General features: G+C 47.2%; 1 protein-coding gene across 1 annotated transcript; it reads left to right on the forward strand.

The window, feature by feature from the left end:
• Nucleotides 1-1,984: 1,984 nt before the first annotated feature.
• Nucleotides 1,985-75,586, forward strand: CkIIbeta (casein kinase II subunit beta). The gene is made up of 7 exons (XM_075691404.1): nucleotides 1,985-2,086; nucleotides 2,435-2,523; nucleotides 16,375-16,477; nucleotides 23,964-24,079; nucleotides 43,340-43,415; nucleotides 61,646-61,835; nucleotides 72,475-75,586. Exons 2-7 carry the CDS (start codon nucleotides 2,452-2,454, stop codon nucleotides 72,581-72,583), a joined length of 666 nt encoding a protein of 221 aa, XP_075547519.1. The 5' UTR covers nucleotides 1,985-2,086; nucleotides 2,435-2,451; the 3' UTR covers nucleotides 72,584-75,586.
• The last annotated feature ends 68,593 nt before the right edge of the window (nucleotides 75,587-144,179 follow it).

Below are 144,179 nucleotides of genomic sequence, written 5' to 3' on the forward strand. Positions count from 1 at the left end.
TCACAGAGTGGAATGGTTGTCAATTTTTTCACTCCTTTTGGATGGCTGTAGGTGTGTGGAGGCCATGCAGGTGTGACGTAGGCCATATAGGTGTAGGTGTGATATGGCCTGGGGTGTGGAGGCCATGTTTTCTCATCGATTCGGTGCCTGCGCGATTAACTCAAGATGAATTCAATCGAATCCCGGCCACGGCGGCCGCATTATGGGGGCGAAATGCGAAAACACCCGCGTACTGAGATTTAGGTGCGCCTTAAAGCACCCCAGGTGGTCAAAATTTACGGAGTCCTCCACTACGGCGTGCCTCATAATCAGAAAGTGGTTTTGGCACAACCCCATAATTTTTTTTTAAAATATGAATTCAGTTGTCACCATCTATTGCAGCAGGCAGGGCGTAGTTCATTGTTTTAATTAAAATATTTTATTTTATTTATAATTCCCAACACAATTTTTATGACATGTATCTATTCAACGATCACGCGAATCGCTGTTGCTTCGTTAGTTCAACCTTCTTTTTTTCCAGGGGCCAGGAAAGTGATTCGGTTCGTAGTCAGCTGGTCTGTATGCTCCTGCAACGAGTTGCACCTACTCATAGGAGGTGTTGGTCGAGGCCGGAGAAGACGCCAGTTGCCTTTAACTTTTCCTTTTGCTTCATTATTTCCTCGAGTGACAGCTTGCCGCTACACTGGCAGATCCTCGGAACCATATTTCCGCGATATGGGGTAGATAAGGTGGAAAATAAAATATTGCGAAACATCGTCCATCATATATATCAGACCCTGCAATAACGGCTCAACCCATATGCAATATGACTGTCACCCGGCCGTTACCTCGTCCGGTTTTTCCCTAATTGTGCAGCACTTTTCGTGCAAAACTGGCAACTGGAAGCAATTAAGAGTCGCAAGGCGATGAGAAATTAAGCGATCTGCTAAGGGAGAAAGCCAGGGCAACAGCCAAACAGGAGGGAAAATCGAAAATTGTTTGTAGAAATATTTATAGATTATCATCTTTTTATTTAAAAAGGAAGTAGAGAAAATGCCGCCGGAAGTGGAGAATAATTCCGTGTGTTTTGAATGACGCTTCTACAGTTATCAATTGAGCCGCCTGACGTAGCCACATCCATGCTGTGCTAATGTGCCATGGGTGTTTTTCTAACCTTCCGCGATGGGCGCAGTGCGTCTAGAACCGCAGCGTCCTGCGCTCTAGGCGGTTGTACGGGACTGGTGACCACGCATCATTACGCAACTTGCTAAATAACAACACGAGTCGGTTTTGGCACTCGGTAGAGCAGTAAACGAGGAATCCAAAAGAACTGATTGTTCCGCAAATAATATACATTTCTCTATACTTTTTCCAGAGCTAATTCGAAAAACGCTACTAGAAATCTTTATTTTGCACTTTCGCTCGTTAACTTGTTCTTGGCAAGGTTCTTCCTGTGCATCTTTCATGCACGAGTCTATTTGATGTGGTTCTTTGTTTGCCAAGAAGATGTATATCTCACAGGCGTACCTGTGAGACACACGTTATTTGAATTCTCTTGAGCGGGTTTACGCGTCTTTATGGTGAATGGTGGGCATTATTCACATTTGTACTAGTAAATGTACCCTACCCCTCATTTGCATAGAAAAGTTGCCTTCGGTTGCCCAGTGCCTAGGCAGAGTCATATTAGGCATGTATTCAAGAAGCAAAACTCGCGCCCGCTCCATCCCGCTCTTACTTGCGCCTGCGCACAAATGTTGGGCGATCCCTCAAAAGACCGTCTCCTCGCAGCGCCGCATGAGCGCCACAAAACAGCACGTCGCTGCATTTGTAAAAAAAATCAAATTTGTTTAACAAAAATTTTGTATTTGTGTAGTACTAAAATAAAATTTATATATAAAAATAAGATATTGAACAATGAGAACGTATTTTTTCCCTATTAACAACATATTATCTGCGCCCTCTTCAAGGAAGTGTTGACATTAGGAAATTGGATTAATGTGCTGTCCTCGTCAGTCTGTAGTCCGCGGTGGTTAGCAGTCACGGCGGTCGCAGCAGTGTTGTTCCGCGTTTAGGCAATATATCTCTGCCAAGCTTTTCTCGGAAAAAGGTGAGCTACAGGCTGATATAAATTATAACACAATTAGTCGGTTCACTTTAGTGGTTGATTCTAATTACGATACCGTACAATAGTTTTCCATGGTGTCTTTTACTGAGACCTGAGCATACCATCTCGATTTTAAGAATATCTACAGATTGCATTTTAATATACTTGCTGCCACTGCTACTCGACGTTCATAATGATTCGTATTAGCACACGATAGTTATGTTTGGTTGATTGCATTGCTGCGGTTAACCAATGCGTGCTTACGATTTTTTGTGAAAGTTCGTAGGTCTGTCAGAATTGGAGGTGAATAAGCAGTTGGTTTTGACTTTGTTCCTTTGCGATTTGGTCTAGGTAAGCTGTCTGAGACAATGAGTTCTTCGGAGGAAGTATCATGGATATCGTGGTTCTGCGGACTACGAGGGAACGAGTTTTTTTGCGAGGTAAGCTTACGACCGGCTGTCTTGTTGCTTCTGTCGGCAGGCCGCATGTACGGTTCTTCAAAAGTTTTCGGACACTCTTACGACCGTTGTAACATTCCAACTTTTAAAATTGTTTAAAGATCGTGAACCTTCGATTTCCTGAGATGTTAGACTGGCGAATCAGCAGCAGATTTCTCGTAACAGGCTCGAACGAGTCTACAGTCGTTTTTTTAATCCAAATGGGCAGTATACTCTTGGATTACAGAAAGGCTGTCAAGGTTTTCATGTATAAAACGTATACAGGGGGATAATATTTAAGTTCTATGGAATTTTAGAAATTGCCTGTTGCAGATAACAGAATTCTAGTCCTTGAGCTGAATTAGAGGCGAACATTACTTGCAAGAGAAATAGAAACACATGTTCAAATAGTTAACAAAAATTTACTTTATTTTATACATTGCAATTTACGAATTGTAGCCGGTGAGCTTGCAAGGCGTATTCTCTTGGAATGAGTTTCCAGAATAGCACCAGTTCGTAGATATGCATCGTCAAACTCGCCTTAAAAATCAAATCAATTTTATTCTCCAGTTTACATGCTGGATGGTCATTTTGGGTTAAAAGCCACAAACATAGCGTGATGTGACCCAAAAGACCAGGTACAGCAAACAGTATGTGTGGATGTACAGTAATTTACGTGTATCGCTGGAATTCTTCATGAACGGAATGGCTGCGAACTGAAAGACTGCAGCATTATTTCCATCACGGAGAGTTACTCGCATTTCCACTTACTTTTTTAACAAAACATTATTTTCTGCATTGAAGCACAAAAGTAACTGGACCACCCATGTATTTTGTCCCAGGTCTTGGGAAATAATATCTTGAAACTGGTGTCCTCCTGAAAGTCCATTTTAAGTGAATACATCTTGCAAACTCACAGGCTACAGTTAATAAATTGCAACATGTGCCATAAAGCAAATAATAAAAAAGCTGAGTTGAATATGTTTCAATTTCTCGTGCTAGTAATGTCTGCCTCTTTGAATAATACAGCTCAAGGATAAGAATTACGCTGTATACTATTGGTGATTTTAAAAATTCCGGGAAACTTAAAAATGATCACCTCGTATAATATATCCATGGCAGTCTGTTGTATAGCAGAATATTGCGAGTTGAATTCCTGGTCATGGTGGCCGGATTTTGAGGGGACGAAACACAGAAACGCTAGTTGTATTTGCATTTGGGTGCATGTTTAAGATTGACAAAATTCACCTGGAACACTCCATTACATTGTGTCCAGTGTATTTGAGCGAAGAAACAGCGCTTTCGAATAGGACAAGAGGAGACGACAGACACTAGCACTGCCCTTGCTCCACTCAAAAGCACTGTTTCCTTACCCATGTATGTACCAACTGGTCCAAATGAGCACACTGTTGAGCCTAGTGTATCTTTTGGATGTGAAACCTTGTCATAACTTAAATAACTCATTCTTGTTAGGTTCATATCGTGGCTGAAGGGGGAAGCGAGTGACAGCGCTGAACAACGGGACGGGACTGAGACAGATAAAGCGTTGCGCCTCAGCACTTTATCTGTTTCGGTCACGTCCTGTTGTTCAGCGCTGTTACTCATTTTCTTCAGACATGTACCAACTAGCCCAAGTTAGCATGTTATTGTGTCTGAAGGGGATTTTTGCTGAATGATTATTAATTTTTTTACATCAACAGCAGTTCTAAAATAAGAAAAAAGGCTGATCGTGTTCATCTTTTTTTTTTTTGTCACGCTTTAGTTCAGGCAAGGCCATGATGTCCTGAAAGGGGAAAAAAATTGAGTAGTTACACCTGCGATTGAACCAACAATCATTTGTTGACAAACTGAGCTTTCCTATCACTACGCCATGGCCACTTTCCTCTAGGTTGACAGGTAATACTTGCATCACTAGTTTTCCCACATCATAAGGAACATTCACACCGGCAACTTGAGGAGCTTGCGCGATCATTTAAGACTGACAACCAAAAGGTGACTAAAGGCGACCCATGCTCACACTGGTAAAAGTGACTGGCTAATAGCCATCTGCACACAATTGCATCTCCACATAAAATAAGTATCAGTGTATACAGACATCCTGCTCCTACACATCTGATTGGTTCAGCAGTTTTGCAACTGCAGTTGTGCGACAGAAAAATGTAGCAGCGAGTGACTGGCACAAATTGGGCGCTTTTCTGACACCATGAACCCGAGCAGATAGGGGTCGGATCCTCCCACGTCTAGCCATGCACAGCTTAGCCGTGTTCGAGGACAGGGGATCCTGGAGGTTGAGGCAGTGCCAGGTGTGTGAACCTTTATGAACCCTTGGCGGAGGCAGCATACCTACCACCACCCGGGGGAAATTAGTAGTTTCCTTTTCCTCTCCTTCTCTCTGACCTTCATCTTTCACTTTCTAACTCCTGTCTTCTGTTCACTTTGTTTAACTTCCAATTTTCCAGCAGCAAAGGTTCACCTGGTGTAGTTTATCCAACATTGGGTCTCCTGTAAGTTATAGTGGCTACGTACAGCTGGTGTCTGCATTTCCTTTGGGTCTTCTAGCGTCCCTTTGTTGGGCTTGTTGGTGGGTGGCTGGCATAGCCGCCGAAATGAAGTAGATATTTATAGATTTATTAACCATCCCTTGTCTGCCTCATTGCCCTCTTACCAAAAGAGGGCACACTACATAAATGTTGCAGTTTTTTGGCCATTGCAAAGAAATGGCTCCATGATTTCACATTATTCATAGCGAGAACCCTGAAAAGACTGTAAAAATGATCTCACCTTTCACTGTTGTCAAATGTCTTAACCGATCTAGAAGGTGACGAAAAGGGCCAGTGGCGACCTCCTCCTTTCAGGTTCGCGACCACCACTATCATGGAAAACTCTCAGAGTCTCATAGCATTCGTTGATGTATGAATCACGGTGACCCCACACCGATCAATGAACACATCCAAAGGAGTAATTTCTGATGGATACCTTTCGAACTTGACCGAAGTAGAGCTTCTAGAGGACTGGAAGGAACAAAATATGACACAAGTACAAAAAATAAAGATTAAACAAGACAACATTAAAATTCCCATGAAGCATCTAATCCTCACATTTGGCTCCAGTACTCTTCCAGAGACTCTCGAAACTGGATGTACTAAAATCGGAGTGAGACTGCATATTCCGAACCCGCGTAGAGGTTTCAAATGCCAAAGGTTCGGCCATGGCTTGCAAAGCTGACGAGGCCGACTGACCTGAGCAAAATGTGCTGACCATGAACACACATCTGACAACTGTAGTGGCGTGCTCCACTGTCCAAATTGCCATGGTGACCATACAGTGTATTCTCGATCCTGCCCTACGGGGAAAAAGGAAAGACATCAGCACACTAAAAGTAAAAGAAAACATATCTTTCCAGGAAGCATGGAAGCGGGTTTCATTCCTTCATACCACAGGGTATGCTGGTGCGGCATGCATGGGGGCAATGCCGCAGCAGACTCCAGCATCGGCCCGACCCACAAAGAGTGTGACTGCGGCAGTGCCACCAGCCCCCCAGGCAACAGCAGTCAGTGCTGCTGGGCAGTCTCTGAAGGAGGGCCCATCGATCTCTGGGATGGTGCCCTCCATGGCCCTGCTTTTCAAGGCAAGGCCTCAAAAACACCCCGCTCGAGTGAGCGGCTCCCAGGAGTCGATGAACACAACTCCAAGCTAGATGGTGCAGCGAGCGCCTTGGGAGAGGTGCGATTCTCGCGACTGTTTCAAGGAAGACAAACCCTCGATTACAGGACCTGAAAAAGCTCCGTAAGCGAACACAGCATTAAAACACTAACAATACGGATGCAAAAGTATAACACTGGTACATGAGAGGTCTGTCCACAACCTCAATGACATTAGTCTACACAAATGCAAAGGTGCTGTGTGTTCGAGACACCTTAAATCTATGGACACAAACCTTCTCCGGCAATACGTCATTTTCCAGAGAGACTGACAAGACGCTTTCGTGTTGTCCGGTAGTGTAGCTATAATAGTCAACAGAGGCGCTGCCTGTCGGCAACTACAACTCCGAACCCCCCTTGAGGCAGTTGCTATCGAAGCAGTGCTATTCGATAAACTAGTCACCATCGCATCTATTTACATCCCCCTTGAGTTATCAACTCTATAGAGCAACATTTTAAAGCTTTATTGATGAGCTTCATCAACCTTATATAGTCGTCGGAGATCTAAATGTGCATAGTACACTGTGGGGCGACTCTCACTGTGATGCGAGAGGAGACACTAATAGAAAACTTCCTATTCACCTCGAGTGCCTGCTTGCTTAACAAGAAAGAACCAACATTCTAAAGCCCTACATATGAAACCTTTTCTTCCATAGACTTAAGCATAGCGTCCAGTTCAATTGGGCCATATCTGGAGTAGGACATGATTAATAATCCTCATGGAAGTGACCATTTCCCCATCGTTTTAAACCTGACAAATCAGGCTGAGTGTTCCACGCAGATTCCTCGATGGAAAGTTGATTCAGCTGACTGGAATAGGTTTTTTAGAACACACATTTGCCCTGGGATCATGTCCGTGCACTTACTACACTCTTAAACAAATGTACACCCTTTGGGGTGTATATTTGTCGCACAACAGTAATCGTCATCTGTCTTACTTGCATTTCCTTTCTTGAAAGCGCTGAGCTCGCTACTTGTCAAGAATGCTCTGTCATGCTGATAATGTGCATGCCATAGAAGTACCGGGCTCGCAGCGTTAAGGAAAGGAAATGCAGACAAGATAGGTGACGTTTGTTGTTATGTGGCAAGATACAACTTAAAGAGTGTAAACTTTTCTTAGAGTGTAATCATCATCTGTCTTGCTTGCGTTTCCTTTCTGAACAATATAATAGACCCCTTACAGTACGACGTCAGAGAAGGTAGATTCACAACAGATCAGCTTGTCTGCATCGAGGCTAATATCCGTGATGCCTTTGTGCATAAACAGTTTTCCTTATCAATATTTTTTATATATGGAGAAGGCATGACACAACTTGGCGTTTTGTAATTCTCAATGATCTGGCTGGAATGGGAGTTCGTGGCAATTTACTGAATGTGATTGAGTTACCTGTCATACCACACATTCTGTGTACAGTTGGCAACATCCTGTCTCGTACATTTACACCGGAGGCTGGTGTACCACAAGGTGGTGTACTGAGCTGTACTCTATTTGGGCTCAAAATGAACTGGCTCCATACTGTTGTATCACATACAATGTTTTATTCTGTATATGTGGATGACATCTAAATAGATATTTATATGCCATTGGCATGTGCTCAGCTGTCATGAGCACATCCCTCTTCACCCAGCATTCTTTCTGAGCCATGAGCCTCGTTTTGATTTTAGAACAGTCTTAAAGTGTCTAGCAGAAGTAAACACCATACAAATTATCTGGCCAAGTTATCTGTAGTGCAGCCTTGCCTTGCAGGCTGCAGCTGCAGTGCAAAAGTTTTCACAGCACATGCCTCTCAGCCCTTGACTTCAAGGACCCTCTTGAAGCACTTGTGCTATTGCATACGTTTTATTATATCGTCTCATCGTAACGGAACTTTTATGTTGATAGCTAACACCGTTAGTCATTGTCAGTATTTTAATACTTGTATATTTTATACAATTTACAGCAACTTGTTTTTAGGCCTTTATACAGCCATGTTACATCTACCATTTGCAACTCATTTAATCATTTCATACATAATACATAGACAATTTATTACCATATGTCATGGCGCTCTTTGGCCATAGCTATAGCTGACCCTTGCGCCATTAAACGCCACACATCACTATCAAAATGGTTGCTTTTGAACAAAGTAACCATTTGCGACAGGTCGCTTTGCGACTGTTGTGGTTGTGCGACCGCTGTCAGTCGCTGGTGTAAATGAGTCTTTACACTGTCTAGAACGAACAAAATTAATAGCATGAGGAGTCTGGAGCAGAGTCATTTATAGAAGAAGGGTTCGGCCATCAGTGGATTCCCAATGTGATTGTGACCCCTCCCAGACAACGCACAATTCTGATTTCATATTCAGGGAAATAGATACAATAAAACTACACCTAGCAACCGGCTTATCAGCAGCACAACATCACGTCAAGACCTTGGGCACAACTCAGCATGTGTCAATATATACATGTCAAGAAGTCTAATGGCCACTGCCAATTTGTATGGGACACTGCACGCTCTGCTTTCTTGTAGGGCTCTTGCTGCCACAGTGCATGACTTCGCCGGAATGACTCACATTCTAACCCTGCCAAGGCAGAGAGAACTCTTGGCCATGATCATGTCTCTACATGTTCTTTCACTGTCTTTTTCGCAACAGCTGTGAACTCATGCATACGAATTGCAGATCCGTCAATTTCAGTGATCTATCATGGCTACACATTGCAGCAGGCAAAATGCTCTGGTGCTATGTGATGACATTTTTTTTCAAGTGTCCTACCATGTGCTCTTGCTTCTTCCAATTGACTGAACTCTTTAAAGTAAGCTCTGGTGTGGAGCATGTACTTGTTTCACCTCACCGAAGGCTTGCACATTGTGCTGGTCAATAGATGGTGCCACAGATGGCGCACATGTGCTACTGCATACAAACCGTGTGGTTACTGCTGCAAGTTGTGGGGCAGGTGCCACCAGAACCAACATTGGCAGTGGTGCCCGCCTTAACAACACATGCAAAAACATTCGCGTTGGGCAGATGCAATCCAGTGTCTACAGTTCATGCATGCAGCATCACAGCTACTCAAAGGAAACTGCACTTTGCATAATAACATCATTGTTATTCAAGAGTTCTACAGATGGCATTGGAGTTCTCTCAAGTTTCCAGAAGCACTTTCAAGATTGGTGCGAATCTCTAAGTGTATCAAGAAGTTGAGGTCTTATAACTGCTGAGTTAAAGAGACTCTAAAGGCAAATATTAAGTCAAGCTAAAGTGATAGATTGGTGCTGAAGAATCTCGAAAGTGTCAAGATTATCGCGAGCGGAGCTTGAGTAATTGAGAAATTGAGGTAAGTGCAGGACACTATTAGAGACTCCCCCGGGACATCCAAGTACTGGCTCGATGACGTAGGCACTACTCATTTAAATTCTCTCACTTGTACTCAACCACTCGTTATAAAAACATAATTGCATTGCATTATAAGACAAAAGAAAATGCTGCTTGTCCCATTGTATCTTTTAGAAAAATGAACTCGTTGGCATTACCCTTGGCAACGACGCGGGCGGTCCAAGCGTTTCATTTTCGCTCAACTCTGTGCCACCCATGCTTTCGCGTTTCAGTAGTTTGCACTGTGCTGCACTGGTTTTGCTGGCTTGCGAAACTCGTACAAACTGCAAGTAGAAGAGAATTCCACTTTAATGTGATGTCGCGGGTTGCCCGAACAGTCCATGCCACTTGACGAAAAGCAGCTGCAGCGGTGAATCCACCGTTCTGTCTTGGTTCAGTTTCTCCATGGCTGCGTGTTTCCATGTTGTGCATGCAAAAGAACGGTACCGCCATCTGTCGGGCGCCGTTTTACTCACTGACGGCAGCAAAGGGTGGCGATGGCACATGCAACGTCGCCTCTCCCCGGTGGGGTGGTGGGAGATTTGAATTGCGATAATGGTATTCAGACCCTCCAGATGTATTTTTCTCGTAAACTAAGTCTTTTCTTGGCACGAAACAAGTGTTGCAAGGTTTCTGAAATAGTATTTAAACAATCCATGCCAGCTTATTTGCCTTTAGTGTTCCTTTAAGGGAATCAGTATTGCTGGAGTCTTTCTTTCAATCTTCGCTCGCCAAGATATTCTTGCTTCACTGCGAAGTAGTAGGCATGAGTACTTTACCATTTATCTTCATTCCAACATAGTTCTAATCATTTGTGCTGTAGATATACTTTTATGATTGGATAATATTTACGAGCATAGAATGCAGTGATGTATCGATACACGTATTGGGCAAATTCAATGTATCGTAAGTGCTTGCAATTCCCACTTTTTAAATGATTTTGATTTTTTTAAATGATTTTGTTTTACAAGTGGAAAAATCGCATCAATCCTGTTGTGAACCCTTTCGATAAGGGTAGGCTATTTTGCATATTCTATGTTGGCTGGTACAAACTGCATGATGGTAAATCTGGTCGTTCCAGATTGACACCTCTTAAAGGGCTCCTCACCAGGCCTTCTTGGAAATCTTGGTTTTACACGAAGTGTTAAAAAGAGCATCCCTTTATGTTATAGCAGTAGGGGGTTGATATGTCCACAGCCATGCAATGAGGCACATTGTTGGATGCCGCTGCTTCCCCATTCCATTCATTGCCACGACTGCAGCAGCACTTGTAAACATGCTCTACATCATAATATTGATATGGAACAGTATTTGCAATGACGAAGAGGCGAGCAGTGAGAAGATGACGATGACGATTGGAGGCTAGCGCGGGCTGTTGCCTCTTGGTGAAGTGCGGCGTATTTCATTGTAAATATACTTGTATATAGCTTTTCGTCTGCGTCTTCCTACATAACATATCTAGTGGAGGTGGACGTTCCCTGTACCTCGTCCCAGAGCTTCGCAGTGGACGGTAAGTCGAGCCTTCCTTCATGGCTCCCGGTGACAACTCGACTCTGCCGGCTCCGACACCTGGTGCCACTTCGACGACCTACATCACTCTCCCAGCTCCCCGTGATCCTGGCGTATTCTCGGGCAAAGATGGGGAAGACGTCGAGGACTGGATCAGCCTGTACGAACACGTCAGCCTCAGTAACCGGTGGGACCCTACTATCATGTTCGCCAATGTAGTCTTTTACCTCGGTGACACACCTCGAGTTTGGTTTCGGACGCACGAAGATGAGCTCATAAGTTGGGATTCGCTTAAGCAAAAGCTCCAAGACTTGTTTGGAAACCCATACGGTCATGAACTTGCCGCGCAGAAGGCGTTATCCAGCCGTGTGCAGACGTCAACGGAGCCCTACGTCACGTACATTCAGGACGTCTTTGCTCTGTACCGCAAAGTTCACGCACATATGACCGAGTCCGACACGGTTTCCCACATCCTCAAAGGCATTGCCGATGACGCCTTCAGCTTGCTCGTTTTCAACAATGTGGCGGCGGTGGATTCAGTTATAAAAGAGTACCACCTGGAACTCGCTAAAAGCCGACGTATCGACCAGCAGTTTGCCCGTCTGCCCAACACCTCAACGACATCTTCCTGTGCCGACGCTCCTCGTCCCAACAACACTGGCGATGTTACCAGGATCGTCCGGCGTGAGATCGAGGCCGCCTATCCAGCTGCCTTCGACTCCAGCTCCTCCAATGCACCTGCAGTCACGGTTTCCCTGATTCAGGCAGTTGTCCGCCAGGAATTTGCAAACATGTGTCTTCACACCATCTGCTCGGCCCATCGCCCTGATACCCACTCGGCTTCTTCAACTCCGCCCCGTCCCGCATCTTATTACCCACCACATTTTCGCGACCCATCTGAATGGCACACTGCTGACGACAAGCCCATTTGTTTTCACTGCCGTTGAACCGGGCACATTTCTCGGCACTGTCGCAGTCGCTGGAGTTCCCGGACCCGGTCCACTTATACTGACTACTCTCGCCCCTCAGGTGGCCTTTCTCGTCCCTATGTTGCACGCTCTGATAATGCCGCCACTGATTCTCCTGCGCCAAACCGCCCCTATTCTCGTTTGCCTTTGCCCCAATGACGACAATCTCGCTCTCCCCAGCCCCGTGGCTCCTTTTCGCCGACTCCCTTCGGACGCCGCTCCCAGCCGGAAAACTAGACGATGCAGCACCTCGAGGTGACACTGCATTGCTCCCTACGCCGCCAAATCCTCTACTGACGTTGCCCACTCATCTGAACCTTCTTGACGTGCAAGTCGATGGTGTTTCTGTATCTGCTCTTATAGACACTGGGGCACATTTGTCGGTAATGAGCGCTGACCTTTGTAATCGCCTGAAGAAAATAATCACGACGCCTGTTGTCCGTGTTGCTGATGGCGGAACAGCCCCCGTAATTGGTATGTGTGCCGCCCGCGTAACCTTCGCCGATTGCTCCACTATCGTGCTATTCACAGTCATTGCTCACTGTCCCCACGACATCATCCTTGGCTTAGACTTCCTCTCCGCACATTTTGCTCTCATCGGTTGTTCCGCCAGTACTGTCCACCTTGACCTGCCTGTTCTGGGTCCCGCTGAGCCGCACTCCAGTCACCTCAGTTCCGTCGACTTTGTTCGCTTGCCTCCTTCGGCACTGACTTACATTGACTTATTGTCATCCCCACCAGTGCCCGACGGTCACTACATCGCGGCTCCTATGCAAGACGTCATACTTGCACACGGGATCACAGTACCTCATACAGTTTTATCTATTACAGCGAATTACGTCTGCCTACCAGTGATAAATTTTGGCTTGACGACACAAGTGCTGCCACGCGGAATGTCTCTGGCCCAGCTTTGCGCATTCGAGGGTCAGTCAGTAGCATCTATTGCAGTAGACGACAATTCAGCCTATCCTCCTCTACCATCGCAGTCGGCAACTTGCACCATCGCCGACTTGCAGAAAATGATTGCGTCCGACATGCCGTCCTAGCATGCACGTGAGCTCTACCGCGTTCTATTTTCTTACGATATTTTTTACTTTAACGATCGTCCTTTGGCCCAAACTACAGCTGTTAAACATCGCATTAATACTGGCGATGCCCCTCCTATTCATCGCCGCCTGTATCGAGTGTCACCGGCTGAGCGTCAAGTTGTTCATGCCGAAGTTAGCAAAATGCTTGCCAAGAACATTATTGAACCGTCATGTAGTCCATGGGCGTCACCTGTTGTACTGGTAAAAAAGGATTGCTCATGGTGCTCTTGCATAGATTATCGCCACCTTAACAGGGTTACGAAAAAGGACGTGTATCCCCTACCTCGGATTGATGACGCCCTTGACTGCCTCCACAGTGCTCGCTACTTCTCCTGTATTGACCTTCGCTCTGGCTACTGGCGAATTTCTGTGGACGATCTCGACCACGAGAAGACTGTTTTTGTAACACCCAACAGTCTCTATCAATTCAGAGGGATGCTGTTCGGTCTATGTAACGCTCCTGCCACTTTTGAATGCATGATGGACTCCCTTCTTCACGGTTTCAAATGGTCCACATGCCTGTGCTACTTGGACGACGTTATAGTATTCTCCCCAACGATCGCTACGCACCTCGAGTGTCTCTCAGCAGTCCTGGATGCTTTTCGTCGAGCCGGCCTGCAACTCAGCGCATCGAAGTGCCAATTCGGCCGTCCCCAGATGACCGTCCTTGGGCATCTCGTTGACGCGAACGGAGTGCAACCGGACCCAGGCAAGATCCATGCTGTAACGCACTTTCGTGTTCCGAACTGTGTCAAGGATGTGCGCAGCTTCATCGGCCTTTGTTTGTACTTCCGCCGTTTCCTGAAAAATTTCGCGGCCATAGCACGACCACTAACCGAGCTTTTGAAAAAAGACGCCCCTTTCCATTGGGGCGATAACGAGGCCTCAGCATTCTTGCATCTAGTCGACTTTCTCAGAACGCCTCCCGTTCTGGCCCACTTCGATCCTTCTGCGCCTACCGAAGTCCGTACTGATGCCAGCGGTCACGGAATTGGCGCAGTACTGGCACAACGCCAGCGCGTCAACGACTGTGTTATCGCTTACGCAGCAGGCTCCTCTCGCCCTCAGAGCGCAACTATTCCATCACTGAGCGTGAGTGTCTGGCCCTAGTTTGGGCGGTTGCAAAGTTCCGCCCATGCTTATATGGCCTTCCCTTTTCCGTTGTCACAGACCATCACGCGCTTTGCTGGTTATGCTCACTGAAAGATCCTACAGGAAGACTTGGTCGTTGGGCCTTACGCCTCCAAGAATATTCGTATACTGTCACCTACAAATCTGGCCGACTACACAAGGACACTGACTGCCTGTCTCGCTAACCGGTAGACGAGCCTGATGACGCTGACAGTAGTACCGCCAATGGCATTTCCTCTGTGTCTGCCTACGCTAACATCGCCGATGAGCAGTACCGAGACCTATCGCTGCGAGCACTCATCGAGCGTCTGCGCTCTACACTTACCGACGCATCCGTTCGCCGATATGTCCTCCAGGGCGGCATTCTGTACTGAAGGAACTTCCTCCCTGACGGATCTGATCTTCTTCTTGTGCCAAAAAACCTACGACAGACTGTGCTCTTTGAGATGCATGACGCACCCACTGCAGGGCATCTTGGTGTAACCTGCACGTACGACCGCATCCGCCGCCGTTTCTATTGGCCTGGCCTCACTCGCTCCGTCTGACGCTATGTTGCTGCCTGTGATCCCTGCCAGCGTCGGAAAACACCTCAGGTGCTACCTGCCGGTCAACTCCAGCCGATCACCGTCCCTGTGGAACTGTTCTTTCGTGTTGGATTAGACCTCCCTGGTCCCTTTCCCACGTCATCTTCTGGGAACAAATGGGTAGCTGTCGCAACTGATTACGCCACCCGATACGCTATCACGCGGGCTCTCCCTACCAGTTGCGCCACTGACGTCGCGGACTTTCTCTTGTGTGACATTATCTTACCTCATGGCGCCCCGCGACAGCTGCTTACTGACCGTGGTCGTAACTTCCTCTCGAAAGTTACCGCAGACATTGTGCGTTCCTCCTCCACTCATCTCAAGCTGCCTACCTCATGCCATCCTCAAACCAATGGCCTGACAGAGCGGCCAAACCGTACTCTTACCGATATGCTGTCCAAGTACGTTTCCGAGGACCACCACGACTGGGACATTGCCCTTCCTTACGTCACATTTGCATATAATTCTTCCCAGGACGACACCGCCGGATTTTCTCCATTTTATCTACTGTACGGTCGCGAACAGACCTTGCCCCTTGACACGGAACTTCCTCCTGCTGCGATCTCAACAGTGAGTATGCGTGCGACGCCATAGTCCTCGCTGACCATGCACGCCAGCTTGCCCGTGCTCAGCTGACGGCCTCTCAAACCACTCAGCAGCGTCAGTACAACGCCCGCCACCGTGATGTACAGTTTTCGCCTGGTGCGCTCGTGCTCCTGTGGTCTCCCTCTCGTCACGTTGGACTTTCAGAAAAGCTCCTTTCGTGATACACAGGGTTCTACCGCATGCTGTGCCAGGCGATGGCTGTGACGTACGAAATTGCTCCTGTGAGTTCAACCTCGTCCTCTACTCTGGCATCTAGTGATGTCGTGCACGTCAGTAGGCTCAAGGCCTACTACACTGCTTCCGAGTCGGGCCTTTAGTCGCTCTGGGACGGCGCTTTTGCCGCCGGGGGTAGTGCTACGGAGCAGTATTTGCAGTGATGAAGCGAGCAGTGAGAAGACGACGGTGACGATTGGAGGCTAGCGCGGGCTGTTGCCTCTTGGCCAAGTGGGGCGTATTTCCTTGTAAATATACTTGTATATAGCTTTTCATCTGCGTCTTCCTAAGTAACAATATGAATTGAATAATGTGCAAATAGAAATGAAACATAAGTAAAGCATACTTAAACAAAAAGCAGGGTGTACTTACTGACAGCTAACTTGCGTACACCAATTTGGGATCGTGTAGGGAAGCCCCAACATTAGTACCAAAGTTCACAGCAGAGTGTCATGCATGCAGTTATGTAGCTTTCTTCTGTGCTGATTTGGAAATATAGTGCCTCATGTGACTGCCAACATCCTCTTTGACTCTATTCATAAAAAGTACATTCTCTTCATTTACTTCCTTCATAATCCCGTTACTCATTTTGGTCACTTGATTTTTGTCCTGAACTGCTGCTGTATAGACTAGCAATGTTTGACTAATGCAAAAATTCTCATTTTAGTTTGTTTTGTGTGTGCATATGTTGTCACTTGCAGGTTGATGAAGATTACATTCAGGACAAGTTTAACTTGACTGGGCTCAGTGAGCAGGTTCCTCACTACAGGCAAGCACTGGACATGATTCTGGACCTCGAGCCAGGTATGTCATTGGTCTTGGTGCTTGTGCTGTTCTCTTCCTGCAGGACATCCTATCCCAGGCTACACATAAACCGTATTCGAGTACTAATTTGTTTTAGTTGAAGGAGCACTAAAAGATAAGAAAATTTTCTCGATCTGTAGGCAGTGCTGCCCTGAACATGTGAGCCAGGCATTATTCCCCACTGCATGCAGCATTGGAATCTTGCATGATAGATTGCTTGCTATGTACTGTGGCTTTCAAAATCCTTACTTTTTTCAACCTTATAGTGTAACGGCTTGTAGATGCCAGTCATTGGACATGCACATTTCCTAATTCTAGGAAACCAGTAAGGGAAAACACTGAAGGGGAAACTTTTCAAAATTTTCTTAGAAATAGAAATGTGGAAATGGTTAACCCATCCTACCCTAACTGTCACTGCTTCTTTGTCACCCTCTGGCCCCTTTGTCAGGTGTCATCCCGGTGGAGAGGAGCCGATGAGCTGATGGGAAACAAGGAAGATAAACATTCTCATTATATCTCCATTCATATTAGGTCCCTTAGAATTTTTTTAGCGGAATATATTTCTTAAAAGGCATTACACTAATTCAAGAGAGTAGCTCAGTTTCAAGAAAAGGTGTTCCAGTGCTCCTTCGATTGCTTGCGATGGCCATTAAGTTTGAGCCACAGGCAAACCTATTCCTAAAAGCAGTGAAGAAGAAACTAGGAATGGGCAAGAATCAGATGTATGCATTAAGAGACAAAGCCGGCAATATCATAACTAATATGGATAAGATAGTCCAAGTGGCTGGGAAGTTCTACACAGATTTATACAGTACGAGTGGCACCCATGACGATAATGGAAGAGGGAATAGTCTAGAGGAATTTGACATCCCACAAGTAACACCGGAAGAAGTAAAGAAACCCTTGGGAGCTATGGGGGAAGACAGCTGGGGAGGATCAGGATACAGCAGATTTGTTGAAGGATGGTGGGCAGATTGTTCTAGAAAAACTGGCCACCCTGTATAAGCAATGCCTCATGACCTCGAGCGTACCAGAATCTTGGAAGAACGCCAACATAATCTAAATCTATAAAAAAGGGGGACGCCAAATACCTGAAAAATTAAAGACCGATCAGCTTACTGTCCGTTGCCTACAAAGTATTTACTAAGGTAATCGCAAATAGAATCAGGAACACCTTAGACTTCTGTCAACCAAAGGACCAGGCAGGATTTCGTAAAGGCTACTCAACAATAGACCATATTCACACTATCAATCAGGTGATAGAGAAATGTGCGGAATATAACCAACCCTTATATATAGCTTTCATTGATTACGAGAAAGCGTTTGATTCAGTCGAAACCTCAGCAGTCATGGAGGCATTACGGAATCAGGGTGGAGACGAGCCGTATGTAAAAATACTGAAAGATATCTATAGCGGCTCCACAGCCACCATAGTCCTTCATTAAGAAAGCAACAAAATCCCAATAAAGAAAGGCGTTAGACAGGGAGATACGATCTCTCCAATGCTATTCACAGCATGTTTACTGGAGGTATTCAGAGACCTGGAGTGGGAAGAATTGGGGATAAGAGTTAATGGAGAATACCTTAGTAACTTAGGATTCGCTAATGATATTGCTTTGCTTAATAACTCAGGGGACCAATTGCAAAGCATGCTCACTGACCTGGGCAGGCAAAGCAGAAGGGTGGGTCTGAAACTGCAGAAAACTAATGTTTAACAGTCTCGGAAGAGAACAGCAGTTTACGACAGGTAACGAGGCACTGGAAGTGGTAAGGGAATACATCTACTTAGGGCAGGTAGGGACCACAGATCTGGATCATGAGACTGAAATAATCAGAAGAATAAGAATGGGCTGGGGTGCATTCTGTAGGCGTTCTCAGATCATGAACAGCAGGTTGCCATTATCCCTCAAAAGAAAAGTGTATAACAGCTGTGCCTTACCAGTACTCACCTACGGGGCAGAAACCTGGAGGCTTACGAAAAGGGCTCTACTTAAATTGAGGACGACGCAATGAGCTATGTAAAGAAGAATGATGGGTGTAACGTTAAGGGGATAAGAAGAGAGCAGATCGGTTGAGGGCACAAATGCAAGCTAATGACATCTTAGTGGAAACCAATAAAAAGAATTGGGCATGGGCAGGGCATGTAATGAGGAGGAAGGATAACCAATGGTCATTAAGGTTTACGGACTGAATTCCAAGAGAAGCGAAGCGTAGCAGGGGCCGGCAGGAAGTTAGGTGGGCCGATGAGATTAAGAAGTTTGGAGGGACAACATGGCCTCAATTATCACATGGCCGGGGTAGTTGGAGAAGTATGGGAGAGGCCTTTGCCCTGCAGTGGGCGTAGCCAGGCTGATGATGATGATGATGACGACAGGCGACCCATGAGTGCCGGGCCCAATTTCAAGGCTTTTGGCACTCTTAAAAACTTGCTGCGCCATCTAGAACACAGTCTAAATAGTATACTTTCATTTGCTGTCCATAGCGAAATATTTTTTTTTTGCCTGTGGAGGCAATTTTAAATGAGTGCACAGAGGTGCATACCCAGGGACTAGGAAGATAGCAGACATTCCAGTAGCCAAGCACTCACAAGAACGATGTCAATCTTTAGTTTCTACTGTGACCTCAAATGGTTACTTGGATCATGTACTAGTAGCAATCAGTCTGAAAACCAAAATGAGTCTGCCAAGATTTTGTTTTGTAATTCGTACGATGGAGGCTTCTAAAACCAGCCGGAACTATTGTCAGCTATTCGACAGCGAGTTTCTTTTTCTCCCTGTTGATGACTGGCTGATTTCATGTGCCAACTGAGATGTCTTAAAGATGTTGCCAATATTATACTTTATTTTCAGTGCCTCTATGGCATATGCTGTAGGTTTGCTGCTGCTAGCCTAACAGGCTGTGACGATTTGCCCAATATTTCTGGTACCTACTAGAATGAGACTGTTCACACCAGGCAGAAAAAAATTGTTTGTAGCTCATGTCCATTATGAGCTTGAACATTTAACTGCACCATAGAAACATTTTGTATATTTAAAAACATTTTCTTTCTTCTTTTTATGTTGTCAGCATAACATTGTAAACATTTGTTGTACTTTTCCGAAAACTGTTTTTCACAAGCTTATTACACATTACACTCTGACATGTATTCTTGAAATTTAGATCTTTAGAAAATACCCTTATTTCTTGCTTTTGCAGCCTGGTTGCTTCAGTAGATGAGGGGCATTGCTTTACCATTTCGCAGAGTTGAGGAAGTTGGAGCTGAGGCTTGTTTGAGAATAAGAAGAGTCAGAATACCCAGGAAAGACGCCCTCTCATGTTGAATGCCACACTTCAACCCACAAGGGCTTATTAATGAAATCAAGAACTTGATGAAAACTTGTCTGGTTGGGATGCTCATAGTCAAGGGTAAAACGGACGCCGACCAAAAACATTAAAAGAAAAGAAACCAAGACGTTTTGGCTCCAATACGGGTTCCTTGTTCACAATGAAAAAAAGTTTTTTTCATTTTGTACAAGGCCCTCGTATGGGAGCCGAAACGTCTTGGTTTTTTTTTCTTTTAATGTATTTGGTCGGCGTTCGTTTTAACCTTGACTAGGGGGCTTATTATTATGTAAGCAGCCTGATGTCTGCCCAAAATTTTTAGTTGATCACCAGGGTCATTGGGGTCAGTGTGACAGATGGTGGTCATTATGGAATTGCATGGGGGTTGTTCATCTTGCAGGAGTGTGATTAAGGTCACTGTTCGTTGCTCTTGGTAACACCACAGAAGTATCTTGAGTTCTGCATAGTTGGCTGACCATCTCCAGTGTAGACCCTCTTTTCACGGCAATCCCATGGGCGCGCCACCATGTTTGATCACATGGTGACGCATCCATTGGTTGCCTTGGCTTCCTCTGTGTTTACAATGGATGTGCACCAGCGTGGCTCATCAAAGCCCTGTTTTGGTGGATATCATAGACAGTGACCGGGTGGACGATACGAAGCTTTGGCCACAGCTTTAGAAGATATCTAAGTGCTTTTTGAGCTCACTGTGCCTTGTCCAAACAGTGCGAGCAGCGTGTATGGTGCTTGTACAAGTAGCGGAGCTAGAAATGTATTCCATGTTGTCCAAACTTTTTGCTTCTGAATTAAATCAGGATTATACTGTCTATTGCTATTCATTTTTTAGTTGCCAATCATTTGAACCAGTGGCTTGTCCTGTTTCTGACTCTGTAACCTTCCTCGGTGTGGTTGCTGTCTGATTATATTTTTTGCTGATCACTCGTGAGTGTGATCAATTGTGGTAAATTTGTTCTCACCGCACACAATTAATGCTTGAAACGTAGATGTTCTGTATTTTGTAATAGCTTTTAGCAAAGACGTATTTTTGCTAGTCACTTGCTTACTCTTTGGGCTGTTACGCATTGTTCAGCTTCGAACATTCACGAGCTGTCGATGTTGTCATCCATGCTTCAGTACATTGATTCAGTTCACTTATTCTTGATACGTAAGTGATAGAGTGGTCATAAATCTTAGTGTGTTTAGGGTGGATTTGGGTAGATAATGTGCAAGAAGCCTAGTACTACGCCAGGAAATGGCGTTCCTCCTTTGTCACTGTGTAAAGAGTGGTACTCGCTCTTGTTGACGTTAGGAGGTTGAAATCCTTTCTTTAGGGGTTAGCGATACAATGCAGGCAGATGAGTGAATTTTTTTTATTCTCATGGAAAGTCGTGCTTTGTGAAGGGCCAGGAAACAGGCAGTCCTTGTGTAGCAGCAGTCCGTGAACTTGGCCACACAGATTCATTCGATTCCTTAAAGGGACACTAAAGACAACTATTAAGTCAATGTATACTGTTAAAATACCATTATATAAATCTTGCAGCGTTTGTTTCGTGACAAGAAAAGACTTAGTTTGAAAGAAAATCGCACCTGAAGGGTCCAAACGCCTTTAGCGCAATTCAAATCGCCCGCCCCTGAGAAGGGGAGTGGTGACATTGCATATGCCATCACCGCTCTTTACTGCCATCGGTGAGTAACACCGACCGACAGACAGCACTACAGTTTTTGCACAAAATGCAAATGTGTGGCCATGGAGAAAAGCGAGCCAAGCTGGATTCACTGCTGCAGCTGCCTTCGGTCAAATGGCGTGGGCCAATAGGGCATCCTGTGACATCAGATGGACGTGGAATTCTCTGCTACTTTTAGTTTGTGTGTTTTGCGAGCCAGCAAAACCAGCACAGCACTTTGCGATAACGAAACTACTGAAACGCAAAAGCGTGAGCGTCACCGAGTTGAGCAAAAACGAAGCTTTTTGGCCGCCTGCATCTTTGTAAAGGGTAACCTCAATCAGTTCTTTTTCTAAACATCAAGTAGAACTGGACAAGTAGCGTTTTCAGCCATATTATAATGCAATACAGTCAAATCTCGTTAATTCAAACATGTTTAATTCGAACTTCCGGTTTATTCAAACTGACTCTGTGGTCCTGTCAAAGTTATGTGTATTCCAATGGGCAAAACAGCCCGGTAATTCGAATGCACAATTATATGCGATGGTTAATTCGAACGTACCACGCTCCGACATTGTACTCTGCAGTGCGTCAAATCACACGGCGGCGCCTCCAACCTGCATTGCCCTGACCCTGCCATAAAGGAAAGGCCATAAAGGAGAGATCCCTCAATGCCGCATTTGGGGAAAAAAAAAAACTGTGGCGGAAATTTTACCCTCTCTCAAATGGCAAGGTCGCTGTTTCTGCTTCGTGCTGTAATGCCCCAGCCACACTAGCGGCAAAACGGGCGCCACGGGAGGGATAGGTCCTGAAGGAGACCATAGTCCTGGGCCAATTTTTCGTGGCTCGCCAGGGCGGCATGCAAGCCACGAGCGGAGGACACCGATAAGAGTGGCCCCAACAGTGACGTAAGCGCGGGAAACTGGCATCATCCAGACTATCCCGACCGCTCTATTCGTACTCACATCTGGTTCAGCCAGACCGCTTGTTTCGCACTATTGTCTGCTCATGTCAGTTCTCGCTTGCGCTTGTTTTGGTTGGCTTGGTTGGTCTCGTTGGCGTTATTTTTTTTCAGTGACGCGCCTAAATTGAGATGTCCAGATGGAAAGGTTATTGAAGACAGTGCATCATATCCAATTCTGTACTACAAGACAGACCCTGAATACAAGGGTGCGAAGGCAACAATCTGTACCTCCTTCTCCTTGTGTTTTTACACAGCGACGCCGCAACAGAGGGGAGCATACCAACATAATTATGATCAGTGGTAATGACTTCGTCATCTTGATAAGACATGACTCGCGTTAAGAATGCAGTGCGAAGAATGTAAACACAGCACCAATCTGTCAGTATACGAAGGAAAAAACACGCGAGCATGCAGAGGGAAGCAGCAGCGGTGACCTAGTCCTGCCTTGGCAACTTCGCTGCTTTGGTGGCAGTAGGTGGCAGTTTAGGTGGCAGAGGTAATTAGCGCCATCCAGCAAGCTGGTGGGAAAGCAAATTCACTTTCCTCCTGCCCTTCCTCGCATCTACGCTCACTTCGCCCTCCTTCTCAACTCCCTCGTAACTCCCTCACCTTCCACGATCTGCACGCTCGTGCGCCTCTGCGCCGGCGCCAGGGCCAGTTTAGCCCGCTCCTTGAACTTCCGTTTTCTGCCGTTATCGGGGAGCGAGCGTTGGCCAGTGTGGGTAGTTTCAAGGTCCTTGCTCGCTTTGTGCTTGCACGCCACCATATTTCACGACTCGCAGCGTTTGTGCATTGTGCTATGGTACACGAATACTTCAAGAACAAGTCCTTCTTTTAATTCTAACAAATTTTCGGGCCCCTTCGAGTTCGAATTATCAAGATTCGACTGTACAATGATCTTTTTATTAGGAGACATTGTTTATAGTGACAGAATTATAATGAGGAGTGCCTTTGCCATCAGGCTAGTACTTGAATGCCCTGGGTGGGCCACAAGTTGTTACCTCAATTTCTCGATTACTAAAGCTTTGTTCGCAATAATACTGATGCCTTTAAGATTCTTGAGCATCAATATATTAATTTAGCTTGACTTTATGTTTGCCTTTAGTGTCCCTTTAATATGCCTATCACTATTTTTGCAGCCAACTTGTGCACAGATCTTTCCCTCTACTGTTCTCCATTTTCCAGTGTGAATGGAGCACAAGCATTAGCAATTCCTCAGTTGTATTTCTGACAGCTGTTTGGACACTAGCAGCGTGGAAGCAATAATGGTTTCGCATTAATGCACACTTTCACCTGAGGCAATCCCTGGTGTGCCGCCGGTAGCGCCATTTTGTTCCTTTGAAGCAAACTACTCCGCGAAAAGGGTCTATTGACGTTTCTTCCAAGGCCAAGGGGTGGATTTCTGGTGCCCACCACCGTGATAAAAAAGATATCTAGAGCAAATAGTTCAGTATTTAAACAATAGTGCACAACCTTATTAATGCTATGGTAATTCGGGAGAGTGTGTGACATGCTGTTTCCTACTCATATGCTCCAGATGATGAGCTGGATGACAACCCCAATCAGAGTGATTTGATAGAGCAGGCTGCGGAGATGCTCTATGGCCTTATCCATGCCCGTTACATTCTCACAAACAGAGGCATTGCTCTCATGGTGAGTGCACTAGTTTTGCTTATAATTGTGTGATGGCTGCATATGAAATGCATGCTTGCACATTTGCATATTAAGTATTGGTTCATGCACAATTTAATATGCAAGGTCTGTCTGGAAAGTAATGGAACTGGGTCTAGTATGGTAGGCTATAGGCAAAATAGGAATATGCTAATTATTTAGTCAAGTTATGGTTGTATATAACTGTAAGCTCAGCTTTATGCAGCTATTGACTTTTTTAAAATAGGTTTTCTTGCATTGTTGTCTTAGCAAGCCATTCAGCTGTGAAAATGAAGGAATGAACCATGCGCATGAATGAACAAATCAACCTAAAATTTCTGGTTCAGCGAAGAAAACCTCCATCAGAAGCGCTCCAAATTTTTTGGCAAGTGTACGGCAATAACACCATGTCATGTACACATGTGTTGAGTGGCAGAATACGTTCAGAGAACGGTGCAAAGAAGCGGAAGTTGACTTAAGCAGCGGGAGGCCTTTAATAAGCAGGAATGATAGAACGTCGAGTTTGTAAGGCAGGGGTTGTGTACTGATTGTCAGTTGACTGTTTGAACGATCGCCAGCCAGTTGGACATGTGGAAGAGCAATGTTTGGAAGATAATCACTGAAGCTTTGTGCATGCAAAAAGCCTGTGAAAAGATGGTGTGACGGCTGCTGAATTCAGATCAGTAGGAGTTCCGCATGAGTGTGTATCTGAATATCGCACGTCTACTGAACCAGATTTGCTTTGTCGGGTCATTACTAGTGATGAGACATGGATACATTTTGTTAGTACCAAGCGCCAGTGCTGTCAGCGGAAGTCTTCGTTGTTGCCGAGGCCAAAGAAGGCAAGGCAGTCCAAGTAAAAAGTGAAAGTGATGCAGATCACGTTTTTCAATGTCAAAGGCATCGTCCATAGCGAGCTTTTGCCACAGGGCCAGACGATAAATCTGAAAGTTTACAAAGATTTTTTGTGGTATTTGCTTTGCTCAGTACGGGAAAATAAACTGTAGTTATGGTGGGACAAATCATCGCTCCTGCACGAAGACAGTGCACGAAGCCACAACGGCCTCAGCATCCGGCAGTTTCTGGGCAAGAGGAACAGTGCCGTCATAGAACAACCTCCGTATTTCCTTGATTTTGCCCCCTTGACTTCATTTATTCCTCAAGCTTGAGGGAATTATCAAGGGAACCCATCTTGAACGCTGTCAAGAGGAGGCTGTCAAGAGGGTCTTAACGACAGAGCTGGAGAACATACCAGAAGAATATTTGCAGCAGAGCATGGAGGCCTGGCAGAGAAGGATGGAAAATTGTGTTGCACTGGAGGTGGTTACAGTGAAGGAGACATGGCATAGTTTGTCGTTTGGCACGGAAAGAAATTGTTGGTGACACCAATTGTTGCTTTTCAGCCAGACTACGTTTAGTCATGATTTGCTCCATCCCACCCTTGCACTCGTAAGCCAACTGACTACTTGATATTGAATATGGTTTGCAAGCTTATACACAATACACTACAAGATAGGTCTGTAAAGGTTGATCCCTGCATTCCACTTATGATTGATTTCTAATCATTTTTTATTTTGATTACAGTGAAATCCCAATAACTCGGAATCTCTTAATTCAAAGTGATAGATAACTTGAACTGCTTTGTTGGTCCTGGCAAAACCCTATGTATTTGAATAGGGAAAAACACTCCCATGAAATTTCTGGTTCGGATAAGAAAACCTCCATCAGAAGCGCTCCTAATTTTTCGGCAAGTGTACGGCGATAACACCATGTCACGTACAAGTGTGTTTGAGTGGCAGAATAAAGTCAAACTCTGAAAACTGCGCTACAGATAATGCCAACAAAATTCCTCATACTTGTGGTAGAAGTTTCTGGCAAACCTGAGCCTCAGGTAAAGGTTCAATGCATCACTAGCTACTGTAATGTCGCAGGCCGAAAAAATCGCTAGGGCAGACTCGCGGTGGAGCCGAAACCGAACTGGAACAAGCAGTGCGACATGCACTCTTCTTTCCTATCCGGCTTAAAGGGCCCCTCACCACCTCTGGCCATTTTGAGCTGACAAGCGCAGTGCATACAATGCATTCCCACGATTGTCTCTGCCAAGTATTACATCACTACGCGCTGCCGGAAAAGCTGAAATTTCAAACCAAACTGCATTTGCCCTTCGAGGGCGCCGCATGCTCAGCCAGAGAAGTGACGTATATGTGAAAGCGCACCTACATACATGTTTGTGCTGTGATGTTGCTCATATTGACATGTGACTTCAATAGTTATTCAAGGCAACATCTGTTATTTGTGTAGCCTGTTGCTTTAATAGCCAAATTAAAGTTTAGAGAAATAACCAAACACACAAACCAAATGACTGCGTGTTTTTGTTTTAGTTCGTTTTGTAGCAAGAGAGATGTGCTTTCGTTTCGTTTGCTTGTTCCAATGTCATTCAGTTGCACGCAGACAATGAAACGGTGTCATTTTCTACCATGTTCCAATGTGCAATAATGCTCTGTGATCCATTCGCATCTGCCTCAGTGTTTGTGTAGCACTGACTTATGCCGTTAGTCAGGTGTCCTTGTGCACAGCGAAAAAAATTGTGCGCTACGCGAAATAATACAAACGCAACAGCTTGCACGCGGCACTGACAATGGAAGTGCGCCATGCAGCAAGAAAGTGATGGAAAAAAAGGTGGGGCTCGTGACGTATGCGTCCCGTGATCCTCAAGTTTCATTATGGCAGAATAGGGGGAAGAATTTCGCTTGCGGAGGCTAGACTGGGCAAGTAGAGAGTCTATGTTAACAGTGAAGCTTGCATCCTGAGATCATGGGTTTGTGGCACTGAAATATTTCTCTCTGCTATTAGACAGTTTTAGTTTAGCATACGCTATACCGTTGCGTACTCTATAAAATAGCGGGTCGTCAGTGCGCATGCGTAGAACGCTAAACGACCCATAGCGTATAGCGTACGCACGCTATTTCTCAGATTTAGCGTTAGCGTCGTTGCGTGGTTTGCGGAGTTTGCGTAAAACATGACGGCGGTCCCAGCTGCCCGCTTCGAGTTGAATTTCGCGTTGCTTTTGTAAAATGCACTTCATTCGTAGCCATATGACTGTGTAAACAGCTTTCGCTTAGTCTCAGGCCGCTTCGATGACAGAGTATTATGGATAACCTTGGGGTGTTTTTGAGATCGTTTCTCATTTCGAAAGCGTCGAAGCCTAACGAAAGAAACCTTCGAGATTTCAGCTCCACCTATCACTACAGTCGGGAGATAGCCGCAACGACAGAATAGGGCCTCTGACATCCGAAGATCTCGCAGGCCAACTAAAACTGTAAAAAATGTGCGCTGCTTAGCGTACGCTATAGTTGCGTATGCTAAACTAAAACTGTCTATTAATGAACCAATTTGAAAAATCCTTGCTGTAGAACGCTTCCTAAAGGGCACGTAAAAACTTCCTGCGTATAACCAAAATTGTCTATGTAACCTGGTGAGGGCCCCCCTTAAGAAAAGCAGGGAGAAAAAAAAGTTTCGATTTCGCTCAAAAAGCAAAGCATTGATAGCGATAGCAAAGCATTAGACAACTACATGAAGTAAAGTTTGTAGTTTTATCAGCTGTATAAGTTGCTGTAAACATTCGCTTACTAGTAGTATTTAAATTGACGTGCATGGGATTGTGCACGTGTAGGCAAAATGAGCAAGTCTCACTTGATGACCATGGACATTCGGTGTCACAATGCTAGCATGATGAGTTCTGACCTCGTAGAGTAAATGCTTTGGGCAGCCTTTTGCATCAGTACACGTCTGACCCTTGAGATTATGCGTCCTCTAATAGTGAGTGCGTGGGAAAACAGAGCATGTGTACTGCCAAGTGAATTGACAGGTGTGCTTCAGCGTTTTTCAGCGTTTTTCGTCACAAATCGTCTCTTACGCCGTGTCGTCAGCTGGAGGAGATGTCGGTGTACAGTCAACGACAGATTTTCTGGACGTGCAATTTTTGGGACATGCCCAACAACTCGGAGGGCTTCTCGGCACCACCACGTGCCCCATAGAGTCAATGCATAAGAACACATGAAATTTCAGACGCAAGAACCCTTCGCCATCCGATTTTCCTGACATTGTGCTGTGACCGCAGGTCCAAAACGGCATTAATCAAAGCCAACACTGCCGCCATTTTGATTATCTCGCTGCCTCGAACCGGTGCTCTTGCACGCAGATCCGCTGGCAGCATAGCCATCACCGCGGCAACACGAGGTCTAGCTACTTCGACGTTCGCTACTCTTAGCAATTCGCCGCTGTTTGTAATCTTTGTAGCCGTTGTAATCCTCGCCAATGGCTTCGAAGCTCGAAAAGCACGACGCATTGAATAATGCCGGTTTCCGAATGTAAGCTTTGCCTCAATACAGCAATGACACGTGGTGAAGAATACGCGAAGGATTGCGCTGAAGTTTAAAAGTGTGGCAAGGGACAATCGTCACGGGACCCAGTATGTATTCCGTAATTGTAAATGCGTGCACTCGCCATCTCCTGTACCAGTAAAAGCACCGATATGCTTAATATGCGTACAGGCAGGCCTTCAGAGCTTTTTCGGATGTGTCTGTGGCGATTTGGGTACTTAAAAGGAAGCTGAAGGGTTTGCCAGAAAAAATGAGTGAAGAGCTGTACATAATGGTTTTCAACCCTCCGAATTTGAATATCGCATCAAAATTGAGCAAAAGAAAGCTCAGAGATTTTATTTCTATGAAAACTGCAGCAACAGACTCGGGGCAGCTCCCGCGCCGCATCTCCGCCTGTGATTGGTGGGGCGTCTCGTGACGTCAACAATGGTGTTCGTCCGGACCGGCCGCTGCCATTACTCATGAAGCATGGTGCAAGGTGGTTCGTCGCTGTTGTTTTGTTGAGACGGTAATGGTAAATTTCGAGAGCTTGTGTTTCTCTGAGGAGTTCGGCGTTGCTCCCTACATGTACGAGCCGATTGCGAGGACCTGGCCTTTCGAAGCAAAAGATGCTGGTAGCAAGAAGTGCTTTCGACGCGAGCGAAAGTGAAATGTTAGCATCTCCTCATGTTAAATGTTCTTTGGTGAGTATGTTTTTTGCGAAGCTGCATTCAGCGATCCAGTGAGTTCGTTTCGGGTCACACAACTGTACTGTTATGTTCCTGCATGCTTCCTCGTAGAACGTAAGCAGGCATGCGATCATCGGCATTTGTGCGCAGATCCAAAGCTGTCGGCAATCTACACAGGCAGTTTACATGCGGGAAAAGTTTTCCGGCTCTTGTAGCATGTGTAGTGACCTTCATCAGCGTGCCATCCGCACGTTACTCGTAACCAGAGCCGTAAAGGCGGCAAATTGCGTCGGCTACGTGAGACAGCTGGTTTCTCTGTGTGCATGAGAAGGGGTAGCGCAGCGTCCTGGCATGCACCGGCTTTCAAACTCATGCAAACTTTACACTTGCAATGCGTTATGGTAGCTGCATGTAGGCTGTTTCACAACACACGTGCGAATAGAAAATTAACGGCGGTTTGCGACGAAACCTACATCAAGAGTGGGAGATGAACATGTACCTTCCATTCAGCATGTTAACACGAAGGAGCTAGCAGTAAATCAAAATCCAGGTTTTTAAACGAGTTTGTGTAGTCATAAGGTCTTCCAAGACCAGTTACCATCCGTCCTCTCGCACCCGTTCCGTCTTTGTGTGTTCGTTTCCCCGACCTTTTCGCGCTGCGTTTAGAAAGCCTGCTAGCAGCAAGTCGTACCCTCACTCATTCACGCATTATTGATAAACTCTGGTAGTAATCTTTGTCACGGAAGTGGTTGGAGCACAGCACTGTTGTTCTTGAGCGCTTGAAATTTAGATTCACAGCAGCCTCCCACTTATCTGAAAGCTTCTTGTCTTGTGGGAAGTAATGCAACATTGGAACATCGTCGCGGCCACTGGTGTTTGTGCAACCGTAGGCTGCACAGAACACTGGCATGGTCGGCCCACCACTTCAATTAATGCTGCGCACGTCAACTACCACTCTACATACACAGAAACAAGGGAACGCAGGGCCGAGCGAAGCAGATTATGGTGGCACGCATGCAGAAACAAGCACGGTCAGGCACGGTCTAAGAAATTGCAAAGGAACGGAACACCAGTGCTGACGTCACTACGCCGTGGTTTCCGGTCTCCGCTCGCATCGTCAGCGTCAGCAGCAGCGCACGGTGCTCGATGGGGGGCGGAGCGACAGCGCAATTTTAACTGACGATTATGTCGCTCCTAAGTGAAAAATCCCCCGCAAAATTTTACCTGCATGGTTTATAAGGTTCCCGCATTCGTATATGAGCGTCTTATTGAATTTGACAGACTCTTCAGCTTCCCTTTAAAGGTAGTAAAAGACATGAATTCATTTTTTCAAAATGCCCAATTTTTCGCATGTTTTTGCGGCCCCTAGGGAACCCGAAAAATCGGACGTTGACTGTACTACTGACCAAGAGGATGCTTTAAATTGTCTGTGGGGCGAGCCCGCAGTGGAAGGAGGATGAGAACAGAAAGGACCGACACATTGAAGAATGAACGGGAAAGAAAGTGTGCTGCCACTTCTTTGAAGGAGCTTGAGGTCAAATAAACAAAGTGTTGGCTGACGCCGACATGCGGGTGTCCCTCATCCAAACCAAATTAAACTCTTTAAAGCAGTGAAAGGCAACAGCGAGGCGTTGTGTGCAGGCTGACAGTATGTCAGTGTCATGATCTGCCCAGGTTCATGAACGAGGTGGGGCTCAAGGCTCTCACCGTTAGAGAGACGCTCTGCAGCGTGGTGGTGGTGAACGCTGACTGACCACGAGCAGCTATGCTCGTCAGTGTTTATTTAGTGCGGTGACCAATGTTGCCCACTGAGCCTGGCGGGCCAACGAAGATTGTGCCCCGAGAGGGTGTCGCATGCTCGTCACACCCCTTACCCCCCAGTTTGTGTGTTCGATACAAACAAAATACATCCTGGTAGAGGCACTGCCGCCGTCCCAGTCGAGTAGACAGCGCCTGTTATCAAGGCGAGTAATGGTCCGGCGGCTTCCGCGGTCGAGTACTTCGCCTGGGCACTGGCGTAGACGGGCTGGGTGTGGCAACGCCGGGTGCTGCCTGAGCCAGCCTCGCTCCATCCGGAGGATCCGCAGTGGTGAGAGAGTGGTGCCGGACTTGAGACCGGTCCAACAGGTGCCGCACAACTGGCAATGCTTGCCACCTCCAAGGTGGGCGGTGCTTCGCTGGCAGTGACTGGTGTTACCGTTGATCCCGCTGCGGGCCGGATTTCTGACGTGGCCGTCGAGGGTGCAAGCCAGGTCCCGAGGCAAGGCCTAATATGGTCGGCATGTTGGTGCCACATAGTCCTGTCCGGCATGCTCACGAGCAGCGATGAGGTGCTGGCAGGAGACTCCACCCGTCCGGCAGACCGGGGTGGGCCAGGACAGAAGTTCTTGGCACAGACTGGAGCTGCTGACTTTGGCAAAGACCCAGGACGGCACCCTCGGCCAGCTTCTGTTTCAGCTGCTTCAGGAGTGCTGTGGATCGGAGACCTGGATACAAGACGTCCAAGGGTGTCTTGACCATCCAGCCCAGCAGGAGCTCACCGGGGGCACAGCTAGTGACATCATAAGGCGTGGTCCAGTACTGGAACAGTACCCGGGCAACCTGCGTCCTAAAATCTCCAGCCTGGCTCTTCTTGAGCTGATCCTTGATGGTTTGCACCACCTGCTTGGCAGCACCATTTGAAGCTGGATGGTACTGCGGAACCATCATCTGGCAGATTGCATTCTTCGTGAGCCAGGCCAGGTACTGTTGTGCCATTACCACCAGTCCGGATTCCGAATCTACAAGATGCAGAATTTATCCTGCGAACGCCCTTTGGACAAACCCGGGGCTGCGCCGAAAGGCACAGCGCCCTCAACTCTCCCTTGACAAGTCAAGATGCTGAGCTGTCAGGCAGCGATGTCCTGAGGAGAAGCATCGGTGAGCGACATGTCCAAACATGCAACAAAGTGCTAGACAGCCCGGTGCCGTATTTCCTTTTGCCTGGAGGTCACCGCGCGCGGCAACTTTGAACCGGGTGGCCAGCGCGGTCGCTGGTTGGACCTCTCGGACGACCGTCGAGTGCTCACTTTGTATTGGGCCGTTTGAGTGACAATGGTTTCTGGGGGCTTATAAGCCGCGGCGCGCCGCCTGGAAAACCGGATCCGCCGACCCACCGGGAGCAGAGTGCCGCTCTCGACTGGAGTGAGATGTGTCACGCGTTTTCGTCGGACGTCGCCGAGCGGGAACAGTCGCGTTTGCTGTTATCTCGGCCCCCGTGCCGATCCGATCTTGTCCTGTATAATAACCTGTATATAGTGTATAAAGTCCCTTTTGTTAATCTCACCGACACCTGACTCGGAGTTTTCGCTACCAACGCTCTGTCACGAAACGGGTGACGAGCGCTACGGGACCACCTCAAAGTCGTAACAGGGGATGGCAGATACAGGATTGACCGGCATCGGCTACCTCGGCGCGGTGAGTGCCTGAAGTTTACCTCAAACACCAGACTTTCTCTGACACAGGTTATAGTAGCTTTGGGCAGGATTTGGTGTTGCATTGTGTTAACCTTGTGTGTTTCAAGCCTAGTGAGAGTGTTTTGAAAAGCAGGGGATGCTGAGGGGGTAAACAGGGCAGTGTGTGAAATACTTGCGGATGTCTTACTAGTAGCATTATAGTAGCGTACGGCAGGTATATTCAAAAAGGGTAAACAGCAGGAGGACAGTGTGAATGATGGAGAAGTACAAGGTCAAAGAACTTCTCCAGATTTGTGAGGAGTTGGGCATTGAGTTGGGCTCAACCAAAAGAAAGAATGCGATCCTTGAGGTCATGAGAACTGAGGACGTAACGGCTGAGGAAGCCGAAGAGGCATGGGCGGATATCAAGGAACGTCAGGAGGAGGAAAAGAGGGAGAAGGAACGTTGCGAGGAGGAAAGGAAAGAAAAGGAACGTCGGGAGCGGCAGGCAGAAAAGGAATGTCGTGAGGAGGAAAAGGAGGAAAAGAGAGAGGGAACGTCGCGAGCAAGAGCTTAAAATGAAAGAGTTGGAGACCCGAAATAGCTCGCCGGCGCCTAGTCTCACTTCTAACGGTCCAAGAATACGCGATCAACTTCCGCCCTTTGTCATCGGAGAGGATATGGCCAAATACCTCGTGAAATTTGAGCACGTGTGCGAACGGAATAGCATTGAGCGATCCCTCTGGGCACAGAATCTGTTAGCCTTGCTTCCTGGGGAGCCATCAGACGTAATAACTTGCTTATCGAAAGAGGTGTTTGAGAGCTACAGTGATGTGAAGGAAGCGCTACTGCGGAAGTACAAATTGTCGCCCGAAGCTTTCCGGTAGAGGTTCCGGTATGCAAGAAAGGGCAGGTAGTCGAATGTTGACTTCGCGTTTCGTCTAAAAGCCGACCTGGTGGAATGGCTGAAGGGCGAAGAGGTTTATGACGACCGCGACAAAATTGTCGAATGCATCGCGTTGGAGCAGTTCTACCGGTGCATTGATGAGGATGTCAGGCTCTGGCTGCAGGATAGGCTAAAGGAGGTTAAGCTAAACAAGGCAGCAGAGTTAGCGGAAGAGTATTAATATAATAATAATATTTGGGGTTTTACGTGCCAAAACCACTTTCTGATTATGAGGCACGGAAGAGTATTACACCCGCCGCAGCTTGCACAGCAAGGCAGCGCGCGTAGAAAAAGCAGTTAGGAGAGATGGGTTTTTCGGGAAGCCAGAAAAACGGAAGCCATAAACTCGCTACAATTGCAAAAAGCAAGGGCACATCGCTGCGAACTGCCCAGAGAAAATTCCTTTTGCAACAAAACAGCGAAACGATACGACGCGTTTTTTGAAAAACGGAAACCGTTAACCTGCTACAATTGCAAAAAGCAAGGGCACATCGCTGCGAACTGCCCAGAGAAAATTGCTTTTGCAACAATCCAGGAAACTCACAAAAACATACGACTATTGGAGCCATATATGCAGTAAATTAATGTAAACGGTAAGAAGTGCCGAACACTTCGGGACTCTGCAGCAACTATGGATGTTGTCCGCCCATCTTTCGTCTCCTCGAGTGATTTTACGGGAGAGTGCGCTAAGATACGGCAAGTGGCCGAGGAGGAGAGTGTCTGTTTACCGATCGCAACGGTTATCATTGAAGGAGAGTTTGGGAAACTTAACACAGAAGCCGCTGTGTCTGCCGCCCTCCCGGAGCACTTTCCCTACCTCTTCTCAAATAGCTCGGAACAGCTTCTGAAGGATCAGGGCAAATCATTCTTTGGCGACGTGGCGTACATGGCCCTCACGCGATCCAAAGCGCGCCAGCTGTCGAGGGAATTTGACTTTGAGTCGGTGAGCGAACAGCGGTGCGGCACACGGACTGATCAAGGTAACTTGAGTGGCGAGCAGGCACGGGAGAGGCAGAGCTCGGAGGCTGGCCTGGGCGAGCGTATCCTGGAAGTGAGTGGGAGTGACACGTGCAGTGCTAGCCGCGATATGGACGCGACGCCGCAGTTAGGTGACGCGGGCTCCACACACGCTCCAGTTTCCGCCAGCTGGCAGGAGCTTGCTGCAGTTGAAAGGGAAACTCTGATTCGCGAGCAACAGGAAGACTGTTCAATAGCCGATCTGAGGAAGAGCGTCAAATGGGGAGTGAAAAAAAAGTGGGTTTCAATTTACAAGGAATCTGGCTTATTATACCGCCACTACACGGATAAGCAGGGTCACAAATATAAGCAGCTTCTGATTCCTCGAAAATATCACCGAAAAAAAAAATTTTTGAAGGACCTCATTTGCTTCCTCAGTAGTGTGTTTTCGGTCCAAGTGATTTCAAGAGGACCATTCTAATTTTCATTATTATTGCTGATTATTAATTGTTCATGATATTTTGGTGTGCTGTTAATTTGAAGAATGGTTGTTTGAGCCTTGTATACCAGATCGTACACCTGCCTCTTGTTGCAGCGGGAGCAAAAAGGGGGGTTAGCAATTTAGTTAGGTCGATTTGGATTATGGCCTTGTCTGGTGTTTGACGGGGGACAGAGGGCACTTGTTCGTGTTGGGTGTTGCCTTTTGCCGGTCGGTTTTGCAAGCGCAGAACGACCAACCGGGACCAGTGGTGAGAAGCAAGGGCTTAGGAACGACTCGAGCGGAGCTGGTCGAAGTGCCTTGGTGACAACGCGGTGAGCAGCGCTCCTGTCCTGGCGAGTGGGACCTGGGCACGTGAAGTTACCTGGCGTCCAGACACTGGACGTGAACTTGGACGAGCCTGACGAACGTGCGTGCCTGGCATCCGAGCCACGTGGAGGCAGCTCGTCTTCCCGGCGCCTTTCTGATGGCGGGGATGCTGTTGTGCCATTACCACCAGCCCGGATTCCCAATCTACAAGATGCAGAATTTATCCTGCGAACGCCCTTTGGACAAACCCGGGGCTGCGCCGAAAGGCACAGCGCCCTAAACTCTCCCTTGACAAGTCAAGATGCTCAGCCGTCAGGCAGCGACGTCCTGAGGAGAAGCATCGGTGAGCAACATGTTCAAACGTGCAACAAAGTGCTAGACAGCCCGGCGCCGTATTTCCTTTTGCCTGGAGGTCACCGCACGCGGCAACTTTGAACCGGGTGGCCAGCGCGGTCGCTGGTTGGACCTCTCGGACGACCGTCGAGTGGTGGCTTTGTATTGGGCCGTTTGAGTGACAATCGTTTCTCGGGGCTGTATAAGCCCCGCCGCCGGGAGAACCGGATCCACCGACCCACCGGGAGCTGAGTGCCGCTCTCGAGTGGAGTGAGATGTGTCACGTGTTGGAGTCTCACCGGACGTCACTGAGCGGTAACAGTCGCGTTTGCTGTTAGCTCCCGGCCCCCGTGCCGATCCGATCTTGTCCTGTATAATGACCTGTATATAGTGTATAAAGTCCCTTTTGTTAATCGCACCGACGCCTGACTCGGAGTCTTCGCTACCAACGCTCTGTCACGAAACGGGTGACGAGCGCTACGGGACCACCTCAAAGTCGTAATAGTACTCTGTGCTGGCGAAAGCAGGACCATTGTCGGACACGACGTCCAGCAACCCCTGGGCAGCGAAGACCTGTCGCAGCACCGCAATGGTCGCGCATGCTGATGGAGTAGTGACAGGTAGAACCTCTACCCATTTCGAAAAGGCATCTATGACCACCAGGAAGTAATGGCCCTTGAAGGGCCCCCCAAAATCCACATGCAGACGAGACCAGGGTCTCTGTGGAAACAGCCAGGGGGTGATTTCCACATGACGTGAGGCTCACTGATGCTCCTGGCAGACTTGGCAGCTCTGCACCATGTGACCAATTTCCTGGTCCAATCCAGGCCACGAAATGTAGGACCGAGCCACCATCTTGGTCTTTTCCACACCAGGATGACCCGCATGCAGCAACTGCAGGACCCTGGACCGGAGACTTTGTGGTATCACCACCCTGGAGCACCACAGTAGGCAGCCCTGCTGCAGGCTCAGCTCGGTGGCCTTCTGGCTATAGGCCCGCTGAACCAACTCCTCCCCTCGGGACACCGCTTTGATCGCTTCAGACAGGACTGGGTCCCAGCTGGTTGCCTGCTACACCACAGATCTGGAGAGTACGTCTGGGTGCCCGTGCTGCAGCATGAACAGGCTTTGAACAGCATGAACAGGACTTCAGCAGTCTTTGAAAGAGCAGCAGGCACCTCTGGCAGGGGCAGGTGGCTCAGGGCATCAGCAGGTCCCAGGTCCTTTCCCGGACGGTAGACCAGCTGTTAGCTTGGTAACTTGGTAGCGCTGGGCCTTGAGGCTGGCAGCCTCAAGGCCCAGCGTACTACACGAGGTGATGCTTGAACGAGAACCGCCTTGTCAGGTCCCAGCAGGCCGGACAGCGGCTTGTGGTCCGTGTTGACTTTCCAGCTGCTGGTAGAGAATCTCGCTTGCGGCAAACTTCGGGCTTCATACTAATGTGCTTGCTATCAGTTGATAAAAATAGCTCATATTAAAAAATATTTGCATCTGTATGCATTTCCTTTTATTCATATTTGAATATGTTCGACTTGATTTACAATTGATTTACCATTTTTCCCCCTTTTGTTTTCTTTTTGAATAAAATACACTACTACTTACTATTCAAACTTGATTAAGTAGTTTTTTTTTAACATGCTTACTAGAGAGTGACAGCATCGGGCAACATTGTGTCAACCTGTCCTGACGTCAAACGAAGTTCTGTGTCACTCAGGGAATTTTGCAAAGACACTCAGGGAAAACCTGTAAAACTCGGGGGATTTGAAAATGTCAACTTGGTAGACACCCTGATTTGAGTGCCACCAGGATGCTTCAGTGGCAAACTAGATTAAAGGTGCAGCAGGTCCAACGAGCTGGAATCTATATACAGCGAAGCTTTGTGCGAGTGCATAAAGAGTTGAAACACTAGTTTGTGTGCATTGAATGTCCGCACAAAGTGACACGGAGGGCTTTATTCAGGCATTGTAGAGAGGCTAATGCAAGCACAAGGCAGGGGTAATTGGAGATTGCTGGTAGAGGCCTTCGTCCTGCACTGAACATGAAATAAGCTGATATGATGGCACACAATTGTTTGCTGACTGGTGATAATCCTCCGGCATGTGGTAGCTGTGATGAGAGGCTGACAGTCCTGCATGCTTTGATAGAAAGAATGTCAGGAAGCGGAAGCTCTATGATAGAAGTACTTTGCTTTAACCTGCAGACATCACATTCCTCTTCATCCACCAATGTTCCTTGGTACAGAACCATTTTTGATCGAATAAAAAATCGGAAAAATTTTTGATTTCTTAAATCAGTTTTAAGCTTCTTACATGAAGTTAGTACATTGCAGGTCACAAGCCCAGGAAATTGTAGCACATCCTCTTACTAGAATTTGACGTAATAGTTCTGTGGAAACCCGTATGGTGGAGAGAAGTAATTAATTAAGGGAAAATGAGACAGCCACCCAATCGTAGCAATTGCTACAGAAACCCATACGGGTTCCTTGAAAGAAAAGCCTCGCAGTTAACGAAAAATTTGTCCTGGTCCGGGACTCGCACCCAGGACCACCGCGTTTCCGCGGCAGCCACTGTACCATCTGAGCTAACCAGGCAGCTAGCAGATGGCAAGGCGAAGTCGAATTTGTCAACAACTCGAAGCAAAGGCAAGAGTTTGGCGTAAAATTCTGCAGAAACCCGCAAAGTGGAGAGAAGTAATTAGTAAGGGGAAAATGAGACATCCACCCAATCATAAAAATTACTACAAAGGAAACTTGGATAACCCTCATTCTCACCTGTATCTCGAAATAGATCTTGAAGACGCGCGCATTTTTCGTGTCAGAGTGAATGTGGAACGGATTTTCTACTGCTACCACAACAGCTGATCTCGCTGCGTAGTTACAGTCTTCGTAGATGCTTCAGCTAGCAGACGACAGGGCATAGAAGGGCGCCTTTAAGATGTGTTCACTCTCCTAATTGGTTGAAGAAGTCTGTAGCTTCCACAGCACTTCATGGAACTACTGAAACAGAGTATAGGCTATTATACAGCCATGTCACAAATACGGTTGACTTCCATTAATTCAACCCTGACGGGATGGATGAAACTGATAAAGTTATCCAACCGGTTGAATAAAACAAGATGCAGAAAAAACATCAAAACACACCACTGATTCATTTGGTAGTATTTTCCCTATTGCCCCCAAGTGAACATGCCCCCAAGTGAAATGCGCGCTTGCTTTCTATGTGTCCAAAGTAGGATACTAAAATAGAAATTACATGAATCCTTTGAGGCACTGTGTACACAATTGAGTGTGCTAAGGTTGTCCAATATTGAAGGCGCTGATGAAACTAATTACATTTAAAATGTGTTACGCACATCTTAAAACACTTCTGATTGGAATTGTGATGCAAGTTTGAATGACGTGCGAAATGCTTTAGTACAACGAATGGAAATGTAGATGGTTGGGTATTTTTACTCAGGTGTTAGTATGTCGTATGCAGCGGGTTCACTTTTTTCATTGTTTGTCGCAATTCGTTGCACCAGGCACAATTTTCTAGTGACTGGTTAGGTCTTTTCAAGCCTGCTAGACATGAAATAGTTGTTCTCATATCTGATGTTCCTGTATGAGTTTTCACATGGAGTCCACATTCTCTAAACATGACAAAACACACTAAATTATCGAAAATTGTTAATCTATTTTGCAGTGGTATGATTTTTATAATTCTGAAAATGTAAGAAATGTGGTTGAGGTAAGTTTTAAATAAGCAGAATCAATTAGCGCCTGAAATTGTTTAAGCTTCTAAACAAAGTAGAAATCTAACGTGTATCCGATTTTTAGCAAGAAAAATAGGCAAGGGTCTTGCATGCGTGGCGCAATGGCAGCCAGTTTCTTAAAGTCAGCTTAGCCACACGATTTTTAGTCAGCTTTGCCGCATTACACCTTTGTTATGCGGTAAAGCAAACGCATTACAGGCAGTTTTTGGCTCAATTTTTCTGGAAAGAAATCACGCGTTAAAATTGGGTAACTACAGTAGTTGGACATAGTCACCCACCATTATTGCTTGAAAATATTCCTAGGGAGGACTGAAAATGGGCATTTTCGATAGGAGATATTACGTGTGTTCAACACATTCAATGACCCCTAAGCTTCACAGAGACACATGCTGCCACTTAAGAGGTCGCCGTTCGAGTCACCGTAGGGGTCAGGTGCGTGCATGCTGACTGGTCAAGTTAGAACTATCCGGTGAAAGCCAATTTTAGGACCAAAATAAGAGTTTCGGCCCATAGAAATGCATGGGCATAGGCTGGAAACTTTGGCTGGTATCAAATTAAATGGAGTCGAATTAACGGCAATCTACTGTACCTCTTGCCATTTACCACAACATCGACTACGTCATACCAATCCACACCTTCTGGCCATCATTGGCCCTTGCACCACAAAACAAAATACGTCATCAAGGCACTACCGGCTCTGACCTAATCTATTCAGTATTTCCCAACTGTGCCCAAACCATAAAACAAGCCAGTCTGCTCTGTTAGCAATGCAGGATTTGCATTTTTTTTCGCATGCTTTTTCACCTTGTTTGTGTTGAACACGGTCTCGGGCAACTTCATTTTCTGCTGTTACAAACGTTTGTAGCTCCGAATCATTGAGGCAGCTTCAATTGGCACCAACTCCACCATCAATATCTTTTCTGGCCACTTGTGGAATGAAGTCACTCCTCTTTTAGTCAGTCTGCTTTTCCAAACTCCCTATTTTTTTAGATTCTAGGCGTTCCTCACTGAGTTTGAATTAGTATTGGCTGGTGATGATACAGGTAACATGCGTCTCATGCCACATCATACAAATCATACTGGCAAAAAAAAACATGTTGGGCAAGAAAAAATTGGGGGCAAAATGCCATGCCCACTTTGAATGTTAGCATGCACATAAGAGAAAAGGGAAAGAGGTAACATATGTTGTATGAACCCTTCGGGTGGACAAACCCAAATGCTTTCATATACCGGGTGTTTCAGCGAACACTTACAAAAAATTTTAAAGATTGTCTGTGGCAGTTAGCACAAGTCTAGTTCATGAGCTGGTCTACTCAAAAGAGGCGGACATTACTTACACAAAAAATTGAAATGCAAAATGGACAAATTAACAAAAAATTACTCATTAAGTTTTTAACTAATTATCTTAAGCCCATATTGCAATTTACAAATTCTAGTCGGGGAGTTTGCAAGGCAGATCCACTTGGAACGAATGATAAGGATGACGCCAGTTTCGAGATATTAATTCCCGAACTTTTCGGAGAAATGCATTGGCGTTCCAGTTACTGTCATGCTTCAATGCATAAAACAAAGTTTTATACAAAAATTCCGATTTTTTTTATTTGCCTAAATAATTCTACACATTTTGAAACAACCAAAAAATATCTGAAAAGCACTTTATTTGTAAGATACGTGCAAAATATTTTTTTGAAAGTATGGAGAGAGAGGATTGACTTCGCTGCACTGCACAGCAGAGTCTCGGACTTTCTGTAGTCCTCGTTGCAAAAATGTCTCTTTGGGAGTAAAAAAATGTACTGTGGCAAGCGGGGCTCATGCCTGTAGCAAGGGATGTCAGATCCCTAAATTGTAGACTTGGTGTAGTACATTTCAATGCACAGAACAGTGCAGGGTGCTACTCCATATTCTTCGCACCAGGTACGTGTAGCAGTTGGTTTCATTGAGAATGAAATCTGTTTGTTTATTCATTATAAACAATTCAAAATACGGTGCACAATTCCCGTCCTCTGTCACAGCTACCTTTATGCCAAGCATGGTTGTGAAAACCTTGTCCACTGCCGACATGTTGAGATGCTGTCGTCGTCCAAGTCGGAGAAGATATGCTGCTCAGTATCGTCACTGCCACTTTCAGAGGAAAATTTAACTTCTTCACTGTCTGAGTTCGACAAATCTTCCACAAACTAAAATTTTTTTTCTTTTTTCTGGAGCGGAGCCGTTACCGGCACGCGCACGCACAGGGAAGAGGACTACATTTTTAAATCCCAGTTGCCAGCATTGAAACGTTACTTCACCTGAATGCAAGCTTTGAATGTGCCTTTATTTTTTTTACTACACCATCTGTTGAAGCCAAAAAGAATTGTACGAAATTTATCAGGGTAGCTTGACTGTGGCAGTCCACAAGCGCTTGTTCCAGTAGGGACGAGCCTAGCTCATCTTCGGTGGGAGTGGTACAAACTGTGTAGACTAAAGCCCCTGCATCCACGCGCCACCGCCGCTTTCTTAATTAGTGACAACCTTTGTTGTGCGCCGCCTTTTCTCCTCACACCAAATCCGGTTCCGGTTTTTTGCGGTTCCGGCATTTCCGGTTTAAAAATTTCCGGTTCCGGAGTTTCCACTTCCTGGAGTTGCGCTGCGGGAATTTCCGCTTTGACTGCTGTTAGACGATGGTGAGACGCCCGCGCATGCTTAGTAGAGCTGTGGCAGTCACCATAAGAAGAATGCAAAGGGGACAAGCTGTTGTATTCCGCTGAGGTAGTAGTTTGTGGTCACTGTTTTCCAAATGCATGAAAAACAGCAGTGGTCTCCAAGCGCCCAGGCACTACATTCTACTGTACGTTGTTGCTCGTGCCACAACCGGTCGCAGGTTGACGCGAAGCAGCGAACACGAGCAGATCGCTGGTTACAATAGGCGGTGGTTCTTGAATGGAATCGCATTCACAGTTTCAACAGTAGCTGGTGCAGTTAAAGCCTCTCCAGCGACGCGAAGGTAAACAACGCTAAAAAACAAAACGTCACTTACACTCGGGACAGGAAGCTGCAGCTACGTAAGTTCCGCTTGGCGCCAGAAGCTAAGGGGGTGAGTGGGAGAGGAACGTGGAGGAGGAGGGCAAGTTGGCGGTACTTAACCTGGTTGGCGGAAACGTGTATCGAGGGGCTTTAGTATATACAAGCTCAGCTCGTCTACGGTAGGGAAAGAGTTAAAGGGACTGACTACTGGCCAGAATGTGTTGTGAGACGTTTATGGAAATGAAAGGACCATGATTTACAGTGCGCTGTTTGTGATTTAAGTAGGAATTATAATTTTTAATTGGCAAAGAAAGTCTCGAAAACCAGTAAGTGGTGAGACCTGACAGTGAAATCTTGGTACTCTGGAGGCATTCTATGGTATCACGGTACGTAAGTCGACTGTTGTTAAGTACAGCATAATAGTTGCTTAAAATTACAGTTGCTATATTATTAGACACTTGCGCTTTACTCTATGCTTTGGAAATCAAAAGTGCACGCATGGCTATGGCAACATGCTGAACTGCTTATCATGTGTAAAAGTATGGTTTTGTTTTCAGTTTACAGGAAACCACAAAAACATGTAGCTGTTATCACAGAAGTACTATCCGCCATCTTGACCAAGTGATACATGTGAAAATAATTGCAGATATGGGACACTAGTGTTATTTCTTAATGCAATAACACAGGATTAAAATATCAGCCACATACGTAAGCCTCGCCTCATGAGCCTTCTCCTTTCAGCTTATTTCAGTACAGTCACAAGATTCCTGCCACAGTCAAGTCCTCATACATGGCAGCATGTATGGAGATTTTTGGGAAATGGTGTATAGGCATAATGCTTTTTCATTTACCTGGCTCATAACAGCACTGCAGAAATTCGATTTTGTACACAAGGCAGTTTTAAAAGAATGTTTTTTTTTTTGTAAACCATTCTCTGAGTTAGTACCTTATTGTTATGCTGCTCGTGGCTTTTTTTCTGCAGATAGAGAAGTACCAAAATGGAGACTTCGGTTACTGTCCCCGGGTGTACTGTGAAAGTCAGCAGATGCTCCCAATTGGTGAGTTAGACCTATTGTTTTAAATAGCTTGTAAGTAGGGGTATGAAATATTCATTACTTTCAAATAACTAAATCAAATACTTTCTTAATCGATTAGTGCCCTGTGTACTTTTGAAAGTGCAGGACTATTGTCATTCGCAAATAATCAAAGCACACTACTTTTCTTAGTATGCCATTTTGTTAAGAAGGGTCTTGCTGAGACGACCACATTGTAGTTTTTTCCTAGCTGCATAATGCCTTTGTTCTATTAATCATCAAACTTGAAGTGCTGAAAGTACGAGGTACTGGTTTGTATGCAAATAATTCATTTTTTATAATGCTTACTATTTTATTCTCGATGCTTATTTTTGTGTGAGTGTTGACAAAGGAATGCCTTAAATGGTGACTGCATGACATTGCATCTACAATGTATTTTTAAAGTCTTGCCAGGAAGTTAATGCAGGTGTACTTTATAAAGTATGCTGGGCCTATGTGTATGCTAGAAGGGTTTGCTTGTTTTCGAAGGACATACATAATTGTCTTCTACCTGTATTTTTGAAAAAAATATTTGTTGCTGTTTACAGAAACATTATGGACAGTTGCAGGTATAAATGGAGAACAAGAATCACTTCAATATATTATTTTTTCTCCCGGTCGGTTGCTTTTTTGCCGCCGACGAAAATAACCATTCTGTTGTCATTGCTTCCAGTAAAAAGCAAACGGTAATATAATATTTTTAAAATTATTTATTTCAATACTTACATTCACCCAACGGCATTGCAGCAGGGAGATTACGGTAAGTTTAGACAAATATCAGGACTATTTAGGTCCCTTATAAAGATATTTCAATAAATAGAGGTCACTTATGCACGATTTTACTGAAAATTGCAAGTTGGAGAAAACAGAAAACGACAAAGGCAATGTATATTCCTCTTGCAAACGAGATGAGCTATGCAATTGAGAATAGGGTAACCTGCATTCAGGTACCAGAGCTGAGCATCATCCCATGATAGGTTATAAACTTCTACAAAAATGCCACCAAGCGAATCATGCTACAGGATTATAATGCAAGAAATCGACTGTCATCGCAAGAGAGCTCACATTGTGTTGCATGTTTCAACCACCATTGATCCGAAGGCTTAATGCTTTACTCTTAAGCATGCCTCCATCGCAAAATATCCTGTCTCAATTGTTATATCAGCACCATGTGGGACTGGGAAAGCAACACCAATGTCATTCCTCATTATCTGCTGCAATCATTTATGTTACACACTTGAATAGTGAAAACTCCTCTCAAGCACGGAATGTATGGCGCTAAAATGCTAATTTGGTCATCAGAAGGCTTAGCGGGCCTCTATAAAGTTGCATTTGACTTAAAACTTTTTGTGGGCCTAGTTGGTGCATATTTGACAAATATCTTTAAAGTGTAAGCAAGAGACACGCCATAAAAGAAAGGACATACACAAGGTAGGTGTTACTTTTAACTGTTTATTCGACAACGTCATGAAATATACATGAGGCAGGCACATGCGCAGAAGTGTTTATGAAAAAAAACAACAAGATATGTATATATTTATAAGAAATGCCTGACTAATTTATATGCACATTGAGGTATGCAAACTCTTTTGTGTGCAGACTTAACAAAGGCCCACTGATGCAACCTTCGCCCCTCTTTTTTATGTGATATGCTTCGAGTATAAAGTGGGCCTGCTCACTGTGGCTTTTACCTAGAATTATTGTGTCATGAAATAATGCCTGACATCCTCCTCAAGAGTTCACGTGATCCACCAAATGCATTCTTTCCGTCTTTTTAATATTCAAGATGTGCTATCTAAATCTGTCATTCATATACCTTCCTGTTTGACCATTATAGCTTTTGCCACAGGTCAAAGGAATGTCATGGACAACTCTGCTGATGCAGTTTAGATAAGGCCAACAGTGCTTCTTTCGGCAACCTCGCCTTCTTTTGCCTGCTGTAGCTATGTGAGGGCAAAGACTGTTAATTTTTTGGGGGGGAGATAAAACCACTGCAACATCATGCCTCTTCGTGATCTTCTTAAGATTATGTGAGACTTTACGAATCTAGAGAACTACTTCAAGTGCATGCTTTTTTCCCTTGAAATCATTATTGCCCTTCATTTTTCCTTGCTTAAACTTCTGCAACAGACCCTCAGCAACTGCAGTGATGACTGTTAGGAGGTAACCTGCTACCGGCAGTTTTGTCACCTGCGCTTGAAAGCTTTCTTTCATCTTGTGGTCTATTTCTTTAGTGAAGGCTCTAGGCAAATAGATGATATAGCCCTTTTCACTGTCTTAGAGTGAGACGAGCCAAAAGGTAGGATCTCCTTCCTAGCCTGAGGCCTATAAGACCAGCACACATGTCCCCAAGAAAAACTAAAATGAATATCTAGCAACTGAAGGGATTTCTGAACGGGAAGTTCATGTGTGAAGGTCAGTCCCTTCCCATGTCGGTTAAAAAGTCCTAAAATCACCTCTACTTGGTGCTTGTACAGGCTCCTGCCTGTGGCTTTAGCAATAATAAAAAATCGTTTACAAATCTAAAAACACGTAAAACCTTCCCACCTTCTTTAAATGCAATGTCTAGTGTGCAGTCTGCCTGGGACAAAAAAATATAGCATAAAATTGGCACCATACAGAAACCAATGCAAATTCCCTCCCTCGTCAAAAAGAATTTGTATTCAAAAACATAAAAGTAGAGTAAAGCTTATTTAAGCTTCTAATAAAATAATAAGTTACTCATACTAATACCCACTGTGTTCTGGAAGGTGACCTTGGGGTTTGCCAAATGAAAAGGCCGTTGGGTGCCAAAAATCAATAAAATCGGGATGGTAGTTTGTTTTTCTGGGCTTAAAGGCTGACTGCAATGAAATTTCATTTGGGCTATATTGGCTAAATTGCATAGCATATACTATCAATTTAACCTTGGCAAAGCCGCAGAACTGGTAATTGTGTAATTTCTCTTATTAACAGTCTTTAAATAGCACTTAGGCAGACGACACGTGCACCTGGCGGTGAGCGGTAGCGATGCGGATATGGCAAAAGTTTCAGAACCGTATACAACTGCTGATCCCTCAGTTGTACCTAGACACCCAGGCGTGTCGCTCGCTCAACATTTGCCAGTTGATGGGCGTCTCTCGGTACTCTCTGCGTGCTTTCTCGTTGCGCATGTGATTTGCAAAAATGCCGACATGTTGTGTGGCTGTCGGGTGCTTGAAAACGTACTCGAACACGAGTGATGGCTGTGCAGCACACAACCACGGCCGCTCGATGCAAAGCAAGGTGCGGCCAGCTACGTCGCGCCGCAGACAATAGGCGGGCGCGTCTCGGCCGAGTTTACAGTTGTGACCGCTTTTCTTGGTGAGGGCGCCACCGGTCGGGGATGCTTTCGCGACTTCGCGCCGGGGCTAAGCGGGCGTTGGTTCTCGCATCAGAACGTGTTTGCCTCGTGCTCTACACACTAATCTCGTGCTTTTTCGCGTGCATGTGTGTGAGCAAGTTGATTCGCGTCAGAATGTGTTTGCCTCGTGTGATATGCATTAATCTCGTGCTTTTTCGCATGCGTGTGTGAGCAAGTCGGTTCGCGTCGGAACGTGTTTGCCTCGTGCGGTATGCATTAATCTTGTGCTTTTTCGCATGCGTATGTGTGAGCAAGTTTGCCTGTGCTTGCTGTGCTTTGTTAAGGCTTTTCGGTGTGCGTGTGTGCCGTAGCCAGCCTCGTTCATGTGGCGCGATGACGCGCAGCTGTTGTGTGCCACTCTGTGACACAAATGCCAAAAAGGACCCGACTGTGAAATATCACGAGTTCCCATGCGACTTGGAGCGTCGAGAAGCATGGCTAAAAATATCTCTCGCCAAGGAGTGTCGGGAAAAGGAAGCAAGTGGGAACTGAGCGATAGATCTCTGGTATGTTCCCTGCACTTTACACAAAGTGACTATAAAACGAACACGGAACTTAGGCTCCTGCTTCCGAAGGCGGTACCGACCGTGTTTTGCAAATATCCACAGTACCTGCAAAAAGAGAATGTGCAGCCCAAAAAACGCCATCGAGGAAACTTTACTGATCACACAGTAGTTGAGGCAAGCGATAATTGCGGCAGCTCAGGAGAAAGCCCCAACATCGAAAGTGCCTTGCAGTTTCTCAGCGACAAGGTGGAAGCTCTAGTTCCAGAGACTGCCTTAGAATCATGCTCTGAACGTAGTTTTTCTGTTGAACAGGCCTGCCAAATTATATTAGATATTGTCGACGCCCTAGAACAGTCAAAGCAACCAATCAAGAGGGAAGAAAGAAAGTTGCCCGTCAAGGAGAAGAGTTGAAAAATTGCAGTCCGAAAGGGACGAAATGAAATACCGCCTTTTAGTTTATGAAAACAAGAACGAAATTCAGTCCTTTGTTCAGGTATTACAAAGAGCGTAAAAAGGAGACAAAGCTGCTGTTTTTATCAGCAACCAAGTGGCCACTTCAGGGGAAAAAAACCTACCTACAATGAAAAAATACTGCGGGAATGTGTTTTATGGAAAGCATGCTCAAATAAAGGGCATGAGCATGTTAGAAGCAGAGGCCTTTTGAAGCTTCGTTAAAAGGGACGCACTCCTTAGATAACCTCCAGCATCACTCAGTATGCTTCGTTTTCATGAGAAACAATCTACTGATGATTATTTGCAATGATAAGCGTTTTTATTTCATCTAAGTTAGTTTGAATTACTTGGGAAACTCGTACAAGTTCTCCCTATGTAAAGTTTTTACTTTGCGTACGTGTTCACGAGAAGTGAATAAAAGTACTGATAGATTGCTTTAACCAGAACCTCTCGATGGAAGTGCACCAACCGGTCGTGCATCGTACGGGCAACGGTCACGGATAGCGTTCAGGCGTATTCTAGAACAGATTTCCACCCCTGTGACAATCTGTTGGCGTTTGTGGCGTAATCAGCACTTCCATCGACGACTTAAAAGATTTCGTCTGCAATTTCTAAATATAAAACGCATTATTTACGCCTTGACTGGAGTGGAGATCGTGGGTGCCGACGCAGCTGTGAAGGCGCTCTCTATCAGCAGCCATCCCCGAGCGGTGGCGCCGCAGCGGGCGCACGGAGAACTAGGCTCGAGACGCCGTTCAGGCGCAACACAGCGGGCCGCACCTTGTGCTTTTGGATCGAGCGGCCGTGACACAACATTGTGTAGAGAAAGGCCGAACACATCTTCCCTGACCCAGCTTTCAGAGCGCAAGTGTGCATCATGCCGCAGCAGGCAAATGCGACACGGACCAGCCAGCACACACAAAGCATGTGAACTGCACTTAACGAAGCTGCAGAAGCACTAGTTTTTCATGAGAACAGTCATTTACTTATGCAAGATCTGCTTGTCAAACGCTTACTCTGGATGGCTATCAGTACTATAAGCTGCGATGGTGCACATAAAGCAAAGGTAAGTTGTATTCAGGAGCAATATTCTTGAGTGTTCATTTCCAGCATTGCATCATCTTCTGAGCTATGTGACTGAGCTATGCCGGTTGCTCGGTTGCCATAGTCAGAAGTTCGAATCCTCGCATGAAAAAAAAAATAAAAAAAAAAAAAAATATATATATATATATATATTTAAATCTGAAGATGGCAAGCTCTGATTTCACTTCCTCCAGTACACTACATCTCCAGGCTTGGAGTGGCGCCTGACACCAACAAAAGATGCCGAGAGCGAGGGGCTATACTAATCCAGGTACAACCAAATTAGGAAGACCCACTAAGCTTGAGCAAAGATACTCCCTCGCCAGAACAGGAATTGGTCTCCCCTGGTGCAGTATTCGCCCACTCCCTTCCAAATGACTCATTCGATCAGCCAATAGCCCTCAGTCCCCAGCAGCTGCAGAGCACCTGACCAAGGCAGCGGTCGGACTTTTAATGCAGCAGGGGATGCTAGGAATGTTTGGACCCAAACAGGCCGCCAATGGAAACTGACCCTGGCAACACCCTAACTTTGTTGAGTGAGGCCAGCTTAGCAGGACTCTTTGAGGAACTATCAGACATTGTTTGGGATATCATTGGCCCTAGTGAGATTAGAAGAACTGGTGAGGCTTATACAGTGGTGACTAAAGGCCATGTCCTATGCTGTAGAGGTATCCCAGATAAGAAGCGATACAGGGTAGGATTTCTAATCCATAAGCATATAGCGGGCAACATTGAAGAATTCTACAGCATTAATGAGAGAGTAGTAGTAGTCGTAGTCAAACTTAATGAGAGGTATGGATTAAAGGTAGTACAAGCCTACGCTCCAACATCCAGTCATGATGACGATGAAGTAGATCAGTTTTATGAAGATGTTGAATTAACGATGAGAAAAGTGCAAACTCAGTATACTTGTAGTAATGGACGAGTTCAATGCAAAAATGGGGAAAAGGCAGGCTGGTCAACAAGCAGCTGGCGACTGCGGTGTCGATTCTAGGAACGCTAGAGGATAGATGCTGGTAGAATTCGCAGAAAGGAAAAAGTTGCGAATAATGAACACCTTTAGGAAGCATAGCAACAGAAAGTGGGCCTGGAAAAACCCTTATGGTGAAACAAGAAATGAAATAGGTTTCATACTCTCTGCCGATCCCAGCATAGTGAAGGATGTTGAAGTGTTAGGTAGAGTAAAGTGTAGTGATCGTAGGTTGGTGAGGTCTAGGGTTCACCTCAATTTGAAGAGAGAAAGAGTAAAATTGGTCAGGAAGAAACAGGCCAACCTAGACATAGTAAGAGTAAAAGCAGACCAATTCAGGCTGCTACTTGTAAACAAATATGGAGCCTTAAAACAGAGAGATCAAGATGACAGAGAGGTAATGCATGAAACCGTAACTAGGCTGGCTTCAGAGGCACCAATTGAAGTGGGAGGTAAGGCACCAAGGCAACCAGTAGGCAAGCTCTCTGAAGTAACAAAGGTCCTAATAAAGAAATGACAAAGAATAAAAGCATCCAACTCGTGAGATAAGCTAGAATTTGCAGAACTGTCCAAACTGATTAAAAAGGAGAAAATAAGGGATATTCGAAATTATAATGTGAGAAAGACTGAGGAAGCTGTAAAAAATGGACGCAGCATGAAATCAGTGAGAAGGAAACTTGGCATAGGACAAACCAAGATGTATACGCTGAAAGATAAGCAGCGTAATATCATCAGCAATGTCGAATAAATGCAGTGGAAGAATTCTATACTGACCTGTACAATAACCAGAGGAGTCGGGATTCCTCCATTAGAAACAGTAATGAACAGGATACATAAACTCCTCCTATAACTAGCGATGAGGTCAGAAGGGCATTGCAAGATGTGAAACGAGGAAGAGCGGCAGGAGAAGATGGGATAACAGTCGATTTAATCAAAGATGGAGGAGACATAATGCTTGAAAAACTGGCGGCTCTCTATAGACTGTTCTTTCATGGCCCCCACCATATTGTGTACGCAGTGACGCCATCTATGGGCAGTCGGCATGCTGGCTTGGGTGAGCGCTTCGTCTTGTATGTCGGGTATACGCTCGGCACTGGTTTTCGGCATTTCTTTTCGCGCTCACATGGTCTGTTTAGTATGATGTGGCATCTTCTAGTACATGGAAAATGGGCCTGTGAGACGTACTGAAGTGGTTTAAGTCGGCATGGCCAGACTTTTGGTGGCGTAAGGCGAACGGGGCTCGCAGCACGATGTGTGCGTGCGTGTTTGAGCCTATATCACCCTCTGAGATCAGTTGTGTATTTATGAAATTTCTATTCACTAATGTGACCTTATAGCAGTATTCTCCTTTAGTTCTAAGCTGTGGTTTAAGAGCAATGAAACATATGCGACGATTGTAACAGCGTGGGTACCATTCTGCTACGGTAGAAGTTGTGCTGTTATACTTTGAGAAGCGTTCAAACTGTTAGCTGTAGATTACATTACATGACTATTTGGTTCGGTGGACGTAGTTTCCACCCATGTATAAAATACAGTTTTAAATAGTCATAACAGCATACCTTACAGCGTGAATTACACTTGTCCAACAAAGCAACCGTTTACAAACTGCCCGAGCGTCCGAAGCAGTGGTAGATGCTGGATTATACATATCTTTGCTCCACATAGCGCATGGTTCAAGCATGCGACATCAGCGTTTATAAATCTATAAACGTTGTGCGGCATGACCATGCGAAGTCTTATTGCAGCATTAGCCAGTTTTCTCTCTCACTCTCTCTTTTCGAGAAAGAGGATGACAACCGTTTTTTCCCCCCAGTTTTGTTCGTCCTGTTCTCTCGATGCCCTCACCTGTATTACGGAAATTTTGACCTCACAAATAGCCGTTGCATTCTTTTTATGCGATCCCTCTTGGATATTATGGCTTTACAGGGCAAAAAAGGCCATGCCGAAGCAAATAGCTTATATATATCTATCATGCTGGTTCACCAACCGCAGTGATCACTGTGTTGAGCAGCACCATCAGCCTCATACAGGAGGCTTGCGTAGACATATCATAGTGATTTCAAGTCTACTAGACTTGAAATGCGTGAGAACGATGCCGATCTATCACAAATATTTGATGGCATCTGGCACTTAGATGTTTTGGGGTTGCCTTAGGTTGGCCGTACACTAGCATGCGCTCTTATGTTTTAGTTTCCACCCCAAGCCATCAGATATTGAGCAGATTTTCTATTTCTTAGCAATACAAAGACGCCGGTTCTCTTCATCAAATTAAAACCGATACACCCAAAATAGCTCACAACACATACACACACCACGGCTGATGATGCACGTCATATGTTTGCACTCCCAAGAGATATTTCTGCATATTGTAATTACCGATTCACCGAAAGCCTACACACTGGTTTGCCGACGACTTTGTTTGAAAGGACATTGCATAAATTTCACAAAGTATCAGCTAAAACATCTCGAAATTGTTGTGCAGCATGCGAGAACAATACTTTCAAGCAGTGCCGCGCCAGATTGCACTAGCAAGAAAGGCGGAAAGGCTCGCTGCGCCCCATTTCCTCCTCGCCCAATGAAAAGGTCTATACGAATTGTCTATTGAGTTCAGGGGTCCCAGAGAACTGGAAGAATGCGAACATTATGCTAATCCACAAGGAGGGAGATGTTAAAGAATTGAAAAGTTATAGGCCCATTAGCTTACTCCCAGTATTATATTAAATATTTACCAAAATAATCTCTAATAGAATAAGGGCAACACTGCACTTTAGTCAACCAAAGGAACAGGCTGGCTTCAGAAAGGGATACTCTACAATGGATCACATCCATGTCATTAATCAGGTTATCAAGAAATCTGCAGAATACAATAAGCCTCTCTATATGGCTTTCATAGATTACGAAAAGGCATTTGACTCAGTAGAGATACCAGCAGTCATAGAGGCATTACATAATCAAGAAGTACAGAACGCTTACGGGAATACCTTGGAAAATAACTACAGAGATTATACAGCCACCCTAATTCTACACAAAAGCAGGAAGATACCTATAAAGAAAGGGGTCAGACAGGCAGACCCAATCTCTTCAATGCTATTCAAGCTATTCAACTGATAAGGCTTAGGAGTAAGGATCGACGGTGAATATCTCGGCAACCTTCGGTTTGCCGATGACATTGTTCTATTCAGCAACAATGCAGATGAGTTGCTATATATGATTGAGGACTTTAACAGAGAGTGTAATAGTGGGGTTGTAGATTAATATGCAGAAGACAAAGATAATGATCAATAGCTGGGCAAGGGAACAGGTGTTCAGGATCGCCATTCAGCCTCTGGAGTCTGTGAAGCAGTACGTTTACCTAGGTCAATTACTCACAGGGAACCCGGATCATGAGTAGGAAGTTCACAGAAGAATAAAAATGGTTTGGAGTGCATACGGCAGACATTGTCAGCTTCTGACTGGAAGCTTACGATTATCATTGAAAAGTAACCTGTACAATCAGTGCATTTTACCGGTGCTGACATATGGGGCAGAAACTTGGAGAACAAGCTAAGGACTGGTCAAAGAGTGATGGAATGAAGAATTCTTGGCCTAACCTTAAGAGACAGAAAGAGAGTGGTTTGGATCAAAGAGCAAATGGATATAGCCGATATTCCAATTGACATTAAGAGAAAAAATTGGAGCTGGGCAGGTCATGTTGTGCGTAGGTTAGATAACCGGTGGACCATTAGGGGTACAGCAGGGGTGCCAAGAGAAGGGAAGCGAAATCGAGGATGGCAGAAGACTACGTGGGGGATGAACTTAGGAAATTCATGTGTGCTAGTTGGAATCGGTTGACGCAAGACAGGGGTAATTGGAGATTGCCTTCGTCCTGCAGTGGACATAAAATAGGCTGCTGCTGCTGCTGCTGATGATGATGATCATCATCTTGTTTGAGCCATTTCGCGTGCCTCTACACTGGACGTGTCCAAGTAGACAGATGAAAGCCCGTCTTACACAGCGCCAGAAACGCTGTCAGCAGGAACCGCACGCTGCATTTGTCATGAAGGGTAACTCGACGCGGTAGCCATGATGTAGATGCGGCTGCTAGCCATGCAGGAATGTGATGCTGCCAGAGCGAAATGGGTGAAACCTTGCCACCTTATTGCTACTTAGCACCGAACTCATGAGTAGACAGCTCCATACTTGAGGGTAGACCCGTGTAGACCCCTCTAGCCCCGCCGTGCTGAGCCTGAGCTACTTATCATCCTTTACTACAGGTGGCACTAGTTGTCTGATCAGTCAACGAGTTCAAGGTTTTTAGCACACTAGACAATGCCTGGTGAAGCCAGATGTGTCATGCCAGAGATGCTAAAGTAGCTAAAATTTATATTGCACTTCAACCCTTTGAGGGTCAAATTGTTTTGAAAAAAACTTTCGCGGGTGGTCAAATTACTTTATTGCAGATCTTGAATGCACAAAATGTATAAAGTCGGGAATAAATAGTAAAAAAATATTAGGAACAGTATTTTGGTGTCGGCATCACTCAGAGCTGCAAAATGTTCAATAGTATTTCAGAGTGTGGTACAATTTGAAACACGGGTCTACGCGCAGCGCCTTATCGCAGTCTGCACACCTAAAATGCTTGTCTGTTCTCCTCTTGGAGCGACGAGTTGTGTTGGCGCACACAACATTTTCTCTGCATGCGGCTGCCTTGGGCAGAGGTCTGAGGCACCCTCTCGCGTAAGCGCGTTGCTGCAGAGAGCCAGAATACCTCATGAGGGGTGGTGATAAACAAGCTAAGAGCAGTACCACTCAAGATAGAAATCAACTTCCACCACCCCTGCGAGAGAGTGCCGACAAAGAGAAAAATCACGTTTTGCGCGCCTCCGTTGCGATCACGCGGCGGAACCGAAAGCGCGCGTTGCCGCTGAGACCGAGAATACCTCGCGAACGGCAGTAATAAACAAGCTAAGAGCAGCGCCAATCAAGATAGAAATCGACTTCCACCGCCCTGCAAGAGAGTGCCGACAAAGAGAAAAATTACGTTTTGCGCGCCTCCGTTCCGATCACGCGGCAAAACCGAAACCGCAAAAGGGGTGTTGCCACAGTCTGCGCGACGTGCTGAAGTTAGAAATCAGCTCTGGTTATCTCCCCAAGAAGTTAGCACAAATTTCAAACGCTTCTTGTAAGTCCTAAGAGGTGGCAGCACCTCCCAGTGAGCACGCATCGTCATTATGGCGCGAAATTTCAAACGGAGGGTCGAAACCGTACCTGTACGGCAAAGACCTTGCGGGACAGAAAACCGCCGCCGTACATGCACAGCAAAAACCTTCAGAAGGTTAAATATGACCTGCAGCAATAATCTGTTGCCGCACCGAAACCGCAGAAATACATGCAAGCGAGCGCATTGTTGCTTGTCGAAGGCGCAAGCTTAACATGCTCGTGTGATTGTCTCCAAACTGTATATAGGCCAGCATGCTGTTCGTCAGCCAAAGTGTTCCAGCAGCTTCCAAGCAGAGACTTTCATGCAGCTACACCGATCAGAACGAATGGCTGTGCAGACTATGTGACTGCTTCCTGGCAGAATGACATGGATGGCTTTTTAATGTGTTAGCATTCTTAAAGTACTTCGCACACACACTTTCTGGGGGCTATCTATATATATATGCGTACATACATGCATGTATGTATGTACAGTCAACCGCAAAAGTTTACGGGACGCAGGATCTGCCACGAAGCTGAATTCTCGCGAAGCGTGGTCACACAGTCTCGAATTAAATGTTCCAGCATGTAGTAGCCTTTGCCACCTACACAGTGACTCATTAACTACGAAGTGTCATGCCTTAACAGTGCAGGAGTTCACATTTGAAAGAGAAATCACATCCCGTAAACTTTTGCTGTTGACTGTATGTATGTATGTATGTATGTATGTATGTACGTATGTATGTATGTACGTATGTATGTATGTATGAATATATGTATGTATTTATATGTTTGTATGTACGTACGAGAGTTGATCCAGAAATATAAGGTTCCCAAAGAGCTCCAGCCACACAGGAAGGTACGAGGAGAAATCCGGCAACACTGCTGCACGCGGCTGTTCCCCCACTCTCGATTTCCCCCAGCCGCTAATTTTTGGCTCAGCAGCCGTCAGATATGGAGGTTCCCATTGTTGATCCCGCCAAGTGCGAGATTCGTTCCCTAATTCGCTTTTTGCACGCCAAAGGGACTCTACCCATAGATATTCATCGTCAGTTGACAGTGGTGTATGACGACAAGTGTGTATTCGTTCAACACGTCCGAAAGTGGTGCAGGAAGTTTAGTTCCGGTCGGAAGGAAGTTCACGATGAACGTAGTGGAAGACTTTCAGTTTCGGAGGCGGTTATCGAGATGGTCCAATGCGAATCTGCAAAACAGGAGAATCACCGTTTGTGAACTTGTTGCTCAGATTCCTGGGAGTTCTTATGGTACAGTGGATAGAGTTTTGACTGAAAAATTGGGATATCACAAGTGTTGTGCTCTATGGGTACCGCGGCTATTGACATCAGACCACAAGGAGAAACGCCTTGACTGTGCTTGCCAGTTTCTTCAAAAGTGTTATGAAGATAAGGAAGGATTGTTGGACTCAATTGTTACAAGAGACGAATTGTGGGTGTTTCATTTCACTCTCGAAACGAAACAAAAATCCAAACAGTGGCGTCACCCGGAGTCACCAGTTGCAAAGAAGTTCAAGCTCCTTCTGCTGGCAAAGTCATGGCCAATGTTTTTTCGGATCATAAGGAGGTACTGCTGATCGATGTCATGGAACATGGGACAACAATCAACTCGGACAGTTATTGTGCAACACCAGGAAAACTCAGGCGAGCTATCCAGAACTGCCGGCGAGGACGACTGGCAGCCAGTGTAACGCTGCTTCACGACAACGCCCGACCTCGCATCTCCCGTCAAACCCAAGAACTTTTGACAAACTTTGGGTGGACTGTCATGTCCTACCCACTGTACAGTCCAGACCTCGTGCCTAGTGATTATCACTTGTTCCCCATGTTAAAGGAACATTTGAGTGGCCAACGCTTCCGGAGCGACGAAGTCAAAGAAGAGGTGAAATGCTTCCTCAAGGGGTTGGCGGCGGAGTTCTACAACATTGGGATGCAGAAATTGGAGTACTGTCTACAAAAGTGCATAGAAAAGATGGCAATTATTTAGAAAAAATAGAGCAAAGTTTAATTTTTCCAATTATGTAAATTTCTGTGAGAATAAACAATGTTTCCCATTTATAAAATGATGGGAACCTTATTTCTGGATCAATCCTCGTATGTATGTATGTATCTTTGTATCTGTTTCCTCGCCTATCTTGGTTGCTGGGTAGTCTGCGGTGGAACGAGTAGCACATTGAGCTATTGTGCTGAGGTGACAGGGTTCAAAACTAACTGTCGGACCAGTTTGTGTCACTGAGTGTGTGCCAATGTGTTCATATGCACCACCATTCAACGTACCTCTTTCCATCGACATGATCACTATAGATGTGGGACTGGGTAGACACCTCTGAGAAACTCTTTCATGCCGACTTGGAGCACTATGTATGTGCCACTCGGTCCATGCTGGTCTTCAGTGAACCTCTTTGATGCCAACTTGGGTCACTTGGTATGTGCCAGTAGGTGTGTGCCACTCTCCAACGAATGTATTTGACGCCAGCGTGGGTGACTACTAAGTGTGTGCCACGGGGAATGTGTCACTATACGATGACGAAAAAGTGCCTTTGAATTTCTTCGATGCCAAGCACAATCGAATTTACATCACAAGGGTTTCTCCAGGACAGCAACTCAATACATAAGCAGGCCGTGCCACAAATGTACTGGTTACGTGTCGCTTGAATGGCATGAATGCACTAGATATGTGCAGCTTTTCAGTGAACCACTGACCAACTTGGTTCACTGAACATGTGCACTGAATGTGCGGCAAATGAGGGAACAATTCCCGGTGTTCGCAGACACCGGCGCACTGCACTTCTCGTCTCAGAGGCCATGCGTGGACTTCTCGGCACTAATACCTCGGAGGGCGAATCGGAAAGTTTTTGCCCCTATCTTTTTAGCCAAATTATGGCTGTGAATGCGAACACAACTTATCCATTCCCAGCGGTGGTCCTTCTGCCAGTAGCTCCATGGCACGGCACTGCTGTCAGTTGCTGAAGATCGCGATTGAACTTCACATGTCCACGGCGTACCACCAACGAAGTGTGATCTGTTTTCTAGGGAACAAGGGACGAATGTCCATTGAAATCCACAGGGAAATTCAGCCCACATATGGGGAAAGGTGTCTTGCTTTAAGAAGTGTAAGGTGGTAGTGTTGCGAGTTCACAAACAGCTGTGAAGACTTGCATGACAATGAGCGTTCGGGGAGGCCGCATGCATCACTGCTATCACAGGGGCATCTCAAGTTTAGTGCTGTGATGGGACAAATGGGGGGGGGGGGGGGTCTGAACCGGTGTGGGGACTATGTGGGAAAACAGTGCAAGGTACTTAGAATAGTAGTTGTATTTGTTATTACCTGTATGTACCTTGTTTTGGCTAATAAAGTATAGGGGCAAAGACTTTCTGATTCGCCCTTGTAGATGGTGCAGCGTGTCCAGAAAGCTTGGCAGAGCTCAATTGCCATATGACACATTTCTCAGCACTCGCACACACTGGATCACCATGCATTTTAGAGGCTGCGTGCAGGCTTTGTGGCAGCGGTGCATGATAGCGGCAGGTGTTCTTATGGAAGTGTGGGGAAGTCCCCCTGCTTCATACAGTACTTACAGAACTCATTTCAGCCGTGAAAATACATTGTGTCACTGCATTGGTTTAATGCCAACACATTGCTGTCAACTGCCATCGTGAGAGGGGTTCCGCCACTTTTATTTATTATTATTTTTTTTCCATGGGATGCGCCTGCCTGTGTGGCAGTGCTTGCAAACGCTGCCAATTCAAGCTTCCTTCTGAGCCGCGTTTCAGTCTTCAGTAGCAGTTGCGGGCGAAAGTTCAGCTTAACTGAATGAGTGGTGCAAGCAGGGTGTCTACCAACCAAGAATTCTCAGGGATTTTGCATACTCTGGAAATACTCAGGGAAAGCTCAGGGAACTTGTGCTTATATCTGGGAAAATTGGCTATAATTTTATTGAAAGGGGATTAAAGTTGTGTGAATGCTGGCTCAAGTAACAGAGGAATCGTAACGAATCGTCTTTGATGCCGTGTCGTTGGCTGGAGCTGTTGCCAGTGTACAGTCAACAACCGATTTTCCGGACACCCGATTTTTGGGTCATGCCTGACAATTCAGACGTCTTCGTGGCACTACCACATACTCCATAGAGTCAGTGTATAAGAACGCCTGAAATTTTGGACGCAACAACCCTTCGCCGTCCTATTTTCCGGACTTTTTACCATGACTGCAGATCCGAAACGGCATTTATGAAAACCACCACCGCCACCATTTCGATTATCTCGCCGCCTCAAACCGGCACTCTCGCACGCAGAACAGCTGGCAGCCGTAGCCGCCACTGCGGCAATGCTAGGCCGAGCTGCTTCGATGTTCGCTATTAAGCTTCTTGTCGTTCAATGACGTGTTTTTCATTGAAAGACTTCGCCGCTATCAGCAATTGCACCGACTGGTGCGTTGCATAATGCCGGTTCCCGAAAGTCAGCTCCGCGTCAACACAGCAATGTTAAGCAGTGAAACATATGCAAAGTATTGCTGTGAAGCTTAACAAGCATGGGAAGGGCCAATTGTCACGGAACGCAGTATCTAGTCCTTAATTATACACACGTGCACCTGCCGTCTCCTGTCACCTTCAGAATGTTTTCGGACGTGCCTGTGGCAGTTTGAGCCCTTAAGGGCAGTAAAAGACATGCATTCATTTTTTTCGGATGTTGACTGTACAACTGACCAAGAGGATGCTTCAAATGTTTCATGGGGCGAACACACAATGGAAGGAGGACGAGAACAGAAAGGACCGACGCACTGAGGAATGAATGGAAAAGGGAGTGCACCGCTGCTTCTTTGGAAGAGCTTGAGCTCAAAAAAAGTGTTAGCTGATGCTGAGATGCAGGTGTCCCTCCATCCAAACCAAAATAAACTCTAAAGCAGTGAAATGCAACACTGAAGCATTGTGCGTGGGCTGGGAGTATGTCAGGACAGTTGAGGTTGACTTTCCAGGTGCAGAGAGAGAATCGCACTTGTGACAAAGTTCAGTCCCCATACCAATGAGTTGATAGATATGAGTTTCAGTTGATAGAAATGGCTCATATTCGAAAATATTTTCTTTTGTATGCATCTATTTTTATTTGTATTTGAATATGGTAAACTCGATTTTCAATGGGCTTGCCACTTTTTCAAATATATTTTATTCACTCTACATTTTACTAACGCCTCCCTTCTGTTTTCTTTTAGAATAAAATGAACACTACTAGTCACTGTTAAAACTGCATTAAGTTTTTTTTTTTTTTTTTACATACCATACTTACTAGAGAGTGACAGCGTTGGGCGACAGGGTGTCAGCCCATTTTGGCACAACAGAGTTCTGTCACTGATCGAATTATGTGAACGCACTCAGGGAAAACCTGGAAAACTCAGGGAATGTGGAAATGTCAGCTTAGTTAGCACCCTGGCAAGTTAAGTTTTTGCATTGGGTCTATATTAAACCAACCAAATGGTCACACCTTGTTTTCCATCTCCAAAATATCGGCTTATCCGGGTTCATTTTAACAGGAGTCTGCTGTACAGTAAGGCACGGTACTCATTGTCTAACTGTGAAAAATTTATAATTTATTACTGTGCTTGCTTATTTAAGTTTGTTGATGACTGCAGTGCTGGAGGCAGTTCAGTTGGAAATTCTGTTTACTTCTCATGTTTCGTGCTAAGAAAAGACAGTTTACTATAAAATTGCATCTGAATGGTCTGCATACCTTTAGCGCAATTCAAATCGCATGCTCCCCAAGTGGGGAGTGGGGATGTTGCAGACGCCATCACTGCCCTTTACTGCCGTCAGTGAGTAAAACGGCACCCGAGAGACAATGCTATGCTTTTCTATGCAAAGCACAAACGTGCCGCCGTGGAGAAATTGAGTCAAGACAGAGCGTTGAATTTGCCACTGCAGCTGCACATGGTGAAGTGGCATGGACTGTTTGGGAATACCGCGACATCACATGGACATCGCATTCTCTGCTCCTTGCAATTTTTGTGAGTTGCATGAGCTAGCAAAGCCAGTGCAGCACTATACGATAATGACACTGCAGAAACGTGAAAGCGTGGGGGAGCAAAGGAGAGAAAACGAAACCTTTCGACCGCCCGCATCAAAGTCAAGGATAACGTCAATGAGCTTTTTGTAAATATCAAATAGAACTGGACAAGTGTATTTTCTTTCATCTTGTAATGCAATACAATGACCTTTTTATTACGAGTGGTTGAGTAGTAGTGAAATAAAATATAATGAGGAGTGCCTTCGTCATAGGGTTAGTACTTGAATGCCTCTGGGGAGTCTCTAATCGTGTCCTGAATTTACCTCAATTTCTCGATTACAAAAGCTCTGTTCGTGATAATGTTGACACCTTAGATGTTCTCTAGCACTAATCTATCACTTTAGCTTGACGTGATATTTGCCTTTAGTGTCCCGTTATAACAAGGCAGTTGAGAAAGTCAATCCACTGATATGTCAAAGCCATCAATGACTTCAAAGCTGCTAAACTAGATATTAAGACAGACGTGATGTTTTATGGCTAGCGTGAACTGTCTAGAGTGTAGTTAACTTGGCCTGTGGGAAAGCTGCCTATTGAGTTCAATAAGTAAGTTGTGCCTTCATTGTTATGGATCACAGGGCTATCGGATGTGCCTGGAGAAGCAATGGTAAAGTCTTATTGCCCCAAGTGCATGGATGTGTACGGACCCAAGTCATCTCGGCACCACCACACGGATGGTGCCTACTTTGGCACAGGCTTCCCTCACATGCTGTTCATGGTGCACCCAGAGTACCGCCCCAAGAGGCCCACCAGTCAATTTGTGCCCCGGTAAGCTCTCTCAGGACCTTTGCACAATGCTGATGATGAAATCCGCATCAGGCTAGCATTGCATCCCTCTACATTTACACAGTCTGATTCATTTGTTCCCAGCCTGAATTAAGGATTCACTTTTACTGTCTTTAGAAAAAATATGTAAGGTCCTCTCTCCCGAGGCAAATGATACCGTTACCGAAGATCGGCACCTTGTGTACGTGCAATTAAATGTCAACAATAACTACAGTAAAAGCTCATTAATTCGAATTCTGCGGGGATGCTACGAAAATTCAAATTATACGAAATTTGATCTAATGAAAGTCAGAAAAAAATCGCTCAGTTAAGGCGCATATATAGTCTGACGTGGTGTGAGTACGCGCGTACACACGCTACGGCACGTTGGCGTTAACATCTATACTTCGAAGCACTAGTGCAGCCAATGTAACCGGATGCGGCCAATGCGGCCCGACGTGCCGGACATCGAGATGGCTCTTACTCCATCCGCACGTTCGTCGCGCTAATTGGCGCAGAGGAAAAACAAAAACTCGTAGTTTCACCCGAAAAGCGAAGCATCGATTGCGATAGCAAATTAGTAGATAGCTATATGAAGTAACTATAATAGTCTTATCGGCCGTATAAACTTGTAAACATTCGTTTACTAACTAAATTAACAAGCACAGTGTCAAGCACGCACAGGTAAGCATGAACACATCTCACTCGATGGCCGCGGACACTCGTTAAAGAACGCTGGAGTGAGGAAAAGCGGCAGTAGCAGCGAGCAAATTGACCTTCGTACAGCTCTCGCTTCAATGCGAACGAAACATAGAAAACACATTGCATACGAAGCTACCGGCACTATGCGCACTCCGCAAACATCACGGATAGATTTGAAGACGAGGCCCACGCGGGCGCGCACTTTGGCCTCGTCGGCGGCACTTTGGCCTCGTCGCATATTGCCCCCGGAGAAGAACGCCTCCCTCCCTCCCTCGCCTCGCCTCACCTCACCCCTGTGCCTCGGGCGCGACAGGAAAGGGCGTGTTCCGCCCTGCCTTCCTTGCTTGCACACGCGAGATTGAGCCTCGTTTGCTGGCTCACGCTCGCAAGCTCTTGCTCATACACAAAGAACACGGCACCCGGTGACGGTGCTGTCGTCCTTACCAAAGATGGAAAAAGCAAAGTTGCGCGGCCCGCCCGGCAACGCCAGCGCTGCCAACGGGCTCCCTCCCGCGCACTAGCACTTTCCCCATCCATGATGGCTCGGAGTTCGAATTATCGGTGGCGGTGCGGATTTCAGTGTGAATTAACGTGATGTCTTACATATTGCTTTCAATACATTGTTGGACTGACCACGGTGACTACTTCGAATTATCCTAAATTTGAAATTAAGGAGTTGTGAATTAACACGCTTTTACTGTACATATTTACTCGAATCTAGGCCGACCTCGATTGTAAGCCGACCCCCGAATATCCGAAGGTAGAAAAAAATTTTAAAAAGCATACTTCAAATGTAGGCCGAACAAAAAAAGTGAGGAAAGTGCTAACAAAATGAAAACAGCATTTATTTAATATGAACACGTCGAGCACACACTACGTTTTCATCGCTGCTAGCCTCGTCGCTATAGCCCAGACCGCACGCACACTTGCAGACGCGCGCCCATGCATGCGCTGACAGTGCGGCGCAGTTCGGAGACATCGAATGCCGCGCAATCTCAGTGAACAGCTCCTCTCTGTAATCATGCGCTTATTTTCTGTATCATCCCGTTGCGGCACACGCAAGAAGCGTCCCCCATTGCCTCCTCCAATGACGGATGTTTTTCTCATTGATGCTGAAGTCCCGCCCGGCTTGAACGTTTGACGATGCCTCTGCGACTAGTACAACTTCTCATCTGAAAGCGGCTTTATTGGCGACGAGAATTCGAAGTAGCGCCCTCTCGCAAGTGACATCACGGCCAAGACGCCGCTCACTCGGGCGTGCTCAGCCGCCACGCGCGCTCGTTCCCTTTGTGTATGTTTGGGATATGGGTGGCTCGAGCCGTACTTATTGAAGGATATGTTGGCTTCTTTCTGCTGCCATGCCTGAAACACAGTTCCTTCTTCAAAAGAGCGTGAGTCGAGAAAACCTGCGGCTTGGATATCGCAAGCTGTATAGCATTGAAGGGGTCTACTGGTTTTTCAGTGCATATATGCGCCGTGTCTGTCCATAAATTTTGCGTAAAAAGAATCTCTGCAAATTAAGCACGCGAAGTTGTGTATGATGCTTCGCTGAACACTTAACGTTCCCTTAGTACTTAGCTATGAGAGACATTGCATTTTACATGGAAGAAAATCTTGGTATTTGGTGTCAACATGTTATCCGTGTTAGAAAGACACTGCCCAGCGAAGCTGTCATCGGGATTCTTATTACTCTGGTGAGTTGTTCTAGTTAAATACGGCCATTTTATTAATGCGTAAAAGAAAGAGGCGTGCATTTCGTATGAAAAAGTTTGCTGCTACTTTCACCGCTCTGTGAAACAGGCCCCCATAAAATGAATTGATCATGGCTGCTGACACAACAGCGCATCATGTAGAGTATTCACATAGTTAAGTCACAAATACCATAGTAGCAATCACCTGAAAGAAAAGTTTCGTGATTAAGATCGAGAGCCAATCAATTGCAAGCGATGAAATGTTTCATGGTGGCCCTCAGTAGCCTTTATCGACAACATGGCACACCCTTCAAGCAACGGTAGCAATTGACTGTAGTTATGGCGAGGCACGCATTGCTCGTGAAACCCATCAGTTCACTACAACTTCGAATTGAAACCATACGGCAGTTTTTTACAGCGTCAATTGCAATGCCTAAAGTATGCTCAAGGTACTACAGCGCAGCTTAGGCTGCCTGGAAAAGGAAAATTCCTAGCACCTTTCTGCCTCATCATGTCTCGATCCAGCGAGAACTATTCGTTTCATCAGCATATAAAAGAGAACCTCGCGAACCTTCATAAGGAAGACACCACAAGCCTTACATATTTCATTTGATTTTTGACCCTCCACCAGGGAATTACAATATCCTCAATATGTCCCATACTACCGTATTTACTCGCATAATGATTGCACTCGCGTAATGATCGCACCCCTGAATTTTGTCATCAAAATTCGCTTTTTTTTTTTATTTCCCATGTAATGATCGCACCCCGAACTTGCAGCAGCAATATGTCATGTGTCAAGTCTAGCTAATAATGATCGCGCTTACCATCTGTCGAATGCTACGCAAACGACTCAAGACAAACCAAGCGGTCTGCACGCGCCAAACATTCTTAAGCAGATGCCCGATTTCATTCCTTTCATCACTTTCCGCACTTCCATGACAAAAAAAAAACTACAACCACACTTGCCTTTATTATGTGTAGGCTTTATAATGGTTGTGGTCAACAACAACAAAAAAGGCGCCTTTTGGTTCTTCTCATCTGCACTCGTTGGCACGCAACAAACCGCAAGCAGCAACGATAGCAGGCATGTTTACACTGATAGGTTAGAAGCGTTAGAAGTGATAGGTTAGAAGTGAATTCATACGCCGACGCTTGTAACACAGCTAAGATATACACCCACCCTTAGCGGAAACATGCCGTATTAGAATAGTAGTGAAAACAAATTCCGCAGTTCCACAGCATGCCTGCTTGTGTTTCTATGTCACTGGCAGCTAAGTGCACCCATCTGTTTCTGTCCCCTCAAAGTGGACATGGCTGCGTTATTGCTGCAGGCTTGCTGATATTAACGATATTATTCATTACAGATACGGAAGAAACTGTTTCAATGCACGTAATGTACTCGCGAGAAGAAAAAGATCTAGTTCGGCGCGTTCGGCTTACTCCGCCGGCCGCCATTTTTGTTTTGGTGTCCCACACTACATACAACGGCAGCTGCCTATTTGTTGACCTGTTGTCATCCCGCAGCAAACGCAAAATGAAACTTTTTTTTTTTCGGGAAATTTAACTCGCGTAATGATCGCACCCCTGAATTAGCGTCAATTTTTTTTTTACAAAAAAGTGCGATCAATATGCGAGTAAATACGGTACTAATGAATGACGCTTCGCTTCGGCTTCTTTCTGGCTACAGCCATACACTCCAAAAGGCATATTCCACTCAAAAATTTGGGCCGAGCAGCCTGTGTCAGTTCGCCAAACAGATTCGTCATGTATATTCCTCAAGCAACAAGCACCAGTAAATTGCTCACGTGATTTGAACATGTAGCACGGAAAAGGGAATATATATTGGTACATTCCTTTTCGTATTCTGCAAACAGCTGTAAGCCTCAATTAGCTTTACTTCAATTTACTGCCACTTAAACACGTGCAGAACCACCTAATTTTGAGAAGCAGTTAAAGAAGCAAGTAGTGCTGGCAGAATCTAAACTGTATTGTTAGTTAAGTCCCAGTGCTACTGCCAACACAAACGGTATTTTCTAGGTAAATCTCTCTCAAAAGCTGTAGACAATCGCCCACATTGTCACACGCTCCTGTAATGTCTAAAGAGGCCACATATAACGGTCTGCTTTGTACTCTTGATATTTCAATACGCTGAGTACACTCATTCGTTGCTTTTGCAGGCCACCTCCAGTCCTGAACTTGCTGCTTGACAGCCAATGCAATGACTGACTTCTGGCACAGGGTCAAATGCCTCTGAGTTTAAGGGCAATTGACACTGTATACAGTTTAACCTCACAATAGCGAAATCGGCGGGGAATGCAAAAATAATTCACTTTCACGAGAATTTTATTATTGTGAAATGAGATGTCGCAGGTGGATTATGTGTGCGCACAGAATGAAACTTTGCTGTCAAAATTCCGTTAGCCTACTTTGGCAAGCTTTGCTCGAGGATATAGAAGCGCATTGCCGCGAGTACAAAGTGTGCCTCATATGTCAATCAGCAGGGGCAGCACCGCCATGGACCAGTATTCGTGGTCAATTGCTTTCCGAGATACTACCATTTTTGCGAGATTTTGCATAACTTGGCATTGGACACAAAGCAGCTGTGCTCCATGCATGTAGTAGCATTTCTTCAGCGCATGCTGTTGCCCGTAGACGCCAATGCGTCCGGTGCCAAGCATGAAAGCGATTGTATCTCGTATACCCAAAGGCAATCGATCAAGATTACGGCCCCTTCGCGCAAATCTATGTCCAGCGCCAATCCGCACGCGATGCCTGTCGGGTGGCCCTGACACCAGCGTTTTTGAAGCAAGGGATACATATTCCTGGACGATCGCTCAGTGACTGCTTGATGTATCGCATTCCATGGTGCAACTGCCATCTCAAGTGGCATAAACGATTCCACGTCAGTGGGACGTGGATTTCTTAGTTTTTACTGCATTTTCCTCGCCGAGGTGTACTTTGTGTCCAGTGCACTGCACTACGTGTGCAAAAACCGTCGTCACATGTCGGTAGCAACATGCGGGTCACTTCAAACAGGCGATCAACAAACAAGACGGCAACCATGGCGTGTTTCCGGCACACGCAATTGCTTTCGACGCTTGGTTGTTCTTGTAAACAAAAATGGCAGTGTCCACGCAAGTGTAATGCGGTGCTATTTTACACAATTTTAGTGCAAAACAATCGATTTGAGCACATTTTGGAGCTTGCTAGCCTTGTGCGAGTAGGTAATATGTGGGGTTACGTGCCGGCAAATTTTGTTGATGCAGGATTGTAGTACAGCAACATTTTCACTGTCAATATTTCACTGTCACAAAAATTGCGTTGTCGCAGAATTTCATTATCATGGGTTTCAACTGTACTAAAGCACACGTTGGCGAGAACCAGACAGCCAGCGGGAATTACTCAGTTTTCAAGTTAACATGAGTCAAATACGCAACCTTATACTTTAATGGCTTGCTAGTCTAATTTTAAAAGGACACTAAAGTGAAAAATGTTTTTTTCTGCATCAGCAAATTACCGTTCTACAACACCAAAAACACCCCTCTTACAATGATAAGACGTTTGGTAAGCCAGAAAAAGCGCAAGAACGAAATACAGGTGGCGACGCCTACTTAAGTTCCCGCACCTGGGGGCTGTGACGTCTTGGATTTTGATGGCATCGTCTAGGGCCTACTAATTATATAAAAAGCGGTGCAGATTGACTACATTGTGTTCTAAAGGAACCAAATATTAAACATGGCAAGTTTGGGGAACCTTTATTCAGCCAACGCGTCCCAAATGCGAAAACATACTTTGGAATCCCTGACGTCACACTGACGTACCGGCGCTGGGGCTTCGGCGCGAAATTCAAATACTGATACTTGGACCTTCGTTTTCTTATCTAATAATCAAACTATTTTTTTTAAATGACTGCCTGCAGGGTTTTCAAACAATGCTGCATTAGTCTAAACTGATTTATTGTTTCACTTTAGTGTCCCTTTAAGCATGAAATGCTTTTAGCTCCCATTGCCAGTGACATTCAAATGACCTTCAGCCAAAAGCCAGAGCCGTTATCTGGCCACTCAAATGAGAACATCCAGGCAACTAGTCAAAATTTTTAAAGATGCGGTCTCTGGCCCCCAACCCTTTGTATAACCACATTACATACGGTAGTTACCGCCCAAACAAGTTACAAAATATATGGCTTCCTTAAATTTGTTTGCGCTATCACTTAAAGGGACACTAAAGGTTACTATTAAGTCAACGTGGACTGTTGAAATACCATCACAGAAACCTCGAAACGCTTGTTTCGTGCCAAGGAGAGACTTATTTTAAGAGAAAATGCGTTCTGAAGTGTCCGCGTACCTCTAGCGCAGTTCAAATCGCCCGCCCTCCGATCGAGGAGTACTGACATCATGGTCTCATAGTGACGTTGCGCCATCGGTGAGTAGAACGGCGTCCGCAGACGGCGCTACGGCTTTTCTGCGCAAAACGCAAACGCGCGGCCAGAAACAGAGCCAAGACAGAGCCGACAGCAGAGTGAAAGCGGGAGTATGGTGGCTAGCGGAAGGAGAAACGAATTACGTCCCACATTACGTCCCACGGCACACGGAGAGTCCGTTTTCGTTAAACTATAGGCTGCGGCGAGCTCGCAGCGTGGTCGGCGTGGTCTGTGAGAAGTGACGAGCCTTTTCGCACTCGCAACAGGGCATAAAAAAGTGCGAATCGACGCAAAACTCGGCCTAGAAACGTGCTTCGCCACAACCAGGGCTCAATACGACCCAAGGTGGCACGACCCAGATGTCGTTTCCCGCACCGCCACCAGGCGCCGCTACTATACCTCGAACTCCAGCGCAAGACACCCATAAGCTGGTACTTCATTCTATGACGCAAACTTCGACGCACGTCGCAATGGACCCTGACACCGACAGATTGGCTCGCGATGGTGGGCTCAACTTCAGCGATTTGAGCACCGGCGAGCGCGACCTGCTGCTGAGGGCTCGCACTGCCGGCGTCGTTGCGTACTACGACGGCGGCCTCGACACCGGCTCTCCGGAGCGAGAAAGCAACGAGGGCTTCCCACGACATCACATGGACGTGGCATTCTCGCTGCTTGTTCCAAATGAAAGTTTCGCGAGCCAGCAGAACCCTCACAGTACGACGCGATCACGAAACTACTGAAACTTCAAAGCGTGCGCGGCGCAGAGTCGAGCGAAAACGAAACCGTTCGATCACCCATACTACTCAAGGGTAACGTCAAAATGTTATTTTTTCTTTGAATCGAATAGACGTAGACAAGTAGCATTTTTTTCCGTCTTATAATCGAATGAAATTATATTTTTAATACGAGTAGATGAGTATTAGTAACACAAATTATGAGGAGTGCTTTCGTCATCGGGCTAGTACCGGAATGTCGCTGGGGGGTCTCAAATCGTGTCATGCATTTACCTCAATTTCTCGGTTACTAAAGCTCTGTTCGCGATTATATTGACGCCTTAGACGTTCTAGAACATTGCTCTACCGCTTTAACTTGAGTTTCTGGTAACCTTTAGTGTCCCTTTAGGCTGTAACTTATAGTACGCTGAAGTTTTATTTGTCATTTCCTCTAGTGGATGTTCGAAAGGCAGATACAGGGCTTACACTTCCTTGTTGTCTTTTGGTGCTGAGCGCTGAACACCTGCGGTCCGCGAGTTTCATGGCACGGGTTTTGTGTCGCCTCAAGAGGTTGCGCCACGCTGCGTGGCGCCTTCTTCAGGCACTTCTACCTGCTGTCGTGGCTTAGCGGTTATGGTATTGCACTGCTAAACACGAGGTCGCAGGGTCAAATTTCGGCCATGGCAGCTGCATTTCAATGGAGGTGAAATGCAAAAACGCCAGTGTACCATGCATTGGGGCACATTAGAGATCCCCCGGGGGTCAAAGTTTATCTGGAGTCCCCCACTATGGCGTGCCTCATAATCAAATCATGGTTTTGGCACATAAGACCCCAGAATTTAATTCATTCTTCTAGCTGGGCAGTGAGCTCTGTCTCTCTGGCGTCTTTAACTGCCTGTCGTGTGACTTTCAGCCGGTTTTCTTCTAGCTGGGCAGCATCCATATGGGGTGGTGTTCCATTGCGAACATACACTACAGCCATTTTAGGATTGTGGCTGGTATCATCTCCAGCCAATCTGCTTTGCCGGTTGCCATTTCATGCTTACATCTACTCTCAATTACGGGAGAGTCAGCAAATTTTTTTTACCATTGACAATGTAATTGCGATGTTCCAATATGCTAAAATAACCATACTAATAACCATAAAGGCATGCATATATATCATTATTCTATATTTGAAGCTAAGGATTTGTATTCAAAAATTTGATATTCGCACACCCCTAATTTTCAGTTCGTGTTGCTTCTGGCAACATGCATGCTCAAAGAACAAGATGCAGGATTGAAAGGACAGATACGAACAAGTACTTTGGCCATCCCTTCCCTTCACTCATAAACTCTATTCATGATGCGATACCAACTAGCCTGCTGTCAAGCATCGTTAGCATACTGTACCGCTGCATACTCACCACAGTAGACTCTGCTAGAGAGCCTAAAGAATGTGAAAAGTGATTTGCACCATACAGTTGAAGCAGTTTAATTACTGATTGCTAGCAAAAAGTGTCATGCACGTCACTATCGAAAATAAAAAGAAAAAACGCTGTATTTGCAGCTTGCTGACTCCATTGTATGTTTGTGTGTTCCTCGAAAGGCAAGTCCAATTATAATCGAAAGGCTTTTATATCAGAGAAGTTTTCTCTTGCAAAGGACATCGATATGAGCAGGCTTAGCCATGTTATAAACAGACCCTTCATCATCTTATGCATACATTGTTTATCAATTGTTCATCCTTTTTCCGGGGACCACTTTCACGCGCTAACAACTTAAGTTATCCACTCAGTGCAAGGCGCACCTACATGAATCTGTACTTTCTTGAATGTTATAGTTCATTCTATCTATTGCTTACGTTGTCACCGAACCTTGTGTAATTAGAATGTATGTGCAATGTGAATAGCGTTGTGCTATGCTGAAGACACACGGGCATCAGCGACTATGCTGGAGCCTTCTACGAATTATGTATAAATTGTGGCACTCGAGGTGGCTGCCCCGCGCCTCATTCTTTAGCTCCCGTGCAAACCATGCTTCACCCTCGTGACGTCGTGTCACCATGTGAGCACACATTACCGGGACGCACCCTGATTGGCCTGCTGAGTGGTGGCCCACAGGTGCCCTCTCTATCTGAGCTCTCTTCCGCTGAGCACTTCATTGTTTTCGCACTTGCTGGACTGCTACCCGGTTAGTCCTAGTGCAGCAGGTGCACATACCCAGTCGGGCCTGCATTGAGCCTTTGTCCGTAAGCGCTGTGACTGTTGCACTGCGATGCATCTTGGGTTAATGAACCGGTGCTTGTTGACTATCTGATTCTGGAGCCTTCTCTGCGCCGTTGGCAAACCATGCTGTAGCACCTTTGTGCATTTGGAGTGGATTAGCGTCACACGTTGAGTGAGCCTGCTGCAGTCTTATCTTGATGAAGGAGCAAACATGCTTCACCCGCAAATTAGATTTTCAACGATCATCAAGTATGCTTGCCGTTATCACTGTGCTGAGTGTTACTTGCTTCACTGGGCCCAGGCTTGCCCAGTAATTAGTTAAATTTGTAACTCACAGTTTTGGCACTGCGTCTTTCTTCACCGTCACTGCATGAAAATATGAGGAAGCAAGTCCTGAGAGAGAAAGAAGCACTTTTTGCTTAAGTTCAGGGTATATTTTTTAAAACATTTGTTGGCCATTTGAGCTCATTTCTTCTACTATATTATAACCATTCTCATGCCAGCTGGGATAGAAACCATCATTTTTCCTCTCCTAACTTTGGATGCAATGCTGCCTTGTCTTGAGGCGTGACAGTTAAATATGTTATGCAGTTGCACTGAATGATCTTATTTGCGGCTAGAATTCATAGTAAATACTGTTCTCAGCTATAGTGTACTGTTGTTTTCGAAACATTGCCTGAAATACAAAACATATTATTGTGCATAGTGATTTACTCATTGATATTACCATAAGTTCCAAATGACACTTTCTCTTATAACAGGGCTCCACCAAATTGGATGTTCAGTGCAGCAATGTGCATTGCTCAATGTGGCACTACATTTGCCCTTGTAATAATGGTATTAGACTTTTCTTCACATTAGCTTCAAGGCCTCTTTCTTTATTCTTTTTTCCTTTCTCGTGTGCAGGTTGTATGGCTTCAAGATTCACCCTCTGGCCTACCAACTACAGCAGCAAGTAGCAGCCAACTTTAAGGCGCCGATTCGAGGCATGAACTATGGCAATGGCAAACGTTGAAGTTTCACTTCACCGGCCTCCCTGCAACGCTCACCTCATGATGCTTTTGCCACTCCAGCATCACTTTTCTTTGTCCTCTTCTTGAAGCCCCCTCTTGTCTACAGTGCTTTTTCATTGTTCTCCCCAGTTCACTGGATGTTTTATTGTCTTGATACATCCGTGCACATGGCCCTTTTGTTTTTTAAAGACTTATTAGTCTTAGCAAAGCATCCTTTGCTTTTCACGACTGGTGAAAGTGAATTGAAAGCAGTTGTACGAGTGATGCTTTGCAATCTTGACAGCCATACCTTCAAGCTATCTCTTTTGTTTAAAACTCATCACGTTGATTGAGAATCTGATTGTGCTATACTCATTGGTATTTTCAAGCTCTGTTCATTATCAGCAGCTGGCTCTGCATGTAACTGCTCAGCTTCAAGTTTACTTCTGGCCTCTTGATGGTTTATCATCGGGTCCTGCAAAACAGCTACTTGTCAGCCACACAGGTCTCATGTTAATTGTTGTCTTGCTTTTGCTTCACTTTTTTTTTTCAAAGATTTCACAAGAACAATTTTAGATTTGTTATGAGCCCAGCTGCAGAAGTTTACTTTCGTTTAATTTTTTTAAGCAGGGGTGTGAGTCTTAGACCAAAAGTTTTTAAAATCTTTATTCATCGAGGTATAGTGCTGAAAACTTGTACATGTATGTAATGTGATATGCTTATTTCAAATAGAAGGTCCATTTTTGTCTATCTCCTTTAGTTCAAAGTTTTTGCAAGCTTCCTTTAATGATCATCTGCAACGATTTGCAAGATACTATTTCCTGATATTTTGCTAAACAGGGTACCAGTGGCTTCTGTACGATTCAAGGAATGCAATAAGAGCTTCCTTATTGCTATGCCGTACTTAGAACATGAGCTGTGAGGTATTGAACTTGAAACATGAAGAAGTGTTTTTCTGGTGGCTGCCTTTTGACACCTCACAACTTTTTTTTTTAGGTAAGGCGGAGCAATAAGGTTGGTCTTATTGCATTCCTTGAATCGTATAGAAGCCATTGGTACCCTGTATAGCAAACTTTCAGGAACTGATATTTTACAAATCTTTGCAAAAATTATTTAAAGGATGTTTGTATGAAGTTAGAACCAGAGGAGATAAGCAAAAATGGACTGCATATTCAAAATAAGCACATAAACATCACATATATGTACAAGTTCTCAGCACCATATCTCAAAGAATAAAATTGTTTTGTTTTTTTCTAAGACCCACTTCCCCCCATAAGCCTAGTGTAGTTTTTCTATTGGTGTGCTAGGTCTGTTGTTTTAACATAGCTTCTTACAACTGTTACTTTCTTGGGTTCTACATGCCTTCTGTTAAATTTTATGTGCAGAAATTAGCTCATCATATCTTTCTACAAAGGTTGCGTCCAGTTGGCCAGAAATGTATGGAAGAAACAATATGCAGTGACTTCTAATTTTGTCAACGTCTAATTTTGAGCCATGATTAGGGCTCTAGGAGACATGTGCATAAGTATTGTCTTCCAAGCTGAAAGAACATTTCTGTCCAAAATACCTAATGTATTGATATAAGTTGAATGTGTTTGAAACTGAGATTTATGGGATGTGATGTAAAGGCCTAGCCAACTTCCAATACCACAAATTTTTATATCGCAGGAAATGGCTGACCATGGGAGTTGTCTGTTAAGGGACCTTGTTTCCTTTTTTTAATTATTATTATTATTTGTTATTACTACTACTTCAAACACTTGTAGATGGTGTTTGATGTTTCTGAAGATAGCATGACATCTGTCAGCTTTGAGCAGCTGTCTTGTCAACAATGTGAGAAGTCTCCCACACTTGACATAGCTACACAATGATGATTAGGCATTCACTTGGAGGTTGTGTCTGCTGTACCTGCTAGTGGACGCTGTAGGTACGTTGCCAGTCATGTCAGCCAGTCGTGCTGTCATTCTATCAAAGGACCAAGTCAGTACACAACACTCACAACTGTGGGTGCTAAAGTCACTCCACAGCCGCTTCACCAAAGCGCACATGGTGCAGCCTGCTGCATGCTCTGAAAACAGTAAGAAATACCTAGAATTCTAAATTACTGTTCAGGTACTACTGGTCTGGCACAGTGGCCATGAATTTTTGAGCGTGATAGTCTTGGTTCACCATTTATTTACATAGTGTTGGTAATTTTGCTAGCGGCCAGTAATAAAATAATGCTTGCCAAAGTACTGAAGCGATGATGCAGATACTAGAATATAGCCTGAAACATGTCTTACTGAGGTGCTGTGCCATTGGTTATTCCCCAGTTGTATTGCTCACTCTTGGTGAATAGGAAGGGCTCACTGTTCTTAAGGAGTGTCAGCTAAGTGCAGTTTTATGCAAGAATGGCTTGTTGCATGTCATGCTAAGTGTAAAAGGCCTGCGAGAAAGCAGTAGTTTAACTTGCAGATACACAATTTTCCTTGAGCCAGCTACACAAACTTGGAGCTTTGTCTTGACAGATGCATGTTATAGGGACACCAAAAAGTTTACTCGATTCAGGCTGGTAAAGTAAACGCTGTTTTATTGATTTTGTGGGAAAAGGTTGATTATTACCTCACTCCCCTTTTTGGAATTTCACGGCAACACCTGGTACGTTGGTGAGATATTGTGCATCTCAAAATATTTGCGCATGGTGTTAAGGCCATTTTGAAACTTGCTTTTTTTAGAGAAGGAAATTTCTTTACGTGTTTGCTTCTTTTTTTGACTTGCCAAGCCTGTAGTCATGGCAAGAGTGGCCATTTTGGTGCAGCTTGAACCTAACTGCTGCCTAGCTTATTAGTGTCCCTTTTATTTACGAATATCTCCACCTTTCATCATGTTGACTTCAGCTGTCCTTTGATGATTGTGTTGTTAATGTGGCTAATAGATGATGTTAATTTGGCTAATAGAGCTACAGCTGAGCCTTGTGTGACTTGCTCTGCACCAGAATGTCCAAGTGAAATTTTAAAATAAAGTGGTTAAGGTATGCTGGAATACTACTTGAAAAATGTGTAGACTATTTTGTTTCTATAAATGTTGTATCTCTATTACAGGCTTACTTGTCAAAGAAAAAAAGAATGACAATTTTTTTTTCTCTAGAATTCAGTTGCAGCTGAAAAAGGTATTGAAATCGAGTTTACCAGAGAGCCAAAAAAAGTTTGGCAGCATGTTACACCCTTGTAAAACGTCATGGCAAAAGCCTGCTGCACATGTGGTAATGCATTAAGTTATACGATCGGAGGGGACAGACTTTTTTTCAAGACATAACGAGCCTCAGTGTGAAGTAAACGTATGGTGCTGTAGGTCAACCTCCTCAATAACGCATGTGAGCACTTAATGCACTAAAAGGTTCTTGCGTTCTCTCTTTTCGTCTTTCATTCTTTATTTCATTAATTTTTTTCTTTGTTCTTTAGTTTGTTCTTTCTTTCGTTTCTTCATTCATAGTCGGCCATTGCGTCTGCTTGCATACAGGGGTATGAGCCATCCCTGATATTTTTTGCTTAACTGGACTAGACGCCATTTTTTTTCAGGTATGAGCCATTGCAGAGAGCCACTTAAAGGAAGCTTTAGCTCGGGTGTTCCTATGTAAATACATGTAAAAGCAGAATTTGTTTTTCTCGGCAACCACTGCACCAAATTCGCCGAGGTTTGTTACATTTAAAAGAGAAACTTAAATTCTGGTGACTGTTTCTTTTGGATTTTCATTTAGGTTGTCATTCGTTTATTAAAAAATGGCAAAAATTGCAAATTTTCAGAAGATAAAACTATCAAGATCAACTATCAAACTATCTGTTACTCAGCAGTGCAAAATGATATCACAATTCTGTGAATTGCATCTAATAGTACATCTAAAGTGGACAAAATTGATATGTTACACATAAATCTCGAAAAATTTAGCAATAAGGAAATACAGCTTTTGCAGAACCCTTGTACACAATGTAACGAATTCATGTAAGATATAAATTGACATATCGAATTTGTCCACTTTGAATGTTCTAAAAAGTGCCGTTTACAGAACCGCAATACCTGTTCGTGATGCAGAGCTATTTGTAACCTTTGCTTCTATAGCTTTTAAATTTTTGAAATATTTCTTTAGCGAAATGCAGACCATAAATCGAAATTCCGCTGCCAACAGTCACTAGAATTTAACTTTCTCTCTCAAATTTAACAAATTTCGTTAAAATGGGTCCAGGGGTTATCTAAGAAGAGCGTTTTTGCATTTTACATGTATTTGAATAGGCCACATCAGAGTTGGAACTGAGCTAAAACTTCCTCTTAAGAGGAAGCTTTAGCTCGGGTGCTTCTATCTAAATACATGTAAAAGGAGAATTCGTTTTTTTTCGGCAACCACGGCACCAAATTTGACAAGGTTTGTTGCATTTAAAAGAAAAACTTAAAATCTAGTGACTGTTGGTTTCTAAATATTGAGTTAGGTGGTCAATTTTTTATTAAAAATTCTAACGCAACAGAAAATGATAATACAATTCTGTGAATTCTATCTAATAGTACATCTAAAGCGGACAAAATTGATATATTACACATGAATCTAAAAAAATTTAGTAGTATGGAAATACAGCTTCTGCAGAACCCTTGTAACCAACATCACAAATTCACATATGATGTAAAATGACATGTAAATTTGTCCGCTTTGAATGATCTATTGGATGCCGTTTACAGAATTGCGATATCTGTCCTTGATGCAGAGCTAGGAAATTTTAAACCTCGGGCTTCCATTTTTTTCAAACGTCGGAATTTTTGAAAACTTTTTAGCAAAATTCAGGCCCTAAATTGAAATTCCGCTTCCAACAGTCACTAGAATTTAACTTTCTCTCTCAAGTCCAACAAATTTCATTAAAATCGGTCCAGGGGTTATCTCAGAAAAACGTTTTTGCATTTTACATGTATTTGAACAGGCGGCGTCGGAGTTGGGCCCGAGCTAAAGCTTCCTCTTAAGGCTTTCGCCTTAAAAAACTTGTCTGCAGGCAGCTGTGAACCTATGTGAGCTCTGATGCAACAGCACCTACCGTATTTACTCAAAATTGCAACGTACACAAATCTAGCTCGACTGCTATATAATCAATATATAGCAGTTGACTATATATACTTTGGTATATATAGTCAACTATATATACTTTATAACTTGCTGAGAAAGAAAAAAATATTTGAATATAGGTTGGCCCATACATTTAAAAAAAATGAAGAACTTTGAACATGACACATCTTTATTTGCTGTAAGCTCAAGTACTAAATCTTGCTAGTAGATGCCAAGCTGCATCCTCATTGGAAGTGCCAGAGAAGTCATCCTCATTAGGTGCTATGCAGTGGCATCGGCACCCCAAACAATGTCATCCTCAGTGTGAATGAGTGCGTTGGATATGCAGTATTTCTTAAAGCCAGCCTGGAAGATCTCCAGAATGCCTTTACAGTGGATGCGATGGAGGAACTCCTTTAGCTCTCTACTTTTGCTAGCTTTTTTCACAAGTATTAATAGATTCTTTGTTCACGAAATACATTGATAGCTCATTTTAAGTAGCATTACCGGTTAAAAATGTTGACCTATATTTGAATAAATACTGTAGTCTAAATGATTAAATGATGGTGTTGAATCCAAGGAGCCTCCAAGGTCAAGGTGACACTTCAGCCTGTCGCCTAAGCAGTCTTCACAACTGCAAGACGCACAAAACTGCAGATACGGTTTTTGCCCAAAGCACTGGTTACAGTAATGGAACACTGAAAGAAAACTAACTTTCAATCTCACTGGAATCAACACAGCAGTGTCAATGCAGAATACATACCTCTTTCTTTGTGTAAACCATGTAGACAAGCTTGTATATTTATTTAAGAATACCTTACAGACTTGGAAAGTAACAGTGCTAAACGTACAAGGACTAGGCAAAGAACATGACACGGGCGCTTGTCTGTTTATTGATGCTACTTTCTAAAACATGAATTACCACCAACTCACCCAAGTTTCCCTTCTAATACCTTGCAGAGCTCAAGAGAAGCATTTATTTCATTTTCCTGACATCGTAGATAGCCATGGGCAGTTCCGCATCACAGGAATTGATTCCATGGCATCGCCCACCTCCTTTCTGCATCAAGGAAAGTTGGCCTGTGGTTGCTGCTTACCTCTGTTGAGCACAATTTTTTGGAGCTTGATATCCATTCTGTGCAGCGGTGGCGTAGAGGTAGAACACCCGCCTCGCGTGCAAGAGGTCCGTAGTTCGAATCCCGGTGCCGCGCAATTTTCCACCGGATTAAAAAAAAAATCCGCGTGTTGATAAAATTGCATAAACAGGCCTGGAGTGTGGCCTGATCCCGGTGACCAGAACCGGTAACGCACTCCCTCACCAGAGCAGGATTGGCCACCCTGGTGCAGTACTTGGCCACAACCTCCTATATGAACAGAACAATCAAACCCCGGCCCCCAGTCCCCAGCAGCTGCGAAGCAACTGACCACGGCGGCGGTCAGACCTGCGATGCAGCAGAGGGTGCTAAGAATCCCTGGCTCCGGACAGGCCGCCATTGGAAAATGAACCTGACTACGTTTAACGCTAGAACATTGTCTAGTGAGGCGAGTCTGGCAGTGCTATTGGAGGAATTAGAGGGCAGTAAATGGGATATAATAGGGCTCAGTGAAGTTAGGAGGCGAAAAGAAGCATATACAGTGCTAAAAAGCGGGCACGTCCTGTGCTACCGGGGCTTAGCGGAGAGACGAGAACTAGGAGTTGGATTCCTGATTAATAAGGATATAGCTGGTAACATACAGGAATTCTATAGCATTAACGAGAGGGTGGCAGGTGTTGTTGTGAAACTTAATAAGAGGTACAAAATGAAGGTTGTACAGGCCTATGCCCCTACATCCAGTCATGATGACCAGGAAGTCAAAAGCTTCTATGAAGACGTGGAATCGGCGATGGGTAGAGTGAAAACAAAATACACTATACTGATAGGCGACTTCAATGCCAAGGTAGGCAAGAAGCAGGCTGGAGACAAGGCAGTGGGGGAATATGGCATAGGCACTAGGAATAGCAGGAGAGAGTTATTCGTAGAGTTTGCGGAACAGAATGATATGCAGATAATGAATACCTTCTTCCGCAAGCGGGATAGCCGAAAGTGGAAGTGGAGGAGCCCGAACGACGAGACTAGAAATGAAATAGACTTCATACTCTGCGCTAACCCTGGCATCATACAAGATGTGGACGTTAAAAAAAAATTAAATTATGGGGTTTTACGTGCCAAAACCACATTCTGATTATGAGGCACGCTGTAGTGGAGGTCTCTGTAAATTTCGACCACCTGGGGTTCTTCAACGTGCACCTAAATCTAAGTACACGGGTGTTTTCGCATTTCGCCCCCATCGAAATGCGGCCGCCGTGGCCGGGATTCGATCCCGCGACCTCGTGCTCAACAGCCCAACACCATAGCCACTGAGCAACCATGGCGGGTAGATGTGGACGTGCTCAGCAAGGTGCGCTGAAGTGACCATAGGATGGTAAGAACTCGAATTAGCCTAGACTTGAGGAGGGAACGGAAGAAACTGGTACATAAGAAGCCGATCAGCGGTAAGAGGTAAAATAGAGGAATTCCAGATCAAGCTACAGAACAGGTATTCGGCTTTAATTCAGGAAGAGGACCTTAGTGTTGAAGCAATGAACGACAATCTTGTGGGCATCATTAAGGAGTGTGCAATAGAAGTCGGTGGTAACTCCATTAGATAGATACCAGTAAGCTATCGCAGGAGACGAAAGATCTGATCAAGAAACGCCAATGTATGAAAGCCTCTAACCCTACAGCTAGAATAGAACTGGCAGAACTTTCGAAGTTAATCAACAAGCATAAGATAGCTGACAAGGAAGTTTAATATGGATAGAGTTGAACATGCCCTCAGGAACGGAGGAAGCCTAAAAGCAGTGAGAAAGAAACTAGGAATTGGCAAAAGAGACGAAGCTGGCAATATCATTACTAATATGGATGAGATAGTTCAGGTAGCTGAGCAGTTTTATAGATATTTATACAGTACCAGTGGCACCCACGACGATAATGGAAGAGAGAATAGTCTTGAGGAATTCGAAATCCCACAGGTAACGCCGGAAGAAGTAAAGAAAGCCTTGGGAGCTATGCAAAGGGGGAAGGCAGCTGGGGAGGATCAGGCAACAGCAGATTTGTTGAAGGATGGTGGGCAGATTGTTCTAGAAAAACTGGCAACCCTGTATACGCAATGCCTCATGTCCTCGAGCGTACCGGAATCTTGGAAAAACGCTAACATAATCCTAATCCATAAGAAAGGGGATGCCAAAGACTTGAAAAATTATAGACCGATCAGCTTACTCTCCGTAGCCTACAAACTATTACCTAAGGTAATTGCAGATAGAATCGGGAACACCTTAGACTTCTGTCAAGCAAAGGACCAGGCAGGATTCCGTAAAGGCTACTCAACAATAGATCATGTTCACACTATCAATCAGGCGATAGAGAAATGTGCGGAATATAACCAACCCTTATATATAGCTTTCATTGATTACGAGAAAGCATTTGATTCTGTTGAAACCTCAGCAGTCATGGAGGCATTACGGAATCGGGGTGTAGACGAGCCGTATGTAAAAATACTGAAAGATATCTATAGCGGGTCCACAGCCACCGTAGTCCTCCATAAAGAAAGCAACAAAATCCCAATAAAGAAAGGCGTCGGGCAGGGAGATAAGATCTCTCCAATGCTATTCACAGCGTGTTTACAGGAGGTATTGAGAGACCTGGATTGGGAAGAATTGGGGATAAAAGTTAATGGAGAATACCTTAGTAACTTGCGATTCGCTGATGATATTGCCTTGCTTAGTAACTCGGGGGACCAATTGCAGTGCATGCTCACTGACCTGGAGAGGCAGAGCAGAATAGTGGGTCTAAAAATTAATCTGCAGAAAACTAAAGTCATGTTTAACAGTCTCAGAAGAGAACAGCAATTTACAATGGGGGGGTAGCGAAGCACTGGAAGTGGTAAAGGAATACATCTACTTAGGGCAGGTAGTGACGGCGGACCCAGATCATGAGGCGGAAATAATGAGAAGAATAAGAATGGGCTGGGGTGTGTTTGGCAGGGATTCTCAGATCATGAACAGCAGGTTGCCATTATCCCTCAAGAGGAAAGTGTATAATAGCTGTGTCTTACCAGTACTCACCTACGGGGCAGAAACCTGGATGCTAATGAAAAGGGTTCTACTCAAATTGAGGACGACGCAACGAGCTATGGAAAGAAGAATGATAGGTGTAACGTTGAGGGATAAGAAAAGAGCAGATTGGGTGAGGGAGCAAACGCGAGTTAATGACATCTTAGTTGAAATCAAGAAAAAGAAATGGGGGGGGGGCATGGGCAGGACATGTAATCAGGAGGGAAGATAACCGATGGTCATTAAGGGTTACGGACTGGATTCCAAGGGAAGGGAAGCGTAGCAGGGGGCGGCAGAAAGTTAGGTGGGCGGATGAGATTAAGAAGTTTGCAGGGACGACATGGCCACAATTAGTACATGACCGGGGTTGCTGGAGAAGCATGGGAGAGGCCTTTGCCTTGCAGTGGGCGTAACCAGGCTGATGATGATGATGATCCATTCTGTTGTACTCACCCTGATGTTAGTGTACACATCAAAGATCAGGGATGCATATTGAAGCATCGTGGTGTTTTTGCATATGCTATTCGCTTGCGTCGCATATTCTTTTGTTACAGTTTTTAATTTTGCATGGTGTCTAAACGAAAAAAAAAACTGGTTCATTTCGGGTTCAAGGCACTGCATATTTTGTTCCAGTTCGGCGCACTCCATTTTATCGTGCCTTATGGTGACATGCTGCATAGAGCTATCAACTGCTATGTATGGCGCATGCGTGAGTTTCATCAGGGGGCTGAAATGTGCTTCCTGGCACGTGAGAGAAAGCAGCTCATGTTTTTTACATGGATATCTGTTCGTGAAATGTAATCTACAGCTACAGCAGGCATACAGATAAAGACGGTCATCGTGGGCTGTGGTATTGCTAGAGTATGCAGCACAAGGTGCAGTGCCTTGACGCGTCGATCTCTTCACTCCCTCTTTCCCACATTTCCTTTTATCGTCAAACACTGACTACGTGCATAACCATAGAAAATAATTTTCTATGACGTATAAGCACGTGGATTACAGTATTTGTAAACAGAAAACCTGTCGCAACCGAATTATAAAGGTTTTTCATTGTAAATGGCACATACATTACAATTTATTAAGAACACTGATGACATGAAAAACCTGTCATGAATATATATAAAAGCAAGACATTACCAAATCTAATGCAGTATAGCACAGGAATGACATCTGACAATCGTGAAGTAATATTTTGGCAACTATCCAACTTGACATTTCCAAATTCCCCGAGTTTTCCAGGTTTCTCAGAGTGCCTTTGCAATATTTACTGAGTGACAGAACTTTGTTTTATGTCAATACAGGCTGACACCGTGTCTCCCGATGCTATCGCTCTCTAGTAAGCATGTTAAAATATAAAAAATGGACTTAATCCAGTTTGAATAGTGAGTAGTAGTGTATTTTATTTAAAAAGAAAACAGGAAGGACGGGTTAGTAAAATGCACAGCGAATCTCCAAAAAAGAAAAAAATGGTAAAGCCCATTGCAAATCGAGTCGAACATTTCAAATACGAATACAAAAATATGCATACAGGAGCAAATATTTTCGTATGTGAGCTATTTCAACTGATGGCAAGCTCATTGGTAAGAGGCCCGAACTTTGTCACAAGTGAGAGATTCTTTCAGCATCTGGAAAGTCAGCCTCAACTGTCCTGACACTCTCAACCCCTGCAAAACGCGTCAGTGTTGCGTTTCACTGCTTTAAAAAGTTTGTTTTGGTTTGGATAAGGGACGCCTGCATCTCGGCGTAAGCCAACACCTTGTATTTTGAGCTCAAGCTCCTTCAAAGAAGCGGCGGCACGCTTCCTTTCCTGTTCATTATTCAATGCGTCGGTACTATCCGTTCTCATCTTTCCACCGAGCGTTCGCTCAACGGACTATTTAAAGCATCCTCTTAATTGTCCAGTCAACGTCCGTTTTTTTGGACTCCCTAGGGGCCGCGAAAGCGTACGAAAAAATGAATGCATGTCTGCCCTTAAGGGCTCAAGTTGCACAGGCACGCCCGAAGAAGTTCTGAAGGACTTCCAGTACACTTATTAGGCATATCGGTCCTCGTACTGTGGCAGGAGACAGCGGGTGCACGTGTGTATAATTAAGGAATACTGTGTCTCGTGACAATTGCCCCTTCCCACGATTGTTAAGCTTCACCACGATACTTCGCGTCTGCTTTACCGCGTAACACTAATGTTCTGAGGCGAAGCTGACTTTCGGAAAACGGCATTATGCAACGCGTCGTGCTTTCTAAGCTTCGAAGTCAATCGCGAGGATTACAAATGCAGAGTTGGTGCCATTGCTGACACTGGCTAATTACACTGAAAAACATGGTACCGACCGGCAAGAATCTTAATAGCCAACGCCGAAGCAGCTAGCCCTAGCGTTACGGCGGTGGTGACTACCGGCGGCCAACGGATTTGCGTGCATGAGCGCCGGTTCGAAACGGCGCGATAATCAAAATGGCGGTGGTGGCGTTGATAAATGCCGTTTCGGATCTGCGATCACGGCAAAAAGTCCGGAAAATCGGACGGCGAAGGGTTCTTGCGTCAGAAATTTCATGCGTTTTATGCATTGACTCTATGGGGCGGTGGTGCCGAGAAACCGTCCGAATTATCGGGCATGTCCCAAAAGTCGCGCGTACTGAAAATCGGTCGTTGGCTGTATACTGGAAACTCATCCTGCCGACGACGCGGTGTCATAATTCGTTACGATTCCTCTGGTACTCGAGCCAGCATTAGTGCGACTTTCGCTCCCTTTCAATAAAGTTACAGCTAATTTTCCCTGGTAAAAGCACAAATTCCCCGCGTTTTCTCTGAGTATTTCCATACTAATAAAAAATCCCTGAGAATTTCCAGTTTTCGCGGTCGGTAGACACCCAATAAGAAAGCACCTTTTTTATGCATCAAATACCCATAATTCAACAATAAAACTGGTGGTGGTTTTCCCGGTTGGTGTCTACCAACCGGGAAAACCAGGAATTCTCGAGGATTTTGAATAGTCTGGAAATATTCAGGGAAAACTGGGGGAATTTGTGCTTCCATGGAGGAAAATTAGCTGTAATTTTATCGAAAGGGAACGAATGTCGCGGTAATGCTGGATCGAGTAACAGAGAGGAATCTCAACAAATCGCCTTTGACGCCGTGTCGTCGGCTGGAGGAGTTGTCAATGTACAGTCAACGACTGACTTTCAGGACGCTTGTCGGTCGTCCGGACCACGTACCCCATAGAGCTAATGTATCAAACGTATGAAATTTCGAACGCAAGAGCCCTTCGCCGTCCGATTTTCCGGACTTTTTGCCGTGACCGCAGGTTTGAATCGGCATTAATCAAAGCCACCACTGCCGCCATTTTCGTTACCTCGCCGCCTCGAACCGGCGCTTTTGCACGCAGATCCGCTGGCAGCCGCAGTGTGGACTACAGCCGTAGCTAACGTTGGCCGTAGCCACCACCAGCGTTACTAGTAACGTTGGCCACCACCGCGGCAATGGACGTCAGACTCTGGAGTTTCGCAAGACGCTTAGCGCCACCTGCCGTTGCGAAGAGGCAGTAATTGAGTAGTGCGAAGCCTGACTCCCTTGCTAAGTTGCCTATGCAGCTAGCGACTGCGAAACAACAATTTAACTAGATTTTGGTCCATATGGCGAGCCTTTTGCGCATTTAACACCCAGACAGAGAGCTACGAATTTCTACGCTAGTCGGACGCGCCTCCGAACTGCTGCTGGCTTGCTGGCTCATTCGTCAGACTAATAGCGGAAACGACGGCAACCGCGATAGCTCCGCGCGCTACAGAGAAACGCCGCAATCGACGCTACTGTTGTGTTGTAAATTGCCATGAACGTGAAGGACGGAATAACAACGTTCAGTTTTACCGATTTCCATCGCGATCGTATGAAGGGGAAAGGTGAGAGCGCTGGATACGGGCCGTTCAACCTGTTGGGTAATCAGATTACTTGCATTCCCCACAACACAGCGGCTCGCATGAGAAAGTGCGACAATTTTGTTCTTCTGTAGTTGTGTTGCGTAGGCCTGACGGAGGACCGTGGTAACTAAGCGAAAACTCAAGAATTTGCAGCCGCCACTTCGTTAGTAACAGAAAAAACAACGTTGCGAGCCATCTTGCTTATGTGCCATCGATATCTCCGCCTTTTAACAGACGTCCTTTCTCCGGTTGACTCAACAAATAGAACGGAGAGATCTGGCAGGTCAGCTTAACCAAACATTTTGGTTCGTTTATGAATTCAAAATCCTGTTCTAGAGCATCGTTGCATGGCGAGTTCATTTCACTTACGGTATTTTGTATGTCCTGCGCCGATACAACAAGCACGCTTCGCAATGTGCTGAGCCTGCTCGACTGCGTTTTTCAAATGTGAGCAATAAAGTTGCTTTAGGAGCACTGGATGAGTAATTGCGAAATAACGCACACTTGTAAAGCAAAAAAATGTCGCATTTATTTACATTTATTTGTGCGCGCTTGTTGCTCGAAGCGTCTGCAAAAAGTTCAAATTAAGGTACTGAGCGATGCTGTATAGCTCCTGCGAGAAAGAAAGATGCAGCGCGTAGGCACTGTAGGGAGCTTACTTACGTTATGATCGCATGCTGCCTTAGAAAACGTTTTCTGTTTGCTGCCCTGGAAAAGGCTATGAAAGGGTTTATTCTCTGTAAATAATTGCGAGACAAAACATTACAATAAATATACATAAAAACATAGGAGATACTTAATAAATCTTGTGTTCAGGAGATATTCAATATGAAACAATTTGAAATGCTTAGATTTTTATGCTGATGTGCCTATAGACAAACCTGATGCTCTCTGTACTTGCGAGTTGCAGCACGCCGAAATAACGCTTGAAACTTTATTTTATATTGCACACGTACTTCGCCCTGCTAAGCTTCCTTTCCAAAGCGTGGATGGGCGGAAGAAGCTTTCCAGGCCCTTGATTTTTAGGAAACCGTGCCTCAACACAAACGAAAGAGAAGGGTCCATTGTGGCCTATGCACCGTCGCTTGCGGACAGCTCTCCTTGCACTACTCAGTTTGCGCCAAGGCTCCGATGGGGGCGCTGGTGCCGGGTTTTTCCGCAGCGCCGCCTGGGCAGAGTCTGAGGTCTATGCTAGGCCTAGCTGCTTCGACGTTCGCTATTAAACTCCGCCTCCGCCTTTGTGGTCCTCGCGATTGACTTCAAAGCTTGGAAAGCACGGTGCGTTGCATAATGCTGGTTCCAGAAAGTCAGCTTCGCCTCAATACAGCAATGTTACGCTGTAAAGCATACACAAAAGTATTGCGGTGAAGCATAACAAGCGTTGGAAGGCGCAATTATCACGTGACACAGTATGTATTCCTTAATCATACACGTGTCCACCCGCCATCTCCTGTCACAGTAAGAGCATCGATATGCCTTATAAGTGTACTGGTAGGCCTTTTCGAATGTGACTGTGGTGATTTGAGCCCTTAACGGCAATAAAAGACATGCATTCATTTTTTCGAACTGCCCGATTTTACGGACGTTTTCGGGCCCCTAGGAGGTTCGAAAAATTGGACGTTGACTGTACAACTGACGAAGAGGATGTTTCAAATGGTCTCGTGGGGCGAACGCGCGGTGGAATGAGGACGAGAACAGAACGGACCTACGCATTGAGGAATGAACGGGAAGGGAAGCGTGCCGCCGCTTCTTTAATTAAGGGGCTTGAGCTCAAAAAGAAAGTGTTGACTGACGCCGAGATGCAGGTGTCCCTCATCCAAACCAAAACAAACTCTTTAAAGCGGTGAAACGCAACAGTGAGGCGTTGTGCGCGGACTGAGAGTATGTCAGTAATGTTGCGGTTGACACACCAGCTGTTGAGAGAAAATCTCACTTGTGACAATGTTCGGGCCTCATACGAATGAGCTTGCTATCAATTGATCAAAACAGCTCATATGCCCTTCATTCACGGCGTCCACATTTGTAGACGCGACCTACTTTTGCCATTTCGGTGCAGTGGTAGCAATGAACAGAGCACAAACATTAAGCTTGGCAAATTGAACATTCTGATAACCTAAATTACTTCCATTTTGCTCCTTAGTGATATGTATCCTTACACAGTACCGCTTTGGTGAAGGCACTACCATGTTTTAAGTGGGACTTGACGTTGAGCATGGCTGTAGCAACCTCGAAATATATATATATATATATATATATATATATATATATATATATATATATATATATATATATATATATATATCTTTATATATATATATATTTTTTTTCTTGAAATGCTTGAGGCCAATGAATAGCTTGTGCATTGATACGATCTCGACCGGGTGAGGTGGGTCTTCACCGCAAGAATCTGGAAACGTCGACGAAGCCGGGCATTCTGATGATGAAAAAAAGCATGACAGATTGTATTCACTTCATTGGTACATGGTTGTGACCCTCCGAGTCTCGAGCGGTTCTGATCAATGCGGGGGCCAGGACGGCATTAAATAACCCCTTGCGGTCTTGTGATCGCCGTTGTCTTCTTCGGGAGCCTGTGGAAGTATTAGTGCTTTCGTCAGGTTCTGTCGTCGACGACCTCCTGCAGTTGGGTTTATCTTCTCTTCGTCCTTCCCTTTGTGTCAGCTCGGGGAATGAAAGGGGTGACGCTGTTTCGGAAAGGGGCAATTATGTCGACATGGGGACGCTGTTGCGATCGGCCTGCAGGGGTACTGACCTGCGAACCTCTCCCAACCCGCTGCAGCTGTTTCGATCGTCCTGCGGGGGTAGCGACCTTCGAACCATTCCCGGCCCGCTGCGACGAGTTGCTTTGGAAAGCCAACAATGCGCCTCCTTCGGAGAACTGGCGACACCAGCAAGGTTAACCGACCATGCACCCCCTTTGGAGAACCGACGGCGCGAACAAGGTTAGCCACATTTGGCGGACCGAGTATTGTTAGTTGGTTCGCTGTCGCCTTCACGGTCTACTTGTAGCAAGAGAACTCCTTGGAAAGGGCCCCGCAGGGGCGTCTGCGTCAGCAGGCGTTTGGTGTGTTGCGACACCATGTACCCGAGTACATGAGGGTTGGACCCTCCCGCGTGTAGCCGTGCGCGGCTTAGCCGTGTCTGGGGAAAGGGGGATCCTGGAGGTTGAGCCGATGCTGGGTGTTTGGACCTTTAAGGGCCCCGGGCGGAGGCAACACACCTCTTTGGCCTCTGCTTCACATAGACGGCACCTCCAGACTGACCCACCTGGAGGAAATCGGCAGTCACCTTTTCCTGTCCCTCTATTCAATCTTTTGCTTTCCCTCTCGCTATCTCTTCTTTCCTGTCTTCTTATCACTTCTTCTCACTTCCGAATTTCTAGGCGGTAAGGGTTAACCTGGTGTATGTATCCAACCTTGGGTATGTTATATTAGGTTATAGTGGCTACGTACAGCTCGCGTTTGCGTTTCCTCCCGGACTCGTGGCGTCCCCTTGTTGGGCTCGGTGGTGGGCGGCTGGCGTAGCTACCGAAATTATATTATTCTGCATGGCTAAGACGTCATTCCCCCCCTTTCCCATCGTACTCTTTCAAAAAGAGGGCGCACCGAAGAAACTTTTCAACTATTCAGCCAGCGCAAAGAAACTTTCCCCGCTACCATGTAATACACAGTCAAGATCCTAAAAAGACAGTCAGAACTATCTCACCTTTCATCGTAGCTAAACGCCTTACCGACACACTAGGTGCTGGCTACAAAGTGACGAAACTGAGCAGTGGCGACCTTCTTCTTGAGGTCCGCGACACTCTACAGCATGGCAAACTCTCCAATCTCTTAGCATTCCGTAATGTGACAATCACTGTTACCCCCCACCGATCACTGAACACGTCTAAAGGAGTCATCTCTGATGAAGATCTGTTGAGCCTAAGCGAGGAAGAGCTCCTGGAGGGCTGGAAAGAACACAATGTGATTCAGGTGCAAAGAATAAAAATCAAGCGGGACAACCAAGATATCCCAACTAAACATCTCATCCTCACCTTCGCGTCCAGCGTTCTACCAGAAACCTTAGCAACAGGATATACCAAACTTCGAGTCCGGCCTTACATCCCAAACCCTCGAAGATGCTTCAAGTGTCAGAGATATGGCCATGGTTCGCAAAGCTGCCGTGGCCGACTGACCTGTGCAAAGTGTGGCAAACACGAACATGAATCCAACAACTGTAATGGCACACTCCAATGTCCTAACTGTGACGGTGGACACGCAACATACTCTCGAACCTGCCCCACAGGGAAAAAAGAAAAAGACATAATCACAATGAAAATCAAAGAAAACATCTCATTTCAAGAAGCGCGGAAACGTGTTTCATTTTTCCATACCTCAGGGTATGCTGGTGCGGCGCGCAAGGGGGCAACGTCGCAGCAGACTCCGGCTCCGGCCCAACCCACAACAAGTGTGGTTGCGGCCTTGGCACCCGCCCCCCTGGCGTCAGCAGCCAGCGCTGCTGCGCCGTCCCTGAAGGAGGGCCCATCGACCTCTGGGTTGGTCGCCTCCGAGGCCCTGCTTTTCGAGGCAAGGCCTAAGGTGAAAACACCCCGCTCGTGTAAGCGGAAGTCCAGCGGCTCCCAAGAGTCGATGGACACAACCCCGAGCCACAAGGCGCATCCAGCGCCTCGGGGGCAACGCGAGTCGCGCGACCGCTCCAAAAAGGACAAAACCCGTACCATAATCACGGGGCCTGAAACGGCTCCGTGAGTCGTTTCTCTAGCTCGACTCCTCTTGACACAGCTTAAAAACACGAACAATATGGCTACACAAATAATACACTGGAACGTTAGAGGTCTTATCCACAACCTCGATGACATTAAAGAACTCTTAAACAAATATAACCCAAATGTGCTGTGTGTTCAGGAGACACATCTTAAATGTACACAAAGAAACTTTCTTCGTCAGTACACCTTATGCCGCAAAGACCGCAACGAGGCGAATACCTCGTCTGGCGGTGTAGCAATAGTTGTGGACAAGTCCGTAGCTTGTCACCATGTCGCCCTTCAGACGCCCCTTGAGGCAGTGTCAATTCGGGCGATTCTTTTTAATAAATTGATCACTGTATGTTGCTTATACATACCCCCTAATTTTCATCTGGAAAAAAGTGATTTTTATAACCTCATTGATCAGCTACCGGACCCTTACATACTCGCAGGCGATTTTAATGCCCACCACAGGCACGTACCCAGGATTTTTTTTCGGGGGGGGGGCCACCACCTCCATCATCATCATCATCATCATCATCATCATCATCATCATCATGTTTTATGTCCACTGCAGGACGAAGGCCTCTCCCTGCGATCTCCAATTACCCCTGTCCTGCGCCAACCGATTCCAACTAGCGCCCGCGAATTTCCTAATTTCATCGCTCCACCTAGTGTTTTGTCGTCCTCGATTGCGTTTCCCTTCTCTTGGTACCCATTCTGTAACCCTAATGGTCCAACGGTTATCTAACCGGCGCATTACATGACCTGCCCAGCTACATTTTTTCCTCTTGATGTCAATTAAAATATCGTCTATACCCGTTCGCTCTCTGATCCAAACCACTCTCTTTCTCTCTTAACGTTATGCCTAGCAATCTTCGTTCGATCGCTCTTAGCGTGGTCCTTAACTTGCTCTCAAGTCTCTGCCCCATATGCACTGGCATAATGCACTGGCATAATGCACTGGCATAATGCACTGGGAAATGCACTGGCAAATGCATTGGCACTGGACATACTTCAGTGGCAAAATGCACTGATTGCACACCTTACTTTTCAATAATAATGGTAAGCTTCCAGTCAGGAGCTGGCAATGTCTGCCGTATGCGATCCAACCTATTTTTAGTCTTCTGTGAATTTCCTTCTCATGATCAGTGTTCCCTCTGATTAATTGACCTAGGTAAACGTACTCCTTCACAGTCTCTAGTGGCCGACTGGCCATCCTGATCTCTTGTTCCTTTGCCCGGCTATTTATCATTATCTTCATCTTCTGCATAATAATATTCAACCCCACTCTTACACTCTCTCTGTTAAGGTCTCCAATCATTTGTTGTAACTCGTCTGCATTGTTGTTGAATAGAACAATGTCATCGGCAAACCGAAGGTTGCCGAGATATTTGCCGTCGATCTTTACTCCTAAGCCTTCCCAGTTTAATAGCTTGAATTCTTCTAAGCACGCAGAAAATAGCTTTGGAGAAATTGTGTCTCCCTGTCTGACCCCTTTCTCTATAGGTCTCTCCCTGCTTTTCTTGTGTAGAATTAAGGTAGCTGTAGAACCTCTGTAGATATTCTAACGCGAAAGACGAGTCAGTAAGACGAGAAACTATTTACAGATTATATTTACAACAACGGTTGCAGCGCTGACCGGTTAGATTCACAGCGCGAGCCCAGTTCGTTCTTCCTCCTCTTTTCTGGAGTGATGGCGCCTACGCGCCTCGTTCAAACAAACAAATACCTCACGCATGTAGCAATATTTTCCAAGCTTTTTACGTAAGCGTTCTGTACTCCTTGATTACGTAGTGCCTCTACGATTGCTGGTATCTCTACCGAATCAAATGCCTTTTCGTAATCTATATAAGCCACATAGAGAGGCTTATTGTACTCTGCAGATTTCGCGATAGTCTGATTGATGACATGGATGTGATCCATTGTAAAGTATCTCTTCCTGAAGCCAGCCTGTTCCCTTGGTTGACAAAATCCAGTGTTAACCTTATTCTATTGGAGATTATTTTGGTAAATATTTTATATAATACTGGGAGCAAGCTAATTGTCCCATAATTGTTCAATTCTTTAACGTCTCCTTTTTTTTTTGTGGATTAGTATAATGTCTGCATTCTTCCAGTTTTCGGGGACCCTTGCAGTCGATAGACACTTCGTATAAAGAGCCGCCAGTTTTCCAAGCATTATGTCTCCACCTTTGATTAAATCGACTGTTATTCCACGTTATTGTCCCGCTCTTCATCGTTTCATGTCCTGCAGGGCCCTTCTGACCTCATCGCTAGTTATAGGAGAGTTTCTGTATACTGTTCATTACTGTTTCTAAGTGAACTATCGTGACTCCTCTGGGTATTGTATACAGGTAAGCTTAGAATTTTTCCGCTGCTTTTACTATATCTTCGAGATTGCTGATGATATTATCCTTCTTATCTTTTAGTGCATACATCATGGTTTGTCCTATGCCAGGCTTCTTTTTTACTGATTTCAGGCTGAGTTCATTTTTACGGCTTCTTCAGTCTTTCTCACGTTATAGTTTCGAATATCAGTTATTTTCGCCTTGTTGATCAGTTTTGACAGTTCCGCGAATTGCGTAACGCTGTGCGGCCGCCAATCCCATACAACCGCGTAGAGCGCAGGACTCTGCGATTCTAGACGTACTGCGCTCACTGCGAAAGGTTAGAAAAACACCCACATAAGCACAGCAGAGAAGTGGCTACGTGAGGCGGTTCGACCGATAACTGTAGAAGCGTCATTCAAAACAAGTAATTGTTTTCCAGTTCCGGCGGCGTTTTCTCTACTTCCTTTTTAAATAAAAAGATGTTGATCCATAAATATTCTCATAAACAACGGTTAACTTTTTTATTATTCGCTTTTGCTTGCAGTTTGGTTGTTGCCTTGGCTCTCTCCCTTAGTAGATCGCTTAATTTCTCAACTCCTTGCTATTTTTGTTTCCAGTTGCCAATTTTGAACGAAAAGTGCTATACAGTTAGGGAAAAACAGACGAGGTAACGGGCGACAGTCATCTTGCTTATGGGTTTAACGGTTATTGCAGGGTTTCATGATGGACGCTCTTTCACATTATTTTATTTCCCACCTTATCTAACTCATATCACGTGTATATGGTTCCAGGCATCTGCCAGCGTCGCGGCGAGCCGTAACTCAAGGAAACAATGAAGCAAAGGCATGAGTTAAACGCAATTGGCGTTTTCTCCGGCCGCAACTCATTCCATGAGAGTACAGACCAGCTGAGTAACAGCCGCATCCCTCTCCTGGTCCCAGGATCAGCCTAAACAAAGAAGGTTGAACTAACAAAAGCAACAGCTATGCGCGTGACGGTTGAATAGATGGTGACAACTGAACGTATCTCGAGTTAATCGCGCGGGTGCGGAATCTACGAGAAAACTGTCCTTCACATTACAAGAGATGCCGATAACTACCGCCATCTAAAAGGAGTGAAAAAGGCAGCATAATGCTGACCGATGAACAGCTGCGAAGTCTCAACATTGATCTGGCGGCGCTTTAGGAATGTGTGAGGAGTGGTGGCGTGGGTGGGGAGGGGGGGGGGGTATGCCAATTGATTTCGGGGGGGGGGGCCCGGGCCCCCCCGGGACCCCCCCTGGGTATGTGCCTGGCCCACCACACCATGTGGGCAGACTCGCGATGTGACGCGAGAGGTCGTTTCATTGAAAATTTTCTTGTGAACTCCGGTGCATGCCTCTTAAACAAGAAGGAGCCAACGTATTATAATATTCATAATAATTCATATTCATCAATAGTCCTGTCTATTGGCTCGGCCTCAATTTTCCCGGACTTGCAATGGCATGTAATCAAAAATCCCTATGGAAGTGACCACTTCCCTGTAATGGTAAATTCAATGCGCCAGCACGAATGCACCCCACATTCCCCCCGGTGGAAACTAGCCTCCGTCGGATGAATTCATTTTAAAGAATCAAGTTACTTATCACGAGATCTTATCACTGATTTTAACATAGACAAGGCAGTAGCATATTTTACTTGTTTTATAATCGACGCAGCTGTTCATTCCCCAAACACAAGGTCTCTCTTGTAAAAGACGGGTACCCTGGTGGAATGAGCAGTGCAGACTGGCACGAAAGAAACAAAACAAAGCGTGGGGTTTGCTGCGTCGCTCCCCGACTGCAGAAAACCTCATAGAATTTGAACTCGCAAAGTCACACGGAAGGCGCACACGGAGACAGGCAAGGAGGGCTAGCTGGGAGAGGTTTCTCTCGGGCATCACTTCCTACACCCAAGAGTCCAAAGTATAGAATGACGTACGAAAGATAAAGGGGCAACAAATCCACCCTCTGCCCTTAGTGGACGACCAAGGGACTACCTTCGAGGACCAGGCGAACGCTCTGGGCGAACACTTCGAACATGTATCAAGCTCCACACATTACACATAATTATTCGTCAAATATAAACAATTAGCTGAACTTAAGACACTTGATCGTAAATGCCGTCCAGATGAACCATATAACCGTCCTTTTAATATTGCCGAGCTTAAAGCTGCATTGAGCACATGTAGAAGCTCTGCACCGGGAGCTGATAGAATCATCTATGACATGATCAAGAACTTACACGAAGACACACAAATGACACTTCTGGCACTTTTCAACTCTATCTGGGCTGCCGGATACCTCCCATCCTCATGGAAGGAAGCTATTGTTATTCCCGTCTTGAAGCTGGGTAAAGACCCTTCCTTGGCGGCAAGTTATCGCCCGATAGCTCTTACAAGTTGTCTTTGTAAGCTATTCGAAAAAATGATTAATCGTAGGCTAATACATTTCCTTGAACTTAACAATTATATGCTTGATCCCTATCAGTGTGCCTTCAGAGAAGGGGGGTCCATAACTGATCATCTTGTACGCATTGAAGCAAATATCCGCGATGCATTTGTACATAAACAGTTCTTATCGATATTCCTCGATATGGAGAAGGCGTACGACACGACGTGGCGATACGGGATCTTGCAAGACTTGTCGGAGATGGGCATCCGTAGAAATATGCTAAACGTACTAGAAAGCTATCTGTCGAAACGTACCTTCCGCGTGAAAATCGGCAATGTATTGTCGCGACCTTTTATACAAGAAAATGGTGTACCTCAAGGAGGTGTGCTTAGCTGCACACTCTCTTTAGTGAAAATGAACACCCTTCGTGCTTCATTACCGCCAGCCATTTTTTATTCTGTTTACGCAGATGCAGGCACGTACCCAGGGGGGGTCCCGAGGGGGCCCCCCCTGGGTCCCGGGGGGGCCCATCATCAATAGTCCCCCACGGACCCAATTGATTTCGGGGGGGGGGGGTCCCGGGGGGGCCCGCCCCCCCCCCCCCCGAAATCAATTGGCATACCCCCCCCCCTCCCACGCCACCACTCCTCACACATTCCTAAAGCGCCGCCAGATCAATGTTGAGACTTCGCAGCTGTTCATCGGTCAGCATTATGCTGCCTTTTTCACTCCTTTTAGATGGCGGTAGTTATCGGCATCTCTTGTAATGTGAAGGACAGTTTTCTCGTAGATTCCGCACCCGCGCGATTAACTCGAGATACGTTCAGTTGTCACCATCTATTCAACCGTCACGCGCATAGCTGTTGCTTTTGTTAGTTCAACCTTCTTTGTTTAGGCTGATCCTGGGACCAGGAGAGGGATGCGGCTGTTACTCAGCTGGTCTGTACTCTCATGGAATGAGTTGCGGCCGGAGAAAACGCCAATTGCGTTTAACTCATGCCTTTGCTTCATTGTTTCCTTGAGTTACGGCTCGCCGCGACGCTGGCAGATGCCTGGAACCATATACACGTGATATGAGTTAGATAAGGTGGGAAATAAAATAATGTGAAAGAGCGTCCATCATGAAACCCTGCAATAACCGTTAAACCCATAAGCAAGATGACTGTCGCCCGTTACCTCGTCTGTTTTTCCCTAACTGTATAGCACTTTTCGTTCAAAATTGGCAACTGGAAACAAAAATAGCAAGGAGTTGAGAAATTAAGCGATCTACTAAGGGAGAGAGCCAAGGCAACAACCAAACTGCAAGCAAAAGCGAATAATAAAAAAGTTAACCGTTGTTTATGAGAATATTTATGGATCAACATCTTTTTATTTAAAAAGGAAGTAGAGAAAACGCCGCCGGAACTGGAAAACAATTACTTGTTTTGAATGACGCTTCTACAGTTATCGGTCGAACCGCCTCACGTAGCCACTTCTCTGCTGTGCTTATGTGGGTGTTTTTCTAACCTTTCGCAGTGAGCGCAGTACGTCTAGAATCGCAGAGTCCTGCGCTCTACGCGGTTGTATGGGATTGACGGCCGCACAGCGTTACGCAATTCGCGGAACTGTCAAAACTGATCAACAAGGCGAAAATAACTGATATTCGAAACTATAACGTGAAAAAGACTGAAGAAGCCGTAAAAATGAACTCAGCCTGAAATCAGTAAAAAAGAAGCCTGGCATAGGACAAACCATGATGTATGCACTAAAAGATAAGAAGGATAATATCATCAGCAATCTCGAAGATATAGTAAAAGCAGCGGAAAAATTCTAAGCTTACCTGTATACAATACCCAGAGGAGTCATGATAGTTCACTTAGAAACAGTAATGAACAGTATACAGAAACTCTCCTATAACTAGCGATGAGGTCAGAAGGGCCCTGCAGGACATGAAACGATGAAGAGCGGGACAATAACGTGGAATAACAGTCGATTTAATCAAAGGTGGAGACATAATGCTTGGAAAACTGGCGGCTCTTTATACGAAGTGTCTATCGACTGCAAGGGTCCCCGAAAACTGGAAGAATGCAGACATTATACTAATCCACAAAAAAAAAAGGAGACGTTAAAGAATTGAACAATTATGGGACAATTAGCTTGCTCCCAGTATTATATAAAATATTTACCAAAATAATCTCCAATAGAATAAGGTTAACACTGGATTTTGTCAACCAAGGGAACAGGCTGGCTTCAGGAAGAGATACTTTACAATGGATCACATCCATGTCATCAATCAGACTATCGCGAAATCTGCAGAGTACAATAAGCCTCTCTATGTGGCTTATATAGATTACGAAAAGGCATTTGATTCAGTAGAGATACCAGCAATCGTAGAGGCACTACGTAATCAAGGAGTACAGAACGCTTACGTAAAAAGCTTGGAAAATATTGCTACATGCGTGAGGTATTTGTTTGTTTGAACGAGGCGCGTAGGCGCCATCACTCCAGAAAAGAGGAGGAAGAACGAACTGGGCTCGCGCTGTGAATCTAACCGGTCAGCGCTGCAACCGTTGTTGTAAATATAATCTGTAAATAGTTTCTCGTCTTACTGACTCGTCTTTCGCGTTAGAATATCTACAGAGGTTCTACAGCTACCTTAATTCTACACAAGAAAAGCAGGGAGAGACCTATAGAGAAAGGGGTCAGACAGGGAGACACAATTTCTCCAAAGCTATTTTCTGCGTGCTTAGAAGAATTCAAGCTATTAAACTGGGAAGGCTTAGGAGTAAAGATCGACGGCAAATATCTCGGCAACCTTCGGTTTGCCGATGACATTGTTCTATTCAACAACAATGCAGACGAGTTACAACAAATGATTGGAGACCTTAACAGAGAGAGTGTAAGAGTGGGGTTGAATATTATTATGCAGAAGATGAAGATAATGATAAATAGCCGGGCAAAGGAACAAGAGATAAGGATGGCCAGTCGGCCACTAGAGACTGTGAAGGAGTACGTTTACCTAGGTCAATTAATCAGAGGGAACACTGATCATGAGAAGGAAATTCACAGAAGACTAAAAATAGGTTGGATCGCATACGGCAGACATTGCCAGCTCCTGACTGGAAGCTTACCATTATTATTGAAAAGTAAGGTGTGCAATCAGTGCATTTTGCCACTGAAGTATGTCCAGTGCCAATGCATTTGCCAGTGCATTTCCCAGTGCATTATGCCAGTGCATTATGCCAGTGCATTATGCCAGTGCATATGGGGCAGAGACTTGAGAGCAAGTTAAGGACCACGCTAAGAGCGATCGAACGAAGATTGCTAGGCATAACGTTAAGAGAGAAAGAGAGTGGTTTGGATCAGAGAGCGAACGGGTATAGACGATATTTTAATTGACATCAAGAGGAAAAAATGTAGCTGGGCAGGTCATGTAATGCGCCGGTTAGAGAACCGTTGGACCATTAGGGTTACAGAATGGGTACCAAGAGAAGGGAAACGCAATCGAGGACGACAAAACACTAGGTGGAGCGATGAAATTAGGAAATTCGCGGGCGCTAGTTGGAATCGGTTGGCGCAGGACAGGGGTAATTGGAGATCGCAGGGAGAGGCCTTCGTCCTGCAGTGGACATAAAACATGATGATGATGATGATGATGATGATGATGATGATGATGGAGGTGGTGCCCCCCCCCGAAAAGAAATCCTGGGTACGTGCCTGCGTAGATGATATACAAATAGGGTTCAAATCCTGCAACCTTGCAGTGTGTGAGAGGCAAGTACCACAGGGCTTGAACAAAGTATCTACATGGGCAGACGAAAACGGATTTAAAGTGAACCCGAACAAAAGTTCTTGTGTGCTTTTCACAAGAAAGGGAAGCCTCGTTGCAGATCCCAATATCGAAATCTATGGCCAGCAAATCCCTGTGAACAAAGAGCACAAGTTCTTAGGTATCATACATGACTCTAAACTAACATTTATTCCACACATAAAGTATCTCAAGGTGAAATGCTTAAAAACAATGAACTTACTGAAAATTTTATCCCATACAACATGGGGCAGCGACAGAAAATGTTTGATGAATTTTCACAAAAGCCTCATTCGATCACGATGTGACTACGGTGCCGTGATTTATCATTCTGCAGCCCCGAGCACGCTAAAGTTAGATCCGGTTCACCATTTAGGAATTCGACTGACCACTGGCGCTTTCAGAACAAGTCCCATTGAAAGTTTGTATGTAGAATCAAATGAGTGGTCACTCCATCTCCAGAGAACATACATCAGCCAAACATATTTCCTGAAAGTCCACTCTAATCCTCAACATCCGTGTTTTAATACCCTTAACGATATGACATATGATACACTCTTTCGTAATCGTTCCTCTGTAAGACAGCCCTTCTCACTTCGTGTGAGGGAGCTTAGTGTTGAAATGGATGTCCCAATCCTCAAACATCGCCTAATGCCTCCAGCTAAGCTGCTACCTCCTTGGGAGTGGCAGATGATACAATGCGATATATCTTTCATGCAAGTTACAAAACACGCTCCAGAGATTGAAATCCAAATGCATTTCCGGGAACTCCAATACAAGCACTCCTGCACGGAGTTCTACACAGACGCATCGAAGTCACGCGAGGGGGTGTCCTATGCAGCCGTCGGCCCATCCTTCTCGGAATCCGTTGTACTGCATCCGGAAACAAGCATCTTTACGGCTGAGGCCTACGCACTATTGTCGGCTGTAAAGCATATAAGGAAAACAAAAGTAAAAAAAATCTGTTATATATACGGACTCCCTAAGCGCTGTGAAGGCTTTGATGTCATTTTGTAAGCACAAAATCCAGTAATCAATGAACTATATTCCGTCCTATGTAAAGCGTATATATGTAACCAGCATGTCATCATATGCTGGGTGCCGGGTCATAGGGGCATCGAAGGTAACGTTCTGGCGGACCAGATGGCTACTTCAATTGCATCGTATTCTGTTCATCCTACCCCTGCAGTCCCTGTCACAGATCTGAGACCTTTCTTGCGCAGGAAACTGCGAAACTACTGGCAACGCTTGTGGGACAGGGAAACAAATAATAAGCTGCACGTAATAAAGCCACAATTAGGGTTCTGGCCTTCTGCAATAAAATCCCGCCGGACAGATGTCCTATTCTGTCGTCTTAGAATAGGACACACATTTGGCACCCATAACTTTTTACTCACCGGAAATGACCCTCCAACCTGTGGCAGATGCGGGGAGAGAGTGACCGTGCTCCACGTCCTCCTGGAGTGTCGGAAAGCCGAATCTGAGAGTATGAGACATTTTTCCTTAGCATACCGTCAACACATTCCTCTTCATCCTGTAATGTTTCTCGGTCCAGAACCGCTTTTTAATACAAACACAGTCCTAGGTTTCCTCAGAGATGTTGTCCTACACGTTATTAGTCCCATACATTCGTAGCGCTTCCTCTCTTGAGAGGATGCCGCTGTGATAGTCATACTGTATAGCACATGCCTCCAGGCCCCTGTGTTTCAAGGGCTCTGGCGAGGCAGTAGTGCTCCAGGTAATTTTACCATCTCACATATCTTTTATAATGCATCATTCTCTCACGATGGATTTTATTTCTCATAAAACATGTCATTATCATCGACATAATCTTATAACAGATGGATTTTACGCACTCTAGAGCGACTATTTTTAAGGCCCCTTTACAGCCACGTCACATCAACCTCATTGAACTCATAACTACACTGCGAATTCATCAATACTGGCTTGGCGCTCTTTGGCCATACCTGGCCCTTGCGCCAATAAAAACCAAACATTCATTCATTCATTCATTCATTCATTCATTCATTCATTCATTCATTCATTCATTCATTCATTCATTCCTGGAAAAGGGTGTTTTGCGGTGCGTTCTCACGGGCCCCAGAATTCGTCACAGTCTGCTGACAGTCGCGGTGGCTACCTGAGGAGTCAGCCCTGGAATCAAGAGGCGCCAGCTGGGGTCAAGCGTGACAACCCATGTCTACGAGGACCCTCTTCATGGGTGGATTCTGTGAATCCAAAGTGCAGATGTGAGTGTGTGAACCCTCCCCCTCAAAGGTGGGTCGACTACGCCTCCAACGACTGTGGATGCTCCGATTGGACGGCAGTTTTCCCTCACCTAGTGATCTAAGGAGGACAGAGGGTTTTTAAGCAGCCGTTTTTCTGCTGCTTGGGGTGCTTCGTGCTTCGTCTTTCGTGCTCCATTTGGCAGTCATGCTAGACTGTTGAAATGTGTCTCCTGTCTTAATGCAAATATTGTAAATAAGTCCCGTACCCCTAGTTCTCGATGAGAGCAAGTTCCTCCCTATAACTACGTCCCAAGTGTGGGTGAGTTGGACGATGGCATGGGCCAGCTACCACTTATTACATGCACGACCGCAACTCGTACAACACCCGCTTGAACGCTTCTCACACTTGACAGGTCGATGTCCAGGCTTATCGTAACAGCCTTTTCTGAGACGAGGCGAATTGTCATGGGAACGTACGCCTGAATTTCTCTCACACTTGACAGGTCGATCATAACAGCATGTCGTTCGAGCGGGGGATTTAATCCTTTTCATGAAGAAATGTAGCATGACTGACGTTACAATATTCAAATATTTAGTTACGCTGTAATTATAATGACACATAAAATTCTCAAAGAGTAATTCTAATTCCTTGATTTGCTGCCAGTGGAGTCTCAAGCACCACCTATGTTTCCCGCATGTATCGACAGTCGATTATAATTCGTGACTGAAGGGGATATTCGTAAACATTTGTTTCTGTATGCATCTCCTTTTTATTCGTATTTAAGAATGTACGACTCGAATTGCAATGAGTTTTACCATTTTTTTCAGACATTTCATTGGGTGTACATTTTACTAACCCCTCCCTCCTGATTTCTTTTTGAATAAAATAAATGCTCATTCCTGTTGAAACTGGATTAAGTTGTTTTTCCTGAAATTCCCTTTGTTCTGTGTCAATCGGGGAGTTTCGCAAAGACGCTCGGGGAAAGCCTGGAAAGCTCAGGGAAATTGGAAATGTCAACTTGGTAGGTACCCTGCTCTAGACACGCATTCAATGAACCTGTCATTGGTTTCATACGCTTCCACGCTTTCCAACCACTTGTCTAGGTTTGCCTTTAAGCCATAAACAAGCTCCGGATGCTTCAAACCTTTGCCGAAAAGCTTTGGCTGAAAGGCGGTACTTCTTCAAAAGGCTAGCCTTAATCTTCGCGTAGTCATTTGCATCCTTCACACTGAGTGTGGCGATTTCTTCAGCATCTTCGCACGGCAGCATAGACAGCAACCGCTGTGACCATGTGCTCGGAGCGAAGTTCATTTTCTCGAAGTGCTTTCGAAATTTCGTAGGAACAACCCTATGCCGTTCCCGACTTCAAAAGGTTTTAACAGCCTGTTCATGCGGTATGATTCTGCTTCACTTGATCATTCCAGAGTTGCTTCACTAGCTCGAGACAACTACAAACGTTTACTTTCAAGGTCAAGTTGCATTTTTCGTAACTTGCGATCTTTCTCGCGTTCCTCTCTGTCCCTTTCCTCTTTCTCGTTTCTCTCTTTTCCTAAAAAAGTTTTAACCCAATTTCAATGTCCTTCTGACTGGCCTATTCGGAAATCCGCTTTAATCATTTCCTTGTGTACCACTAGGCACAGTTCCTCACCGACAACCAACAATGTGTCTCTCAGCAGTGTCCTCAAATCCATGATTGCTGTTTTACTGCCCTGGTCCTGCTCGCTAAACACAACTAGGTAAACAAAGCCTAGCTAATAATCAACAATCCAGCATCCCTACTGTTCTGAACTGAACACGCACAAAATGAAGCCTAGAGAGTCAAAGCAAAAACCAAACACTCACCGCAGACACAGCACCATGTCACAAGATCCATCCCAACGCTGCCACCAGTTCTAAGAGCTGTGGCCGGGCATGTCAAAAGCGGTAGCTAGCCCCCTTGCCGTCGTCCGACTGATCCACGCTGAGGACGTTGTTGAAGGGAGGACCAGGGTCTCATCGATAACCAAGATTACTGGGTTTATTTGCTATATCTACATGAGGAATACAGAATGTAACATCTCAACAGTCTAGCATAAATGAATTGAAGCACACCTGAGGAGGCGAAAAAATCTGCTTAAAACCCCTCTGCCTCTCCTAAATCTGTAGGCCAAGGAGATCTGCCGTCACACCTTCGTCCAATCGGAGCGTCCAAGGTCGTCGAAGGACCCGCGTTGAGGGCGAGTTCACACAATCACTCTCGCACCTGTGTTCATTGAACACACAGAAAGGAGGGGCTTCTCGTAGACAGGGATTGCCACGCTTGACTGGCGCTTCTTGGTTCCTGGGATGGCTCCGCTATTAGCGGGCTCGTCTGTCGGACGGCCTTGACGGCTAGCAGTGGCCGTGAGGAAGCGGCGTAGAACGCCCTTTTCCAGGAGTTATTTGCTCCTAGCGTCATGGTCAGTTGCCGAGTGACATCCAATCAATCACGTGTTCTTCAAAACATGTCTCGCCATGGTGTCGTCGCTGATCTGTCTCATGGGACGTACTGTAAGCTTCACGAAGCGATTCATCGCAGTAGGGCAGGAGAGGCGGGAAGATCATTTCCCCGTTGGCCGATCGTAACAGAACTCGGAGGTTTACCCGCACGAGGCTTCACTCATTGGCACGAGCGGGCGTAGTGAAGAGCATCAGGCTTCATGCCTGGCCAGTATTGTGACTTCGGGGTGGAGGACGACAGACTGACTTCTGGAGCAGACGAAGAGGAAACGAAAATGTGTACGCAGTATGAACAGATCTAGCGGAAAATAGTGTACATACAGCGCTGAAAGCACACCAGACCGACGGGGAGGCTGGTGGCGACTCTCTCCCCTAACAATGGCCCGGTTCTGCCTTAAAGAAACCCTCACCTGCCCATTTTGAGCTGACAAGCGCAGAGCATACAATGCCCACCAACGATCGTGTTTGCGAAGAATTACATCGTTACGCGCCGCGGAAAGGTCTGAAATTTCAATCCGAATGCCGTTTTCCCTTCTCGCGGCCGCTGCGCTCCAAGCCGGACGGTGGCGTACTCGCGTCCCTGCGCCTACGTACTCGGGTCCGCAGTGTGACGTCGCTCGTGGTGACACGTGACTTCGATAATTATTCAAGGCACCACCTGTTATTTGTGTGATCTGTTGCTTGAATTGACGAATTGAAGTTTAGAGAAATAATAAAACACAAACGGAATGTCTGCGTGTTTTTTGTTTTACTTCGCACCGAAGCAAGAGATGTACTTCCGCTTCCTCTGCTTGTTCCCACGGTCGTGTGGTCACGCGCGCAGGTACCGAAACTATGCGATTTTCTGCCGTGCTCCAGCGCATGATCATGCTCTGCAATCCGCTTGTTCTGCCTCAGTATTCGTGCAGCACTGAATTATACCGCTAGTCTTGTTTCCTTGTGCGCAGAGCGCAAAATTGTGCGCTGCGGGAACGAAACAGATCGCGCGCGCCGCCGTCAGCGGAAGTGCGTAGCGCCGAAAAAGAAAGAGAGGAGAAAAAAGTTGAGGCGTGGCCCGTGACGTATGCGTCATGCGATCCTCGAGGTCCGGTATGAGTGAACGCAGGGAAGGAATTTCGCTTGCGGAGGCTAGACGGGGCAAGTGGAGAGAGTGTCTCGCTTGGCAGTGGAGCTCGCCTCCTGAAATCATGGGTTCGTGGCACTGAAATATTTCTATCTCGGCTATTATTGAGCCGACTTGAAAACATTTTGCGGCAGAACGCTCCCTAGAAGACATATGTAACAGCTTCCAGAGTATAACCAAATTTGGGGCCTGGTGAGGGCCCCTTTAATTGATTGGTGTGCGCAAACACCTTTTCAGACGCGCTCAATCGGGTCTCCCATTCTCGAGTCTACGCTTTGTCGAATGGCGCCCCAAGAACAAAACTCATTTGCCTGAAGCACGTATAGTAGCTATGACTTTCGGCCCGCGGCCCGCAAACACTCGGAGAGCGGCTCCTTTACGGACCCGTGTGCACAATGCCCTTCTGTGCGCTAGGCAGTCGCCTTTCTTTTCGCCAGAAAGTGAACGGCTATTGTAGCAGACTTTCGAGCTTACCCGACGCTTCGCGATGTTCCACTGCTTACAATGCCTTGACACCGCTGAGAACAAGCGGAATTTGCGGGGTCTGATTTTTGTGAAATCCTTTATTTCCCGATGTGCGTCACGCCTATTCTAGATTTCAACAACTGCCCAAGCTTCGGATCTACCATACTCTGATTTTTGTTTTTTAGCGTCTTGGTGGTTGGCACGCTTGACCCGGCTCGTATCGCCGCCCGATTTCGACTTTCTCGACTTGCACCTTTGTCGTTTGCCCTCGGCGCGGCTCGAAAAGCTCGCGATCTCGACACTCGTATTCGCAGGTACACTGCTTTCTTTTCGCAACGTTATCGCTTCGGGTGGCAAAATTTAACCAAGCTATGCACTTGGTCGTCGCTAGATGTCTGTCCTTCTGACAGAACATGATTGCATCTGACGCCATTTGCGCTATAGCCGGCCCGCCCTGAGGTTTCTTCTCGACTTGCCGGACTTTATCGCTGCCATCGAAAGCAAAAAGGCCACTGCCGGCCACTGTTTGCATAGAGGCCTCTCTAAACGGCGAAACAAGAATGTGTTCGCGCTCGTCACTTAGCGTGTGCATCAATGGTACCACCGCTTTTCCTCCTGAGCTATATAGTAGCCATCTCAGTAGGCGGTCTGTCATCGACAAGCTCGGCATTGTCGCTATCATCTCGGCCCTTGCAGTCCGCCTGACTTAAAGCATAAAAAATGCCGCATCGCAGTCCCAATTTTCCTCACCACCCCGCAGGGGCGTCTGCGTCAACAGGCGTTTGATGCGTTGCGACACCACGTATCCAAGCACACGAGGGTTGGACCCTCCCGCGTCTAACCGTGCGCGCATTAGCCGTGTCCGGGGAAAGGGGATCCTGGGGGTTGAGCCGATGTTGGGTGTTTGGACCTTTAAGGCCCCCCGGCGGAGGCAACACACCTCTTCGGCCTCTGCTTCACGTAGACGGCACCTCCAGATTGATCCGCCTGGAGGAAATCGGCAGTCGCCTTTTCCGGTCCTCCTCTTCAATCTTCGTTTTAACGCGACAGCGTTAAGGAGCTCGTGTCGCAGAAAAGCCGGTGTCGTCGGCGTCGGTGTCGGTGTCGGCGGCCGTGAGCGATAAATCCCAGCAGGCACTTCATGAATAAAAAACAACTTGCAAGATAGGCTGGGTGGGAATCGAACCAGGGTCTCCGGTTCCACGAGTTCGATGCTTCAAAGCGGTACAAAAGCGCCTCTAGTGAACGCGGTGTTGCCTTAGAAACGAGCTGTTTCTAAGGCTCAGGCGTGCGTCGCTTGCTCAGGCGCACATTTCGTTGTCGCGCCGAACGCTGCGTTGCTCGACGCTCACCGCGTCCGATGCGGGGCGCGTAGTCGCTGCGCCGTAGCCCATTGTCTTACACCCCTTGGCGGGTCGACGGGAACGCTGTCGCGTTCCACTCTTGAAGGCGAAGCTTAAGCGTCCTCCAATTTTTTCTCTCTCACTTTTAACCTTGCCTGTCCTCTTCTTGAATCTTCGTTTTTCTCTCTCCATTTTAACCTTTCCTGTCCTCTCTTCGCTTCTCACTTCCGAGTTTTCCGGCGGCACTGGTTAACCTTGTGTGGTGTTGCGTACTCCAGGGTAGCCTATCGTACTGCTGCCGAGAAGTAGCGGCGCCTGCCTATCGAAGCTCGACCGACGTTACTTATTGGGTAGCGTGGCGTTGTCAGCGGACTGCAGGCATCTGGTAGACCATGGCGACCAAGCAAGGGCGAGACAATTTTCTAGTGCAAAACTTGCACGGTTTATTCAAAGGTAGATGAAAGAAAATGAGAAGAGCATGAAGTGATCAAAAGTACATTTCGGAGCCCCTTAAATAGGCTCTCTGCAATCGTGGGCGGGATCCTGCTTCCGTCGATGTCACGTGACCGGCACAGAAAGAGGGCCCCTCCTCTGGTTATACCGAGCCTGCTGAAAGGAAGAAGTCGTCCCGCCTCCCGGAACTGTAGTCGCCTGTCCGCCTCTTCTGCGCTTTGCGGGCTCGTGGAAGTTCTCTCCTAGGTCCAATTCGAGGAAAAGGCCGCTCCAAACTCGCACACACACACACACACACACACACACACACACACACACACACACACACACACACACACACACACACACACACACACACACACACACAAAAGAGGCTGTACACTGCGGGGCTTCCGGCAGACGGGCACACTCGAAACGGTCATGGCGAATTAGAAAGTCACGCTTCATTTCGACGAGGCCTGGTAAAGGTCCGGTGAGAGAAAGTTCTTTCTGCACGTGGATCAGGACGCCCACCATAGCAGGCGAAGTCACGCCTCATTTCGACGAGGCAGGGTGAGATGGTCGGTTGAAATTTCTTTCAACACGTGGTGTCAGACGCCGACCCTAACAGCATCTCCGGCGGGAGAGGAAGATCCCGACGGGTAGGGGCCAGCAGCCGCTGTACGAGGGATCAGCGTTTCGGTAGCAGAATTCCCCTTAGAGGTGACGAACCCTTAGTCCCTAGCAGGTAGATTCCTGGAAATGGTCATCAGTCCTCGTGACGCTCTTGTGACTTTTCTTCCTGGTCCAGTCCGGTGAAATTGATCTTGCAAGCAGGTCTCGCAACTTTTCGTGTCCTGCGTGGGCAGGCAATCACCCCAAAACAGTGCCGGATCCACAACTACAAAGCAGCGAGCACAAGGCCACCCGCCCCCAAGATATACCCGACTTTAAAAAAAAAAAGAAAACCCGCTACACCTTTCCCATTCCCTACGCGCGTCCTTCCCCCCTGAACACTAAAAACAGCCATTTCTTGAAAGCGTTAGGACGTGGTTATTAAAATCAGCTAACAATCGGCTTCACTTCGGAAAAACATATCAATTCGGAAAAGGTATGAACGAATGAAAAAATGCCACTGAAACCCGGATGAGCATGAGGCTTTCGTTACGCTAGGGGCAACGACTCAAACCGTCGGCATTACCGTTAAGCTTACCCTTCTCGTAGCGAATATGGAAGGTGTACTGTTGAAGAGCCAAGCTCCAGCGCAAAAGACGACCATTTTTCGTAGACATGGACTGCAGCCATGTGAGGGGACAGTCGTCAGTCTCTATGGTGAATCTTGAGCCAGCGATATAGCAAGCTAACTTCTGCACCGCCCTTACTACGCAGGTGCATTCTTTTTCTGATGCACTGTATGCTTCCTCACGAACTGAAAGCTTTCTACTGGCGTACAGTATAGGGTGTTCGTTCTCGTTATCTCTCTTTTGACAGAGCATTACCGCCATACCCCTGTCACTGGCATCACACTGAAGAATGAATGGCTTAGAGTAGTCAGGTGCGTTCAACGCTGGCTGACTCGTTAATGCTTTCTTCAGCATACTAAAAGCCGTTTCTTTTGCGTCATCCCACTTTACCGTTTGTGGTTCTGTTTTTCTGAGAGCATCGGTCAAAGAACTCGCAATCTCAGAATACCGCGGGATATATCTTTGGTAATAACCCGCCAAGCCAAGGAATGATCTGATGTCCCGCTTGGTGCGTGGTTGCGGGAAGTTGTCTATTGTGGTCAGTTTAACCTCGGAAGGCCGACGATGGCCTTGCCCTATTACATGACCTAAATAAGCTACCTCCGCGCGCCCTAATTGGCATTTGGGAGCCTTAACAGTTAAGTTGGCCTCTCGTAGACGACTCAGCACGGTTCGCAGGTGTTGCATATGGTCGGCCCATGATGAAGAAAAAATTGCTATGTTGTCGAGATACGGAAGTGCGAAGTCCTCCATTCCTCGTAGCACCTGGTCCATAAGGCTATAGAAGCAATATGGCGCATTCTTTAATCCAAAGCTCAGGACTTTCGGACGAAAGGTTCCCATCGGGGAAATAAACGCCGCAAGCCTGCTTGCCCTCTCGGTCAACGGAACCTGCCAATACCCTGACTAAATCGAGCGTAGAAATGAAATTAGCACTGCTCACTTTCTCAAGCCTTTCCTCGATACTCGATATGCGGTATTGGATAAGTCTGGTCCTTCGTGATTAAATTGAGCCTGCGGTAGTCGATACATGGGCGCGGCTCCTTTCCTGGGACCTCAACTAAGATAAGAGGTGAGGTATAATCACTCTCTCCTGGCTCGATTACACCTAGCTCTAACATCTTGTTTATTTCAGCGGTCATTACTTCACGTTGACGAGGCGAAACGCGATAAGCTTTCGAACGAACTGGGTCCGACGAGGTTAACTCGATATCGTGAACGATCGCAGTTGTCCTGCCCGGTGTGTCTGAAAATACGTCTTTAAATTCATACACGAGTTCCCTCAGTTCGGCCCTCTGTATGGGATTCAACTCCGCCTGTTCTACTAACTTATCAATGGTCTCGTCAATGTCTTTTGTCTCCGTCACTGCTGTTAAAAAGTCGACAGGCAACTCCTCAGATTGGTTATTCAACAAGGGTTTCAGGATTATTCCCTTATCCCCAACTTCAAAGCGTCGCGTACGAGCCGTCCTGTCATAGTAATGCTCAGCATTGTTTTGTGCTTTACGCATTTCCTGCTCAACAATCATTGTGGCAGGGCTTACGTTTAACAACTTTCTCCTACATTCTGCCTCTCGCGACATTTCAGGTTCCGCCGCTTTCCTGGTTTTTTCATTAGCTGGCGTACTTTCCGCCTCATCCCCTATAGGGCTATCCTGTTCAGTACTGGTTGACGAATCAGCTGTCAATCCTGTTTGTTTCACCACTGGACATTCATACACTACCTTGGCCGCGAGATCCCTTGCCTTGGAACGAGTTAGGGCTTGCACTGTTCCCTCACTAAACCCGATTCCCTTGCGTCGTAGCAAATCCTCTGATTTGTTAGAAAACAAATACGGATACTGCGGCGGGAGATGTGCCGAGACGGCGGCTTCAGTGTCCAGTACTCCAAAAGGGCCTTCGATACGAATCTTGGCCACAGGGAGACAAACACTGGAGGCCTCTACGGCTTGCCTTATCGCAGCACATTCTCCCGTGAATTGGCCTTCCTCTACGTACGACGGATGCACCACGTCCATTGTGGCGGCCGAGTCGCGAAGCACTCTACACGGTTTGCCGCTTACCACAAGTTCTCGAATGTATGGTTCTAGCAAGTTCAGATTATCTGCGTTACTAGTTAGTGACATCAATACAAGTTTGGGATTTTTGCATCCCACGGAGATATGCCCTGTTTGCTGGCAATTGTAGCAAACTATTGGTTTCTTGGCCTCGAAAGCTTTTCTCTTTTGCCTTTTTGCCTTCTCTTCGGGTGACTCCTTTTCCCCCTCGCTTTCCTCGTCACTAGTTTTCACCGAATCTGACCTTTCCACTGTTTTATATCGACTCGACTTTGACCATCGCTTTGGCTTGTCGGGTATGTATTTATTCATCTCCTTCTTAGGAGCTTCGTCGCCTTCGTCCGCACGGCGAGTTACGCACTCGTCAGCGAGATCGGCCGCTCTCGTAACAGTGTCTACGCCTGGCCTATCCTGAACCCAATACTTGATGTTTACTGGCAGCCGGCGGTAGAACTGTTCTAAAGCAACGCACTGCATTGTCTTTTCAGCGTCGCCGAGTGCACCCTCTTCTCTGAGCCATTCCTTCATGTTTACCTCCAAGGTGTATGCAAAATCTGAGTATGACTCGCTTTTGGTTTTCTCGACTTCCCTGAATTTTCTCCTCAATGCTTCCGCTGATAATCTGTACTTTTTAAGCAGATTTGCTTTGACTTCATCGAAGTCCTCTGCTTCTTCTTTCCCCATGCAGGCGATAATATCAGCTACCTCACGTGGTAGTAACGTAAGCAAGCGTTGCGGCCACGTGTTTCTCGCGAAATTTGCCTTCTCACACGTGCGCTCAAACTGTACCAGAAAAAGACCTATGTCCCCTCCTACTGCGTAGGGTGCCATCAAGTCTGTCATTCTGCGCTCACTTTCACGTGCCTCTATGCTAGGTCTTTCAGTATTTTGAGCTTTCAGGAGCTCAATCTCTAGGCGCTTCATTTCGAGCTCGCGTTCTTCTTTGGCCTCACGTGCTGCTCGCTCGCGCTCCTCTTTGGCCTCATGGTGCTTACGCTCTTCTTTTTCCTCTAGGCGCTTACGCTCTTCTTTTTCCTCAAGGCGCTTACGCTCTTCCTCTCTCTCTTTAATGCTCTCTAGGCATTCCGTCAGTTCCTCGTCGTCTGCCCCGGTCGCTTCGATCGCCTCAATGATCTCCGGCTTTCTCTTTGATTCAGCAATCTGGAGGCCCAACTCTATGGCCAAGCTCAACAATTCCGGCTTCTTAAGTGCTTTCAAGTTCATGGCTGCCTTTAACTGCTGTTAAATCTTCACTATATACAACCTTGAAGTACTCAAACTTCCGTCAACGGTTAAAGAAAAAAATCACTGCAATGTACTTTCCAAAAAAATACGTAAAGCCAAGTGATATCTCAGTGAAGAAAAGCCGTGCACTCACCATATGCAGTCATGGATCCAGACACCTTCCTTCCGAACGTTGTCGCCAGGACGAAGAGGCTGCAATCTCGTAGTTGTCCAAGTTGTGGTCTCCAGGATTCCGTATCCCAATCGCTGCCAATCAGTTTGTTGCGTACTCCAGGGTAGCGTATCGTACTGCTGCCGAGAAGTAGCGGCGCCTACCTATCGAAGCTCGACCGACGTTACTTATTGGGTAGCGTGGCGTTGTCAGCGGACTGCAGGTATCCGGTAGACCATGGCGACCAAGCAAGGGTGAGACGATTTTCTAGTGCAAAACTTGCACGGTTTATTCAAAGATAGATGAAAGAAAATGAGAAGAGCATGAAGTGATCAAAAGTACATTTCGGAGCCCCTTAAATAGGCTCTCTGCAATCGTGGGCGGGATCTTGCTTCCGTCGATGTCACGTGACCCTCCTCCTCTGGTTATACCGAGCCTGCTGAAAGGAAGAAGTCGTCCCGCCTCCCGGAATTGTAGTCGCCTGTCCGCCTCTTCTGCGCTTTGCTCGGTTAGTGGAAGTTCTCTTCTAGGTCCAATTCGAGGAAAGGGCCGCTCCAAACTCGCACGCACGCACACACACACACACACACACACACACGCGCGCGCGCGCGCACACACACACACACAAAAGAGGCTGTACACTGCGGGGCTTCCGGCAGACAGGCACACTGAAAACGGTCATGGTGAATTAGAAAGTCACGCTTCATTTCGACGAGGCCTGGTAAAAGGCCCGGTGAGAGAAAGTTCTTTCTGCACGGGGATCAGGACGCCCACCATAGCAGGCGAAGTCACGCCTCATTTCGACGAGGCAGGGTGAGATGGTCGGTTGAAATTTCTTTCAACACGTGGTGTCAGACGCCGACCCTAACCGTGGCTAGCCAGTCTTGGTTATGCTGTATTTGGTTATGGCAGCGATGTACGCCTGGCGTTGGTAGGGCTTCCCTTGCAGGAACTTCTGTCACGTCCCCATGTTGGCTCCATGATGGGTAGTTGGCATCGCTGCCGAAAACCCCATCTATACTTATGGAGAATGTTTTCCCCAAACTCCCTGATCGCCCTCAGAAACGAGGGTGCACCGAAGATATCTTCCAGTTTTTCGGACGCCGTATCCAGAACTTTCCTCGATTCCACATTATACACTGCAAAAATTCAGGCAAACCGGTGCGAACCATTTCACCGTTCCTTGTTTCAAAGTCTTTTACTAAAGTTTTGATCGAGGTTATAAGGCGTCGAGTATGGCAAGCGGTGATCTCCTCTTGGAAATCCACGGTCAGAAGCAATATGAGAAACTGCCGAAACTAGTGTCATTTGGGGAGACCCAAGTAACGGTATCCCCGCACCGTACCATGAACACCACCAGCGACGTTGTCTCGGACGATGATTTGCTGGAGCTGACTGAGGCTGAACTCTTGGAGGGCTTCAGTGAACAGAATGTCATAAATGTTAAACGAATTAAGATGAGGCAGGACGCAAAGAAATCCAGACCAAGCACCTGAAACTCACCTTCGGCTCAAGTGTCCTTCCCGAGTCAATCGAGGCCTGGTATATCAAACTTCGTGTTAGGCCATACGCGCCCAATCTTCTTAGGTGCTTTAAGTGCCAAAGGTTTGGCCATAGTTCACAGAACTGTCGAGGCCACCAAACTTGTGCGAAATGCAGTGGCCGTGAACACACCTCTGAATCTTGCGAGAACTCTCTGCACTGTGTAAACTGTGCCGGGGAGCACGCCGCGTACTCGCGGTCGTGCCCATCCTGGAAAAAAGAAAATTGTAGCAATTAAATAAGGGAAAACAAAAGGAAAGCACGCAAGCAGGTATCCTACATTCCCAAGAAGGTTTTTACCGATGTGACGCGTCAGGAGGCAGTGATACAACGGCTTCCGGCGACTGTCCCGCCCACACGCAGTTAGCCGGTGGTGACGCCATCTTCAGAATGGGCCATCGACCTCCGGGCTGGTGGCCTCAAAGGTCTCGTCCGGCGTGTCGAGGCCTTCACGTCAAACACAGCGCTCGCAAGAGCACGTGCCCAACGATTTGCAAGAAGTGATGGAGCGTAAGGAGCGACGATATTCTCGCGATCGACCCAAAAAAGACAAACCACGCGTCACAGCGCCTGGAAAGTGCCCGTGAGCTAATCTCCGTCTCTTAAACACACAGGACAAAACACATTTATCGTAATGGAAAGACAAATACTACAATATAATGTCAGAGGACTTCTTCATAACCACGACGGCATTATAGTATTACTACACAAACATAAACCAAAGTTGCTGTGTGTTCAAGCGACTCATCTGAAACCGACACATACAAACTTTCTACGTCAGTACACCATCTATCGTAAATATCGCAACGAGGCGAACGCCTCGTCTGGCGGTGTAGCAATCATGTCGCCCTTCAGACGCCCCTTGAGGCAGTGTCAGTTCGGGCAATTCTTTTTGATAAATTGATCACTGTTGTTCCGTATTGACACGTGTACTTGTTTATTCTTATCGGGCGATCACGTTTCTCCGCCCAACAAATGTTATCGCAGAGCGCAGGACGCGCCCGCATGTATCGGAAGTTTCTGGAATGTTATCGATGGTTCCATTCGCAGTCTGTCACCGAACCTTGTGTAATCTGATTGCATGTATGCGCGGCGCGAATAGTGTAGAACTTTGTGGAAGACACGCGAGTCCCAGCGATTACTCTGGAACATTCGACGACTGATGTAAAAAGCCGACGCGCTTTACCCGCTGATCAGATTTTGACGATCGCCGACTGTGTTCGCCGCTGTCGCCGTTCTTTAAGTGTAGCCTGTTTTTGTGGGCACTGGTTCGCCCAATAAAAGTTAGTTTCGTCTTTCACAGTATTGCTGCCGTGTTCTTTATACGTCACTACCACGTTACATCTGGTGGAGGTGCTTTTCGTTCATGTACCAGACGCCCCCGACAAGCCGTGATCCAAGCCCGGACCGCAAAGAGAACAGCAACGTAGTCCCGGACAATCGAGCAAGCCGCCGTATACAACAGCTGCCTCTGGAGCACGGATTTCTACCTGAGAAGACCAAGAAGATTGTGGCCAAGACAACCACAATGGCAGCCCCAGTTTCACCCATCGTGCTTCAACAACCCAAAGAGCCCCCTACCTTCCGTGGAGCTACGTCGGAGGATCCGGAAACCTGGCTCGAAACCTTCGAAAGGATCGCGACCTTCAAGAACTGGACCTATGAGGGTAAGCTACGACATGGGTACTTCTCCTTAGAAGATGCTGCGAGGACTTCGTTCGAGAACCGGGAGTCCACCCTTACAACATGGGACCTGTTCCGCAGTAACTTCCTGAAGACGTTCACGAGCGTTGTCCGAAAAGAAAAGGCCGAAGTACTGCTGGAAACCCGAGGCCATCGCCAAATTCATGGAAGATATGACCCGTCTTTTCCGGCACGCTGACCCGGAAATGTCCGAAGAGAAATTTTTATGCGAGGCGTAAAGCAAGAACTTTTCGCCCCACCGATCCGAAACCCACCGAAGACCGTAGCTGAGTTCTTGACAGAGGCAACGACGATTGAGAAAACTCTAGAAATACGCACTAGGCAATACAACCGCCAAGTGCTCATGCCGCAGTGCGCCTTCCAAGCACTGGGCTCCGGTGATCTCCAACAGACCATCAGGGCCATTGTGCGCGAAGAACTGCGCAAGATGTTTCCTTCGTCGCAACCTCAGGTGTCCTCAGTCACTGACATAGTCAAGGACGAACTTCGACGGTCACTGGGCGTTACCGAAGTGCAGCCCGAATCGTCGCTTCCCGTGCCGGAAACGATGACCTACGCCGCCGTCTCCTGTCGTCAAGGTCCCCCTCGGCGACCGCGCCAGGGCCCTGTAACGCCGCAGTTCCGTCATCCACCGCCGCCGCCGCCGCCAGCACGCCCACACGTCGCCCATCGCAGCTACGCGAGGAAGACGGACATTTGGCGCGCCCCCTACCACCACCCGCTCTGCTATCACTGCAGGGAAGCCGGACATATCTACCGCCGATGCCCATACCGCGAAATGGGACTACGAGGGTTCGCCGTCAACGCTCCGCGCCCGCAGCTAGGTGAACGCCCTCGCGATATCGCCGATACCTCGCCGCTACTCAGTGGAGCTCTCGACGACCGTCCCGTTCGCCATCACCAGGTCGCTACCTGTCGCCACAGCGCCGTCCATACACTGGTCCAGCCCGAGGTCGCTCTACAAGCCCATATCCGGAAAACTAAAAGCAGCAACCGATGGAGGTGCGGTTGCTGTTCGTCGAACTGACGAAGATCCTCCGCCGCCGACGAAGACGCCGAAAGGACTATCTCGACGACATAACAACGACACGCCACCATCCCGACAAAGTCTAGAAGTCTAGAAACAAAGACTACGCCGACGAAAGACGACCTGATGATGCCACGTACCAGCCATAGGTCAACGCGACGCAGCCGTGATCCGACGCCAAAACCTAACTGTAAAGCAAGACAAAGAACCACCGACCTCGACGTGCTTCTCGACGGCCACGCAGTCACCGCCTTAGTAGACACAGGGGCCGATTACTCCGTCATGAGTGGACACATCGCCGCCCAGTTGAAGAAAGTTAAGACTGCATGGGAAGGCCCCCAAATTCGGACCGCTGGAGGACACCTCATAACGCCGACTGGAATCTGCACGGCAAGAATTACCGTTCATGACCGGATTTACCCTGCCACCTTCGTTATCCTCCAACAGTGTTCACGAGGCGCCATTCTCGACATGGACTTCCTGAACCAACACGGCGCAATCATCGACCTGAAATCGAAATCGATAACGCCGTCGGAATATAAAGCGTTACCGCCGGAGAGCTCTCGTAGTCACCACGCCTCGAGTATTCTCGAAGATCAAGTGAGCATCCCACCGCGCTCCAGCATTATTATGCGAAGCATATTAACGTAGGTTTCGGGCCTTCGCGCGACGCCCGGCGGTGGCCACCATTGACCCTAAAGTGGGGTCACGTGACATGACGTCACGTGATGACATCACACAGGCTGCAGATGGGGCCTCATATCGCGCCGTCGGTCGCCTCCCGGCGGTGGCCACCATTGACCTTCAAGTGACCTTCAAGTAGGTCACGTGACATGACGTCACGTGATGACGTCACACCGGCTGCAGATGGGGCCTCATATCGCGCCGTCGGTCGCCTCCCGGCGGTGGCCACCATTGACCCTGAAGTGAGATCACATACGTCACGTGATGACGTCGCACCGGCTGCAGATGGGGCCTCATATCGCGCCGTCGGACGTCGCCCGGCGGAGGCCTCCACGCTTCGGTTCGCGCCGTCGCGCGCGACGCGGCGGCGGCGCCACCATCGCTGCATCACGTGATATGTGACGTCACGCCAGGGATGAAGCGGCGCGCGCCCGCCGTCGCGTCAGTCTCTGTGCCCGCAACCGCGCCAGCGTCTTTGCGCCGGGCGTGTATGCGGTCAAGATGCCTCCAAACGCTAAGGATACGCTAAGGTTAAGCCCAGTGGATGCTTCGCATCCACTGGGCTTAACCTTGATAAGCCTCCAATTTTTATTTCCGTCGGCACCGAAACACCTGCTCACGTAGAAGGCGTCATCGAGGGTGACCAACGTCTACTACTCGACCGTGAAATTTGTGTCGCAAGAGGGATCGCTGGACTGCACGGAGGAAAAACAAAGGTGTTGCTGCCAAACTTCAGCCAGGAGTTCAAGCACGTGAACAAAGGCACGACAATCGCATACATCGAGGAAATTGTGGAAACCAGCAATGCGTTTGTCCTCTCGGATTCTGCCGCATCTACCCCGAGGACCATAGTTCCCGAACCAGACTTCGACATAAATCCAAGTCTCCCCATGAGTAAGCAGCAACAGCTCAGAAGTCTTCTCCGACGATACAGAGTGTTTTTCGACGTGATCGAAGATTCGACAAACACCAGTCGCAAAGCATCGCATAATAACTGACGAGTGCGCTCGACCACTCCGGCAGAGCACTTACCGAGTTTCGACGCGAGAACGTGACGCTATTAGGCAACAAGTCGACGAAATGCTACGCGACGACATAATCCAGCCGTCGAAAAGCCCGTGGGTATCTCCTGCAGTCCTGGTGAAGAAAAAGGACGGAACCCTACGTTTCTGTGTCGATTATCGTCGACTGAACAAGATCACGAAGAAGGACGTATACCCCCTTCCACGGATAGACGACGCCTTGGATCGGCTCTGCAACGCTAAATACTTTTGGTCGATAGACCTCAAGTCTGGCTACTGGCAAAACGAAGTCGACGAGAGAGATCGCGAAAAGACCGCCTTCATCACGCCAGACGGCCTCTACGAGTTCAAGGTCATGTCATTCGAACTGTGCTCGGCGCCAGCAACGTTTTAGCGCGTCATATACAAGGTGTTAGCAGGATTGAAGTGGCAGACGTGTCTTGTTTACTTGGATGACGTCGTTGTCATCGCCGGAAATTTCGACGATCACCTTAGGCGGCTTGCGACAGTATTAGAGGTCATGAAGTCATCAGGGCTCACTCTGAAGCCGGAAAAGTGCCGCTTCGCTTACGATGAGCTTGTGTCTTAGGCCACGTCATCAGAAAATATGGAGTCCGCCCTAACCCACAGAAGGCAGCTACCATCGGAAAGTGCCCGCAGCCCGTCGACAAGAAGGCAGTGCGTAGATTCCTTGGCATGTGTGCCTACTATACACTCTTAGGCAAAGTTACACCCTTTGGCTTGCCCCTTCTGCCACACAACAATAATCGTTATCTGCCTTGATGCGTTTCCTTTCTTTAACGCTGCGAGCCCGGAACTTTCCAGTAACGAACGGCACGCGCGTTATCAGAAGGGGCACTCCAAGGAGTGTAAACTGTTCCATGCTGATAACGCGCGTGCCGTTCGTTACTGGAAAGTACCGGGCTCGCAGCGTTAAAGAAAGGAAACGCATCAAGGCAGATAACGATTATTGTTGTGTGGCAGAAGGGGCAAGCCAAAGGGTGTAACTTTGCCTAAGAGTGTAGGCGCTTTGTCAAGTACTTTTCGCGCATCGCGGAGCCGCTAACACATCTAACCAAATTTGATGTCGAGTTCAAGTAGGAAACGCCACAGGCCGACGCATTTCAAGAACTCAAACGACGCATGCAGTCGCCGCGGGTACTTGCACACTTCGACGAGGACGCCGATACCGAAATCCACACTGACGCCAGTAGCCTAGGCCTCGGTGCCGTGCTAGTCCAGAGGAAAGACGGACTTGAACGGGTGATATCTTATGCTAGCCGGTCGCTGTCAAAAGGGGAAAGCAATTTTTCTACGACTGAAAAGGAATGCCTCGCCATCATTTGGATGGATGGATGGATGGATGGATAACTTTCTTGAGGTCTGTCGGTGCGCGCGATTAGTGCGCAGCGGGCCGCTCCCACGTCGGGACAGAGAGTCCATGCCCCTCTGCCGCGTCGCGGGCCCGATGGACAGCCCAGAGTTGTGCTTCAAGGTCCGAGCTGCGTAGAGCTCGGTCCCACTCTTCCTTGGTGGTCTTGGCCACCGGCGCCAGGCGGCAACCCCAGAGCATGTGATCAAGGCTAGCTGTATCCTTACAGTAGCGACACGCACTGTGTGGGTGCGCGTCCGGAAAGATTTTGTGCAGGAAGGCCGGGCATGGGTAGGTGCCCGTCTGAAGCCGCCTGTACGTGACTTCTTGTGCTTTATTGGGTGCTTTGTGCGGTAGCGGCATTGTTCTCTTGACTAACTTATAATGCTGGGTGAGATCGTTGTAACGAGGGGGTCGCGCTCGCTCACCCATCCTGCCGAGAGGGAGTCCGGGCTTGCACGGTGAATTAGGTCTCGTGCGGCCTCGTGTGCCGTCTCGTTGAGGTTAGGGAACGGCCCCTGCAATGGTCCCATGTGTGCCGGGAACTAACCGATGGAGTGTGGGGTGAGGTGATGAGTACCAAATAATCTGCCGACTGTCGGGGATATGCTCCCTGTTCCGAAGGACAGAACTGCCCTCTTGGAGTCGCAGTATACCAAGCTTTTATCGTCTTCTAGGAGTGCAAGGCTGATGGCCGCCTGCTCGGCCACCTCAGGACTATCAGTGCGGACCGTGCACGCGTTGATGACCGTGCCATCTTTGTTGACCACCACTGCTACATAGGCTCGTCTGCCAGGATATTTGGCTGCGTCCGTAAAGCAGCTTGCTTTCCCGGAGGCGGCTTCCTGTCAGAGGAGTGCTTTGGCTCGAGCAAGTCTTCTGTCGAGGTTGTGCTCTGGGTTCATATTCCTGGGCATATGGGCTGCCCTGATCATTTTCCTCTGGTCGGGTGTTAGCTCGTGGCTATTACACTCGATCTCCCGAGGCGCGACGTCGATTTCTCGTAGGATTCACCTTCCCCCAGGTGTGCCGGACAGTCTGGTGATCTGTGCCCGTTCCTGTGCCTCCGCAATCTCGCTCAGCGTGTTGTACATGCCTAATGTGTCCAGTGCCTCCGTGCTCGTGTGCATGGGTAGACCCACGGCTCTCTTGGCGACCTTACACAGGAGCGTCTCAAGCTTGTCTCTCGCTACTTTGGACCAATTGTGCATGGCCGCGATGTACACGAAGTGACTGATTACGAAGGCCTGTGCCAGTCTAAGCAGGTTGTCCTTTAGTCCATGATGCCGGTTGGCCGCTCGTCTCAGTAGGCGTGTGGCGTTCTCGGCCTTCGTGGCGAGCTTAGCGACTACAGTGGGGTTCGAGCCGTTCGCCTCTGTTGTCATGCCCAACATCTTGATGTGACCGGCCGCCGGAATCGTGTTGCCTTCAGCGGTGTACAGGCGGACGCATGGGTCGGCACCGGTGTCCCATCCCTTGGGTTTGGGCCCTCGTATCTTGGGTCTATATAGCAGCAGCTCAGACTTGCTCGGCGAGCACCGCAGGCCGCAGGTTGGTTTGAGGTACTCCTCAGCGGTTCGGATCGCATTTTGTAAAGTGTGCTCGATTTGTCCTTCGCTCCCCTTTGCCACCCACATGGTCACGTCATCTGTATAGATGGTATGTTGGAGGTTCTCGATTTGAGTCAGTTGCGTGGAAAGTCCAATCATGGCCAGGTTGAAGAGGGTAGGGGATATCACTGAACCCTGCGGGGTACCCCTGTCGCCCAGTAGGACTGGCTCCGACTGCAGGGACCCGACTCGTAGCGAGGCCTGCCTTCCCCTCAGGAAGTCATGGATGTAGTCATGGAGACGTTGACCAAGTCCGAGTATTGAGATTTGTTGTAGAATGAAGGAGTGCCGTAAGTTCTCAAAGGCCTTTTCTAGGTCTAGGCCTAGGATGGCCTTGACGCCTCTTGTTGTGCTGTCTAGTATCTGGCTTTTTACCAGCTTCGTAGCGTCTTGCGTAGACAGCCCCTGACGAAAGCCAATGACGTTGTGAGGATATATCTCGTTCTCTTCCAGGTAAAGCTTCATACGGTTAAGCACCGCACGCTCCATGGTCTTACCCACGCACGACGTAAGCGAGGTTGGGCGCAGATTGTCCATATTGAGAGGTTTGCCGCGCTTCGGTTCAGAGACAGTCCATGGCGTCCGTTCTAGCGCACCTTGACAATAGACCATTGTCAGTTGCAACCATTTTCACATATCGCCGACTGAAGTCATCGCAGCTGAAGGCGACGAAGGGACTACTTCGGTTTATAAAGGATACGGGCTTGGACAAGCGGCTGTGACAGTGATGTCACGTACCGCACAAGAGTGACAGACTGTAACCAACGATGTGTGTGCCGTGTTATGTGCCCTCTATCTCTTCTCCCCATCTTTCATCCCCCCCATCCCGCTCCCATGTGTAGGGTAGCAAACCGGTTAGGCAAAACTGGTTAACCTCCCTGCCTTCCTTCTCCACTTTTTCCTTCCTTCCTTCCTTCGGTATTAAGACCGTTTTGGCCGTCTTCCATTATATGGGAACTTTGGCTGAACGCCACGTCTCATTAACTATCACAGTGAGCTGTTCCGCGCCGCTGTCGTCCAGATTGTGGAGGGCCTTGTTGGTCATGTTATCCGGCCCCGGTGCGGATCGGCTGTTGAGACCTCTGAGCTCTTGTATGATCTCTTCCGTGGTGAAGTCGGCATCAAGCTCCGCGTTAGGTCGACCCGAGTATTGGGAGGTCGCGTCCTCGGTAGCTGCCGCATCCGCCACGGGGAGGTACTTGGCCGTCAGTCTTGGTACGAGCTCGTCCGGTGTTTCGGTCTTGCATGCCTCGTGTAGCAGCTTGCTCATCGCGTCCCTCCGCGATGTCTTGGGGTTCGCGCCGTCCAAGAAGTGTTTCAGAAGGTTCCAAGAGCCGTCTATGCGTACCTGCCCGTCAGCTATGTTGCAGATCTCGTCCCATTGCTGCCTAGCTAGTGTGGAGCAGTGCTGTTCGATGCTCCGGTTCAGCTCCGCAATCTTCTTCCGCAGCCGACGGTTCAGGCGTTGCCCTTTCCATCTTTGCAGTAACGATTGCTTGGCTTCTAGCATGTGGGCGAGTCTACTGTCCACCTTCTCAGTTTCCAGGTAGGTGTTGACCTTTCGCATTGCTGCCTCGAGATCCGTCTGGAGTTGCATAATCCACCCGTGTAGCAATGCGCTCGCGTCCTCCGCGAACCTACCGGTCCTAAGCTCTCTAAACCTATCCCAGTCCACCAGCTTGAATTCCTTTTCCTCGGTCCTGTGCGAGTCTACCGTCATCGCTGTGATGTAGTGGTCGCTGCCCAGATCCACCCCTGTGTTAGACCATGACGCTCGAGTAATGTTCTTGGTGAAGGCGAGGTTGGGTGTGGTGTCCCTGCTGGTGGAAGTTACCCGTCTTGTTGGTTGTGTCAGGTCGGTTGTGAGCTCGAGGCCTCCCTCGATGCTCTCTTCTCATAGATCTCTGCCTTCAGGTGTACTCTGCACGTATCCCCACGTCGGTTGCGGGGCATTAAAGTCTCCCGCCACGAGCAGGGGGTTACTGCCTGCCAGGTGCGTGGCCTTGGTTAGGAAAGCCCGAAACCTCTGCCTGTGCTATGGGCTACAGCAAAATGCCGCCCTTACCTATAGGGCAGGCCATTCAAAATCGTCAGCCACCATCACGCGTTGTGTTGGCTAGCTAACTTAAAGGACCCTACAGGATGGCTGGCGCGGTGGAGCCTCAGACTGCAAGAATATGACGTCACGGTAATCTACAAGTCCGGACAAAAACACTCTGACGTCGACTGCCTATCAGACGCCGCCATTGATCCCCCGCCGCAAGACGACGAGGACGACGACGCCTTCCTCAGAATAATAAGCGCGGAAGACTTCACTAAACAGCAACGAGCAGACCCGGAGCTAAAAGAGTATTTGGAAGGGAACATCGACGTTGTCCATAGGGCATTTAGGCGCGGATTCTCTTCGTTCACGCTACAAAACAACCTGCTCGTGAAGAAGAACTTCTCGCCAGTCCGCGCCAACTACCTTGTTGTTCGGCAGTGCTGCGTCCAGAAGTACTGCACGCCCTACATGACGATCAAACCGCTGGGCACCTCGGATTCTCCAGGACACTGTCGAGGATACAGGAAAGGTAATACTGGCCGCATCTGACCACCGACGTCGCCCGTTACGTCAATACATGCTAAGTCTGTCAGCGACGCAAGACACCACCGACAAGGCCAGCAAGGTTACTAAAGCCGATCGAACCTCCTTACCGACCTTTTCAGCAGATCCGGATGAATTTGTTGGGACTGTTTCCGACGTCAACATCCGGAAATAAGTGGATCGTCGTGGCGACGGACTATCTCACCCGCTTCGCTGAAACTAAAGCTCTACCGATAGGCAGCGCAGCCGAAGTGGCGAAATTTTTCGTCTGGAACATCCTGCTGCGACATGGTGCCCCAGAAATCCTCATCCCCGACAGAGGAACGGCTTTTACGGCAGAGCTTACCCAAGCCATTCTGCAGTACAGCCAGACAAGCCACAGGAGGACAACTGCCTACCATCCGCAGACGAATGTTCTCACGGAGCGCCTGAACAAGACCCTCGCCGACATGCTAGCAATGTACGTCGACGTCGAGCACAAGACGTGGGATGCGGTCCTGCCGTACGTAACCTTTGCTTACAGCATGGCGGTGCAAGACACAACACAGATCACGCCGTTCCAGCTGGTTTACGGTAGGAACCCGACGACGACTCTCGGCGCTATGCTGCCGCACGTCACCGACGAAGAGAATGTTGGCGTCGCTACCTATCTCCAGCGCGCCAAAGAAGCCCGACAGCTGGCCCGCCTACGGATCAAGAACCAGCAGCGTACCGACAGCCGACACTACAACCTCCGACGACGCTACGTCCAGTACGAGCCTGGCGACCGTGTTTGGGTTTGGACCCCAATACGCCGACGAGGACTCAGTGAGAAATTATTACGACGCTATTTCGGACCCTACAAGATCATCTGACGTATTTGGCGAATTGGAGTATGAGGTCGTGCCAGAAGGCATTTCGCATTCACAGCGGCGCCGCGCACAATCTCAAGTGGTCCACGTGGGTACTTCTTAAGCCCTTTTACGCACGCTGATGAACTTCCTTATTTTGTTGTTTCTCTGCTACGGGTGTTTTGCGTTATTACTTTCGTTTATTTGCAGCATCGGGTCGATGCTTTTGAACACGGGGGTATTGACACGTGCACTTGTTTATCTTTATCGGGTGACCACGTTTCACCGCCCAACAAATGTTATCGCAGAGCGCAGGACGCGCCCGCATGTATCGGAAGTTTGTGGAATGTTATCGATGGTTCCATTCGCAGTCTGTCACCGAACCTTGTGTAATCTGATTGCATGTATGCGCGACGCGAATAGTGTAGAACTTTGTGGAAAACACGCGGGTCCCAGCGATTACTCTGGAACATTCGACGACTGATGTATAAAAGCCAACGCGCTTGACCCGCTGATCAGATTTTGACGATCGCCGATTGTATTCGCCGCTGTCGCCGTTCTTTAAGTGTAGCCTGTTTTTGTGGGCACAGGTTCACCCAATAAAAGTTAGTTTCGTCTTTCACAGTATTGATACTGTATTCTTTATACGTCACTACCACGTGACAATGTACATACCCCCAAATTATCATCTCGGAAAGAGCGATTTTTATAACCTAATTGATCAGCTTCCGGAACCCTACATACTCCTAGGCGATTTTAATGCCCACAACACCATGTGGGGACACTCGCGATGCGATGCGAGAGGTCGTTTCATTGAAAATTTTCTTCTGAACTCCGATGCGTGTCTCTTCAATAAGCAGGAGACAACGTATTATAATCTTCATCACAATTAATATTCATCAATTGACCTGTCGATTGGGTCTGCTTCAATTTTCCCTGGCTTGCAATGGAATGTAACCAAAAATCTTTACGGAAGTGACCACTTCCCTGTAATGTTAAATTTGATACATCAACACGAATGCCCTCCATACGCCCCCCGGTGGAAACTAGCCTCCGCCGAATGGAGTCATTTTAAAGCATGCACTTACTTATCATGACATCTTATCACCGATTTAGCATAGACGACGCAGTAGCGTATTTTACATGTTTTATACTCTATACAGCTAAAAAATTCATTCCGCACAAGGTCTCTCATGTAAGAGGCGGGTCCCCTGGTGGAATGAGCAGTGCAGACTGGCACGAAAGAAAAAAACAAAGCGGGGGGTTTGCTGCGTCGCTCCCCGACTGCAGAAAATCTCATGGACATTAAACTGGTAAAATCACAAGGAAGGCGCACGCGGAGACAGGGAAGGAGTGCTAGCTGGGAGAGGTTTCTCTCGGCCATAACGTCCTACACTCAATAGTCTGAAGTATAGACTGAGCTAAGAAAGTTAAAGGGGCAGCAAATCCACTCATTGCTCTTAGTTCATGACCAAGGGGTTACATTGAAAGACCAGGCCAACGCCCTGGACGAACACTTCGAACATGTATCAGGCTCCACACATTACACAAAATCATTCCTTGAATATAAACAAGTATCTGAACTTATGTCACTGGATCATAAATGCCGTCCGAATGACCCATACAACCGTCCTTCTAATATTGCTGAGTTTGGAGCTGTATTGAGCACATGTAGAAGCTCTGCACCGGGAGCTGATAGAATCATGTATGTCATGATTAAAAACCTACACACCGACACACAGATGACACTTCTGACAGTTTTCAGCTCTATTTGGGCTGCCGGATACCTCCCATCCTCGGGGAGGAAAGCTATTGTTATTCCCGTCTTGAATCTGGGCAAAGTCATAATTAGGTTTCTAATAATAAGTCACTAATACCCGTGCCACACGGGCGAGGTTAATCATTAAAGGTGTAAGACCTTAAGTTTCGTAATGCCATTATATTTCGGTCGCTGCTACATGCACATACCTAATGACAGATCGCGATGGCGATAACTGCAGTGAAACGGTAAAGTTTGCTTGCCAATCGTAATACATTAAAGAACAGTTATCTGGGGAGAAAATGTTTAAGAAACGGCGTGAGAAACATTAATAGGCGTATTTTATGTAGTTTGCTTCAAGAATGTCATTGTTGCACCCAGCCGTAAACTGTTTGAAGCCGAAGCTAGCTCGACGGCCAATCCATAACGTAGCCAAAACATTAAAGTTGGAAAAATGGCACTCACAGCTTCAAAGCTCTCAAGCAGTGATCCTGAAGAATTTGATCGTGTGCTCCAGTTTGTTGTGGCGTATGTGCTTCTTCGAGCCAAACATCATCGAGAAATTCGAAGGCTTCAGTATGAGGACAACAAGACAAGGAGTCGCCGCCGTGCAATCGAAGAGCTTCTCCTGGCTAACGCACTCACGATTAGTGCTGTAGCCGTGTGTAGCGGCAAAATCGCCTGCTGATCTCTACTAAAATGAAAAGCTCCTTCTAAAGAAAAAGAATATATTAGTTGTTTTTACCTACAAATTTGTCTAATATTGTCAGGATGTGGTCGCCATGGCCACGGCGGAGACATCGGAAACGAGAGTACGCATTGTTAGATACCGGTCCGTTTCCTGAGCCTCCTTCGAGTTCACCAGATCACATCGAATAGCGTCACAGCTAATTAAGGAGCGCAGAAGCACATCTACCCCGTTCCCGAGGCGCGGCACGTGCAAACGAGTTGGCGTCCCCCACCCCGTGCGCCGCAGGTGGAGCTATTCACTGCTTGACTCTTCCCGAAAGTGTAGCGAGAGCCCGGCACTGTTCCAGGTAACGTGGGTCCCGAGGCAAGACGGCTGTAATGCACCGTGAAGCCCTGGCAGCAATCCCCCATCCGCCTTTGTGAAGGCAGTTACAAACCAGGAAGGCAATACCGCAGACAAATAATCCCTCGGACAATTGGAGCCCAAGGAGTGACCATATGAGCCCAAGGTGACGTACACTCGCACGGGCGCCTACCATTGGCCGAAAATGACGACACCTGAGCGGGCTCGCCGATTGGCCGAATATGACGCCACCTGAGCGCGCTCGCCGATTGGCCGAACGTGACGTGCTTCGAGACACCGAAAGGGTTAAAAGCCAGAGACCGGGAGCAGCAAGAGAGCATTCCATCATTCATCTCTTTCGAACTTCTTGCCACGGGCCGCAGCGTCCGAGTTGCTGCCGGCCCGTAATGACTTTATGACTGTTAATTTCTTTGTACTCTCACTGTAAAAAATGTAGATAAACCTCCAGTTTTTCATCTCAAAGTTCTCCTCAACCTCGGCCAACTCCCGCACCCAACGGCAAGGTCCAAAATCTGGGGGACAGCAATTGGGATTGTCCTCTAGATCCAACAACTGGTTGACAGCGGTGGGATCGTCCCTACAACCACGACCGCCAACTCCAACAGCATTCGATGGCCAAGTGAGTTGTAATAATTGTAAGAACGCACTACGCCGCGAAAACAAGCTCTTTTTTTAAAAAAAGTGAAGAATATATTAATTGTTTTTCACTAAGAATTAGTTTAGTCTCGTCAGAATGTGGAGACATTCGAACGAGAGTACGCATTTGACGGCCAAGTGAGTTACGAGAACGCGCTACGTCTCGAATAGCTTTAAACTTTTATGCCACTAAGCATGTCCATGTGGCAGCCCGCGAATGGCATTAAAGTTTAAAGCATTAGCAAGTTAATGGCATTTTCTGTGCCCCTGTGGCACGGGTATAACACTGGCATATGGCGCTCTTTGGCCATACCTGGCCCTTGCGCCGCTAAACAACACACATTAATTAATTAATTCATTCATTCATTCATTCTCCTCACCAAGCAGGCCTTCCAAAACACACGCGACATTACAAGAGAGCAACGGGATAAACCTCTCGTACCAGAGGTCCTGGCTCACACGTACTTCTTCACACACTCGTTCAATATCAAAGAAAAATATAACGATATTTACGCTTGCCTTGAAGGTGTGAAGATAGTCTCGGGCTCGCTGCAATTCAAGCTCTTGAATTTCCTGATCAAGCTCCTTCATCCTAAGAGCGTGCAGTCGCGCTGCCTCCAGCTCGCCTATTTCGTGTTTGCCTCTCGCTCGCGCCTCCTGCGCTTTTCTGCTTCTTCTCGCTCTCGCCTCTCACGTTTCTCGCTTTCCTTTGCCTCTAGCTTTCGCTCAGCAGTCGTCTCCCAAGCCTCGTCAGCTTCCTCGACCACCACGTCCTCTGCCCGCATCACGTCGAGAATCGCTTTCGTTGTTTTTGTGGAGCTGGCGGAAATGCCCAACTCCTCCCAAATTTGAATGAGGTCCTCAACTTGAAATCCCTCCATCGCTATCTTGTTCCTCGTGTTGCTTGCCCACTAAATTTACCCTAACTTCAAACTAGAATCCACTGTTTAAAAAGGTAGATTGTTAAATCAAAGTAAAAAAAAAAGCAAAACGTCTCCTAACATCTGCATGCCTATGCCAGAGATGTCTGGCAACACGAAAAGCAAACATCAGGCACTCATCCTGCCAAATTGGTTGACCGAGGCCGTTTAGTTACAATGGCGACGAGGTGACGCCGTGGCTAGAGGTTTGCGGCGGCGCTCCAGGAAAAGAGGACGCTGTTACGACTTTGAGGTGGTCCCGTAGCGCTCGTCACCCGTTTCGTGACAGAGCGTTGGTAGCGAAGACTCCGAGTCAGGCGTCGGTGAGAATAACAAAAGGGACTTTATACACTATATACAGGTCATTATACAGGACATGAAGGGATCGGCACTGGGGCCGAGAGCTCACAGCAAACGCGACTGTTCCCGCACGGCGACGTCCGGCGAAAACGCGTGACACATCTCACTCCAGTCGAGAGCGGCACTCTGCTCCCGGTGGGTCGGCGGATCCGGTTTTCCAGGCGGCGCGCCGCGGCTTATAAGCCCCCAGAAACCATTGTCACTCAAACGGCCCAATACAAAGTGAGCACTCGACGGTCGCCCGAGAGGTCCAACCAGCGACCGCGCTGGCCACCCCGTTCAAAGTTGGCGGGCGCGGTGACCTCCAGGCAAGGGGAGGTACGGCGCCGGGCTTTCTGGCACTTGGCGACACGTTTGAACATGTTGCCCGCCGATCCTTCTCCGGAGGACACCACTGCCTGACGGCTCAGCATCTTGACTTGTCAAGGGAGAATTAGGGCGCTGTGCCTTTCGGCGCAGCCCCGGGTTTGTCCAAAGGGCGCTCGCAGGATAAATTCTGCATCTTGCAGATTCGGAATCCGGGCTTGTGGTAATGGCACAACAGCATCCCCGCCCTCAGATAAGGCGCCGGGAAGACGAGCTGCCTCCACGTGGCTCGGATGCCAGGCGCGCACGTTCGTCAGGCTCGTCCAAGTTCACGTCCAGTGTCTGGACGCCAGGTAACTTCACGTGCCCAGGTCCCACTCGCCAGGACAGGAGCTCGGCTCACCGCGTTGTCGCCAAGGCACCTCAACCAGCTCCGCTCGGGTCGTTCCTAAGCCCTTGCTTCTCGCCACTGGTCCCGGTTGGTCGTTCTGCAGCTTGCAAAACCGACCGGCAAAAGGCAACACCCAACACGAACAAGTGCCCTCTGTCTCCCGTCAAACACCAGACAAGGCTATAATCCAAATCAACCTAACTGAATTGCTATCCCCCTTTTTGCTCCCGCTGCAACAAGAGGCAGGTGTACGATCTAGTATACAAGGCTCAAACAACCCTTTTTCAAATGAACAACACACCAAAAGATCAGGAACAATTAATAATCAGCAATAACAATGACAAATAGAATGGTCCCCTTGAAATCACTTGGACCGAAAACATACTACTGAGGAAGCCAATGAGGTCATTCATTTTTCCCCCGATCTCCCTGTGAACAGGACAGGTCGTCGCGAAGCAAGAGAAGGTAAGTAACGAGTAGGAACGAGCAGGCCACTGAAAGAAGCGAGGCCTAGAATGCACGACTTAGAGCGTCAGCGTTCGCGTTCAACCTTCCCTTCTTATAACGGACAACGAGGCTGTGCTGCTGGAGGGTCATGCTCCATCTCAGCAAACGGCCGCTTTTAGAGGACATGCTACTTAACCAAGTTAGAGGGCAATGGTCTGTTTCCACAACAAACTTAGAACCGGAGACATAACAAGCCAGCTTCTGAACGGCCCACACAACGCAGGCGCACTCTTTCTCAGAGGTACTGTATGCCTCTTCTCTACAACTTAGTTTGCGACTTAAATACAAAATTGGTCGTTCATGACCACTAGCATCTTCTTGGCATAGTACCGCTCCCATGCCGCGATCACTCGCGTCGCATTGAATGATGAAACCTTTCGAAAAGTCTGGTGCCGTCAGAACCGGCTTATGGCTTAATGCTCGCTTCAGCATTTGGAACGCATTTTCTTTCTTTGAGTCCCACGTCACCTTAACGGGCTCCGACTTCCGAAGTGCGTCGGTTAGCGGGCTGGCAAGGTCAGAGTAGTCTCTCACATAGTGTTGGTAATATCCAGCTAAACCTAAAAAGGCCCGTATATCCGTCTTCGTGGTTGGCCGAGGATAGTTCAAAATAGCAGCTACCTTGATGTCGGATGGTCTACGCCGGCCGCGCCCCACCACATGGCCCAAATAAGTCACTTCACCGCAACCTAGGTGACATTTAGCTGGTTTCACAGTAAGACCTGTCTCTTTCAACCGGCTCAACACGACTCGCAAGTGCTCCAGATGTGATTCCCAAGCGTCCGAAAATATGGCAACATCATCGAGGTACGGCAATGCGAACTCGCCTAAACCATGAAGCACTCTGTCCATCAGGCTAGAGAAACAATACGGCGCGTTTTTGAGGCCGAAGCTCAACATGAGTGGCCGGAACGTTCCAAGCGGGGAAACGAAGGCGGCATAGCGGCTAGCTCGTTCCGTAAGGGGTACTTGCCAATAGCCTCGCACGAGATCCAGGGTAGATATATAATTTGCCTTCGACACTGTCTCTACCCTTTCTTCCAGGTTCGGTATCGGATATGTCTGATCTCGGGTTATCGCGTTCAGACGCCGATAATCGACACATGGCCTCGGATCTTTTCCTGGAGCCTGGACTAGTATCAAGGGCGACGTGTAGTCGCTCTCACTTGGTACTATAACCCCCAAGTCACGCATGCGCTGAATCTCCTCAGCCATGATTTTTTTCTGCACGGGCGAACAACGGTACGGTTTACTGCGGATCGGTTGATCAGAGGTTAACTCGATGTCATGCTCTAGGACCGTTGTTCTTCCGGGACGGTTCGAAAAAACCTCCCTAAACTCTGAAACGATTCCCTTTAAATCCTCCTTTTGGGCGGCACTTAGACGCGCTTCCAACGTCAGCTGTTCCACCATTAGCTCTAAACCACATACCTTCATATCAGCCGTCGTCAGGATTTCGGCCCCTTCCTCATCGTCAGCATTTATCGTCATGCTTATAATCGCGCGACGCTGAATGTAGGGTTTCATCAAGTTACTGTGGTAAATTTTGTTGGGCCGTTTCCCTAATTTAACTTCGTAGTTGGTATCGGAAAGCTTAGTTACAACCTTTGCGGGCCCCTCCCAATGAACCTCGAGCTTGTTTTTTTTCGACGGTCGCAGCAACATCACTTGGCTACCTTCTTCGAAGGTGCGTTTTTTTGCTGACTTGTCGTAGTATTCCTTTGACAAGGTTTTCGCCGCCTTCATGTGGCTCTCTACAATATCTTTGGTTTTCCCGAGCCTCTGGAGGAGGTCGAGGACGTACGAGACTACATTTGGGTCGTCGTCACTGCCTTCCCAAGGCTCTCGCAGCATGCGCAACGGAGTTCTTAGGCTCCGGCCATATACAAGCTCCGCGGGGCTAAAGCCGGTACTCTCATGGCTTTATGTGGCCCCTTGGTCAAAAGGAAAGGAAAAGAAAAGGAGGGGCAAACCCGCACCACCGTTAAGGTATAACGGGTATAAAACCGAATAGAAAATAAATGAAAAGGGGCCGCCGAGGCAGCCCAAATCAGGTTTGGAGAAAAAGCCAATTGATAAAAGAAAAGAGACGGAGGCAAGCCAACAAGGAGGCCAAAATGAGGAATAAACAAATAGACTGGAAGAGAAGGGGGGAGCAGTAAAGTAAAACTGCCTCCAGGGTCTGCAAGCAGTGCATGCTCCCAAACTCACCCCGTCCGCAGGGCAACCCAACAATGCCCACGCAGTGACGCGCAGTTGGTTTATTGTAAAAAGAACCGAAGCATGTGGCCGTCTTCGTGGGCGCGCTCGTGCCGTGTGGTCGTGTCACGCCGAGGCGACTGGGAGAGTCCGGAGAAAGGTCATCGCAGTGGAGACGCCCACGGTCGGCTGGCTGGACAGCTGCACAAAGGGTAGGAGACTATACAATTGGGGAAAAGATGAAAAGGAAAGAAATGTGAATGTAGCATGCAGTTAGGACCATCCAACACGGGGAAGCCCCGCCATAGTTGGCATATGCAGTGTGGATGGCCACGAACAGTCATGCGAAAATAATATGAAAAGGTGAACCGAGAGGCATCAGTAGAAGGCAAATTAGTAGGCGTCGGGAAGAAGAGGAGGCACAGGAACAGGATGGGGAGGAACGGAAAGGGTGATAAGCCGGATGAGTTGCAGAAGCAGGGCGCGGGATCGAGGGGTTTTAAGGAGTGCGGGGTACAGGTCGGGAGAAAGGGCATGGACATGATGAAGTCGGCACGACCGCGAAGCAACAAATGCAGTGCGTGGGCAGGAGGTCAAGTAATGAAGGTCATCGACAGGAGAGGCACCACACGCGCACCGATCGGAGGCAATAAGTCGAAACCGATGGAGATAGTAGGGAAAATGACCGTGGCCGGTGAAAAAATGCGTAAACAGACGAGGCGGGGGGAACCAAGAGGGGATTGCGTAGACACTTCCGACCCATCGATAAAGACTGGTACCGTGGCCCTCACGCTGCCAGTGCAAGTGCCACTGCTGTAATGAAGCCGCAAAGAGAGTCTTTCGGACCGACCGGACTGAGGTCGGGCAGGAACGAAGTATACCACGGCAGAGCGCCGATGACGCGGCCTCGTCTGCCAGTTCATTACCCACTACGCCCTGGTGGCCAGGGACATGGAATAGGCGCACGGTGCGACCCACGAGGTGGAGCTGGCGCAGCACTTGCTGAAAGTTCCAGACGCGTGCATCTGTATGATGAAGGCTGGAAATCGCCCGCAAAAGTGACAGGCAGTCAGTGTATAGGTGGGTTATGCAAGGCCCACGCCTGTTCATTAGAAACAGGAGGGCCTCTTCAAAAGCAATAGCCTCAGCATCATATGCGCTAGTGGCATTGTGTATCCTGTATTTGCGCACCGCAAGAAGGCGACCGCGCGGGCCGAACACCACGTACGCCGCGCCTCCCCCACTGACGTGAAGGCGCCGTCCGTGTATACATGGTATACCGGCAAGGAAGAATGGAGGGCAGCCTGGGAAGGTGTCAGACGGGTGAAGGAAAAGCGACAGGCCATGCACGGGTGATGCGACCAGGCGTCGAATGGACGCGCGATGGAGGCCGGGTGGAACGTGACCTGGCCATAATGGGTGAATTGGCGGAGAGTCAGGATGGAGAACTCCTCCCAGTCACAGTGACGCTCAAAGCACAGGGCTCTCAATATTCGCTTCAGCACCGAGTGCATACGCTCTACTGGGTTAGATTGCGGGTGATGGATGGAACTGTGCACTACCTTAATGCCGCATCTTTCCAAAAAAGTAGAAGTTAGGCAGCTGGTGAAGACGCTGCCATTGTCGCACTGAATCTCGGAAGGGAACCCGACGCGTGCGAATATTGAGAGCAGAGCGTCCACGACCTGGGAGGAATTTAGCTCCTTAAGAGGTACTGCCTCGGGGAACTTGGTCGCGACACACAGGGCGGTCAGAACATACCTACAACCGTTCGTTGATTCTGGCAGAGGGCCTACAATATCGATTACTAGTCGCCGAAAAGGTTCGGATATGACTGGCACCAACTTCATCGGTGCCTTCCACTTGTCAGTGGATTTGCCGATTCTCTGGCAGGTGTCGCAAGAGCGCACGAATTATTCGACATCCTTCCAACAATACGGCCAATAAAACTCCTGAGCCATTCTAGCCTTGGTCTTTTTCAAGCCAAGATGCCCTGCGCACGCGTTTTCGTGCGCGAGTTCCAGTAACTGTCGGCGATATTTCCGAGGAATCAGAAGCTGTTCACATTTGCGACCCTGCTTATCCGCGTAGCGGCGGTACAATAAGCCAGATTCCTCGTAAAATGAAACCCTCTTTTTTTTTCACTCCCAGTTTGACGCTCTTCATCAGATCGGCTATTGAACAGTCTTCCTTTTGCTCGCGAATCAGAGTTTCTCTTTCAACTGCAGCTAGTTCCTGCCAGCTGGCGGAAACCGGAGCGAGTATGGAGCCTGCGTCGCCTAACTGCGGCGCCGTGTCCATATCGCGGCTAGCACGGGACGCGTCACTCCCAGTCACTTCCAGGACACGCTCGACCAGGCTAGCCTCCGCGCTCTGCCTCTCCCGTGCCTGCTCGCCACTCAAGTTACCTTGATCAGTCCGTGTGCCGCACCTCTGTTCGCTCACCGACTCAAAGTCAAGTTCCCTCGACAGCTGGCGCGCTTTGGACCGCGTGAGGGCCATGTACGCCACGTCGGCAAAGAATGATTTGCCCTGATCCTTCAGCAGCTGTTCCGAGCTATTTGAGAAGAGTTAGGGAAAGTGCTCCGGGAGGGCGGCAGACACAGCGGCTTCTGTGTTAAGTTTCCCAAACTCTCCTTCAATGATAACCGTTGCGATCGGTAAACAGACACTCTCCTCCTCGGCCACTTGCCGTATCCAAGCGCACTCTCCCGTAAAATCATTCGAGGAGACGAAAGACGGGTGGACAACGTCCATAGTTGCTGCAGAGTCCCGAAGTGCTCGGCACTTCTTGCCGTTTACCTTAATTTCCCGCATATATGGCTCCAAGAGTCGTATGTTTTTGTTAGTTTCCCGTATTGTTGCAAAAGCAATTTTCTCTGGGCAGCTCGCAGCGATGTGCCCTTGCTTTTTGCAATTGTAGCAAGTTAACGGCTTCCGTTTTTCAAAAGAACGCGTCGTATCGTTTCGCTGCTTGGGACCATCGTTAGCATTCTGAGATGTATTCTGTCCTTCCCTTACAGTTTCTTTGGTAAGGGACTCGTCTTTCCGAAACTCGCGACGCGTGATTTGCTTCCGTTCGTCGGGCTTCCCGGAAAACCCATCTCTCCTATCTGCTTTTTCTACGCGCACTGCCTTGCTGTGCAAGCTGCGGCGGGTGTAATACTCTTCCGCTAACTCTGCTGCCTTGTTTAGCTTAACCTCCTTTAGCCTATCTTGCAGCCAGAGCCTGATATCCTCATCAATGCAACGGTAGAACTGCTCCAACGCGATGCATTCCACGATTTTGTCGCGGTCGTCGTAAACCTCTTCGCCCTTCAGCCATTCCACCAGGTCGGCTTTAAGACGAAACGCGAAGTCAACATTCGACTCCTTGCCCTTTTTTGCATACCGGAACCTCTGCCGGAAAGCTTCGGGCGACAATTTGTACTTCCGCAGTAGCGCTTCCTTCACATCACTGTAGCTCTCAAACGCCTCTTTCGATAAGCAAGTTATTACGTCTGATGCCTCCCCAGGAAGCAAGGCTAACAGATTCTGTGCCCAGAGGGATCGCTCAATGCTATTCCGTTCGCACACGTGCTCAAATTTCACGAGGTATTTGGCCATATCCTCTCCGACGACAAAATGTGGAAGTTGATCGCGTATTCTTGGACCGTTAGAAGTGAGACTAGGCGCCGGCGAGCTATTTCGGGTCTCCAACTCTTTCATTTTAAGCTCGTGCTCACGACGCTCCTTCTCTTTCCTTTCCTCCTCGCAACGTTCCTTCTCCCTCTTTTCCTCCTCGCGACGTTCCTTTTCTGCCTGCCGCTCCCGACGTTCATTGATATCCGCCCAGGCCTCTTCGGCTTCCTCAGCCGTTACGTCCCCAGTCCTCATGACCTCAAGGATCGCATTCTTTCTTTTGGTTGAGCCCAACTCAATGCCCAACTCCTCACAAATTTGGAGAAGTTCTTTGACCTTGTACTTCTCCATCGTGCACACTGTCCTCCTGCTGTTTACCCTTTTTGAATATACCTGCCGTACGCTACTATAATGCTACTAGTAAGACATATGCAAGTATTTCACACACTGCCCTGTTTACCCCCTCAGCATCCCCTGGTTTCCAAAACACTCCCACTAGGCTTGAAACACACAAGGTTAACACAATGCAACACCAAATCCTTCCCTAAGCTACTATAACCTGTGTCAGAGAAAGTCTGGTGTTTGAGGTAAACTTCAGGCACTCACCGCGCCGAGGTAGCTGATGCCGGTCAATCCCACCGCTGCCACCACTGTTACGACTTTGAGGTGGTCCCGTAGCGCTCGTCACCCGTTTCGTGACAGAGCGTTGGTAGCGAAGACTCCGAGTCAGGCGTCGGTGAGAATAACAAAAGGGACTTTATACACTATATACAGGTCATTATACAGGACATGAAGGGATCGGCACTGGGGCCGAGAGCTCACAGCAAACGCGACTGTTCCCGCACGGCGACGTCCGGCGAAAACGCGTGACACATCTCACTCCAGTCGAGAGCGGCACTCTGCTCCCGGTGGGTCGGCGGATCCGGTTTTCCAGGCGGCGCGCCGCGGCTTATAAGCCCCCAGAAACCATTGTCACTCAAACGGCCCAATACAAAGTGAGCACTCGACGGTCGTCCGAGAGGTCCAACCAGCGACCGCGCTGGCCACCCCGTTCAAAGTTGGCGGGCGCGGTGACCTCCAGGCAAGGGGAGGTACGGCGCCGGGCTTTCTGGCACTTGGCGACACGTTTGAACATGTTGCCCGCCGATGCTTCTCCGGAGGACACCACTGCCTGACGGCTCAGCATCTTGACTTGTCAAGGGAGAATTAGGGCGCTGTGCCTTTCGGCGCAGCCCCGGGTTTGTCCAAAGGGCGCTCGCAGGATAAATTCTGCATCTTGCAGATTCGGAATCCGGGCTTGTGGTAATGGCACAACAACGCCCGTTGGCGCAACTGGCAGGCAAAACTTGTACGTCATCGGGCCGTTCTTAACAGCGCCTCCATGGCCCGGAAAATCTCGACTGTCCAGCGCTGATAACCGCTGGGCAGGAAGAGAACGGCTGGTGGCCAGGGGGGATGCCTTGGCTCGCAGCGACCACTTGTGTAATGATGTCACCGTCCCAAAACACTCAACAAGGACAGGCAACTGCAAAACGAACCCCACAACACGGCTCTGCGCCGAGATGACGTACCTTGGATCTCACTTTAGACCCGCTAGGCTTCAAGGAAAACATAATAAGTGCAGAAACAAAAAATGCTGCATTTCGCTATGCCAATTTTTGAAGCAATTTCGTGCTGACAAATTCAGCAATCATGGAGGGAATCCTGGTAAATGAGAGGGGATCTCCTTGGCTTAACAAAATTAACAATAATAACCCTAAAATTTAGGCGGAACGCAGAATTCAAATTAGCTTGCTCAAACCATCCGCCTTGCTATGCAACTTCCCCTTCTTATATCTAACGGAGAAATTGTACTCTTGGAGAGTGAGACTCCTTCGGAGCAAGCGGCCATTTTTGTGTGACATTTTATTGAGCCACGTCAGAGGACAGTGGTCGGTCTCGAAGATGAACTTCGCTCCGTACAAGTAACACGACAACTTCTGGGCGGCCCAAACTAAACAAGCGCATTCCTTCTCTGAAGCGCTGTAGGCTTCCTCTCTTACATTTAGTTTACGGCTGGCATAAAGGATAGGATGCTCCTCGTTATCGTCGCCGACCTGACTAAGTACCACGCCCATACCTTTGTCGCTTGCGTCGCATTGAACTATGTATTCCTTTGTGTAGTCTGGCGCGCGAAGCACAGGACGAGAAACTAATAGCGTTTTCAAACTTCGGAAAGCGTTCTCTTTATCCTTATCCCAGTGTACGCTACTCGGTGCTCCCTTTCGGAGGGCGTCCGTTAATGGACTTGCCATTTGCGAGTAATTCGGAATGTACCGTTGATAGTAGCCCACAAGTCCCAAAAATGAACGAAGGTCTGTTTTCGTGCGCGGCTGAGAAAATTCTCCACTCCTAGCTATTTTCAGCTCGGCCGGCCGTCTCGTGCCCTGGCCGACAACATGGCCCAGATAAGTAACCTGCGAACAACCAAATCTACACTTTTCCGCTTTCATTGTTAAGCCCGCTTCCCTCAACCGTGAGAACACCTGTTTGAGGTGCGATACGTGTTGTTCCCAGCTCTCCGAAAAAAATTGCTGCATCATCAAGATATGGCAAGGCGAACTCCTGCAAGTCTTTCAGGACAATATCCATTAACTTAGAGAAGCTAAACGGCGCGTTCTTCAGCCCGAAGCTGAGTGCGAGAGGGCGAAAAGTGCCTACAGGTGAGATGAATGCGGCATAGCGGCTGGCACTTTCTGAAAGGGGAACTTGCCAGTACCCCCGCACGAGATCTATAGTTGAAATGTATTTAGCAGCGCTAACTCTCTCAATTCGTTCCTCAATGTTGGGTATCGGGTACAGTTGATCCCTAGTGATGGCATTTAACTTCCTATAGTCAACACACGGACGAGGGTCCTTGTTAGGGGTTTCTACCAGTATTAGCGGTGACGTGTAGTCACTCTAAGCGGGCTCAATAACTCCCAACTCTAGCATGCGCTGTATCTCTGATTCCATAATCTCTCTCTGTCTTGCAGACACCCTGTAAGGCTTTGATCTTACGGGTTCGGTTGATGTCAGCTCTACTTCATGCGTTATTAGTTCGGTTCTACCCGGTCGATCGCTGAATCTGTCGAGATATTCCCCTAACACCTCTTTTAGCTCATCTAGCTGCTCGGGTCTTAGAGCGTGCGAGCTTACCGAATGTTTTACTACTTCTTCTAGGCCGATTTCAGACTTGGAGGTCGCCCTATACTCCTTAAACTTGGTACTAGTGCCATCCTGCTCTTTGATGGTATAGTTAACGACTCCGCTCCGCTCTATATACGGTTTCATCAAATTGCAGGGATATATCCTCACCTCCTTCCTGCGACCGGGCCTTTTCAGAGCATAGTTAGTATCTGAAAGTTTGTGCAACACTTAACGGTCCCGTCCCAGTGAACTTCAAGCTTGTTCTTTCTTGAAGGTTTGAGGATCATTACCTGGTCTCCGGCGTTAAACGTACGAAGCCTCGCATTTTTGTCGTAATAGAATTTGGCGTTCTTTTGAGCTACTCCCATGTTCTTTTCGACTAGTTCTTGGGTTGCGCTCAGCCTTTCCAGCAAATTTAGCACGTATTCAACCACTGTTGGACTCTCTCTTTCTTCCCACATCTCTCTTAACATTCTCAGTGGAGAACGGAGTGTCCTCCCATACAGTAGTTCTGCTGGCGAGAACCCTGTGGTCTCATGTGGAACCGTTCGCAAAGCAAACAATGTTGCCGGCAGACAGTTCTCCCAGTCCTCCTTGTGCTCGTAACAGAGCGCACGCAAAACTCGCTTGAGCACTGAATGCCACCTCTCTACACTGTTTGACTGAGGGTGATAGACGGAACTGTGTATTAACTTTACCCCGCGCTTTTGCAAGAATGTGGAAGTCAGTGCGCTGGTGAATACTGACCCTTGATCCGCCTGAATTTCGGCTGGAAACCCAACTCCTGCAAACACTGTCAAAAGCGCGTCTACTATACTTCGGTGGAGCTGAGCTCTTTCAGAGGGATTGCTTCTGGAAACTTTGTAGCCGGACACAGCATGGTAAACGAGTACCTGTAACCCGATTTTGTTTTTGGTAGAGGCTCTACCGTGTCTATCACAAATCGTCTGAAAGGTTCTGTTATTAAGGGCACTACCTATAGTGTAGCTTTCCATGTCTCTCCTGGTTTACCCGAGCGCTGGCAGGCGTCGCATGATCTTGCAAAGTTTTCTACGTCTTTGAAACAACCAGGCCAGTAGTATTCCATAAGCAATCTTTTCTTTGATTTGTTTATGCCTAGGTGGCCGGACCACCCATTTCCATGACAGACTCAAAATGTCCTCCCTGTACTTAGTAGGTACGGCTAACTGATCTAAAATCCTACCCTTTCGATCTCTGTACTGCCGATACAACAATCCTCCTCTCTCATGTATCGTCACGTTGCGCCTAGCAATGCCTTCTTTAGCTGTGTGGTGCAATTTAGCTAAGCTGTCATCATTCTTTTGCTCCGCTGCCAGTGACTCTCTGTCCACACGTAAGAGCTGATCAACGTTATTTGAAGCCGGTGATAATAACGACCCTGTCTCGTCTGCGAGTGAATCAGCGGGCTCTTCCTGCAGGGGTGAACTTTGACACCCTAGCGATACGCTCTCATTGAGCTGGTCAGCTGGCAGGCTTTCCTCAACTGTTTTTTCATCACTCGAGCCTAGCTCGGATTCGGTTATTGCAGTTATCTCCTTTGCTACTTCCGCTGGAGCAGCTTGTGCATTTTCGGCCGAAAGCGACGCGATTTTACGAGCTTGGCCGCGGGTCAATGCCTGTGCTATGCCCTCTCCCAGTTTAAGCCCTTTGTCACGCAGTAACTGATTCGAACGATTCGAACAGATGTAAGGGTACTGCAGTGACAAAAATTTGGAAACTGCGGCTTCAGTCTCTAGCTCTCCGAATGGTCCACTGATTTTGACTTTGGTCATGGGCAGACACACGCTGTGTTCTTCTACAACCTGTTTGATCCATGCTACTTTTCCTGTAATGTCATCTATGTATACCGTCACGTAAGACGAATGGACAATGTCCATCGTGGCGGCACTGTCTCCTAGCACTCGACATGGTTTGCCATTAACTTGCAGGTCTTGAAGATATGGGCTCAAAAGTTCCATATTCTCGTCTTTTTCCTCTACGTAGGAAAAAACTACACTGGGCTTCCCACAGTTTACAGCTATATGTCCCAGTTTGTGGCATTTATAACAGCGTATTGGTCTAAAAGATTCGAATTTTCTTTTCTGCTCTTTTTGTGCGGTTTCCCCGTTAAGTTTCTCCTCGTTCTTTTCTGCGGGCTTTTCCTCCACGTCTACAGGCTCCGATCGTCTAGTCTGCGAACCCTTTTTGAATGGAAATGGTTTCCGTGGCCCATTTCGACCGTCCCAATTTCCGTCCTCGGCGTTCAACTTTCTACGCGTTGCGCACTCTTCGGCTAATTCAGCTGCCCTTTCCACAGTGTTTACATTCCCCCTGTCTTGCACTCACAGCTTCACAGACGCTGGGACGCTTTTGTAAAACTGCTCTAGACACATGCATTCAATGATCCTGTCTCTGCTGTCGTACGCTTCCGCGCTTTTCAGCCACTCGACTAGGTTGGCCTTTAAGCCGTATGCAAACTCCGGATACCCCTCGCTATCTTTCTTGCCTGTGCTCCTAAACCTTTGCCGAAAAGCGTCGGCTGAAAGGCGGTATTTCTTCAGGAGACTAGCCTTAACTTTTGCATAATCATATGCATCCTGTGCACTCAGTCTGGCGACTACTTCCGCCGCCTCGCACGGCAACATAGACAGCAACCGCTGTGGCCATGTACTCGGACCGAAGTTCATCTTCTCGCAAGTCCTTTCAAAATTGCATAGGAACAAGCCTATGTCGGTCCCGACCTAGTAGCTTATTCCCTGGGCAGGTACGGCAAAGTGGCTGATTGCCAGGTTTGGAGGCGCATCCTGGCGCGGCGCGCTGGCGTCACTGCCGTCTCCGTGACGATGCGTCGAAGGCGTGTGGCTTCAGCACGGGTAAACTTCCCGGTAGGGGCGTAGGATTTTCTGGGAGGATGTTTCGGAGCGCCGCCCTTCGAGCCGCCTTCGCCTCTGCCAAGACTGTGTCCGAGTCGATGGGGTATGAGTCGTGAGGCACTTGTGACCGAGTCTCTGAGGGGCAGGAAAGAAGCTCCCTTGCCAGAGCATAGAGTTTTTCACTATAACACCTAGAGGGAAATCTAGCGCCACCGTCTATGGGAGTGTCTTAAGGGAGCACCGTGCCGTCATGGGAATGACGGTATATGTGTCTGCGAGGCTCGTGTTGGCTGGTGTTGTAAGAGGCTTCGTCTAAAACGTGGATATGGCTACACAAATAACGCTTTCTCAAAGTAAAATCTTCATCAAATGTTTCCATTCACGCATATTACATCTTTACTCACCTACAATGCATGACCAAGCGAAGAAAAGCAAGAACAGACGACAAACTGTTTCAAAGCGAGCGCGAACCTTGTCGTCTGTCCTCCAACTTTAGCGGCCCGCTGATACGTTTTACGTAACATATAATCGTACACGCAATAACAAGTTCTTATAGTTAAACAAAACATGTTTTTGCGTAATAATAAAACCAAAACAGCTTTTTACGTGCCGTTTTAGTAGAAAATGAATCATTCTGACAGACAGAACAGTGCTTGCCAAGCGCGTCTGCAAGGTGTCCTGTCTCTCCGAGAACGATGCCAATCCGAAGTTACAATATACCAGCATTCCCATGCAAAGCACAGCGCAGCAGCGCCAGATTTCCCTCTAGGTAATGTAGTGAGAAACTCTATGTGCCAGAGAGTCGGCCATTCGGTTGCCAGCGACGCCACCGTGACCTGGTATCCATGCGAGGCGGACAGTGTGGCCAGCCTCGTGGGCAATTCCCATCGCTCGGTGTATCGAGTGAACAGTACCATTGCGCAAGTACAGCCGGGCGCAGATCCTTATAGAGTCCTGCGAATCTGTGTAAACAGTGTGATGAGTGAAGCCTTCAAAAGGAGGCTTAAGGATGGCGTTACATGCAGCGGATATTGCAGCTAGTTCCGCCGTTCATGGGTCGTTGGAGGCAGGGCGGCAGGAGGAGTAGGCCGTGGTGGTACGTGGTCAGTAGTACGCTATAGGTGAAGCTTCGTCGCTGAGGGTGGCGTCGGGACAGACAGTGTGGTGATGGGCAGGAGCGTCGTAAACTTCTGCTTCATGCCGCCTAGCATAAGATATCTGCCTGTCTTCGTGATCGGCATTCACGTTTTGGGGAATTGGTGCAAAGTCTCCGGTCAGGGGACAATCCCACGGAGCAGGGTTGTTGTGAAGACGTTTATTAAAATAACCATGAAAAGTTTCCGCCGAAGAGGGCAGAGACGTTGAAGGGACTGGCAGATGAAGAAGCGAGAGGTTGCTGCGACCGGACATCGTGGATATTAGTATTCAGCATGGTATGGCCGATTGTTTGTTATCGTGAACGGTCTCTGGACAGAGATTCAAGAGTTTCGGTATTTGATAGACCCACGATTTCATGTCATAACCTGCAATGTTGAGCGCGGCTGATTATAATACTTTATTGGGACTCTATCGCCGCCTCCCCCCCCCCCCCCCCCCCCGTCCCGCTTAGGTTAGATATATATCTATAGGAATCTGATTTTGTGTTCTCAAATATGCTTAAGCGGTCCGAAAAAAACTTGGCATGATACAAGAAGCGCAAGCTGCAATTTGTTATGGAGGGAATTGCCGCTATGGCGAATTCCAGGCGTCATCCGCTAGAGCGTGTCGCGGCGATGCACGAAAGACAATCCTGGTTGTCCAAGCAGGGGTTACGCAATAAAGAAAAGCGTTGATCACGCTGGCAATATATTCAGAGAAAACTTTTGGACTCGGTTATTGTTTTGATAAATTTTCCACTGTGGCAGCCGAGAGTGCCAGCTTTCAAAAGTGGTGGGCAGGGGGAGGGGGTGGGGCAAATGGGAGGGCGCGAAAGAGAAATCCTGCTGCAGTACGCGCCTCATGCATACCTCGTTTGACGGCGATAATACGTACATTGTGCCCCTACATATGTATGTATTGATTCATATGCTAACACATTACCGTGCACCGTCATCGTCTTTCTGCTAACGCTGCGGCCGGTGGACCGGCCTTTCTGCACTCTGGCGAAAGCCGGTCCAGCGCCCGCAACGTTAGTAATATATCCTAAATGGGTATCTGTTTGGGTTAGTTGGTATGTCATAGTTAGCGAGAGCTATAGCGCTAAGCAATGGACGAGTACACGACGTGACAGACGATGACAAGCGCTAAACT

Source organism: Dermacentor variabilis, chromosome 1, assembly GCF_050947875.1.
Source record: "Dermacentor variabilis isolate Ectoservices chromosome 1, ASM5094787v1, whole genome shotgun sequence".
NCBI lineage: Eukaryota > Metazoa > Arthropoda > Arachnida > Ixodida > Ixodidae > Dermacentor > Dermacentor variabilis.

Coding starts and splice junctions, on each gene's coding strand:
- CkIIbeta (XM_075691404.1), top strand. CDS start 2,452: ATGAGTTCTTCGGAGGAAGTATCATGGATATCGTGGTTCTGCGGACTA. Junction 43,416..61,645: donor TCAGCAGATGCTCCCAATTG/GTGAGTTAGACC, acceptor TATGGATCACAG/GGCTATCGGATGTGCCTGGA. Junction 61,836..72,474: donor ACCAGTCAATTTGTGCCCCG/GTAAGCTCTCTC, acceptor TCTCGTGTGCAG/GTTGTATGGCTTCAAGATTC.